At 42.2% G+C, this 136478-nt stretch overlaps 2 protein-coding genes, 1 non-coding gene and 1 pseudogene across 8 annotated transcripts; 2 read left to right on the forward strand and 2 right to left on the reverse strand.

The window, feature by feature from the left end:
- Positions 1-1442: 1442 nt before the first annotated feature.
- On the reverse strand, positions 1443-59464 carry CIDEA (cell death inducing DFFA like effector a). Of its 6 annotated transcripts, XM_071219517.1 has the most exons (6): positions 52365-59464; positions 49555-49629; positions 10201-10345; positions 9233-9379; positions 4174-4355; positions 1455-2051 (listed from the first exon to the last, which is right to left on the reverse strand). In XM_071219517.1, exons 3-6 carry the CDS (start codon positions 10291-10293, stop codon positions 1904-1906), a joined length of 570 nt encoding a protein of 189 aa, XP_071075618.1. In that variant the 5' UTR covers positions 10294-10345; positions 49555-49629; positions 52365-59464; the 3' UTR covers positions 1455-1903. The 6 variants fall into 6 exon arrangements, with proteins under 6 accessions (XP_024436312.2, XP_045043740.1, XP_045043738.1 ...); XM_024580544.4 differs by lacking the exons at positions 49555-49629; positions 52365-59464 and adding an exon at positions 23930-24004 and having other exon boundaries at positions 1443-2051; positions 4174-4328; XM_045187805.2 differs by lacking the exons at positions 49555-49629; positions 52365-59464 and adding an exon at positions 25914-25971 and having other exon boundaries at positions 1452-2051.
- Positions 49039-49145, forward strand: LOC112323036 (small nucleolar RNA SNORA4). The gene has a single exon (XR_002976684.1). It is a non-coding gene; the product is annotated as a small nucleolar RNA SNORA4 (small nucleolar RNA).
- A 132-nt stretch (positions 59465-59596) lies between the features above and the next one.
- IMPA2 (inositol monophosphatase 2) lies at positions 59597-114990 on the reverse strand. Its single transcript, XM_024580418.4, has 8 exons — positions 114742-114990; positions 89619-89752; positions 79817-79921; positions 77513-77558; positions 75444-75552; positions 62358-62466; positions 61470-61621; positions 59597-60151 (listed from the first exon to the last, which is right to left on the reverse strand). The coding sequence occupies exons 1-8, from the start codon at positions 114835-114837 to the stop codon at positions 60036-60038; spliced, it is 867 nt and encodes a 288-aa protein (XP_024436186.1). The 5' UTR covers positions 114838-114990; the 3' UTR covers positions 59597-60035.
- LOC112322829 (ubiquitin-conjugating enzyme E2 D3 pseudogene) lies at positions 91168-91780 on the forward strand (annotated as a pseudogene).
- Positions 114991-136478: the final 21488 nt, after the last annotated feature.

Raw genomic sequence — 136478 nt, forward strand, 5'->3', positions numbered from 1 at the left:
AACAGGCCCTAGTGCCCCCTGGATACAATGAGGACACTGCCAAGTGAGAGCAGTGGCTGAGTCAACAGGATCAGGCAGTTCAGTGAAAATTCCTTTTTTGGAAGCCAGGCAGTCACTTTCCAGGACTGCCGAATCCTTGGGAAGTGACGCAAGCCCGAGTCAACAAGAGGCAGGAGGGAGCACTCCTTGGAAGGTGCCTCCTTGGAAGGTGCCCAGAGTCCGCCTGAAAGTGAGCAGCTTCTGGGGCGCTGTCCTTTCACCCCAGACTTCAGCGCACAGGGCGGTGGGAGGGGCTCTCGCAGCTGGGCTCCTTATATAGAAAATGGTTGACAAAGGAGGCTCTCACAGACAGCACAGCAATCGCCTTTGAGCAGTCTACGAAACTCCCTTTACCAGCAGCGCGTCTTATTCTATTATCTCTATTAGAGAAGAGCCTGGGTTCTGAGGAATGTCACGGTTGTTCCTTTACTGTTTCCCTTCCCGCCTGTGAACAGCGTTCCTGGCCCAATTCTCTAAGTAGGCAGTTCAGACACAGTGCCAGCCCAGGACTGGAGTGGGCGCTGGTGACAGGGAGTGCGGAGGGGAACTCTGGAATGTGTTTGTGAAGGGAAGAAACCTCTGGGCTCACCAGGGATGGTTTGACAGTGGGCAGGAACCACAGAAGTGGCTTGGGGTGCAGGAAACCCTTGCTTCTAGGGTTCACGAACAGCCTGTGGCTTCTTTTCACTGTGCCTGAGCTGGCAGTCAGGAAAGGAGAAAGATATCTGTGGCAACATTTCTTAGTAGGAAACCCACAAATCTGAACAGGAGTAGACTTGTCTCCTAGCATCTGTTACCCTTATTCTAGTAGCAGCACCCCCATTTCTTTCGGGGAGCCACATCTCCCCACCTGACCCATGTGGCTGGGGCCAGCCTTCCCAGTCTGCAGGATCGGGCATGTGGCCTTGTGTGTCACACCAGCTGCAGTGACCACGGTGAGGGGCCTGGCTTAGGGAGTCCCTCTGGAGGAAGTCCAGGACTTTCTGCTCTGGGGCTGACATCTTGTTTCCATGGGAAGAGGTCCTACTTGAGGATGATGCCAACTCAGAGGCAAACAGGACCAAGAGATGGAGACAGGTTCCTGGCCACCTTGTTTGAGGGCCCATATCTGCCGTGCCTGCAGCCAGAGTCCCACTGTTCTCCCTGGCTGCCTCCTGGCTTATGGCAGCCAGAGTCAGAATTCTGTCACTTGTAACCAAGGGTCCCAAGGGTCCCAGAGAACACAGGTGACATCAGGAAGTGAAGACAGGGTTCAGTAGCACCATGTATCAGGTCTAGGAGTCAAGCAGTTTGTTTTTTTAAGAAAAAAGCTGAAAGTGCTGCTTGAAGACATTCCTTAAGCTTTTGGGTCCCTTTAGCTCATTTAGGATCCACATTAAAAACAAAACACTGTAACATTTGACAGCTCATTAGTTCTGTCTCACCACATACTAATAAAGACTTAAAAGGGATTGTAAGCAAAAGATTTCTGGCTGAATTTTGCTTCCATATGGAAGATGAAAGTATTACACATATTACGAGTAATTCTTATGATTGGTTTATTGCAGGAGGTGAGAAGCCAAAAGGGCCTAATGCAGGTAGTATTGCTCCTTAGCCACCCAAGACATTCCTGCTTTGGAGTCCCTTCCTCCCCACATGGAGGCACCTACACATCTCCCACTCAGGTTGTCCCGCTGCACAGCCCCTGTGTCATGTGCCATCAAGCTCCCTTCCTTTCACCTGGGTACCAGTCCTGAGCAGAAGTGATGGGCAACTTACAAGTGCATGTGTATGTAGTGTATAAGTGAACATAAGCATCTTCAAAATTCATCATTTGAGAAGGAACATGTGGGTCAAGGTTGGCTAAGCCCTTCAAAATGCAACCCTATTCGACTGTGAACTTCTGCCTGAAGCACAACCCAGGAGAAGTCTGCTCTTCTGTGTCACCCAGAACTCGGAGCATGTGCTTGCCCATGTAGATGAGGAGGTGTCCGGTTACTTGCGCAGCATGGGACAGGAACCGCAGCAGGCTCCTGTAACAGAAGGGACAAGGATGCACATCAGACTTGGAGTTCTGAGCCAGTGAAGAACAGATGGAGTGGGAATTTTTCATAACCCTTGTCCCCAAAACATGCGCTCAGAGTAGGCAGTGCTCACATCCTCCTCTCATCCCGCCTGGGTTAGCTAACACACAGATGCTACTCGGAATATCTGAGCAGGACCTGGAACTCTATTTCTGGTGAGCTCCCAGGTGATGCTGATGACACCGACTAGGACTACCCTTCCACTAGCCACCAAACTAGAAAGAGCTGAGTAGGCTCCTGAGAATATACACTATATCCTATCCTTTGGCCACTTGCTTACTCTGGTGGCCTTAGGTGTGGGGGGCTTGTTACTGAAATCAAATCAGTGTGAACAGAGAAGTCAGATGAAGGAGAGGCTTAAAAAAATTGCAGTTGTGATTCTGTGACCCAGTTTGCTTAGGATGGCTGGGACATCCCAACTTGACCCTGTTGTGGCATCTAAGTCCTAAGGCTGAGTCTGGGATCCATGTTATTTTGGACTAAAAAAGTAGCTCTCACTCAAATTCTTATTATCTGCCAAGTTCAAAGCTAAAGGGCTTCATTCTAGTTTTAAAGCTGTCACTTCATAAGGACAGCCGAATCTGGGGCTCAGCTGTGAGGGTCAGGACAGCCCTGGGCTCCCAGAGTCCTGCAGTGGGGCTCTGGCAGGGGATGCCTTTGATTTGGGGGCCTTTGTGACTTCTGTAGCTGCTTGTGGTATCATCAGACTTATCAGATGGTAAGAATTAGTGACAAGAAGGCTGAATTTTTGGTGAGGTGAAGTTTACTTTATTATACTTTTCTAAGTTGTAATTTTTCTGTTTCACTTTAAAATTCAAGCAATCAAGCAATTTTCTCCCATTTCAGCAAAAAGATTAAGCTCTCCTGGGAGTCAAGATTTCAACAGCAGGACAGTAACAGTTGTCTAGGAGTTGGCCCCTGACGGTTCTGGTGGGAAACGGAGGCCATGCAGAAGCCATCGCGGACCTGAGCGTGTTCCAGACCCTGGAGACCTGTCCATGGAGAGCAGTCCTGTTTCCAAAGCATTTCCCCTCCTGAGCTCTGGGGAGGTCAGAGCACTATGGGGATGTCTCCCATAAGGACACGGGAGAGAAGAGCTCTCCAAGGAGCAGGCAGGCCCCGCCCAGAGGAGCTGTGCAGACAGCATGGAGTCAGCAGTTACAACCTTTTTATATCAGCTTCAAAGACCTTCTGCCATTGTCAGTCTCTTTCTTTGTCCATCCATCCCTCCATAGAGAATTGGTACTATGGAGGATCAATGAGGAATTTACTGGAGGGACAGATGTAGGTATATTCAGAGCCTATGCAATCATGAAGAACTTGGAAGCAACCTTCTCATTTTAAAGATGACAAAACAGAGGCTCAGAGAAATTAAGTGACCTATTAACGGTCACACAGCTAGTTGCTTAGAGGTAAGGCTGAGAGCAGCTGTAGGTGTTCCTCTCAGTCCAGGGCTCAGTGACAGAGTGTCCAACCTGGTTACATCCAAGGAGTGTTTCTGGTGAACACACAGAATTTGTTCAGAGGTTAGGGTGGGCACCAGGGATCTGTCTTCTGTAGGCTTCCCAGTGATGCTGTGTAACCAGCCTGGCCCCAGCCGTGTTTCCACGCCACCTTACCACTAGCTTCAAGGTAGCAATGATACAGAAATACTGCAAAAGAATATTTATCCAGGTTTGGGCAGCTACTCTCTCCAAACCAGGTCAGAATCTCCATGGCTCTGATTTTTGCTGTCATTGCTGAGAATTAAGATTTAAAAATGCACAGCTCTAGTTTTTAAAAGAAATTTGGTTCTTCTTTACATTTATGTAATTTTTGTTTCCATTAAGTATTTAATGGTCTTTGGAGAAAAAAGTACATATAATTTGGAGGAAGACTTTCTGTTTTATGAAATGAGTCTGGCATAAGAGTTAAACTACTGTATGACATTATGTATTAGAGTGAACTTCGACAGCTATGGTCAGGGCAGGGCCTCTGAGGAGCAAGCTGGGGACAAGCTGTTGGGGATGGGCTGCATGGACCGAGCTGCATACATCTTCCAGACCCCTCAGTTGACCCCAAAGTCTGTTACCTCAGCAGGGCCTTGAGCCCTGTACACCGAAAGTCATAGGACACTGAGTACATCTCATACATGGTGGCCTTCACGTTGAGGCAGCCAAAGACATCCTTGGGACTCAGCTTGTACAAGTCGAAGGTGACTTTTGCTATTCCTGATTTCTTTGGTTTCTGGCGGGCGGTGACATAGTTAGTACCCTAGAACAGCAAGGGAGGAAGAGAGACAAGGAGCATCCCACCAATGACATGCAAATCCTGTAATTCTGGTTTTATGCTAGTGTTGACTGTTGGTTTAAAATCTGTTAGTGACTCAGCTGCTAATTATTTGAGGAATGTTTTTAGCAGAGTAATATGCTAATACTGCTTCCACGTCTAAACCCATAAGAAAGTACCCTGCCTTAATCTCCTTTGAGTTCAGTGACTCAGGATGACTGATTCAGCTTTAGGGCCTTGCTTTCAGGACCCAGGGATCAATGAATGCTGGTACTGTGAACACATGGTATTGAGAGGCACTCAAGCTCATCACTGAGGCTGACCACAGTTACTTGATTGACATAGATGGTCTCAGGACTATGAAACAGTCTGATTAAAGAGAAGCAGTCAGCATTTTTTTTTTCCCATCTTATAAGAGGCTTCTGGACAGAGAGTTTCAGAATCACATGGCTAGAAGAGTAAGGGGCAGTGTGAGAACTCTCCTAGGGCATCTCCTATTTTCTAGTAACTGCCCTGGAGGAAAGCTGACTTCCTGGGGACACCAAAAGAGGTTTGGATCCAATACCCACTCTCATTCTACCTGAAACATCACAAACCCTTCAGGTGCGAGGAGAAAGTGTTTATAAACAGCACTGCAATATAATCTTCCCCACCAAGAGTGTTGAAAAAACAAGAGAAAAGGGCTGTGTCGGGGAACGCATGCCAGACCCAGGGCCTGCTCTTCCACACACGGATCTTGCAGTGTTTAGGTTCAAAGTATTTAAATTAATAGTTACAAAGCCTGTATTGATTCTGGGGTTGGGAGTAGTTGAGGTTATGAATGTTAAATCCATAATGAAAATAACCTACTATATTTGAGGTGAAAGCAAATTCTCATTAAAGTGCTCAACCCTTCTTGCTGGAGCCCGTTTCTTTCCTCCCACAAAGACCATACACAATGACCAACCCTGGCTGTTGCCCAACGCTGAAGGCACATGAGGTCCTACAGCCTCTTCCCTTTGGGGGATGCAAACACTCCTTCATTTAGGAAATATTTTTAAAAATCAAGATTATACTGCTGCAACTGTTTTTTTGTTGCCTCATGTTCCTTTCTGTTTTATGGAAGTTTTTTGTCTTACTTTCCCTAAATGTCTTCCTTGAGTGTGGTCTTAAATCCAAATTATGATATGCTCACAAAGCTAATCCACTTGCTATCTGACTCCGGGCACGTGGAGGTCTGTACTGCTGACTAAGGAAGAAGGAAATGACTCCTTGCCTTCTTCCCAAAAGCCCTTTCAGAAGCTGCTTCCTCATAGGCTTTGTGGCTTTGGGACCGAAGTAGGGAGACCCCTGGTGGTTATCTCTGGACTGGAAATTCTTGCCCAAATCAAATAAAATTGGCCTCACTGATAAAAACACCTTCAAGTGGGGCAGGATCTATTTTTGGCTGTGAGGTGCACATTTCCACCTTGAAGGAAGGTGGCTGAAAAGTGGAAGTCAAGGGAAGACTCTAACCCAAACTCACAAGTTGCCCAAGCCATACTAAATTGAGGATGGCTTTAGGCCTCTCCTAAAACCATCATATCTCAGACTTACTTGTAACCCATGCTCCCTATCACTGCCCTGTATTTTAGCTTGGCATCCCAGCACCCATCCACACCCAGGGCTTACACATGGTACATATGTTACATAATAACCAATTCCTCCCAGTGACTTCCATGATCTACTGGCATGATCAGCTGCTTTAAAGATACTTTAAGTTTTATGCTTTTTATAATTGGTCTGTAGTTTTCTTCTTCCACTTGGAAAAATTATGAAGTATTTGACATGTATAGGAGTGTACAAATATGTAAAAGTAAGGAATAATAAGATGTGTGTACTCACTCTACATAAAAAACCAGTATAACCCTATCTGCCTCTTCCAATTGTATTCCTTCATTTACCAAGAGAAAAACAACCTAAGTTGTGCATCATTCTATTACTTTTAAAAAAAAAATTAGTACATGTGTATCTTAAGCATTATATAGCTAATTTTATATGTTTTTTGAATATCTATAAGTTGTGAAATGCAGAGGTTCTCAAAGCGTAATTTGGAGACACCTGGGGGATCCTGAGATCCTTTCAGGGGATTGAGAGGTCAGAACTTTTTATAATAAACACTAAGATGCAATTTGCTTTTTTACTCTCATTCTCTCACAAGTAGTGGCATTCTCCACTGTACATTTGGGAAAGCTGCATAACTCAATGAATCAGTATTTTCTAAATGACCAATGCATGATGTTAAAAATCATCCCTGCCAAAGAGATCCACTAAAGTGCAAGATTGACCAATGGATTCCAATGTAACAGATGAGGCAAACTTCACAGGTATGCCTTCCGATTCCACGCTGTAGGCAGCCTTTAGGAAACCACCACTTGTTGAGTTTTGGTGTAGTATCAAAAGAATATCCTCAGTCATCAGGAAAGACCATTAAAATACTCTTTCCTTTCCAACTACCTATACTTGTCAGGTCATATTTTCTTCACATACTTCAATCAAAACAATATATTACAACAGATCGAATACAGACACAGATATGAAAATGTAGCTGTCCTCTATTAAGTAAAGCATTAGAGAGGTTTGCAAAAGTGTAAAATAATTTTACTCCTCACTAAATATTTGTTTTGAAAAATAGTTATTTTTCATAAAAATATGATTGCCATTAACTGTTTTGGGTTATTATTTTTAATGAAGTAATACATTTTTTAAAAATTCTAAATTTTAATTTTGAATATGAGAACTATCTGTATTTGTAGCTTAGAGTTTCTAAGCCTTGGCACAATGACATTTGGGGCCAGATAATGCTTCATTGCGGGGGCTTTCCTGTACATTGTAGAATATTTAGCAGCGTGTCTGATCCATACCCACTAGATGTCAGTAGTATATCCCCATCCCAGAGGTAAAAAACCAAGAAAGTTTCAGAGTTTGCTAAATGTCCCCTGAGGGACAAAATAATTCCCAGTTGAGAACCCCTGATCTATGAATATCTATAGGTTCTATGGATATAGCCCACAGAAACAAAGCTGTTTGGATCTTCATTAATTTTTAAAAGGGGAAAGACAGGTGAAAAGTTTGAGGACCAAAAAAAAAAAATTCTGGGGACCACTTGCTTAATGTATTATTCTGCCAAGTTTTCACCCAACACAGTTGGTGAGATTTATCCCCATAGATGTCTGTAGCTGTACATTATGCATTTTCACAGCAGAAGAGTACTCTATCCAATGAATATACAAGAGTGTGTTTATTTATGTGTATTTATACAGAAGCACTTGGCTGGGTATTGTGTGCTGGGTATATATGTAAGAATGGACTTGCTCAGCTCAACTCTATGGGATAAAGACAAATTGTTTTAAACAGTTGGTGGTGGGAGCATAAGAGGGTTCACTTACTGTAACTGCTATACTTTTCATTTTTAGAAATTCTATTTATCTTTTCAAGTCTATCTAGTTTTAAAAGCTCCTTTTTGTTCCTTACTACTTTAGATTACTTTTGATATCTCTTTGAACATTTTAATATACTTATTTTATACCCTGTACTGATGCTCCAACATCTGAGGTCTTAGCAGGCCTGACTTTGTTATTCCTTTTTACTCTCACACTTAGTGCCTGAGCCATGTTCTGTGTTTTATTGTGAATTCACATTTGTTGGAACGTTAGGAACAAAAATTCTTTGAGGCCTGGGTCAGCCCATTCATTCTGAGCCTATTTGCTCCTGCTGGTTACATGGGGCACATCAACCCTGGATCCCTGGGACTGGAGGGAGAGGCTATCTGAATAAAGAGTATTCAATGAGTAAACTCCTTCCACTGATGCTTCCTCCCTGGATTTCTGTAAACTAAACTTTCAGCTTGGGTGATTTTAGATTCAACAATCCCTATAACCTCATGAAGGCAGCTGTCTCACAGATTCCCAGGAAAGACCTCTAAAAGTCTCTGCTTCTTGTGGGCATCTCTAATCTGACTTGCACTTTTCTGTTAGCCCAAGACTTAATTTCCTCCTCTCAGCATCCATCAGCACCAAACCCTTAGTCACTGAGGCCTGTGGATGCCCACAGGTGAGAGCCAGCTTCAGAGTTTGCTTTCCTTTCTGGATTCTGGCTCCTGTAAAAAAATTTGGCATCTGAGGATTTCCTTTTCTTAAAGGTCAGTTAGGCATATAAAAAGATGTTCTAATATTTGCTTCACATTTTTAGTGGGAGGGTTTTCCAAGATATGTAATCTATAGTTTTCCTAGAAATAAATAACTTTATTCTATCTCTTTTTTAAAAAAAAAGATTTTATTTACTTATTTTTAGAGAGAGAGGAAGGGAAGGAGAAAAAGAGGGAGAGAAACATCACTGTGTGGTTGCCCGTTGTGCGCCCCCTACTGGGGACCTGGCCCACAACCCAGGCATGTGCCCTGCCTGGGAACCGAACTGGCAACCCTTTGCTTTACAGGCCGTGCTTAAGCCACTGAACTACATTAGCTAGGGCTATCTCTTTACTTTTGTAAATCACTGTAGTCACATGCACACACATGTGCGCACACACACACACACCCCTACCTAATCTTGTTGGCCTCCTAAGGATAGACAGTGAAAAGTCAGCAGGTCATATCTATAAGCTTTAACAGGATCTGTAGCTATTCATTGCTCAAACCCTAAATCAGAGAGCATCAGCTCACACAGATGCTACATTTCCTAGAAATACTTACACGGACGCCTTTGAGGGTGGCACATCTAGTTATTAGGTGAGTATATAAAGGATATTTTAGAAAGTGGGCAAGTCAACACCAAAGTAGGGAATTCACTTTTGCAGGGAAAGAGTCTACCCAGTAGCTATTTTGGACAACAGTGTGTTTGCTTACCGGTGTCCACTTCTGTCCTTTTTCCAAGATCATGAAATGTGTGTTATCTCCTAAGGTCTGAAAGAACTCTTCTGTGTCCACCATGGTGCCATCTTCCTCCAGCACCAAAGTGACCAGTGTGCTGGTAATAAGTAGGGCGTCCAGAGTCTAGGTTGGAAATACATCAGAGACATTTGACCATTCACAGACATTGACTATGTTATAGTTTCAGAAGAGCTGGCGGATTTTGATAAAAATTTAATGGTCAAGATATATCTTAATTGGTGTCTATGATTCAGTCTTGGCTGAGAAAAAGACAAGTTGATTAATATTTTTAAGGGACCTATTTTCAGAGATTTCAATGACATGAGATAAATGATTACATTTAATAATATTAAATGATTACAGTTTTATGATTAATAAAATATTAGTGATATCCATATTAATGATTACCGTTTCTAAAAATACATACTTATTTTGATAAATAAAAAGAATAATCCTGCACATCTGATATTTAAGGAGCTTGAGTCTTATGTGGCATATTTGAATGTCTCTCTTACTTAAGGGCCTGCATGTTGGATGCTTGTTTCTTATTTCCCTGGGTGTCTGTGTCTGGGTTATGCCTCCATGTGATTCTTCCTTATTTTATGATCTAGGACACTCAGATTAAGGACTATTCTTCCCTGGCCTTTATAACAAAAACAGATTTCCAAAGTCTGCTGCTTCCCTATATTCTCTCTTGTCAAATAAATAAAGCTACATTATCAACTGATGACTGTAAGGTTTTTGTCTCTGTGCCTAAATCGCTTATGGTACAAAGATGCAGTAATGTTTCCTTTCATTCTTTTATTCTCCTTCAACCATTTAGAAGTGGTCCCCCTTAGACTTTTCAAGGGCAAGATATGGACATTTCATTCTTTGCATTGGCTTAGTACCAAGACCCTGAACCTTCTGAGGACTGGTGGGGGAGGCACTGAGGCTGGTGGTACCTTGCTGAGCAGCTCCTTCAGACTGCTTGCCATCACTCCCCGCCGGCTGCTTCTGTCATGGTTGGAGACTCGGAAGGGGCGAGCTGAATACATGAGGGGAGTGAGTAGGACTCTCTTAGTCTGTGATCCCACAAATGTCAGGGGCCTAGAAATGGAGACCAAAAGTAAAAAAATATATTCGACATTGCTTTTTAAAAAGAGTCTTTAAAGAGAGGTTTGAAGTATATGAATATCAAACAATTTTAATATCTACACCTAAAAGAAAGAAATCCAATGGTTGGAAATTATTAAAAATTATGTGTCGCTATCTATTTATCTCCCAGTATCCAAGGAACAAAAAAAAATACATAAAATTAAAAACACAACCATTATTACACCAGAACACTCAAAGTCCTTGCAATGCAACATTATAATCTGGAAACTGATTAAATCATAAATTATAATCATAGAAACTGATTAAAAGTGAAAATCTTGCTGAAAGTAATTGCAGAAATCAACCAACCAACTCACCAACCAACAACCAACCAAAGCCCTAGCAGTAACTAGTTGAGAAAGAATGATAAAGGTATTAAAAGAAATAAGAATTCTATTCTGGCCCTGACTGGTGTGGCTCAGTGGGTTGGGCATTGTGTATAAAAGGAAAGGTTGCTGGCTCCATTCCCAGTCCAGGCACAGACCTGGGCCACTCGCATGCACACGTGTGCACACACACACACACACGTGGTTCCATATTTGTACAATAAGACCAAACCAGAAATCGATAAGCAAGATGTTGATCACTACAGCAATAAACCAATTAAAAAAATTAAGTTAGGGCCAATGAGGAACAACAGAATACTACAATAACTGTGGCTGGAATAACAAGAAGGAACAGAACTTTCGGGCCATATGACAAATGGTCCTTTGAAGTAAGTTCCATATTTATGAAAGAATTAACTCAAAATTTCTCCATAAAAAAGAACTAACATGGAGAAAGAAAAGAATAATAGCAAAACAAGTCAAGACAATTTTTTGAGGAAAAAAAATTCTCTACCTATGGTTATTAAATTTTCATCATCTAGCAACTACCAAAAAGTAGTAAAATGGATGAGAAATACAATAGCTGATAAGATGCTTACTACTTTAGAAGTCATTTAACAAACCCATATTTTGCTCTATAAATATTAACTCAATTCTCAGAAAGCTGTGATAGTTATAATTTTCTTATTTACAGATGAGAAAAATCAGTCCAGTGCGCTATCCACAGCGAGTAGGAGCCGGAGCTGGGATTCAGCCCCAGGTACCTGTTCTTTGTCTCATAAAGGTGATATAGTCACTAGTTACTAACTACATCATAAGAAAAGTTTGCATATTAGTGAACATGTGAAGCTTTTGATAGCAATTAAAGAAATGTGAAACCACCTTTGATACTCCACCACATGCTTAGAAACCAAAATGCAAGAAGTTGTTTAAAAATAACTCCATAAGAAGAAACAGATGTGCCTTGCTGGTAATACTAGAGCACAGGTGGCAAACACAAGGCTCTCCACCTTGTTTTATCCAGCCTAGCACCTTGTTTCTACCCGGCAGCAGCTCCGTGCTCCTTTCCCCTAGTTAAGGAGTAGTTACATTTATATAGTCCTAAAATTACATTCAGCCCTTTGAAGGCAACCGTGAGGCTGATGTGGCCCCCAGTGAAAATGAGTTTGACACCCCTGCACTAGAGGGTGGTTGCCTCTTCTTGGAGACTAGTCTAGCAACATGTAAAGAGCTTTCATCCAAGACTGTAGACTATTTTATAATGAGGAATATATCCACATAGAAATTATTCAAAAGAATATAGAGACTTCCAGGAAGATGGCAGCAAGATAGGTGGGAGCGGAGTCCACTTCCCCTCAACACCAGTGAAATACCTAGCTGATCTGAGGAGCAGAGCAAACAGCCAACGGTATTCCAGCATATATGAAGAGTGGAGACCAAAGATAGAGGACATTGAAAGATCTGACGACAGGAAGACCAGCAGAACTAACCTGACCGGTTTAAAGCCAGCAGAAGACTTTTTTGTTTTTCTTTCCTCCTTTCCCCCTGAATTCCTTCTTCCTTTCTGTCCTTCTGTCTTTTTTTTATTCCTTCTTCCTTCCATCCTTTACCTTTTTTATTCCTTCTTCCTGCCTTCTTTTATTTATTCTTTTGTTTTAATTTTTGTTAAAATTCCTTATCTTGCCTCCGATATTTCTTTATTCCTTCTTCCCTCCTTCTTTTCATTTTCTATTCCCTTTTTTCCTCCTTCCCTTCTTTTTTTTTTCTTTTCCCCCCTCTTTCTCTTTTTCCCACAGGTGAGACAACAAAACCTGCAGTGCTGAAAAGACCAGAGTTAGACCGTGTTACACCCATAAATGTCAGCTCAAGACCAGTGAGCACAGGAGATTAAGGAGACAGTACCACTGAATCCCATTGGCATTCTACCATAGAAGTTCATACCATAAACCCAGGGAGTCAGAATAGAGCAATTTAAGAAGCAGAGGCTAACAAGAAGAGTCTCACAAACAATGTGAAGACAAAGAAATAATCCCCAAATGAAAGGAAAGGAGGAAGCCTCAGAAAGAATGCTAACTGAAAAAGAGGCAAGTCAACTATCAGATACTGAGTTCAAAGCAATGGTTATCAAGAAGCTCACTGAGCTCTCTGAGCTTAAAGAGAACTACCAGAAATTAGAGGAAAACTATAATGAACTCACTGCAAACTATATCAACATGAAATAGGAAATAGAAACCATCAACAAGGGCCAAGAGGAAATGAAGAATACAATTTCTGAATTGAAGAACACAGTAGAAGGAATGAAAAGCAGACTTGATGAAGCAGAGGATAGGATCAGCGAGCTGGAGGACAAAGTAGAAAAAAACACCCAGAAAGAACAAGAAAAGGAAAAGAGGCTCAGAAAGAATGAAGAGGGATTAAGTGAAATGCAGGACAACATGAAACATAAAAAAATCTGTATAATAGGAATACCAGAAGGAGAAGAGGAGCAAGGGATAGAAAACCTGTTTGAAAAAGTAATGATGGAAAATTTCCCTAATCTGAGGAGAGAAAAAGTCACCCAAATCCAGGAAACACAGAGAATCCCAAGCAAGAGGAACCCAAAGAGGCCCACTTCAAGACACATCATAATTAAAATGACAAATTGCCAAGACAAAGAGAGGATCTTAAAGGCAGCAAGGGAGAAAAAGGAAGTAACATACAAGGGAGCCCCAATAAGGTTAGCAACTGACTTCTCAATGGAAATGCTCCAAGCCAGAAGAGAATGGCAAAAAATATTCCAAGTAATGAGAACCAGAGGCCTGCAACCAAGACTACTTTACCCAGCAAGGCTCTCAATCAAGATAGAAGGCCACATAAAGAGTTTCTCAGATAAAAAAAGTCTAAAAGAATACACTTCCACCAAACCAGCTCTGCAAGAGATGCTAAAGGGACTGCTTTAAGGAAAGGAAGGAAAAGAGAAAGAGAGAGGAACACAGGTAGGAAAAAATGGCAATGAATAACTACCTATCGATAATAACCTTAAACATAAATGGATGAAATGCTCCAATCAAAAGATAGAATAACTGAATGGATAAGAAAACATGACCCACACATATGCTGCCTACAAGAAACCCATCTCAGGACAAAAGACCTACACAGACTGAAAGCGAAGGGCTGGAAACAAATTTTCCAAGCAAACAGACAGGAAAAAAAAAGCAGTGGTAGCAATACTCATATCAGACAAAATAGACTTCAAAAGAAGGGCCATAAAGAGAGACCCAGAAGGTCACTTTATAATACTCAAAGGAAGAATCCACCAAGAAGACATAAACATTGTAAATATATATGCACCCAACATAGGAGCACCCAAATACATAAAGAAAATCTTGGAGGACTTCAAGAAAGATATTGACAGCAACACAATTATAGTAGGGGACTTTAACACCCCACTATCAAAAATGGACAGGTCTTCCAAACAAAATATCAACAAGGATATTGTGTCAGTTAACAATACCCTAGAGGAAATGGGCTTAACTGATATATATAGAGCTTTTCATCCCAAAGAAGCAAAATACACATTCTTTTCAAGTGTACATGGAACATTTTCAAAGATAGAACACATGATAGGACATAAAGCAAGCCTCAACAAATTCAATAAAATTGAAATCATACCAAGCATTTTCTCTGACCACAAGGGACTGAAACTAGAAACCAACCAGAAAGGGAAAAACCCCAAACACTCAAAATCATGGAGACTGAATACCATGGTATTAAACAATGAATGGGTCAAGAACGAGATTAGGGAAGAAATCAAAAACTTCCTGGAAACAAATGAAAACGAACTCACAACAACCCAAAACCTATGGGACACAGCTAAGGCAGTCCTGAAAGGGAAGCTCATAGCAATACAGGCCTACCTGAAGAAGTTAGAAACAGTTCAAACAAACAACCTAACCCTATGCCTACAAGAACTGGAGGAACAACAACAAAGACAGCCCAGAGCAAGCACAAGGAAGGAAATAACTAAGATCAGAGCAGAGTTAAACGACATAGAGACTAAAAGCACAATTCAAAGGATCAATGAATCCAGGAGCTGGTTCTTTGAAAAGATAAACAAAATCGACAAGCCTTTAAGTAGGCTCATCAAGAAAAAAAGAGAGAGGATCCAAATAAACACAATTAGAAATGAAAGAGGAGAGATTACAACTGATACCACAGAAATACAAAGGATTGTAAGAAATTACTACGAAGAACTGTATGCCAAGAAATTTGAAAACCTAGGTGAAATGGACATATTTCTAGAAAAATATAATCTTCCCAAACTGAATGAAGAAGAAGCAGAAAACCTGAACAGACCAATAACAGCAGACGAAATTGAAGCAGTCATCAAAAAACTCCCAACACACAAAAGCCCTGGACTACATGGTTTCACAGGAGAATTCTACAAAGCCTTTAAGGAAGAGCTAACCCCTATCCTTCACAGACTATTCGAAAAAATCCAAACTGATGGAAGACTCCCAAACTCGTTTTATGAAGCCAGCATCATCCTAATCCCAAAACCAGATAAAGACACAACAAAGAAAGAAAACTTCAGGCCAATATCGCTGATGAACATAGACGCTAAAATTCTCAACAAAATATTGGTAAACCGCATCCAGCAATACATTCAAAAGATCATACACCATGACCAAGGGGGATTCATCCCAGGGATGCAAGGATGGTACAATATTCGCAAATCAATAAACATAATACATCACATCAACAACAGCAAAGACAAAAATCACATGATCATATCAATAGATGCGGAAAAAGCATTTGATAAGATACAGCACCCATTTCTGATAAAAACACTGAGCAAAGTGGGAATAGAGGGAGCATTCCTCAATATAATAAAGGCCATATATGAGAGACCTACAGCCAACATCATACTCAATGGACAAAAACTTAGAGCTTTCCCACTAAGATCAGGAACAAGACAAGGATGCCCTCTCTCACCACTCCTATTCATCATAGTACTGGAAGTCCTAGCCACAGCAATCACACAAGAAAAAGAAATAAAAGGCATCCAAATTGGAAAGGAGGAGATTAAATTGTTACTGTTTGCAGATGACATGATAGTGTACACAGAAAATCCTATAGACTCCACCAAAAAACTACTCAACCTAATAAGTGAATTTGGCAAAACAGCTGGATACAAAGTCAATACTCAGAAATCAAAGGCATTCCTGCAACAACGAAACTGCAGAATCAGAAATCAGGAAAAAAATCCCATTTGATATAGCAACAAGAAAAATAAAGTACCTAAGAATAAACCTAACCAAGGAGGTAAAAGACCTGTACTCAGAAAACTACACAACACTGAAGAAAGAAATTAAGGAAGACACAAACAAATGGAAGCATGTACCATGCTCATGGATTGGAAGAATTAACATCATCAAAATGCCCATACTAACCAAAGCAATCTATAGATTCAATGCAATCCCTGTGAGAGTACCCATGACATATTTCACAGATATAGAACAAACATTTCAGAAATTCATATGGAACCATAAACAACCCCGAATAGCTGCAGCAATTTTGAGAAAGAAGAACAAAGCAGGAGGGATCACAATACCTGATATCAAACTGTATTCCAAGGCCACTGTAATCAAAACAGCCTGGTACTGGCATCAAAACAGGCACTTAGACCAATGGAACAGAACAGAGAGCCCAGAAATAAACCCAAGTCTTTATGGTCAATTAATATTTGACAAAGGAGGCAGAAGCATAAAATGGAGCAAAAACAGCCTCTTCAACAGATGGTGTTGGGAGATCTGGACAGCTACGTGCAAAAAAATGAAACTCGATCACCAACTTACGCCATACACAAAAATAAACTCAAGATGGATAAAAGACTTAAATATAAGTCGTAACACCATAAAAATCCTAGAGGAAAACATTCGCAGGAAAATCTCAGACATTCCACGCAGCAACATCCTCACAGACATGTCCCCTAAAGCAAGGGACATAAAGGAAAGAATAAACAAATGGGACCTCATCAAAATAAAAAGCTTCTGCATGGCTAAAGAGAACAGCACCAAATTACAAAGAGATCCAAGAGTATGGGAAAACATATTTGCTAATGATACCTCACACAAGGGCCTGATCTCTAAAATATATAAAGAATTCACACAACTGCACTCCAGGAAGACAAACAACCCAATTAAAAAATGGGCAAAGGACTTGAACAGACACTTCTCCAAGGAAGACATCCAGAGGGCCCAGAGACATATGAAAAGATGCTCAGCATCACTAGCCATCAGAGAGATGCAAATTAAAACCACAATTAGGTACCATCTCACACCAGTCAGAGCAGCCAACATAAACAAATCAACAAACAAATGTTGGAGAGGATGCGGAGAAAAGGGAACCCTCGTGCACTGTTGGTGGGAATGCAGACTGGTGAGGCCACTGTGGAAAACAGTATGGACTTTCCTCAGAAAACTAAAAATGGAACTGCCCTTTGACCCAGCAATTCCACTGCTGGGATTATACCCTAAGAAGCCTGAAACACCAATCCAAAAGAACCTGTGCACCCCAATGTTCATAGCAGCACAATTTACAATAGCCAAGTACTGGAAGCAACCTAAGTGCCCATCAGCAAATGAGTGGATCCAAAAACTATGGTATATTTACACAACAGAATTCTACGCAGCAGAGAGAAAGAAGGAGCTTATACCCTTTGCAACAGCATGGATGGAACTGGAGAGCATTATGCTAAGTGAAATAAGCCAGGCAGTGAGGGACAAATAACATATGATCTCACCTTTAACTGGAACATAATAAATAGAAAAAAAAAAAAGGAAACATAATATAGCCAGAGACATTGAAGTTAAGAACAATCTAACAATGGACAGGGGGGAGTGGGGAGGGGACAGTGAGGACAGGGGATTACAAGAACTACTATAAAGGACACATGGACAAAATCAAGGGGGAGGGTGGAGGTGGGGGAGGGAGGGGGATTTGGCTGGGGTGGGGTGGAGGGATGGGGAGAAAAGGCACACAACTGTAATTGAATAACAATAAAAAATTAAAAAAATTAAAACAAAAACAAGAATATAAACAGTAATTAGCTCATTGTAAAGCATATGATTGTCTAACCACTATGCCATATACCTGAAATTAATACAAAATAATATTGAAAGTAAACTGTGACTGAAAGAAAAAAATTAAAATTAAAAAGAAGAAATTAGCCCTGGCTGGAAGCTCAGATGGTTAGAGCATCGTCCCAAAACACAAATGTTGCAGGTTTGATCTCTGGTCAGAGCATGTACAAGAATTAACCAATGAATGCAGAAATAAGTGGAACAAATCATTGTTTGTCTCTCTTCCTCTCTAAAATCAATAAATAAAAAATTTAGAAAAACAATGTCTTAAAAAGAGAGAAGTTAGAAACGTTTCAGGCAGATCTTGCTTCATGTTGGGTGCTGTGATAAGCGACATGTGACCTCATTTACTCCCCAGGCCCCCAAGGCAGCAGCACCTATAGCTGCACTCTTCCTAGAGAAGTTCCCTCCTTGAGGTGCTCAAATAGTTGTTGACAATTTGGACAAATACTTGCACAGTGAGATTCTAGAGAATGACACAAAGGACAACCCTGTAGAAGATACAAAGTAAGGACCTGACTGCTTTCTAACACTTATGACAGTTTGTTTAGTCCAGTGAAGGCTAAAATTCTAAATACCTGTGCTGCTTTAAAATGCCTATCACCTAGGATCTAGCACTTTGTTTTTATACACACACATTGTCTTGTTTATTATGCTTTGTTTTCCCAACTAGATTAGAATTTCCTTATGGACAAAGGCTTGTTTGTTGTATCTCCCACAATGCCTAGCTTAGTGCTAAACATGGAACTTTTACATAGTATATTGTCTAAAATTAAGCTTTATAAATGGACATAAATGAAAATTCAATGCCTCACAAGTAATTTGTTATATGGAAAACTGATTGTATCATAATGAACCAGCTCTCAAACATTGTCAGGTTCAGTTCATACTACCAACAGTTGAAGGAGGTGTCCCATAATAGTGAGTGTTTGTGCCTTATCCCTGTGCCTCATCAACAGGCTGGCATTATGGAAACAGACCTAGATTATTAGCAAGAATTTGGCCTAAAACATATTCAGCCAGCATCACATTAGTGTCTCACAAGTGCTCACATCTGAGCGCCTGCTACGGCCTGCAATGTGCTAGCTCTTTACATACATTAACTAATTATCATTACAACCTTACGAGGAAAGTATTATCCACTTGTCAGATGAGAAAACTGAGGCTCAGAGTGGTTTCTCAAGGACACTCAGTTAAAAAGGAAGAAAGGTCTGAACTTCACACCTCAACAGTACACATCAGTGAGGAGCACTGTGAGGAATAGTGCTTTATGACTGAAAGGACAGCAGTGTTCTCAGTTCACTCCTCAGCCCCTTTCCTTTAGACCACTAGAGTCACTACATACTTGGTTTCCAGGGAGGAAACAGCAAGGGGATTGTGCCAGGTCAGTGGTCTCCAGTGGGGCCTCATCAGAATGACAAGAGACCCACTGTGTAAATCAGAGCCTGAGCCAATGTGGCAGTGGGACTTGCATCAGCCTGTGAATGTTTGCCCTGATTCCCAGGAGTTACACCAGGTTCCTCGTCATACAACACAATGAACAAGGAGCTCACATTCTGTAGAACTGATGATACAGAGAATTCGTTCAGTCTCATCCCTGGTGACCGTGTGGATGGGGCAGTGAGCATTATCCATATTATAACTTACGTTTAGAACACAGGTGGCAAACACCAGGCCCGTGGGCCGAAACCGACCCTCCACCTTGTTTTATCTGGTCCGGCACCTTGTTTCTACCTGGCAGCAGTGCTGAGCTCTCGCTTAACTGTTAAGGAGTATTACATTTATACAGTCCTAAAATTACATTCCGCCCTTTGAAGGCAACCACAAGGCTGATGTGGTCCCCAGTGAAAATGAGCTTGACACCCCAGTTGTATACCTTAGCACCTCGCCTAATAACTCTACAGGACAAGTATTACAGATGTGGAAAACAGGCTCAAGACATTGAGAAATAATAAGATCAGAGTCAGCAACTGCTAGCACAGGGGTTCAAATCCAACCCCTGCTTTCACAAAATGGGGCTTTCCATACCAGGTACAAACCCTCCTATAGCAGAGGGGAACCTTGGACCCTTACCAGCAACAGCTTCTCCTCCCCAAAGTGGGAAGTCATTGCTATTGCCAATGAGGGCTTCTAGATTCTATGCCCACTGAGACTCGGGTCCATCTGTACATTTTTTACTTCCCCACAGCACCTCACTCCATGTTGGCACATGACCTAGTCACTGAGTAAAAGACAGGCTAGGACAAAATCAGAGAAATGGGAGAACAAAGTTCATGTCTTGGAATGCTAGGTCCATCCCCTGGTGGCCAATGGCACACCTTGTAGGCATGAACAGCTTTGACCTAGTTGGTCCCATATTTCTCCATTGGATACAAATGTTCACACCTGCTCCAGTGACCTAGCACAGCTGATTATACAAAGTTCTTACTGTCCTGTAACTTCTGACAAGACAAGTGCTGGCAGTCATTACTGGTTCTCCCTCTTCACACTGCCCTCAAGATAGTCATTCTTGGTAAAAAATAAAGTGGGGACACACAGTCTATTGTTCTTCTTACCTGTTACAGGAGAGCTGGTTCATTGTTGGGGAAAAGGCTCATGGAAGACACATAAATAGTTTTGAAGACATGAAAATTAAATTCTTCCCTTTTTTTCTATGATCAGGATGAGTGACTGGATGTACCAAATTATGTAAAATCAAGACTGTCTTATATACAACATAAAAAGGTGTTAAATTAAATTTTACATACACTCAATCTATTTAACAAATACTATATGAGTACTTACTTTGCACCAGCTAAATGAACAGCAGGGGTAACCAGCCAGCTACATGAGCAAAGCAATACAGGGTGGGACAAAACTAGGCTTACAGTTCTGAGTATGGGAAACACAGAGTTCATTCTTGTATTACTACTTATTAACTATTGCATTATTTTCCATACAAACAACTATAAAAACTATAAAACTACTTTGTCCCACCTTGTGTATTAATCCAACTCTCTTTTGGTTTTCTTAGTAGAATAATTTATGTCACTGGCCGTTAGCACAATGCCTAAAATGTGTTGTTATCTCCCCCTCAATTTCTTATGATATCAATGTTGAATAGGAGCACTGAGAAGCCTTGGAATTCTGTTTTTAGATACACCACACATCAGTCACCTCAAACCCCTGGGAAAGTGCAGACAATCATATGAAGCAGGAAGGGAAGTAGCTCACTAAAAGGAAAAATACAGACAAGGAAACATACAATGCTGCTCAGCTATGCTGTTCAAGGAAATAGATTGTTTCAGGGAAATCAGACGATAAGCGAAGTCAGACTTCATAGAATTAATCTTCAAAATTGTAAAGGGACATATCTTTCAGAAGTGAGGGAAACAGTCTTTGTATTTTTCCTCAAGGGAACAAGGAGACCTCAACTTATAAAAGTGTGAGAAATAAAGTAACAAACAGACTGACAGTGGATGTGAACTTTACTCCAGTGAAACAAAGCAAACCCTCACAGGCCATGAGTAAGCGACTTTATGTGGCACCCTGTGGGTTGATGTCTATTCTGAGAGTGCTGGAAGAGAAGGCAGGCCCAGGAACAAGGTCTCTGTCAGCCAGAAAGAAACATTTTGGTGTTAGCAGTGATGAGGTGACTCCATAAGGCTGGGTAAGATACTGCGCAGGAAGCTATACACAGTGAAACAATGACTGAGGGAGCCCTGTATTTCATTGCTATATGGAAAAAGAGGAACCCATATGAAGTAATAAAGCACAGACTTGGGTAGGATGTAAGTCAACTGAGCACTATTGCCAAAGCCAAGAGTGACAAGAGAATGTTAAGGAGGGAAGTGTTGATTGCAAATAAGGGAATACAGAGAAATAGGACAGCTTGGGAAATATTCCTAGTTTTGGCCGGTCTCCATGAGCTGTAGAAATTTACTTGTAAGTAAACTCAGTTCCTTGCTTATATCCCTAAGCAAGGCATATAAGCAAGAGATATTGTGGTAAAAATTTGTACTGAAATTGCAGCTCGACAAAACCTAGAGTTTCTCATTCAGGAAAAGGAAAGATGACAGCTACAAAAACAGCTATTTTGAAAAATGTATGCATCAGCTTTATAAGAACTTCAGAGTCGGCCTGAATGTCATCACTGACAGGGCAAGACAGGGCAGGCTTTTTCTGGGACAGCACACACACATGAACATCCTCAAAGTCCAGTGTGTGCTGAAAGACTTCAGGCTCCTTTCCTTATGACTAAGGCCTTTAGTGATTACAGACGAGTAATGGACTAATGACTGGTTAAAGATTTGATAATCGCTTACATGTAGCTGATCTTAAAAAGATGTGATTCGAAGACAGAGTTAGGCCCTGGCTGGTATGGCTCAGTGGACTGAGTGGCAACCTGTGAACCAAAGGACTGCTGTTTCGATTCCCAGTCAGGGCACATGCCTCAGTTGCAGGCCAGGTCCCCAGTTTGGGGCGTGTGTATGTGCGAGACGCAACCGATTGATGTATCTCTCACACATCGATGTTTCTCTCCCTCTCTTTTTCCCTCCCTTCTCCACGCTCTAAAAATAAATAAATAAAATCTTAAAAAAAAAGAGAGAGAGAGACATAGTTAGGACATACTCTCCAGTTAGTTTTATTAGGGAGCACTGAGAGGAGAGAGACGTCCTACAAGACCATACTTACAAGTGTGGCAGTGACTGGCTCATGTGGCTGTTCAGCCTGGACATGGTTTTAAAGAAGGGTCAGGAAGAAAAGTGTGTTCTTTTCAACAAGTATTACAGATTGGTTTCTTCCTGTTTAGCTTGGAAGCAGGTAGATTCCAAAGAATTACAGCTGCTCAATTTGGAAGCAGGTAGATTTCAAAGAACTGCAAACCGGACCAAATAGCCAATCGCACTTAGAGCTTGCCAAGTTCAGAAGGAAGGTGTTTCAGGAGATAAGAAATTTCCTTATGCTTTGATTTGCCAGTATTTCATAAGCCAGTTGAACCCATGTAGGCCTCATACAGATACATTTTGGATTTGGGGACACTCTTGTAGGGGTCAGGTGCAAGGGCAGGGTCAGCCTTAATTCTGCAGGCTGACCCTCCTCCTAGTCCAGGCAGTACCAGGGAGGAATCAGTGCCCTCTTACCCATCCCTGAAATTCAGCCCACCAGCTCTTCAGTGTTCTGAGGAACTTGAAGAGTGGGTGCTTGGATGTTCATGGGAGAAAAGTTTGGAGGATGCATTCCAAACTGTTCACAGTTGTTGTTATGCCTGGGAGTGGGAGTGTGGAGTGGGTTGTACTGGAAAGATAATAAAAACAGGAAGGAAATCAAGGGCCTTACCTTGATGCTTCACGTTAGGGAATGCACATGAATCCCTAAACAGATTCAGGTCTGTTTCGCAACGTCCCAGGGTCCCACCTCCTGACATACTTTTTTTTTCTTGTTTAAAAAGAGAAAGCCAGTGCAGTCCAGACTGATCACCCATACATTTTGGAAGCTGTTTTTCTAAATTTGAGTTTTACATACAGCCTCTTTAAGAACCCAAGTTCAGAGCCTAGTTTTGTAAAGTGATTCTCCCCTCTCTTTTACTTACTCTGTCCCTCCCCTCCATACAAATGGGATCCATCATCTGTGAAAACCTGCATTTTGAAGTTCTCAAGGGTTTCTCCATCTTCTTTGGAGTACTTCGAAGATCTTCAGAGAAACATGATCTCTCCCTTAAACCTATAAAGTTACTGCCACGCGGAATCTTTAGGATTTATCAACAGGGGTTGGTGTGGTATGTCAGGATGTGAAAGAAACCCAAGAAGAGGAAAGGAGTGGAGCTAGGCCAAGAGGCTCAGGGTCTGCGGGCCCCGGATTCCTCCCTGGGCAGCTCCCTTTGGATGCAGCGAACAGGGGGAGGGCTTCCCTCCAAGCCCCCCTTACAAATCCGGTGGGCTCAGCAAGCCCAGGCCAAGAACCCACAGGTGCGTCAGCCAACCCTCTTGTTGGAGCCCACAGCCCGCACTCGCTCCGAGGCCGCTGAGTGTCCCCACCAGCGCTTCTCTCTACGCCCCAGCCCCGTCGCGAAACGGAGGACCCCGAGAAGCCCTGTCCCCACGCACCACGTAAGTGTTGCTCTGGGTTCCCGGGACGTCGCCCTCATCTGTGTCAGCCGCTAAGGCAAGAGATGCGGCCACTCCCGCACTCACCCCTGTTACTTGCTTTGCGGACGCCCGCGCCCGTGGGGCCACCACACCTGATGCTTGCAACCAGCTGGAGAGGGAGGAGACACGCAACTGGCTCTGGCTCTGCCTACCCACCTGGCCGCGGCGTGGGCGCGGGGTGGGGGGGAGGGGTGGATCAGTGCTCCGGGAGCCGGGCTTCGGGGAGCGTGGGAATGTGGGGCCCATGGGGTGCAGCCGGAGAGAGGTCGCAGAGGGTGAGTGAGGGGCTCACTGAGGTGCTGGGCGCAGGAGGGTGCGGGACACCTTGCTCTGGATGAGGTGTGCGCGGGGGCTCAGGCGTGGTGCTGAGGCCAGCTTTCGTGGAACTCGCCTGATGAGGGCTCCCGCGTAGTCCCGGGCTATCTCCATGGTTCTGGTCCCTTCAAAGGCGCGGCTTCTACTGGAGAACGCCCCCTTTTAAAGCGCCGCAGCCAGCCCCGCCCCACCGCAGCCTGACCCGAGCAGGGAGGGAACCTTAGCTTTGCGCTCGCCTCTGCCTACGGTCGCGGCGCAGCGTTCAGGGAGTGATTCGAAGTCCACAGCCCTTCCAGCCTCCTCGAGGGGAGCAGCTCTCCGAGACTGATGCAGAGAACAGTACTAAGGACCCTGGAACCCCAGATACTCCATGGGTCACTTGATGGTCGCGTGTCAGCCTACCTTAACCTTACACTTTCAGGTTGGGGTAGTTGGCATCACCAACCCCGACAAAATGGCTTTGGCTGTGGAAAGGTGGATGTGCTGTTTTAAATCCCGGCCACAAGGGGGGAGAGTGAGGTGCAGAGTGTGCGCTTTAGTGACCCCCCAGGCTGCACCCAGTCAGCGCTGGAACTGGCCTGCCCCCCGACGCCTGGTTCCAAGTTCCACACACGGCCCCTTGCAGAGGCGAGGACGTTGTGGCAGACACTGGGACACACCAGAGGCACCTTAGTTTCCTTCCCGTTAAGCTGCCTCCTGGCTGTGCCATGGACATTTCAGGAGCAGTAAGAAGGGCATTCAGAATAGAGGGGTAAGGGAGCCATTTGGACTTCACTGACAATCTTTTGGCTATAGGCACGGACTCTCTCAGAGTAGGGAAGGCAAGAGGGAACCGAGCCAGAACTAAGGGTGATTCTGTCCACTTCCTGCTTACACAGATGTCCTTGTGGGAAGATGCAGTTCCGCACGTTTTGGACAATTTGAAGAAGGGAGATGGGAGGCGGCGCTTCTCAGGGATTCAATAGAGCTCTTAATTACAAAATTGAAGAAGTCTCTTGCGCAGGTAAGGATTGGAACAGATCCTTAATTCCAGTCCTTTTAAAAGGTATAAACTTTCTGGGATGGAGATCTGCTAGTGCACACCCCCCTGCACATAATGAAGTGATTGGCTCTTCCAATTATTAGCAACTGCTGACTGCCCTATTGTAAGCCATGTTTCCAAAGAGCTGTAGCTTGACCTGAAGCTCGTTTCTCCTGCCTCAACTTGTTTTTAGCACATTGACTTGATTACTTAAATTGTGCCTCCTTCTGCCTGCCTTCCTCCTCAGTTGAACTCACAGAAACAAACACACACTTCTTCCCCTTCGGGGTCACTGGTGCCAACAAGCCTAGTTTTATGTGCAGGAATGTTGAAGCCAAAAGCAATTTCCTTCCAGAATTCTGAACCCAAAGGGGCCTGCTGGGAATTCCCCAGTTCCAGGGCTCAAGCAGGGGTTGTTTCCTGCCCAGAGCCACTGGGGCTGGACTGGGGTGCCTTAAGAGATGATTAGGAACCCCTCCCACTGACACCCTGTTATGGCCTGAATGTTTATCTCCCCACCACCACATACATATATCAAAATCCTAATGCCCAATTTGGGAGGTGCTTAAGTCTTGAGGGTAGAGCCCTCTGGGATGAAAATAGTACCTTATAAAAAAGGCTCCCGCCATGGCCGGGTAACTCAGGTGGTTAGAGCGTCCTTCTGGTATGCTAAGGTGGGGTTCAAGAAACAACCAATGAATGTGTTAATAAGTGGAACAACAAATTGATGTTTCCCTCTTTCTCTCTAAAAAAATTTAATAAACATAAAAATAAAAGGCTCCAGAGAGATCCTTAGCTCCTTCTGCCATCTGAGGACAATGAGAAGTCAACTAGCTATGAAGCAGGAAGAGTGGCCTCCCCTGGACCCCACCATGCTGGTACCCTGATCCAGCCTCCAGTTACTGTGCTGCAATGATGTAACACAGTTAATTGCCTAACTCTCAGATCTGCACTTGTAAAAAGGCACAGGGCTTTCTGTGTCATACGGTTTGGGGAGAATCAAATCCTGTGAGGGGCAGGCTGGCCTAGTCCAGTGTCCAGCTCAGAGTGAACATGACTACCATACAGGTGGTAGACAGCTGGATTCCAGCTCCTAGCCAGGGTCAGGGTTCCTGATACAGGAACTGCTTCTCATGTATGGCGGCTGCCTTACAGACAACAGACGCTTAAACTCAAAGAAACTTGCGCAGCCATCTGATCCTATCTCTATATTTTATGTACAAAGTAGGTAAAACAATGAATGTTGAGTCTGAACTTTGGCCTTGCTACTTTCAGATTTGTTGTTTATGGGCAAGTTTTCCTTTCTTTTTTAAAATGAGGTTGAATTTCTTTATTTCTAATAATCCCTGATAATCAGTATTTTTTAGCAACTCTCAGTGGGTTCCTATGAGGGTTAAATGAGATAATGCTTTTGAAATACACTGTAAACTTCCAGGCACTAATAAGTTTAATGTCTTGTGGACAAAAAGGGGCCACATATTGGACTGGCCAAAAAAACATGTTGTTTTAAAGTAAAAATAAAAGACACATTTTTCATTTTCACCAATAACTCTATTTAACAACATATGTACCGTTTTATTCCACTACCTTCTGCCATCTACAGGAAACTTCATAATTCCATCTTCCCAAAACTTTTAAAAAATTGTATTTTATTGATTATGCTATTACAGTTGTCCTGACTTTTCCCCCTTTGCACCCCTCTACCTAGCAACCCCAGCTCCCTCAGGCCATCCCCCCACCATTGTTCATGTCCGTGGGTCATGCATTTAAGTTCTTTGGCTACTCCATTTCCTATACTGTACTTTACATCCCCATGGCTATTCTGTAATTACCTATTTGTACTTCTTAATCTCCTCAGCTCTTCACTCATTCTCCCCCTCCCACCTCCCATCTGGCAACTATCTGGTAACTAACTTCTTTTCTCTTGCTGCTTTTAAGAGTCTCTTTATCTTTAATATTTGCCCATTTGATAATGATGTGTCTTGGAGTGGGCCTCTTTGCATCCATCATAATTGGGATTCTCTGCGCTTCGTGGACTTGCATGTCTATTTCCTTCACCAAATTAGGGAAGCTTTCTTTTACTACTTTTTCAGATAGATTTCCAATTTCTTGCTGTTTCTCCTTCTGGCACCCCTATGAGGCAAATGTTGGACCTATTAAAGTTGTCCCAGAGGCTGCTTATATTCTCATTTTTTAAGATTTTTTTTCTTATTGTTCTTTTTTAAAATTATATTTTATTGATTATTCTATTACAATTTTCCCAGTTTTTCCCCCTTTGTCCCCCTCCACCCCCAACCCTCCAGCATCCCCCTGCCGTAGTTCATGTCCATGGGTTGTACATATAAGTTCTTCGAGTTCTGTTTCCTGTACCATTTTTGACCTCTCCCGGTCTATTTAATGCCTACCAATTATGCTTCTTCTCCCCTGTACCTTCCCCCCTTATTCCTCCTGTCTCCCTCCTCACTGAAAACCCTCCACATGATGTCCATTTCTCTGATTCTGTTCCTGTTGTAGTTGTTTGCTTAGTTTTTGTTTTCATTGTTTTTCTTTCTTTTATTTTTTTAGGTTCATTTGTTGATAGTTGTTTGTTGTCATTTTTTACTGTTCATATTTTTGATCTTCTTTTTCTTAGATAAGTCCCTGTAACATTTCATATAATAAGGGCTTGGTGATGATGAATTCCTTTAACTTGACCTTATCTGGGAAGCACTTTATCTGTCCTTCCATTCTAAATGATAGCTTTCCTGGATAGAGTATTCTTGGATGTTGATCCTTGCCTTTTCTGACTTCAAATACTTCTTTCCAGCCCCTTCTTGCCTGTAAGGTTTCTTTTGAGAAATCAGCTGATAGTCTTATGGGCACTCCTTTGTAGGTAATGCTTTCCTTCCCTCTTGCTCCTTTTAAGATTCTCTCTTTATCTTTAATCTTGGGTAAGTTAATGATGATGTGCCTTGGTGTGTTCCTCTTTGGGTCCAACTTCTTTGGGACTCTCTGGGCTTCCTGGAAGTCTATTTCCTGTGCCAGATTTGGGAAGTTTTCCTTTATTATTTATTCAAGTAAGCTTTCGAGTTCTTGCTGTCGTTCTTTTCCTTCTGGCACCCCTATAATTCGAATACTGGAATGTTTCAGGTTGTCCCAGAGATTCCTCAGCCTCTCTTCATTTTTTTGGATTCTTGTTTCTTAATTCTGATCTGGTTGGATGTTTACTTCTTCCCTTTGTTCCAAATCGTTGCTTTGAGTCCTGGTTTCCTTCCTGTCATGACTGGTTCCCTGAATATTATGCTTTATTTCATTTTGGGTATCTTTCACTTGTTCTTTCATTTTTTGACCAAGCTCACTCAGTTCTGTGAGAATTTTGATTACCAGGGCTTTAAATTCTCCATCAGATGGGATGGCTATATCCTCATCGTTTAGTTCTCTTTCTGAGGTTATGCTCTGTTCTTTCATTTGGGCCGTATTTCTTTGTCTTGGCACACCTGATAGGTTGTAAGGGGGCGGGGCCTTAGGAATTCACTTGGGCTGGGCAACCCTCTTTGCTGTGCTGCCTGTGGGGGAGGGGCCAGAGAGGGAACAGTGCAGCTTGCCTGCTCATCTCTAGCGCACTTTTCAACCAACTCTTGTGTAAGGCTGGAAGTTTCTCCCACCGCGGCAACTGCCATAGTCCACAGCCACCTCTGAGTTTCCGTTTCCCCTTAAGTCAGCCCCACCCTCGCAGCCTGCCCCATCGCCATGGTCTGTTGCCTCACTGCAGTTTCTCTTCATTCTCTGCCTCACCAGTCTGGATGTTCTCTTTGACTGTTTCTTTAATTCTGTGGTTGTTGGAGTTCCATGAAGTTTGATTTTCTGGCACTTCTGGTGGTTTATTGATTTTAGATTGGTTGTTTTTCTCCTTTTGGTTGTGTGAGGAAGCAAAGGGTTTCTACCCAGCCTCCATCTTGGCCAGAACTCTCCTTTTTTTGTTGTTGTTCTGATTGGTTGTTTTTTGCTTCCTTATGTTCCAAATCATTGATTTGATTCTTGGCTTCATCCATTCTACTATTGTTTTCCTGTAAATCATTCTTTATCTCAATTAGTGTATCCTTCACTTATGACTGGGTCTTTTTAATGCTGCTGAGGTCCTCATTAATTTCCTTGAGCATCCTTATAAACAGTATAAAGATACATCTGATAGCTTACTTATCTCCGTTTTATTTAGCTCTTTTTCTGGAGTTTTGATCTGTTCTTTCATTTGGGCCATGTGTCTTTGTCACCTTGTTTTGGAAGCCTCCCTGTGTTTGTTTCTATGTATTAGGTAGAGCTGCTTTGACTCTGTCTTGGTAGTGTAGCCTAATGTAGTAGGTGTCCTGTAGCATCCAGTGGCACAGCCTCCCCTATCACCCAAACTGGTTGAGCCTTGGTTGCTATTGGTAGATCAATGGGAGAGAATTACCCAGGCCAGTCAGCTGTAAGGACTGGCTATTATCACTGACCATCACCCTCCGCCCTTTGTGGAGGATCAATTGTGCAAGGGCAGGGTGGTGGTGCTTTGATGTGGCCTGTAGCTATCACCTGGGTGCACTGACCCTGGGATTTCCGGGGTGGTACAGGCCAAGGTCAGCCCCCACCTGTTTTGTGTAGAGCACCGTGCCTGAGCTGTAAAGCAATCTGGGATGGCTGCTACTTGTGCTGGGCTTGGAGATTCCTGGAAAAAGCTAAGCTGTGACTCTGATCTGGCTGGTACCAGGGCTCTCTGAAGCCAGCTGTTTCTTGTTTGATAGGATTTAGGAGCCAAGACCTCAATTCTTATTGAAAAGCAGCTTGGGTGGGCCCGTAAATTGGGTGGGGTAGAGCCTCTGTGGATCTCCAAGATGGGTCACTTAGTGTTAGCTAGGTTGATGGAGTCTCAGATATGGCATCAGCCTACCGGCTCTGTTGGGGGGAGGGCTCAGCAAAGGGACAATGGCCTCTTTCTGCCCTGATGCCAGACACTCCCGTGTCTCCTTTTATACCACTGGTGCCCTTCAAGCTGCCACCTGGTGCTGGAGCTCAGAGGAAGTGAATCTGAGTAGGTGAGTCCATGCGTGGGTTTCCCTAGAAGAACTTATTAGGGCTCCAGCAGCCTCCTTCACTGACTCAATCCCTGCTGGTTTTGCAGCCATAAGTTGTGGGGACTTACATTCCTGGCACTGGAATCCTGGGCTGGGGTCCTTGTGTAAGTCTGGGACTTCTCAACCCCAAGCTATCCCTCTTGAATTTCTATCCACGTGGGTGTGGGGCCAGCCCTTTCCCCATCCATGCCATCCCTACCAGTCTGGATGGATATGGTTTCATCAATTCTGTAGTTGTCAGACTTCAATTCAATTTTGTAGTTGTCTGGTTTCTATTCAACTTGACTTCTGAATTTCTGACGTTCCTGAGTGATGGTTGTTCTATGCTTTAGTTGTAATTTTGATGTGGTTTTGCGAAGAGGCAAGCCATGTCTGCCTACATTGCCATCTTGACCAGAAGCCCATCATCCCAAAACTTTTTATCTTTTTGAGTAAACAACTGTTCTAGGTACCTTCTGCAGTCTTCCAGAATCTTTAAATTTTTTTCCATTAAGAGAATTTTGTAAAGACCAAAATAAATGGAAATCTGAAGGTGCAATGTCTGGTGAATACAGTAGATGTATCAGAACTTCCTAACCAAGCTGTGACAGTATTTGCCTAGTCATCAAAGAAACATGTGGTCTTGTGTTATACTGATGGAAGATTATGCTTTTTCTGTTGACTAATAGCAGATACTTTTTGTCAAGTGCTGCTTTCCATTAGTCTCTTGGGAGCAGTACGTGTTGAAATTAATCATTTAATTTTCTGGTAGGAGCTCATAATTGAGGACTCCTTTCCAATCCCACCATATACACAACATCACCTTCTTTGGATGAAGACTAGCCTTTGGTGTGGTTGGTGGTGGTTCATTTCACTTGCCCCACGATCTCCTCCATTCCACGGTCATGTAAAGTATACACTTTTCATCACCTGTCACAATTTGTTTTAAAAACAGAACTTTTCCATTACATTTCAGTAAAGAATCAATCACATGTGGAAATATGGTCAAGAAGGTTTTTTCCAATTAACTTATGTGGAACCCAAACATCAAAGCGATTAAGATAACCAAGCTGGTGCAAATGATTTTCAGCGCATGATTTGGATATTCTGAGTATGTCAGCTATCTCCCCACATGGTGTAATGTTGATTATTCTCACTTAACTTCTCGATTTGATCGCTATCAACTTCAATTTGTCTACTTGACCTTGGAGCATCATCCAGCAAGAAATCTCCAGCATGAAACTTCGCAAACTCCTTTTCACACATTCAGTCAGCACCTTCTCCATACACTGTACAAATCTTTTATTGTGTTTCAGTTGTGTTTTTACCTTTCTTGAAAAAATAAAGCATAATATGCTGAAAATGTTGCTTATTTTCTTCCATCTTGAATATTAAAATGGCTATACAAAAAATCACCAATTTTGATGTTTTTTTAATGCACAGTGATATGACAACTGTCACAGTAAATCTAACAAAATTGTTTCAAATGAAGTTAAAGACAACTAAATGCTACTAGAGCTATCTTACACAAAAAACCAAACTTTTGACCAACCCAATACTAAACCTGACAAGCTGTGTGATGGTCTTACAGACCCAGAGACCTAAAGTAGCCACATAGGATGGTCTGACATTTAAAAATTTCTGATTAAAAGCAGGTTACGGCTGGCACTCATGTTTCAGGCTAGAATCTTCCCTGACAAAGTCAATCTTTACCTTAATTGAGCCTATTCTCTTTTTGCATCTACCATAACAGCTTTGGAATATCAAATTTCCTGTCTCTGGTCCCCTCAAAGCATAGGCACCGCACCAGGGGGAGAACACAAATCCTCACATTGCAACTGTTATCATGTTAATTGTTGACTGTTACTATCCTGTACCCACCTATGTAAAAGACATGTATATCATTTTGCTTTTTTTACAATCCCAGAGGTTTCCCTGCTTTGCTTTCTTCCACCTCCCCCATCTATCACCAATGGATTTCATGTAAGCCACTTCATCTTCTCTTTTGATTGTAATGTATAAAATAAGGTGCAAAACTGCCACTTTGGCTCAAAGTCATAAAAATTCTTACAGGTTTGGATGTTTCTTACACTGAGTCTTATTATGACATTGATAAGGGCATAGAGCCCTGGAAAGGTACTAACTCAGCTACTATTAGCTTCATAACCAGGGCATGTTTCACAGAATTGTCAATAAGACAAAGAATTTCTTTCAGTTTGCTCCACTATTTCCCACAGCCAAAGTTCCCAGGGTTCTCCTATTTCCATATTGCTTTCCAGCAAAGCTTACTGTTAAAATAATCCCACATATTTATTCATACTAACGTGTAAATGATTGCTATTTCACTCAGCTATCCCATGAGCATCCTGCTAATTATTCCCCAACCTACCCCCCAGTGCATTCTTTGCCCAGCCCTTGGGATTGCATTAGAGATGCTTTGCCCTTTGGCTTCCCATTGATTTCATTAAAGAGAGGCACTGGTGGACTTTTTAAAAAAAATTAAAAACAATTGTATTGCAGAATAACATACATGTGGTACAGTTCACAGCTCTTTGGTGTACAACTATGTTTATAAGCAGCTTAGCTCAAGATAGAGAATATTTGCAACACCCAAGCAGGCTTCCTCTTGCCCCTTCTGGGCAGTACTCTCCATCCTCCACCAGCAGTAACACTATTTTGACTTCTACAGATTAGTTTTATATGCTCTTGAACTTTAGATAAATTGAATCAAACAGGATGTTCTCTTTTATGCCTAGCTTTATTTGCTTGGCACTGTGTCTGTGAAATTCATCCACATCATTGAATAAATTAATAGTTCTACCATTGATAGATATTTGGCTAGTAAGAAAAAGGCAAGGCTACTATGAGCATTTTTCTACATATGTTTGGTGCACATTTGTGCTGCCTTCTGATTAAAACCTTGGCATGGAATTGCTGGTTTGTGGCATGGATATAGTTTTAGCTTTGTACATATTATTGGCAGGAAATTGGAGATGGAAGATCAGCAGGCAGCAAGATGGGGGAACCGTCCACACACCTTTCCTTTCTTTGGTTTTGGCCCAGCTCCAGTACCAACATCCCTGATCCCTGTCCCCTTCAAACCCAGAGTGGTAATAGCTTCCCAATGTTGCTCTTGCTTCCAGGACTGCATCATCCCTGTGACCTCATTCACTCTGTGCACTGCTGTCAATAGTCCCTTCTTTAAGTTCTTCCCAGTTAAAACCTTAGAGTTTTCCTGCATCCCACCAGATTTTCTCACACCTGCCGTGTTTCAGGTGCTATCACTGGAACTGGACCCTCCCTCCCCCTTTGGAGCTCACTTGAGAGAGCACAGACATGCCCACAGCAATTACAGTACAGGGTGCTCTATGAGAAAGGAGGAAAGCCTCCATTTTTCCCCTCTGGGAGAGCAGGGAAGACTTCAGAGGGGAGCTGTGTCTTGACAGTATGGAGTAGTTTTCTTTTAGAAAAAAGTGAAGAGCCAGGCAAGGAACAGAAAGTGTCTATAGAGACATGAAGGCAAGAGTGCATGCAACACTCTACATAACCTGAGGCTGGTGACTTGGATGGGAGGCAGAGGAGTCAGAGGGACAGAAGGACAGGTCAGAGGAAACCTTAGCAAATCTCAGGACTGTGGTTCTGATGGAGACTTCATTTCTCAGGGGCAGGTGTGGAAGTTATGATTTAGGGCTTATACACAAGGGCTGACCTGGGCATCTGCATTTCCACCAGTGTAGGTTTGGGTTCTAGTGCCTTTGAAGCCAAGTCACAAACACACAGAACTATGCCTTGATCATGAGCTGGGTAACAAAATTTGAAGTGAATTTTCATAAAATTGGGTAGCATTGTTTACAGTCAACTAAGCTGTCTTTTTTCATGAGTTAATTAATGAGATGGGGACCATGATTAGGACAGAGGAACAGGCTGGGTGGGAGGAGAGCAGATCTAGTACATGTATTTATAGTCAGGAGGGGCAGGGCCATGAATGGGGCATTAGCCAAGTCACATTTTACAGTCCCAGGGGCTTAGAAGCCCCTGTGGTTTGGAAGGGATGTCCAGAAAGTCAGTGCACGGTCTTCCATTAGTATCCCAGTGGTCTCACATTCACACACAGAATAACCAGAATCCAGAATCAGGGAATAATGTAGGTCGCACTGTGGTGTGTGTGGTGGAGCTGAATTTGAGCCATCCCCACCACTTGCTGGGGTGAGACATTGGACAAGTCACTCAGTCTGCCTGAGGCTTAGCTGTGATATGCTCAGAACAGGTTGGATGACAATTCACCTTCCTTAGTAGGACCCCATCTAAAGACAGAGCCGTGGTGTTGAACATTGTAAGCAAGGCTTGGGGGAGAGGCCAGGTCAGGCAGGAAACTTGTGCAAGGAGCCCTCAATCTGGACAACTGTTTTTCCAACTAGATTAAAAGCAAAAATGCCTTTAACACTGGAATGGATAAGATCTTCACGATTTCTTGTGTAGCCTGCATTAAAGACTGTTTTGAACTCTTACATGCCTGTGCTATTTAGTGAGGCCCTGAATGCAGTGGTTATGAACATTTTGGGGTGTAAGTTCCCCCAAATAGCCGATGAAAGCTATGGTCTTTTCTCCGGAAAGGCTCCTATACTCACCCCACTTTGAGGGTCAGGCTGGAAGCTGGCCCAGCCCTCAGTGAGCAGGTTGTGAGTGCTCCGGGCCATTGGCCTCCAGGCCCCGTCTGAATCCCTGAATCCTGTTTTGGTTGTTGTTACTGGGAGTGGATGTTTCCTTTCCTCCCAAATGTAGGAACAAAGGTGATGTTCTTTTCCACTGACTTCAATTTGAATCTTTCTCATCAAAGAAAGGGCCCAAAGGAGCCTGCCTTTTGGGACTAATTCCAGAGTGAACAGTCCTTGGCCTTTCCCAACTGTGCAGACGGGTGCAACAGAACTCTGCTTTATGCAATCAGTCCTGCCAATGTCAACACCATGACTGCAGACACGAGCACCAGACTCTTCACACAAACTGTGGTGATCTTTTAATAAAGTTTCAATGAAATTTTAACTCTACAGATAATATACAAATACCCTGTTGTCATGATACAATTTTTTCTTAAAACATTACAGAATAAGGCAAAAGCTTCTCTGACCACCCTCACCAATTCTGGCCTCCTTCCTGCCCAGTCCCCTGCTCAATCTAAATCTCACATGCCTTTTTCTACACTGTTATATACACATATAAGTATTTCTTTGTGTAGTTTACATAAATGGTATCATACACATAATTCTCCGCAACTTGCTTCTTCACTCAATGATGTGTAGCTCTTCCTGTCTTAAGTGTATATTTAACTCAACTCAGACTTTTTACCTGCTGCATATTTCACAGTATGTATGTATCATATTTAACTTTCCCATTTTGCTGAATATTGAGCTATTTTCAATTGTTCACAAGTATAAAGAGTGCTATAACTGCATCCTGTGTACATGGGTGTTTCTCTGGGGTATAAAATAGAACCTCAAGAAGTGAACTGGCGGAGAGATCCCTCTGGAATGCCCTTTTCCTCTCGTCTATTACATTGTCATCATCACAATAATAATTTAATAGCTGTCATTTATGCTTTCCTTCAAAACTTATTTAAAACTTTTTCAAAGAATATAAAAAATTTCCAAAAATGGAAAAATAAGTGGCTTGTGAGAAATGCACTTCAGAAAATGTCCAAGCTTGCTAATGAGCAAAGGAGTGTAAGTCAAAACAGTATGGATGCCACCTTTTGCCCAGGCTTTAGTACAGAGTGTTTTAAAAAACCATCAACACTGGTGAAGGTGTGACAAAACAGGAATTTATACTCTTACTGCCGGTGGGAGCAGGAACTTTCCACCTCTTTGGAATATAATCCAGGAATATGTATCGTGCACATGAGAAATGGTCACTAGCTTTTTTTTTTTTTTTTAAGATTTTATTTATTTACTTTAGAGAAGGGAAGGGAGGGAGAAAACAGAGGAAGAGAAACATCAGTGTGTGGCTCCCTCTCACGTGCCCCCTACTGGGGACCTAGCCCGCAACCCAGGCATGTGCCCTGACTGGTAATCAAACCAGTGACTCTTTGGATCGCAGGCCGGAGCTCAGTTCACTGAGCTACACCAGCCAGGGCTGAAATGATCACTAGCTTTGATCTGTTAGTTCTACTTCCAAGAATATACTCTGGTAAATACCAATATCATTTTTGCATGTTTTATCTTCTCAATCAATCTACAAACTCCATGTTTTTCACATGGAACTGGGACATGGGAAGATACAGTCCAGGGTACCAGATCTAAATGTTTACTTGTACTCCTCAATTGTCCCTTTCTTTCTCTCCAGGGGGCCCTTAGTCCTATCACCTAGGTCTGCCCTCTGCTGCCTCCAGCCTGGAACTCCTGCTCACCCTGGCACCTCCACTTCCACTCTGCAGGAAAGCTCCTCCTTTGGGCCTATCAGGTCATGGTGGCCCTGATGGGAAGCCAGCCCAGGCCTCGCCTGTGGCATGGTTCAGTGCCTTGGGGGTGGATGGAGTGCAGTGACCTCTGGGCCCGAGTCACTCAACTTCTGCATGTTCGGGGTGTCCCTGCAGATGGGGTCATGCTCACCGTGACAGCTCAGGGTTCCGGCATGTTCGTGGGATGGGTAATGTTCCTGTGATTCATTCTTCCTTTCTAGGTGGGGCAAGCCAAACTCTGCCTTCCAAACTGGAGGGAACAAAAGGAACTTGCATGGAAAGGGTGCAGGTCTGACATTTCAGGAGTATGTATAGTAGAGCAATAATGGAGCATGTGTTTCAAGCTCTCTCACTTTATGAATTACTAAGCATATTTGTTAAATAATGTATCTGGATTCAACAGCCAAGAACTCAGGATAAAGATAGCTTTCATAAAAAAAGAAATTGTATTACACAGCCTGAATCTTCACTACTTCATTATTTTATAAAGCCGAGGATTAGCCCCTAGAGACAGGTCGTTCCTACCTTTTCACTTTATAATTAAAACAAATGTGTAATGGTGGAGTCCCAAGAATCATGTAAATAGGTGATAATTGCTTAAAGGAGAGAAAAATATCAGGAACCCAGTAATAATAGTTGCCTATTAAAAAGTGTATCCTGATTATTGTGTTCCTGAGTCCCTCCATTCTTTTCCTATTACGTTTATAATTTCAGTCATTTGATATATGGATTCAATGAGTTAGTCAATAAATATTGCCAAAAATAGAAAAAAAAAGAAAACAGGAAAGCTTAACACTTCTCCCGAACAAACCTAAAACTTAGTCATATAATGTTTCTCTTTACCTACATAAGTGGGAAGAAGAAAATTACATAAGGAAGGACTGTAAAACATTTTTCTGTTCTGTTTCTAATGTCTTTGGTGAATGACTCCTTTAGAGTGAGTGAGGAATTGATCATGCTTTGTACCTGTGACACACACGTGCACATACTCAAACACACACACTCTGTGGCCTCCATCAGCATCTCCATGTCTTGCATCCAGAATATATACAAAGAACTCTGATGACTCAACAACAAAAATAACCTGAATAAAAAATGACTAAGGAGCCCTGGCTGGTGTGGCTCAGTGATTGAGTGCTGGGCTGTGAATCAAGGGGTTGCAGGTTCGAGTCTAGGGCACGTGCCTGGGTTGTGAGCCGGGTCCCCAATGCGGGGCACGTGAGAAGCAACCACATGTTGATATTTCTCTCCCTCTCTTTCTCTCTCCCTTCCCCTCTCTCTAAAAAATAAAAAAATAAAAAAAAAATTTTTAAATGGCAAAGGAAAAAATACAATAAAGATTAAATTAACAAAGGCAGAGGATATGAAGACATTTTCTCAAAAAAACAAAAGAGTTTAAGTGACCAATAAGTACATGAAGAGCTGCTCAACATAATTAGTCATTAGGGAAATGCAAATCAAAACACAGTGAGGCACCCCCCCCACACACACCAACTAGGACGGCTATAATATGAAAAACAGAAAAGAACGATGGAAAACAACAGGTGGTGATGAGAATGTGGAAAAATTGCAACATTCATCCATTGCTGGTGGCAGTGTAAAATGGTATAGTTGCTATAGAAAATAGTTTGGCAGTTCCTCAAAAGTTATCATAGAGTTACCACAGTTCCAGCAATTTCATTTCCAGGTATGTGTTCAAAGAATTTAAAACATATGTACATACAGAAATTGGTACATGAATATTCATTGCAGAATTGTTCATTATAGGAAAAAGTGGAAATAACCCAAGTATCTATTAACTGGAATGCATAAATAGAGTGCTTGCTATTTGCATCACTAATCATTAGGGAAATGCAAATCAAAACTGCAGTGAGATACTGCTCCACACATTAGGATGGAAAATTAAAAAAAAAAAACAGCAAATAGTAAGTGTTGGTGAGCATGTGGAGAAATTGGAACACTTGTGCAATGTTGGTGGAAATATAAAATGGCACAACTATTATGAAAACACAGTTCTGTGGTTCTTCAAAAAGTTAAACAATTACCATATGATCCAGCAATTTCACATTTAGGTATATACCCAAAAGAATTGAAAGCAGGGAGTGAAACAGATATTTTTATACCCACAGTTAAAGGTAGAAACCAATGTCCATCAGCGAATGAAGAGGTAGATAAAATAAATATTCATATGATGGAATATTATTCAGCTTTAGAAAGGAAGGAAATTATGCAGTATACTACAACATAGATGAACCTTGAAGACATTGGGCTAAGTAAAATAAGCCAGTGACAAAAAAACAAATATTGTACAATTCCACTTATATGAGAAACCTAGGAAGTCAAGGTCATAGAGACAGGAAATAGGATAGCAGTTACCTGGGACTGAGGGGAGGGAGGAATGGGAGTTGTTTGAAGGATATAGAGGTTCTGTTTAGATTGATGAAAAAGTTCTGGAAATGGGGAAGTGGTGATGATTGTACAACACTGTAAATGTAATTAATGCCTCTAAAGTACACACTTAAAAAGTTAAAATGGTAAAATTTTATGTTATGTTTTATTACAATAAAAAATAGAAGGCAACAACAACAACAAAAACACTTGGGCAGAAATCTAACAAAATACATACAAGATCTGTATTCTGAACACCACAAAATACTGATGAAAGAAATCAAGTACAGCCCTGGCTGGTATGACCTGGTTGGTTGGAGGGTCATCCCATAACCGAAAGGCTGTGGGTTTGATTCCCGGTCTGGGCATGTATAGGAGGCAACCAATCGATGTTTCTCTCTCACATCAAGGTTTCTCTCTCTTCTTCTCCCTTTTATCCTTGGGTGAAGATAAAAAAAATCAAGTAAAATATACATAAATGGAGACAGAAACCTTGTTTGTGGATTCAGTATAGTTCAACATTGTAGTTTCTAATTTCTCTCTAAACTGATCTATAAATGCAATGTAATCTCAATCAAAATCCGAGCAGAATTTTTTTCTTTTAGAAATTAACAAGATAATTCTAAATTTTATATGGAAAGTCAAAGGAGCCAAAAGAATTTTGAAAATGAAGAAAATGAAGGACTCACTCTATCTACCTGTCTTGAAGACTTACTATAAAGCTACAGTAATCAAGAAAGTGTAGTTTTGGTGAAAGAATAGACACAGATCAAAATAGAACAGAATAGAGAGTTCAGAAATAGATCCATAAGTATATGGTGAATTGTTTTTCAGCAAAGTATACACAAAATTTACAGCACATACAAAATTTACTCAAAATGAATCAAAAACCTAAACATACAACCTAAAACTATAACATTTTTGGATGATGAAATAGAAAAATTTTTTGATCTTGGGTTAGACAGATTTCCTAGCCACACCACCACCATTATCATTCATTAAAAATTTTGATAAAGTAAACTTCATAAAAATTAAGAACATTTGCTTTTCAAAAGGCATTGTTAAGAGAGTGAAAAGACAAGCTATAGATTTGGAGAAAATATTTGCAAATCACATATATAATAAGGGAATTGTATTGAGAATAAAGAACTCAAATTCAATGATAAGAAAACAAACAACCCAATCTAAAACAGGCAAAAGATTTGAACAAATATTTCACTGAAAAGACAATTCATATGCAAATAAGCACCCTGGATGGTAAAAAACACTAAAACAATATAACAATGATGAACAAAATTAAAGAAGATATATAAATGGAAAGAGAAAAAGATGGACAATAGTCATTACAGAAATACTACTGAAAACTATGAGATACCACCTATTAGGATATGTAAAATTTAAAAATATCTTACAATACAAAGTGCTCACAAGGATGCAGATCAACTGAAACTCTTACGCATTGCTGGTGGAAATGCTAAATTGGACAACAGCTTGTCACTTCAACCGAATAACTCAGCATTCCCACTTCTAGGTATTTACCCAAGAAAATAGAAACCTATGTTCACAAAAGTTGATAATGGCCCCAAACTGGAAACAACTCAAATGTGCCTCAACTGGGAATGGATAAACAATGAAATACTATTCAACAGTAAAAAGGCACAAACTAAACTGATACATGTGAAACATGATGAACCAGAAATACATTATGCTAAGTGAAAGAAGCCAGATTTGAAAGACTTTAAACTGTAATTCTATTCATGTGACATTTTGGAAACAGCAAGAATAAAGGAACAGAGCTTTGATGAAGGGGCTGGGATTGGGTGCAAGGTCACCATAAAGAGAGCACAGGGGATTTGGATGGTGACAGCTTGCTGAAACTCTTTTTCTGGACTTCCAGCCAAGATGGAGGCATAGGTAGGTATACTTTGCCTCCTCACACAACCAAAAGAAGGACAACAACAAATTTAAAAACAAAATACAACCAGAACTGACAGAAAATCAAACTGTATGGAAGTCTGACAACCAAGGAGTTTAGGAAAAAACATTCATCCAGACCAGTAGGAGGGGTGGAGACAGGCAGCTGGGGAGGAGAGGACACGCAGCAAGGCAGCAGCTGGAGGACCAGGTGGACAAGGTGGCGGCTGGTGGTCCCACATTTGCATGTGGATAAACCAGAAGGAACAACTGGGGAACGATTCAGACCATGCAACCCAGGGTTCCAGCATAGAAAAAGAAAGCCTCAAAACCCATGGCTGTAAAAACCTGTGAAGGTTGCAGTGGCCGGAGAAACTTCTGGCCATGCAGGAAAGTTCATTGGACAGACCCACATGGTCCTAGAATGTACACAAACCCACCCACCTGGGAATCAGCACCAGAAGGGCCCAATTTGCTAGTGGGTAGTGGGATGAAAGCTGGTGGAGAGCTGAGCAAGTGGTATTGTTCCCTCTCTGACCCCTCCCTCATATACAGCACCACAACACAGTGACCAACTCAGGGCCCTGCCCTGGTAAATACCTAAGCCTCTGCCCCTTACAATGTAAAAGGTGCACTGAGACAAAGAAATATGGCCCAAATGAGAGAACTGATCAAAACTCCAGAAAGAAGTAAGTGACGAAAAGATAGCCAACCTATCAGATACACTGGTAATCAGGATGCTCATGGAAATGGTTGAGTATGGTCCCAAAGTAGAGGAAAAAGTGAAGGCTATCCAAATTGAAATAAAGAAAAATATACAGGGAACCAACAGCAAAGGGAAGGAAACTGGGATTTAAATAAATGATTGGAGCAGAAGAAAGAAATAAGCATTCAAGCAGAACAGAATGAAGAAACAAAAATTCAAAAAAATAAGGAGAGGCTGAGAAACCTCTGGGACAACTTTAAACATTGCAACATCCCAATCATAAGGGTGCCAGAAGGAGAAGAGGAAGACCAAGAAATTGAAAACTTAATTGAGAACAGAATGAAGGAGAACTTCCCCAATCTGGTGAAGGAAGTAGACTTCCAGGAAGTCCAGGAAGCTCAGAGAGTCCCAAACAATTTGGACCCAAGGAAGCACACACCAAGGCACATCACAATTACATTACCCCAGATTAAAGATAAGGAGAGAATCTTAAAAGCAGCAAGAGAAAAGGAGACAGTTATCTACAAAGGAGTTCCCATAAGACTATCAGCAGACTTCTCAAAAGAAACTTTGCAGGCAAGAAGGAGCTGGAAAGAAGTATTCAAAGGCAAGGAACTACATCTGGGATTACTCTATTCCACAAAATTATCATTTAGAATGGAAGGGCAGGTAAAGTGCTTCCCAGATAAGGCAAAGTTAAAGGAATTCATCATTACCAAACACTTATTATGTGAAATGTTAAAGGGACTTATGTAAGAAAAAGAAGATCAAAAATACAAACAGTAAAATGACAACAATCCCACTACTGTCAACAGCTGAACCTAAAAAACAAAACAAAAACAAACTAAGCAAACAACTAGAACAGGAACAGAATCACAGAAATGGAGATCACATGGAGGGGAGATGGGGGAAAAGATACAGGGAATAAGAAGCATAAATGGTAAGTACAAAATAGACAGGTGGATGTTAAGAAGAGTATGGGAAATAGAGAAGCCAAAGAACTTATACAGCCTATGGACATGAACTAAGGTGGCGGAATGGTGGTGGGAGGGGGGTCCAGGGTGGAGGGGAATAAAGGGGAGATAAAAAATGGGACAACTGTAATAGCATAATCAATAAATGGTACTTTTAAAAAAGAAGTATGTTTTAAAGATTTTATTTATTTTTAGAAGGATGGAAATGAGGGAGAAAGAGAGACAGAGGATCATCAATGTGTGAGAGATACATCAACTGATTGCCTCTTACACATCCCCAACTAGGGACCTGGCCTGCTACCCAGTCATATGCCCTGATGAGGAGTCAAACCGGCAACCTTTTGGTTCCCAGGCTGGCGCTCAGTCCACTGAGCCACATGAGCTAAGGCAGGCTTGTTGAAACTCTTGATTGTGGTGGTAGTTACACAATTGTATGCATTTGTCAAAAACTGCAGAAATGTACATTAAAAGGGTGGACTTTGCCATATATAAATCATACTTCAATTTAAAAAAATACTAGTAGGAGTGTAAAATGGTATCAACTTTGGAATCCTTTTTGGCAGTTTTATGAATAATGCTAAATATACATTTACCCTATTAGCTAGCAATTCCACTATTCCTAGGTAGTTTATTCAAGAGAAATGAAATATTTGTCCACAAAAATCCAGTAGTATTAGTGGCATCCTTATTCATAATAGCCCCAAACTAAAAACAGCCTTAATCTTCATTAACAGAAGGGCAAACAAATTTTCAGTGCAATTATACAGTAGGACATAACTACTCTTCAATAAAAAGAAACAAAGTATTGATCCACAGGCACCATGGACAAATCTTAAAAACATTCTGCTGAGTGAAAGAAGCCAGATATAATAAAGCACATATTGCATGACTCCATTTATGTGAAGTTCAAGAAGAGATGAAATGATCTGTGGGGACACAAATGAGAGTAATGGCTGCCTCAGACAGGGGAGGTCACAGACTGGGAAGGGAGACAGGGAACTTTCTGGAATTACAGAGAAGATCTAGATTTTGATTAGTGTGTTGGTTAAATGGCATAGACATTTGTTAAAACTCACAAGCAATATCCTACAAATTGTGTATTTTACTATATGTAATTATAACCATGATGAAAAAATATATATAATGATAGAAGTCAGAAAGGGATTGCCTGGAGGGAGTTGCTGACAGGGAGGGGGCACAAGGGAACTTTCTAGAGTGATGGAAATGTTTCTATCTTGTTTGGAGTAGCCAAAACACATCAAACTGAACACATAGAGTGATACAATTTATTATATGTCAACTATACTCCAATACAAAATAATGTGAAAGTATAAAATAAATAATGCTGAAAAAAAGAGAGCAGTAAGACCAATAGGCATATTTTAAAAAATAATTTTAAAATATTTTAATTGTGGTGAAAACATTAACATAAATTTACCATCCTAACAATTTTGAGTGTACAGTTTAGTAGTGTTAAATATATTCACAGTATTATGCAATGGATATCCAGAACTTTTCATCTTACAAAACTGGATCTTCATACCCTTCAATCAATTATCCCTTATTTGTTGTCCCCCACCCATCCCCTGGCAACCACCACTCTACTTCTTGTCTCTGTGACTTTGACTGCTCTCGGTACCCCATGTAAATGGAAGCATACAGCGTTTGTCCTTTTGTGACTGGCTTATTTTGCTTAGCATGATGTCTTCAAGGTTTATCCATGTTTTAGCAGATTGCAGAACTTCCTTCCTTTTGAAAGCTAAATCATATTTCATTGTATGGATTGACCATATATTTTTTTATCCATTCTTCCATCAGTGGACACTTGGGTCATTTCAACCCTTTGGTTATTGTGAATAAATGCTGCTATGAATGTGGATGTACAAATATGGCATCATTTTTTAAAAATAAAAAACCAGGGTCACATATTGTTTTACTGTCACCTTTTCTTTCCTTTCCTGTATTGACCTTGTTGATGACCACAAGTTTGCCAGAGACCAGTGCAGCAACAGCAGACGACACTCGTGCCTAGCATTGAATAATGACAGTGACTCTGGGTGAGCAAAAGTTCATGTTTTTCTTAAAGGCTAAAGTGTGTCTTTGGAGGCAATGTAGAAATACAGTTGGAGATTGTTCCAAGCCAAAAGATAGCAAAGGTCATCTTTGTATGTGCCCAGGGACAAGCTCCTCTGGACTGTCAGGAGTAGCAGCTCTAATTTGCTTACACAACACTGACTGCTGGCTCCATTTGGCTCCTCACAGGGGCCCTCCACCCCCATCAGGAGGGGCCACAGGAAGCCTGCAGGGAGATGTGTATCTACCCCCAGCCACCAGGTGGCAATAAGTAGGACACTCTCGGGGGCACTGAGAGACTTAGGTGTCTGGTAGAGAGATTAGACACCTAGATGACTGGCTGGTTTTTCTCTGGCCTACTGTCCTCTCTTTCCCCTGCACTGGTCTATCCTTTCACACTCTATGCTTTGTATAAAGATTCGTTAGCCATAGCTGTCAATAAATGAATTGGTGACACCACTGGGGAAACACGGAGGCTTATATCCACATCTGTTGCTTTGCAAGCTTATACATTCTATAAAGCTCTGGAAAAGGCAAAATTGTGGTGGATTGTAGTCCAATCACCTGGATCTTTTCAGAGCTCGTAGTAGTGATGATGTCATTTTTGCATGCCCTGCACACCTGCCTAGCACAGGTACAGCTTTGTGTGTCCCTGAACAAAACCTGCTAAATCCATGGGAGAGGGCAAAACCCAGCCTCAGGTACACTCACAAAGGGTCAGGCTGGGAAGCTAGGAACTTGGCTTCCACTGGGTATATGTGATTTCCCACATATCCTTAGACAGGAATGTGGAATGCACATCCCTCCAGCCCAGGATGATATTTTTGTCCTAGCTCAGGGGTTGATCTCCTCCTCCCCACTGACTTGGGCATAAGATCCTTCACCAAGAAGCTTTATACTTGTTATGTTCAAACTTTGTGGGACGGAGGTCCTGGAGAGAGAGAAACTGCTTCCTTACTTGTCCTCATAGTTTTCAACGATTCTAAAACAAGCCATGTATCTTCAATATTCTGCCTACTCATTCCTTCTAGGTATCAACGACATTTGGACTATGCCATTGCTAGGATGTCTACTTCATATCCATTTGTACTTGTCTGGGATTTGCCTCCAGATACATTCTTTTTTACCATCATCCAGTTCAATTTATTTCACCAGGCGTTTACCAAGAGCTTGCTGTGTGCACCATCCTTCTGCAAATAGGGACTGACTCAGGTATCTTTGATGGCTCCTCATTGTCTGTAAGACAAATCACACATGGCTCATCAGGCCCTGTGATCTAGGCCATGGTGCCTGGCACTGGGTAGCCTTCACCTGATGCTCACTGATTGCCTGCTGCCCCTGACCCTATCCTTGTCTCCCATTCTCTGACCATATGGTCTACTGGCTACTGCTGAATTTACTACACATTTTCATATCTCAGTGTCATTGTTCATGTAATTCTGCCAAGAAAGCTTCTCTCCATTCATTTAAATCCTATCTCAGCCTTCAAGATCTAGCTCAATATAACCTCTTCCATAAATTCTTCTCCCACTCTGACAAATACATTTCTTCTCTTTGTTGTTTCTCCAGCTCTTTGTTATGTTTTTAAGGCATTGATCATTTATAACCGTTGATACTTGTTTGTGTATATATTTGTCTCTCTCTGCTTCAAATTGTAAACTTCTTGAGGACAGGAATCATGTCTTATTATAACTCCAGCACCGAGCTCAGAAACTAACTGTAGTACATATGAAAATAATAACACTTTAATGAGCCCTCAGTATATCCAGTAATGGAGCTAAGAGCTTTGCATATATAATCTCACTCACTCCTTACCCTATGAGTAGGTGGTATTATTCCCTATTTTAAAGATGATGAAACTGAGGCACAGAGAATACAAGACTCCTATCTGAGGTCTCAGACAGCTAGTTAAGTGATATTATTGAAATATATTAAATAAGTGATTATTAGTATGTTGAATTGAATTGAATGAGGATTTTTCCTAATTCTAGGAAGATGTTGGAAAAATAAAAGCCATGGTCCCTTTTTGACAACACTATTTACCATCACAAAATTGTACAGGTTAGTTTCCACAAGTATAACTCGATTAAATCTTAAATTTAAAATCATTAAATGGCTTTTCCCAAGGGATTACTTTATTCATGGGGAAAAAAAAAACAAGCCCCAAACAAAACCCCAAAACATAATCCAAACCAAAAGCCCTCTTATCCAAAACTTCGTTAAACTCTGGATAGCTAAACTCTACATCTTTTATTACTATTATTATTGGACTTAAATTTTATATATTTTTAATTTGGTCATGAACTATGTTGAAACTTTTTGGTTATACACAGATACTATGCATTACATGGAATAATGGCATTTCCTCTGACATGATTCCTAAATCCTGGGTCCACGAATCATGGATACAAGAGTACTGCAGCTAAGTCCTCCCTGCCTCCCAGAGACAAACAATCTCATATCACGCACGATGACTCAGGATCAACTACGAACCTAGATGGTCTGTTTTTGCAGGGAGCCAACATCTGAGACTCCCCAGTGGTAGCCTCTGGCACTGCACAGTTCATCAAGGCAGACAGTGGGTGGCAAGCTGACCCTCTTGGCAAAGAAGAGAGCCTTCACCAAGCCCAGTGCTGTGGGGGGCACTGGAACGGTATGGTGCCCAGGGATGCAGAAAATCACCCCCACAGGGCTGGGCCAGTTTCCCCAGAAGCTAAGTACCTCTTGGGGGAAGTTGGTCCAACATTCAGCTCACAGAAGTCACTGCTGCTCAGTGCAGGAGGTTGTGCCTGCCTGGACCCTGGCAGCCCAGTTTCATGAAGATGAGCACAGAGCTGCCGTGAGCCAGAACTCATGCCCCTGCAGTGCAGGTGGGCAGCTGGACCAGCATGGTCCCGGGTAATAAGTGTAACCAGACATCCAAAATCTTTGGTGGACCAAGGATTGCAGTGTGAGTGTAATATGGGGATGCCACTTGGGCTTGGGAGACTCCTCGCAACATTTTGTGAGGCATCAGTAGGCTAACTGCATGGGGTGCTTAGGATGGGCACACGCTGTTCAAATATCCTTTTCTCTAGCAGCAGAATGGATCTTCCTGCTCTGAGGAATAACAGAATGATTCATAGGCAAGCTGGCCCTGAGGTAGGAGAGCTTGGGAGGCCTGGGTTGAGGGGAGTGTTAGGCAATGTGCATAGGGGCACGGGGAAACTTACCTGCCTCCCTCACCTGAGTGCCTTAGTGCTGGCATAATTTCAATAAGAGTAGAGAATCAGAATCCCAAAGGATCTAAAGGCACATTGATAAAGTGGAATGCTACAGGAAAAAAAAAAGTATTAAAAGCCCTAAAATAGGTCTAAAAGCTAATTCTACATGGACATGAGGATGGAGACATATCTTCACAGTAACACATATTAAGGGCTTTAACTTAATTTTTGTTGTTGAAAACTGAAACAGGGAACTACATATCTACTGTGTGTGACTTTAAATCACTATCATCTTAATGAGACTCACTCTTCTCCAAGGGGGGTAGAAGGGTCGCAGACTTGGCCTGGCGCCATGTGGGTCCTGCAGCATGGGAGCTGCCTCACTATCAAGGGCAAAGTTCTTGGTGCCCCTGTGACATTCCAACTGAGATGTGGGGAACCAAAGATGTCAGGACCCAGACATACTTCCAGTGAGAAGCAGTTGTTGGCTGAAACCCAAAACAAAGACTAGGAGTTTTTCATCATCCTAACCCTTCCTGAGATGGTTTTTGATAATCTGGTCCAGGTGCCAGATGTGTATGGTGCTTGGTCAGCATGGGGGTGAGAAGAGAGGCACCCCAGGGAATGGGAGCAGTTGGAGGATGTACCCTTTGTTGAGCCAGGTCATGTCCCTAACCTGCTGGCCTAGGGAGTGGATATGACACTGCACACTATTTGACCTGAGCATTTCATGGCCTTGTACTTCCTCCTTCTCCCTCAAGGCTGATAGGCGATTCCTAAGCCTCCACCCTCCAAGATTCCATTGTTCAGTTAGATAAATCTCCAAAAGGCATTGCTAAAGCCCCTAGTTACTTTATGCATGGATATATCACATTATTCTACTGAACACAGGATAACCCTACTGAATGACTGATGAACACTGTACCAACCACATACCTGACAGCTCCCTTCCCTCTCACTTAAAAATTGCTACAACATTATTTGGGAGAATAAATGAAGACCACATTCCACAGTGGGTTATATCACTAAACATATAGTTCACTACTATTTTGTGACCTACATTACATAGGAAAAAAAAGAAAAAGAAAAAAATTGTTACAACATTAAGAAATCAATAAACAACAAGTACTGGCGAGGATGTGGAGTAAAGGGAACCCTAGTGCACTGTTGGTGAGAATACAGACTGGTGCGGCCACTGTGGAAAACAGTACGGAATTTCCTCAAGAAACTGAAGATGGAACTGTCTTATGACCTGGCCATTCCAGGTCTGGGACTGCTGGGATTATACCCTAAGAATCCTGAAACACCAATTCAAAAGAACTTATGCACCCCAATGTTCATAGCAGCCCAATTTACAATAGCCAAGTGTTGGAAACAGCCTAAGTGCCCATCAGTAAATGAGTGGATCAAAAAACTGTGGTACGTTTACACAATGGAATACTACACAGCAAAAAGAAAGAAGGAGCTCTTACCCTTTGCGACAGCATGGATGGAACTGCAGAGCATCATGCAATGAAATAAGCCAGGCTGTGAAAGACAACAGGAACCTAATGAACAAAACAAATAAACAAGCAAAATAGAACCAGAGGCATGGAACAATCTGACAGCAACTAGAAAGGAGTGGGGAGGGGTAAGGGTGGAAAGAAAGGGAAGGGACTAATCAAGGAACATGTATGAATGACCCATGGACATGGACTACAGGGTGGGGAATGACTGTAGGAACAGGGGGTGGGTGGGGTGAGGAGGGCAAAGGGGGGAAAATTAGGACAACTGTAACAGAATAACAATAAAATATTTACTAAAAAATAAATTTGCTTAAAAATCATGTAATTGCACACTTAACAAAGGGTGAATTCTATGGTATGAAAATTATTTCTCAATAAAGCAGAAAACATAGTTATGATCTGAAAAAAAATTGTTACAACCAGCTCTCCAGTAGTGTGCTAACACATACACATGACGAAAATACTCTCCAGGAGTTCTCCGCATGAAGCAAAGACTGCTTTGCTTAGTGCCCAAGGCCCTCTTGAGTTTGCCCCAGTGTCTTTATCATCATCTCCCCACCCTTCTGCTGAGTGACACCATGTGCCTCCCAGCCATGCAGCACTCTAAGAGTTTCGTCCACCGCATCCTTGGGGTCAGTCCTCTCTGACCACACCTGGAATGTCCTGCTCCTGATTCTTGACAAAACCCCTGTTCACCCTCCCAGATTCATGATCACTTAGCCCAGAAGGCCTAGTCCCATACTCCTAGGTGTCCCTGGGACCCTGTGCCAGTCCCACTCTAGCCCTCTTTAGTCGACTTCCCTCACACCAGGCACTGGACAGGGTGCTGTGGGCTTGGAGGGCAGGGGCTTCATGATTACGGATGTGTATGTTAAGATGGGATATATGAACAGTCACAAACAGGAACCGCTGCCCTCCAAGAGCCCAAGTATTTATAGAATGACACACTTCAGGGAGCTCTGTTGTTTCTGGAACATGAACTTGTGTATTCTGTGTCACACCAAAAAATGTCCCAGTCCCTGTCACCTGCTGCCCACACTTGGTCTTCCTCCCCAACCCTTCTGTTTCCCTCATCCTCTGAACTGCAAGTTTAGGTTATTTTGGACTTCCTAGCCATGTAGTGATGGTGGTCCTGGCCCTCACCTGCTTCCATGGGCTCTGTGGATGCACAGAAACTGCCTGTCTGCTTTCAAAACTGCCATTTTGGATCCCTTATAGTAATCCCCTTTTTGCACACTAGGTCCTCATATTTTATTTTCTGTAATTTGTTCATCTTTTGTTTTGGGTTAATCATGGGATTGCTGTTGATATACCTGGTTACTGAGTGGCACCCTGATTGGACAGGTCCAGGCTAACATCAGGAAGCCATATGGCTCACCAGTGTTTTGGTGAATCTGGTCTGGGCACTCAGCTGAGACATACATATGTGGACATCTAGGTGTTTATCTTTCTGTGTCCGTTAAAGGGACGTTTATGAGGTAACTGAGCTGCACTCCACCCTGAGGTCTTCACAAGTAGGAAGGAAGCCTAACAACCTGGGCAGGAGAAAGGTCTGAAGCAACTAGGTGAGCAGCCCCTGCACTCAGGTCCTGTTTGGCCTCCCACAGACCTTCTGCTCTCCTGCCATCTGTTTGATGCAAGCATGTGCACACTCTATTTCATTTACTCCGCCTGGCCCTGGAAGGGGCCTAATTTAACTCATTTTACAGAGGCCCAGAGAGGTTCCAAGGGTAGTTCAGGTTCACCCAGCTAAAGTGGCACCCACATGCACAGCCCTTAAACTTTCTACCAACAATTGGGAACTCAAAACATTGATTTAAAGGGCCTGGTGCTTCTGGCAATCATCCAAGCTTTTAGACCATTGATTTGGGTTTTTGCTTATACTTTTAAAAATCTGTTTTATTTAAACCTTGCTTCCATAGGAAAAAGCACTATGATTAAAGTCTGTTGCATATCTGAATGTGGTTACTATTGAGGAAAGCTATGGGAGGTATTTTCTGAGATTGTCTAAAGTCTTGGGTGCAGAATATTATAGAACTGATGGTAAATGGTTTGATAGATCATGCAAAGTCTGTCTAAGCTGTGGTATAATCTGACTAAATATTTCTAGTTATCTCCAATTGCTGAGCCATCATTTGGCTATAAAAAAATACCATGACCTTTTTATTCTTAAATAATATCAATTGTAAAGGAAAAAAATCACCTAACATGTCATGGCTCTTGATACTTTCACATATTGTCCTGTGACATCTTCATAATACCCCTGGGAGGGGGCTGGACAGGTTCATGTTCCATGTTTAACCAAAGACCTACAGGTGAAGTGACTTCCTCAAGGTCATACAGATACTTGGGACCAGAATCCTTGTTTCCTGACTCTCAGTCTGTTTTGGATAGTAACATTTAGTGATGTACTAGGGAAATGTTGTACCTTTTATTTGAGGTTAGATTATAAAGGCACCAAAACATTTGACAAATGTGGTCCAGAAGATGCCTTCAGTAAAGTTGTTGAAATAAAGGGGAAAAAACTAGGGCAAAAAACAAATATTTGGAAGTCTACAAGAGGAGTTCTGAGTGAATGTAATCATCAAAGAGTAGGTATATGTCATTTTGCAAAGAGACAAACTATGATGAGCAGTTTGCTGACTTTGAAGATCACAAAGGTAAGCAGCCCATTTGGTTTCTGAGAGGCTCCTCTTAGACTGGGGCACCCAGACCTCAAGGTTCCACAGCCACTTGTGCTGTTTGCCCCGCCACCAACCTCAGGGTCTCAGACACACCCGTTCTCCAGAGGGCCTCTCTGCTGCTCCTGAAGGGGCAGCGGTAATGCTCAGGCCAAGTTTGACAACGTCAGCGTCAGACTGTCAGTGAGTGAGAGGTCAGAAATGCACGTGGAGGGTGAGAGGGCCCTTGATGCAGCAAACAGTTATTTCGGCTGTGTCCTCCAGGGTCTCTGCTGCCCTTAGAGCCTGTGCAGAGGCTTTTCCTGTGGAGAGCATGTCTTTGAAGAGAACCTCTGTAAAACACTTCAGAATTAAAAGACATTACACGATTAAAGAGCACTGCACTTCAAAATGCAACCAGGAGAATGTAAGGAATTTCTTGTGCAATTGCATATACACTCAGGAGAATTAGAGTATATTCTGAGAAAATAAAAACTTGCAAATCTAAGCTTAAAAGAACAATCAGCAAATTTGGTGAATCCTGAGCATAAATTTTTAAGCTCTCATTAAAAAATTCATAACATTCATTAAAAAGTCCCATTAAACAAGATTTATACAAAGCAATAAAATAACAAATGAAGTTACTCCCAGAGATGAAAGAAAACCCAGTCTCCTCAAAGATGACTGGAACTTACTTTTGGAACTAGTCAGTAGCTTGAGAAGACCATGAGGACAGAATACTGGAGTTTGGGGGTTTCTCCAGGGTTGTCAATCAGACACTGGGCAAACTCTATTTCTAAAAAGACAAAACTGTGATAATGTGATAAGATGCAGCGCTCACTCTAGAGTGAATTTATATGGAGCATGCAAAAAACCCAGAGTTAGTTGAAAACAAAATATATTCACTATCAGAGCTAGAAAACCCATGCTTCCTTTCTCTTCTTGCCAGGAACTGAAAGGGGACTTCCTGCCAGGAACTCCCCTTGGGGGAAGCATGGTACTTGCTAGGTTCACAGACTGAGGGGAAAGAATCTGGAAAGAGCCCTAGACAGATCTATTTCCTTAAATGATTTGCCCAAGATCACATGGCTAATTAGTGGAGAGTCAGAACTTGAACCCAGAACCAGATTCTGATCCTTGTCTAGTGTACTACCCACATTTCTGTACATTTTCCCTCAAACCTTTAAGCATTAAAATTGTATGCCCAATAATCCCATGAATGTTTTCAAAGTTGCAAATTTTTGCCTCAGAGATATTAATTTATGTTCAAAATTAACTAAATCTTATATTTTGGTATTGCTTTTTTTACATTTCTATTTTTCCCTTCTGATACATGTAGGTTTCAGAGAAGGCTCTCTTTGACTTCATTTTAATGGTATCTCCATATCTGAAGTAGGTTCTCTCAAGGCTCTTTATAAAATCCCTAAAGCCTGTCTCAATGTGTGCATGTAAATATAGCCTACAGATTATGAGAGTGATATTTAGGGGAAATTTTTAAAAAAGTACCCATTGTCAGGGTACCAGACAGTCTCCCAGCACCATCCACATTGAACCCACATGGTAAAATAGTGGTATGAACACCAGTGGCTGTTCTAACTGCACAGGAGCTTTTCAAAAAGCTGGGAAAACCCAGAGGGAAGATGTGTTCTGCTTGCTTTTATTAAGCACTGCCTTTACATATATTTAGTATGGACATGATCATTTCAAGGGCAGTGGGACAACTATATTTTCCACACGACTGCTAACACATTAATATCACTTATTTTGACCCAAGGCATTTTTGTATAAAACAATGATCATATATATATATCTAAAATCTATTAAGGTATAAGCCTTTCGCCAGTTTCTTTATTAAGGCAATGGAAAAACATCCCCACTCTCTTACAGCCCTCAAAGCTCACACATCTTTGGGGTTTCACATCCAAGTTATTAAGTGTTTACTTAACTATGTCCAGTACCTGAAGAGAGAAGCCTGTTACTGTGAAGACTACAGAGGAAGTTCAATAGGGTGAAGTAAATTTTAGAAAGGGGACTCACTAAAGCAATTTTAAGAAGTGATTGTAATCTTCTATGAAAAACTTAGTTCATTAAGTTACACAGTTTAGAAAATTAAATTGACAAAGTATCTCATTAGCTTACATAACTATTTTTAATGTAGGTTTCTTCTTGGTCAGTTATTCTATCATCCTGAGCCCTGGAATCTCCCTCCTGCTTGGTCCCCCACCAGGAATCTGCAAGGCTCACTCCCTTCAGTGGGAATAGCTTTTTTTCATTTATATTACTAATCTTCAAAAAATTTTAAAACTAACCTCATGCAGAAAGCCTTAGCTAAGTGCGTACATATTTCAGTTGTTCCAAATTAATCTGAACATGACATGGCTTGTAATATATAGCATATACCAGTGTTATAGGCACACATGTATACACACACACATGAATAAAATATCAGGTGATTTTCACACTTAGAACTCCAAGACTCCTAAGGGTACAGATGATGTTTCCCCTGCCTGTGATTCTAGAGGCTCCCAAAATAGTAACACATGAAACCGCCCCTATAGAATAAGGGGGGTACTTGAAAGAATCTCCTCAGGCTCCTTGAAAAGTCTAATGTTCCAATGGCGCCAATGGTTCCAATCCCACCCTCTCCCCGCTAGCAAGTCATTCCTCACCAGGCAGAATGCAGCCCAATTCAAAGCTCTTAGATGTAGGACTGCTGAAGCTGGTGCACGTCCTACATGACAGACAAGCAGGATAAAGACTGGAGAGGTGCTAGTTCACTGGGATTCACGGGGAAACGAAACATTCTTTTAATGTTGTCATGCTATTTTCATAAAAGGAGAATTCAGGAAAAAATGTACAGTCATACCTTGGTATTCATTGGCTTCAGAACTCATCAAACACTGTACTCGTTCCATTTTGACAAGAAGAAAATATTTCAGCACTTGGTGCTTGCTCGGAACTCATCGCACTTGCTAGAACTTGTATGAGTCATGATGCCGCCCCGCAGGGAAAATGCTTCATCATTTGGTACTCGTCACGAGTTCCGGAATGAATTAACAAGTACTGAGGTACCACTGTATTTGCTAATCTCTGGGAGGTCAAACAGGTTCTCTTCATTAAGCAGTTGTTGAGCACCCATTTAACAAAGTGTTTTGAATGTGTTTTGAACTTGAAGCCAGGACTTACTGCTGGACACATAAGTGATCCTGGCTGTTATCCAAGGGAAGCCCTGAGAGAGAAAGTTGTAGATGCTGGAGATGAGCTAGTATGCACTGAGTGCTGCTGGCAGTCCGGCTCTTTGCATGCACCTCAGCAGTCCCAACAACTGTGGGAGGGAGACAGCATCTGCGGTTTTCAGGGTGGCGTCTGAGGCCAGGCAGGAGGAAGCTTCCATTAGAATTGGGTTTTTTGACCTCAAAGCCAATGCTCTTTCTTCTGCTGCAACCAGTGATCTGTAGGCCTTCAGGTGGTGGTGAGGGGCATGGGCAGAGAGACTGCCCATGGGAGAAGAAACAGGTCTTCCCCCCAGTTCTAAAAGATTTGGGACTACCACACAAGCATCCAACTCACAACTGCTCTCCTTCCCGCCCCACACAGAACCAAGGAACCATCTTCCCACCTCTTTTACTTTTTGTGAGGTTTTCCCTTTAAGGTTGACTTTAACACAGAATTATGGTACCTACAATTCTAGATTCTAATCTGGTTCCACCTTTGTGATAACAGGGCTTGTAATTTAGCTTGCTCTGGCCCTACTCTGGCCTCTGTTTAGCCTCCTGCTCCACAAGACCCAAGCAAATTACACAGAGGTGACATGGGAGTCACTCTGCAGGCAAGATTGCTACTTGGAATCTTGAAGACTGAGACTGACAAATACCGATTCCCAAAAATCAGGGAAGAATGTGGATTCCACCAAGAGGTGAGAGTGCTCTATATAAAATAAATCCAGATTAGAAGAGATTATTAGAGTGTTCTTCTATGCAATGCTATCTAATAGAACATTCTGAAATGGAAATATCTGCATTCTGCTTTTTTCCCTTACTAGTACATGGGAAGACAACACTATAATTAGGATTGCACAAACAACAGCTACTGTAGGAAATGTAATTAACTGAAGGATTTGTCACATTAAACCAAAAAGTATGTGAAGGAAGAGACCCCTCATCTACCCTTTAAGAGATCTTTTGGAATCTCAAATGCCACTGTATCCCTAAGTTGTTCCATAGGTTACTTTTACAAAGTTAAAACACTAAAGCCATATACTCCCTGTTCAATTTAACCCAACCCTGGGATGGGAAATTGAGATCCACTGAATACATGTATAAAGGACATCATAGAGCAGCCAGTATAAATCAGACCATTTATAGGCTGTATGTCACTCCCAGATATTTAGATGGCCTTTTAATATGTAATAATACAGTATTTGAGGCTTTGTTGCTAACACCCCTGCACCAACCAATGGGTCCATGAACACTAATATTTGGGAAGGAGCCCTATGTACACCTTCTGGCTATTCCTTTATATATGGAGGTTTTGTCAATGGCCTCTATGCTTGGGCAATTCATTGTGTGCCAAGAGCTGGAAGATGAAAGGAGACTGTGCTCTTGCTGCATTTACTATTCCACGGTCCCATCACAATACCTCAGAAACTCAACATTGGTCCACACTCTTTAATTTATACCACCAACCAAAAAAAAGTTTACTACCAGATGCTAACCCCTTTGACGGGCAACATTTGGATGGTCCCTTCTTCCTGGGCCTGGAGATAGTTCAAACGAGTTTGTGATCAGAAACTTACCCTTAACTCTGGTGACCATTGCTGAGTCTACTGCTAAGGCCACAGCCAGCAACAAAAGTCCCTAGGCTCTCTTGCTAAGGTAGTTTTATTTTTATTTTTTAAATATTTTATTGTTTATGCTATTACAGTTGTCCCAATATTTTCCCCTTTGCTGCCTTCCACCCAGCCTGCTCCCTACTGCCACAATAGAACAATCCCAAAAGGCAGTTCCATTTTTAGTTTTCTGAAGAAATTCCATACTGTTTTCCATAGTGGCTGCACCAATCTGCATTTCCACCAACAGTACACTAGGGTTCCCCTTTCTCCACATCCTTGCTGGATTTATTCCAGGGATGCAAGGATGATACAATATTTGCAAATCAATAAACATGATACATAAACAAAATGAAAGACAAAAATCACATGATCATATCAACAGATGCAGAAAAAGCATTTGATAAAATGTAGCACCCATTTCTGATAAAAACACTCAGCAAAGTGGGAACAGAGGGAGCATTCCTCAACATAATGAAGGCCATATATAAAAAACCTACTGCCAACATCATACGCAATGGGCAAAAACTAAAAGCATTTCCTTCAAGATCAGGAAGAAGACAGGGGTGTCCGCTTTCACCACTCTTATTCGACAGAGTACTGAAAGTCCTAACCACACTGAACACACAAGAAGAAGAAATAAAAGGCATCCAAATTGGAAAGAAGGAAGTAGACTGTCATTATTCACAGACAACATGTTATTGTACATAGAAAACCTGGTAGGTCCCACCAAAAAACACTACCTGAGCTAATAAATGAATTGGGCAAAGTAGCAGGCTACAAAGTCAATATTCAGAAATCAATGGCATTTTTGTACACCAGTAATGAACTATCAGAAAGGGAAACTAAGAAAACAATCCCATTTACTTTGCAACAAAGGCAATAAAGTACCAATAGTAAATTAAACCAAGGAGGTAAAAGACATAGACTTGGAAAACTACAGAACACTGAAGAAAGAAATTGATGAAGATACAAATAAGTGGAAACCTATACTGTGTTCATGGATTGGAAAAATTAACAACATTAAAGTGTCCATAATACCCAAAGCAATCTATAGATTCAACACACTTCCTATCTAGATACCAATGGCATATTTCACAGAAGTAGAACAAATATTCCAAAAATTTATATGGAACCAAGAAAGACTCTGTATAGCTTCAGCAATCTTGAGAAAGAAGAACAAAGGTGGAGAGATCACAATATTTGATATCAAACTATACTACAAGGTCACTGTAATCAAAACAGCCTGGTACTGGCATAAAAACAGCCACATAGATCAATGGAACAGAATAGAGAGCCCAGAAATAAGCCTATGTCTTTATGTTCAACTAATATTTGACAAAGAAGGCAAGAGCATACAATGGAATAATAACAGTCTCTTCAATAAATGGTATTGAGAGAACTAGACAGGTACATGCAAACCCCCCCCCCCCCAAAAAAAAACAACACTAGACCACTATCTTATACCATACAGCAGAATAAACTCAAAATAAAGAAAAGACTTAAATATAAGTCAAGATGCTATAAAAATCCTAGAGGAAAACATAAGCAGTAAAATTTCAGATATCTTACATAGCAATATTTTTGCTGATATATCCCCTAGGGCAAGGGAAATAAAAGAAAAAATAAACAAATGGGACTACATCAAATTAAAAAGCTTCTGCACAGCTAAAGAAACTAATAAAATGAAATGAAAAGGGAACCAACTGCATGGGAGAACATATTTCCCAGTGATACAATGGACAAGGGTTCAATCTCCAAAATATATAAGGAGCTTATTTGACAACACTACGAAGACAGACAATCCAACTAAAAATGGGGCAAGGGAACTGAACAGACACTTCTCCAAGGAGGACATACAGAGGGCCAATAGACATATAAAAAAATGCTCAACATCACTAGCCATCAGAGAGATGCAAATTAAAACCACAGTGAGATATCACCTCACACCTGCCAAAATGGCTATCATCAATAAATTAACAAACAAGTGCTGGTGAGGATGTGGAGAAAAGGGAACCCTAGTGTACTTTTGGTGGAAATGCAGATTGGTGTAGCCACTGTGTAAAACAGTATGGAATTTCCTCAAAAACATAAAAATGGAACTGCCTTTTGGGATTTCCTCAAAGAACTAAAAATGGGACTGCCTTTTGACCCAGAGATCCCACTGCTGGGATTATACCCGAAGAATCTTTAAACACCAATTCAAAAGAAATTATGCACTCCAGTGTTCATATCAGTGCTATTTACAATAGCCAAGTGCTAGAAATAGCCCAAGTGCCAGAAATAGCCCAAGTGCCCATCAGTAGATGAGTGGATAAAAAAACTGGTACATCTACACAGTCTTTGACTTGATACCAACCGGTATGCTTCATGCAGACCCTGGTTAAGGAGAATACTTCTGACTCTTGGTATTATCCTCCTAATAGTCATCATGAGAGTCCTGAATGCATCTACAGCTGTGGATTTTGTATTGTTCGGGGAAACAGGTGACACACTTATGAAGGGAAGCAGATAAGCAGAGTGCCATTATTTTGATTTATTGCATTCTGAAGTACCATGGGGGATGGCCTGAGAACAAATCTGCTTTTTTAGCAGTTCTAAAGCCTTATTACCTGAGATTTGCATTCTGGGGGGAAAAAAATCAAGCCTGAATTATCAATATGTACATCATGAGATTTGGGTTTTGGCCCCAATAGAAGAAACTGTACTAACCTGAAAAGGGTTATAGAAGATTAAAGAAAGAAACCAGCTACACACCAAATCCTGGTAGAAGATGTGGGTTTAACCAGAGAGCCAGACAGTTTAGCAGAACACCTCCCTTTGGGGTGGTTAAAAATGCAGGAACTTGATGCAAGTGCAGGCTGCTCAAGGCAGCTTCCTCCCCAGGGATGGGCTGCCACCTTCAGCATTGCCAGGAAGAACCAGTCCTTGGGTCACACTTCTCTGTCCTCTGCTCCCTTTCACTTATCATCATCCCGCCCATAGTTAATTGTTTGTAAGGCCTGAGCTATGAGCGTAGCCATTTCTCGGGTGCCTGCAGCAACCACTCTGCAGGACATGAGGTCGAAAGGTCCGCCTGAGGACAGAAGAGGAGAAGAGAGTATCTGGGTTACTGGATAGGGCAGAACTGTCCCGGATAACAACTCAGCGTGTGCACATTCCAAGGAAAACAAAGCTTCCAGGCCATGCTCAAGGCTGGAAACAAACAGTATGGTCAAGACGTGAGCCTGGCCAGAGAAAGGGGTGATGCCTTTCAGCATCTGCTCCACCCCAATATGAATGCAGTGGAGGTGCCATGAATCAATGCTGTTCTGCAGGCTGTGCTGGGAGAATGTAATTTGAGGCCCAAGATTCAGGATTGAGATTCCAATGATTGATTAGACCAGGAGAGGGGAGAGGAGTTTTCAACCTCTACACTGTGAGGGTGGCACTCGGGACCCTATGAGTTGGCTTTTCTGACTGGCAACACAATTGGTTGCTGTGGGGACCAGGCAGCTGAGGGTGGACAAGGAAGCCCTGTGTCCTCCTGGGGGCACGCACAGGACTAATGGTCTTGCCGGGGCCCTCTGTGCACACATGCGTGCTTGCGTGGTTAAATCCAGTGCCAGACTGGCTTTTAATCTGAAACTGGTCTGCCTGGCCTTGCCATCTAAGGCTGATACCTCTTCACTTTATACTTTCCTCGTAGCTCAGTTGAGGTCTTTCGAAGGAGATAAAGGAAAAAAGTAGAAATCAAATGACCAAATACCCCCCTGTATATACCCAATAGTTAAAAGGGAGCCCCAGTGTTTCTGCTAATAAGCTTGGGTCTACAGAGCTAGGAAAGAATGAGATCTAAAAGAATTCACAGAGCCTTTGATGGGTTACTCCTAAACATTAGGTGAGCGATCTGCCTGAAGCTAAGTGGACGTAACAGGGGCAGCAATGCTAAGTGGGGTGAGATTTGCCTAGTGCGGTCAATCACTGGGACAAGATAACTTCCAAGCAGAAGTACAGGTCATCTTTCAGATCCTCATAGGGCACCCACACTGTACACCATGCTGACCCAATGTCGAGCCACCGGGCCATGGGGATACTAGCCTCCTCTTCGTCACCTGGGGAGCACAATGCCTACTCTGCCATTCTCATCGGATTGTGTGCTTAGACAACTGTCAAATGTTATGTAAATGGAAAGCAGTGGTAGTATATTCTGACCCTAGGGTATATTTTCATGTCTAGAGGCACAGAGTAGGAAGGTAGGCAGGGTGGGAAGGCGTTAGACCACTGTCTTTCCAATGCCCTCTCATCAGTAGAGAAGGAAGTGAGCGATGTTCAATCTGGAGGTGTTACTCGGTCTAGTCTCTGCTGTCGTGACTCCGGGGATTGAGGGCAAGCCAAGGGTCCAATGGGTTCACCTGAGGTGTCCATCACGATGCCACCTGCTTCTCTGATGATGACAGTAGCAGCAGCCAGATCCCAGCAGTGCAGGCCAAACTGGTAATAGGCATCTGCGGCCCCTGAAGCCAGGTGGCAGAGTGCCAAGGTGGAGCTCCCGATCACGCGGACCCTGGAAGAGAGCAGTACACATGTGAGTGGCACTGTGCATAAATTGGACTGCTCTTAAACTGTGCATGCTTACTTTATCCAAAGTCACTCCGTCTGCTGAGCATTCCCAGTCATTAAGCATGAGTCATGGGCTTCTACCAACAAGTTCTAGATTCAAATCTAGAGTCCAGTGCAGTGCTGCCCAACCAAACTTTCTGTGAAGATGGAAACATTCTGCGCTGTGGTAGCTCTAGCCACCTGTGGCTGTAGGGCACTTGAAATATGGCTAGCACAACTAAAGAACTCAATTTTTAACTATATTGAATTTTAACTTAAATTTAAATTGCCTCTTGCAGCCCGTACCTATAGCACAGACCTAGATGGAGGATGGGAGATGAAGAGTATTCAATTGGACTTGGATGTATTTCCCTAAATGTTTACTGGAGAAACATCATTTAAGAAGGGCTGTAAGTACACACAGGATGGGCTGGATTGGTGGCTACAGATCAGTTCCATGGCTTCTCAAAGTTGCTAAGAAAGGAACAAATGTCCCCTATCTGTTTCCTAACAGCTGGCTGCATGAGCTCCCATACTGAACGATGGAGCACCACGTGGCTTCCCTGGGCCTCAGCACAGGCTGCATGTGTTCCTGTCACAGGGATCTTTTCTCTTTCAGCCCCCAGGGAGTCTGTAGCAAGACTGTGTTTGGCACGGCTCTTTCTTGGCCCCAGGGTGTTCCAGGAACTGAAAAGTCATACCCATGAGCTTTGGCGTGGAGTAACCTCTCCATGTTGCTCAGGAACAATTTCAGAGTAGCAGGGTCACGTTTGGGACCGATTTCTGTTAGAACCAAGGCCTTTGAAAGATCTGCAATAGAAAAAAATATCCCATAATCAGAAAAATCAAGTCTTGGTTCTAACTGAAGAGTCGGGGTTTTCCCTGAAGCAAACGTTAAATATCAGAGTCTCATTCCTTCTAGAATAAGTATTTTTTGAGAGTGGTTTGTGCTATAAAATTTTTCTGATAGCTATGTTGAAAAGTAAGGACACAATTAACAGAGGGAAACAAAATTTACACTCTATTTGATCATTATTCCTTTAAAGTTGCGTTCTGATTCAGATTTCAGAGGAAGCAGATTTTTCAGTTCTCTCTTTTCAGGAATAGTTAGCATGAGAACTGGAAAGGTTTGGTGTCTTATGAAAGCCCCCATCATTTGATCACAAATAAAAACAAAATGATTCCAAGCCAGGACCACCCAATATTTGAAGGAAAAAAAGGCCTTATCAATTAAATCTGTCTTTAAAAGCCATTCTTCAACTGCTGGGATTAAAAAGATGGAAATACCATTACCCCTGTGGAGAAAGCAACTTTTAAGTAACATCTTTGGAAAGGGAGTCTTCAGGAATAATCACGTCAGCATAAAGACCAATGCTGTAGCTGTGTGGCCTCCTTGGCACAGAGCAGTGAGGTGCTTACATCAAGCCCTTGGTTCCTGTGATGGGATTGGAGGACTGCCTGTGCCAGGAAGCTGGCACATGGGCATGGACGGATGTGACCGAGCTCCCTTCCTGCGCCTGACTCACTGGTGGGAGACACAAGCGGCTTGTCCTTGCCTGGCCACATACCCAAACACAACGAAAGTTAGTCTGTCATGTCTCTTCAGGACTGTTGCTCAGGCATGATCGGCCAGCCACATCAGGTGTGTTCAGATAACACAACAAAGCCACTTTATGAAGTAGAGGGAACACGCACTCCACAAGTTACTGCACTCAATGGGCCTACTCCCACATTGAAATCTGCAAAGTCATCTCTAAGGGACCAGACGACTGTGAGAAGGCAATCTCCTCTTGGACAGTATCTGTACCAAATTTCCCCCTTTTCTTATGTCAGATGCTCTCATTTTATAATTTAAACACTCTCTGAAAAACCACTTGGCTCCACATCAAAGCTACCTGCCTTTGGGAGGCCTGAATCAATCCTCACCAGGCACACCCAGGACTAAAGCTGAGCTAATGCACCTCCACATGTGCAGTGAGAGTGCATGGGCACTGCCCACAACAAGGGATGAGGGGGCCAGGCAGCTCCATGATCTCCATGGGCAGGACCCAGTTAACCCCAGCATCTGGGCTATAAACTCAGATGGCATGTTCCCTGGAAAAATAGACTTCTTGTGAAGAAAAAGATATCCACAGGGCCAGGCACAACAGACATTCAATACATAGTTACTGAACCAATGAATGCTTTTTCCCAAATACTGGCGTTAAAGAAATATTGATAAGAGTCTTCTTGCTTGGGCTGGGTTGTTAAATTGCTAGCATTTTAAAATTTATTAGAAGAATTTGTGGGTTAAGTAGAATTTTGTTGGCTAGCTTAAGAATCTAATCACTATGTACAACACTATTTTGGTAGGAATGAATTCTGAATTATAAATATTAGCTAAAATATTCCTTTGAATGATAACATATTGCAATTTGGGGAGTGCCCATTATATTAAAAATAAGAAAGACATTAGATAGTATGCATGTTATTTTCGCCAGGGAAAACAAGGAAGCAGGATGAGTAGTTTCAGAGGAGGCCAGGGAAGAAGATGGAAGTGAAGCTGCAGTGGCATCTTGCCTAATCGTACTTCTGATTTCTTTACCTAACTTCAAATCTTACATATACCCACATGTGTACATGAACATCAAATTTTTACCATTTTTAAAATCCTCAACCAATGATATGTTTATTGATTTTAGAGAGAGAGGCAGGGGACAGAGAGAGAGAAACAGTGATGTGAGAGAGAACCATCTACTGATTGCCTCCTGCATGCGCCCTGACAAGGGATCGAAAGGATTGAACCTGCAACCTAGGTATGTGCCCTGACAGGGGATCGAATCTGTAATCTTTTGGTGTATAGGACAATGCTCCAACTAACTGAGCTACCTGGCCAGGGCATGAACATCATATTTTAAAACATAGTTTTACAGGTTATTTCATTACTTGCTCTTTGATACAGCAATTTACTGAGTGCACCTTTTACCATCCTTCTGTACTTGTAACAACTGAATGTTATTTTAACCAATGGAAGAAGTGGTTTACTATCCCCCCCAGATAAACATCTTTAAGTCTTGTTATTGTAAACAATGTTATCTCTTTTTCTGTGTAGATTTGTGCAGTCACGTTGATATATTTTTCAGGATAGATTAATAGAAGTGGGATTTCTTAATGAAAGTGTGCATATTTCAGATTTTGATAATTACAGAAGACACTGAAGATTTCCCCCAGGAACTAGAAAGTCAGACAATCAATTTCCATATGGAGAAAAGCACCTACTTTTAATCAGGTTCATGAGATGTGACTACTCCTCAGGCCAAGGCCTAGTCCAATCTGTCCTTATCAGAGGGAGAGCCTGGCTGTAGTGTGAATAGAGGAAGTCCCCAGAGTGTCAGCCTAGACAAGCAGATACCCCTACATGCAGGGCTGGTGCAGGAAGAGCAGGGATTCTCAAACTAAGTGCCATTGGACTATTTCACAAGGGAAATTAAGCAAAGTGTGGAAACAACAATTGCTCACATCTTACTCTCTTCCAGACACCGCCATGTGTGCTTTCAGTCCTCCATCACATTCACTGTCTCACTGTCCTTGTTTCACAACTGAGGAGACCAAGCTCAGAAAAGTGACCTGCTTGAAGTCATGTAGCCTTAAGTGGTGGGACCCAGACTTAAACTCAAGCTTGTCTGGTGATATGTAAAAGAAGGGGTTTCTTTCCATAGTTTTAAATTCGTGAAAAGATATCTCTGGATCCAGTACCTTCCGCTTCTTCTAGCTGTAATGTATCTATTTTTTCCTCACTCTTGCTAAAACATTTTTTTCCCAAATGAAATCAAGAACAGAGGGAAAAAAGTCTCAGTGCTGCCACCTGCAGGCAAAATGCTTTACTGTTTAATTTTGCTCTAGATAAGGAAAAATTATCTCTTCTACTTAACATCTTCTTATATTATGATTATTCCTAATTAATTATATACAACTACTATGATTTTTGCATTTTATTAGCATTAATGCAATTATATATTTTATCATAACATTTTAGTTTTTAATCAAATGCTAATTATATTTTTAATTTAAAATATTCTGTGTCTTTGTGAGTGTGTTTCTTGGGAATGGAGAGATATTGTTTAATGGGTACAGAGTTAATGGTTGCACAACATTGTGAATGTAATAAATATCGCTAAATTATACACTTAAAATGGCTAAAATGGTATATTTTATATTATATATTGTATATTTTACCACAAAAAATACTAATAGATTTTGAAGTAGGACATCTCTGTATACTCTTTCCATAAACAGATTTTATTTAAGGTGAAAAAATGTAGCCCAATAGTTTGACTTCCAAGAGTTTGAAAACCCTTTTTCTAGTTGAATAGTTAAAAATACCCAGAGTATCAAAGAGAAATTTTACAACTTAGAGGCAAGGGAAACAAGTTGTGTATATACACTGAAGTATGTACTCATGGAGAAAGAGGAGACTATGCTTTAAGTCTGGAAAATATGCCCTCTGGGCACTAACTGGTTTTGCTGCATGTAAAGCTCCTGAAACAACACTTATACCAGCATGTATTTTTATACACATGTCCTAATTCTTCTAGACTTCTTATAAGCCATTACAAGCTATTTATATAAAAATGAAATTTAACTTTATTTAACTTAGAAACGTAAGTACTAAGAATGAAGCCTGGTGGCTGGAGGTGGAGTAGGAAGAGGGGATGTGGGGGAGAGAGTGCCTAATGGGTGTAGGATTTTACTTTGGAGAATGTAATTGTGCAGTCCTGTGAACACACTGCCACTGAACTGTTCACTTTGAAATGATTAGTTTTATGTTATTTGATTTTCACCTTAAGAAATTAATTTTAAAAAGCAAACAACTTGGAAAAAAAAAAGTATTGCTTAGAATCCTGGGGAAGACAGAATTGGAAATCTATGCAACAACCATGTAGATTTTAACCTCTTTAAACATCCTCTGATAAAAACAGACAGAACAACTAGGAGAGAAAAAGTCAAAACTATAGACATTATCTTTAAAAAACAAAGAAACCTGTATTGACAAGGTATGGCCAAACCCCAAAAAACAATGGGTGTGGCAAACCTCTAGCAGCTTCAAGACCACATGGTCTTGTGACATCAGGAGAAGGAGAGGAGCATCTAGCATATATTGGACCCGAGAACAGCAAAACCTCAAAATCACCAATAGCCACTCACTGGAAACCAGCTTGGGCCAATATGAGAGGAGCTGTGTACACATCAATTCATGGGTCTCTGGTATGGGATGTGGGGTAAGGTCTGAAGGTAAGGAGCTGACCAGCCCTATGACCGCTTATAGCCAGGGCCTTGTAGGGCAGGTTCTGAGTAGAAATGTATGGGAGTGAATTCCAAAGTCACTACACAGGGACAATAGAGGCAAAGGGAAAAGAAGATCCAGATAATAGTGGAGGAGGGAAACAGAGAAAAAAAAAAAAAAATCTAAGGATAAGACCAATATTTTTGAACACTTCACAAAAACAGAAAAAGGAGCTCTAGAGCTGTGAAAGTACAAAAACTGCCCCCACCCCAAGTTCAGGAATAGAGATTTCTGATAGAAAAAAGGAAAAGGAAAAGGAAAAGAATCCTGGTTAAATTCCATACACAATTATCATAAGAAAAAAGTATCAGGGCAGAAAAACATCTTTCCAGACAATCAAAGAATGCCAGAAAGATTTGTTCACAAAACAGAAATAGCTTTATGTAAAAGAAATAAAGATTATAATATTGAGCATCAATGTTAATTGAAAAATAAAATTTAAAAAATAAAAAAGAAATAATATATGAAAAGACAGCAGTGTAACTCAAAAGTAGAGGGAACAGAACTTAGTAAAGAATCAGAAAACATTTCAGATGAGAACATTAAACTAAAGAAATACAGAATAACTCAATGTATCATGCTTTACAAAAAACAAAGAATGAATAAGAGAAGATTAGAAAAACTGATGAAATAGATGAAAAGGATTCAAAAGAAAGTAATAAAGACAAGGTTAAGCAGAGAAGACCCAACATACAAGGCAGTGGGCTCCCCAAAACCCGGAATTTGTTTATAAAAAACTGTGTATTTATTTTTACATGCTTAAACTCCAGTCACCTTCAAAGTACTCTCTATTTAGTGCAATGCACATACTGAGACTTTTTTCCACTGCTCAAAACAATTTTTGAACTCTTCGATTTTGATGCTTTTTAAGTGCTTCTGCCGTTTTTTGTTCCACCTCTTTCACATCAGCAAAACATTTCCCTTTGACGACATATTTCATCCAGGGAAACAAAAAAAAGTCCCTCGGGGTGAAATTGGGTGAATAAGGAGGGTGGGGCACTGGGGTCATGCTATTTTTGGTGAAAAACTGCTGAACACTTAAGAGTGGTATGGGCAGGTGTGTTCGTAAATCACCCATTATGAAATGGGCAAACACATTGGAAGTCTTCAAAAAAAATTCACTGAAGCCAAATGCAGCTTCTCACAACAATGCCAGCTGGTACACTGATACAGATGGGTTCCAAGAATACTCACCTAGTGGGGGAAGCCTGTATTACAAGAAGCCCACCCTCCAGAAGATAATTCCATTTTGGGGGGGTTCCCACTTGTACATATAATAAGAGACCCAGAAGGCAAAAATCTAAGCAAACAAATTTGGAAATAAACAAGTACTGAGAACTATAATTCAAGAAAACTCCTAAATTATTTTTTTAAATATTTTACTTATTTATTTTTTAGAGAGGAGAAAAGAGGGAGAAAGAGAGGGTCCCCAGCAGAGGGCACGTGAGAGGCAACCACACATTAATGTTTCTCTCCCTCTCTTTCTCCCACCCTTTCCCTCTGTCTAAAAAATAAATAAATAAAATATTAAATAAAAAAGATAACGGGTGAGGATGTGACAACTAGAATATGATCACCGATTGTGTTGTAGTTCTGGAGTAAAAGAATATCATTTTAAAGAATATCATGATATATTGGAATATACAAAGAGCAGGGAGAAGAGGTTACAAGTTTAATATTAATGATAATAGGGAATCAATAGACAATAACTCCAAAAAGAGAGGACTAGGGATATTATATAAATATTCTAAATCAAAGATAATTATTACAATAAAAATATAAACCTTTCTAAACACCAAAAATTATATGAAAACAATAAAAGCAAACAAGACAGTTGCTTATTTTTTTAAAAGAATAAAATAAAAATGGACCAAAAAACTATTAGAATTTTTAATGGTTATCTATAGGGTAAAAAGGACAAGGAAGGACATAAGCTAAATTTCTTTGAATATATTTTGTATTATCGTTTTGACTTTGGAACCATGCACTTAAAAAAAAAATTACAATCAAATCAATTTTACAAAAGTAATCCTTCTAAATCAAAAATAAAGTAAAACAAAGGTATCTAAGTGATTATCTTCAGTTGGTGGCATAACCTAAGGGAACAAAGAACCACTTCAGAGACTCTCACAGCAATCTGACCCCAGGCCCTAGTGGGATATTTGTGAAGGACAAAAAAAACTCCAAAAAGACAAAACAAAACAACATAAAAAAAAAAAAATCCTTCAAACTATTTTTAGTAATCATTTGTTAATAGTAGGGCTAGTATTATATTCTGAAACTGATAGGTGTATGTTGTAGGATAAAGCAAACATGGATTGTGTGACACTATTAAAATTCCTGGTATCACTGTGCATAGCGATTTTCAGCATGGGGCAGAGGAGACATACATAGAAGTGTTAAGTAAAGACTAGAAAACACCAGTATGACTCATGATGAATTTCATATTATAAAACAACTAAATTTCCTAGGAGCTATAATGACTGCTAGAACCCAGACTGGGGCTCTGAAAGGCCATTTTCCATAGATGAGATAAGTGGCAATTTGAACACTGACTGGACACTTAATGATTTTAGGAATGATTGTTAATTTTTGGAGGGTTGTGATACTGGTATTGTGATTATGTTTTCCAGAGAACTGTCTGCATGTTTTAGAGATCCATACTAAAATACTGGCTAGAAATTGGAATCATGTTTGGGATTTGTATCAGAGAATCGTATGGGGGAGCTGGGAGTTGACTGGGGGTATGGATGAAGCAGAATTGGCCACGAGTTGGCAGTAATGGAGTTATGTGATGGGTTGTGTGAGTTCATTGTACTTTTTTGGTATGCTTTGTAGATGTTTAAAATTTTGCCAAGTAGGTAAAATCTGAAGAAAAGGCTACTAATAAAATCCTGGCCTCATCTAACCCTTTACCCCGATTCAGGGTAGCTTTTTTTTTGTTGTTTTTTGGAGATTTTGTTTTTGTTTTTGTTTTTGAAGACATTCCAGAAAGGTGTAATAGGAACTGGAAAAAAAGCAAAGAAAGCACAGGAAAAAAAATCAGTGGTGTTCATTTTAAGGGCTGTTTCCTCCAGAAATGCATCTTAATTTTAACAATGGGCTATAACTGATCTTGTGCAAAGACTCAAGTTTCTTCTTTGATAATGACTATTGCTAATCTTTTGACTTTCAGTCAAGATGGTGGCACAGGTAAATGCAGTACTCACCAACTTCTACAACCACATCAAAATTACAACTAAACTGCAAAACAACCAGAATTCAGAACCACCTGAAACCTAGCTAGAGATTTAAAGAAGAAGCCACATTGAGTCTGGTAAGAGGGGAAGAGATGTGAATGGGCCTGTCCTACACCCACGTGTAGTGGATAAAAATTGGGAGGGATTTCAGATTTGGAGGTCCCATTGAGGAGTGAGAAGTCCCAGCCCCACACCAGGCCCCCTAGCCCAGGGTTCTAGTACCAGGAAGAGAAGTTCTTATTACTTCTGCCTGTAAAAACTGTCAGGGATTGTGGCTGAAGGAGACAGAGGGCTTCTGCAGTCCCATGCAGTTCCTCTCAAAGGGCCCATGCATGGACTTACTCTGATTTATTCCCTCTGAGCTCCAGCACTGGGACAGCAGCTCAAAAGGCACCAGGACATATGGGGAAGAAATGCATTGTCCAGCATCAGGGCAAGAGCTGAGGGGACAGCTTTCTCTCAGATAAAAGTCCTGGCGGAGCTGGCAGATGGGCACCATATCTGGTCTCCATCAACCTGGCTCACACTGTTCCCTCCACCTCAGTGATTCCCTGAGACCCTGCCCCAGTCAACTTTTGGGCCCACCCAAGCTGTTTCCAGTGGCTTATCCATATGAATGGCCTGTCTTGGCTCATGCTTCAGACTCTCCTAAAATCTCTCAAACAAGCAACTTCTGGCATCAGCATGCCCACTACCTGTCGCTAAATGGTCCCAAACCCAGCTGTAGTGACAGCCAGCCTTGGTTTTTCAGCTTGACCTCTCCTGGTCACCTCCAAGCCCACACAAGTAGCAGTCATCTGCAGATTGCTTTGTAGCTCATGCCACGTAACCCTGTGTAGAATACAAGTGGTGGCTGACCTTGGCCTGAACCTCCCAGGAGGTCCCAGAGTCAGCACACTTGGTGGGCAGCTTCAGACCATGTGGAAGCACCGCTACCTAGCCACCTTTATAAGTGACACACTCAACGGGTGGGTTCAACTGGCACCAGAGCCCTGCTGAAGTAAGTCCTGCTCTGTGGGGCAGGCCCTGGAACAACTGATCCTCCATGGTGGTCAGTGGTTGCAGCCAGTCCATATCATTGATAGGCCTGGGGATACATCCCTTCCATTGGTGTGTCAAAAGCAACCAAGGCTCAAATATAATAGAAGGGTGTACACGGGGCAGGACATGGGGCAGGGGTGGGGCATTCCTATAGTACCCAGCTTGAGTGACTGGGGAGTCTGTGCCGCTGGACCCTACAGGACACCTACTTATAAGGCCACCCTACCAAGCCCAGAAGACATAGCAGCTCTAACTAATACATAGAAACAAACATAAGGAGGTTGCCAAAATGAGGGGATAAAAAACATGTCCCAAATGAAAGAACAGAACAAAACTCCAGAGAAAGAACTGAACAAAATTAAGATAAGCAATCTATTAGATGCAGAGTTCAAAACACTGGTTATAAGGATGTTCCATGAACTTAGTGAGAACCTCAACATCATAAAAAAGTACCAGTCAGAAATGAAGGATACAATAACTGAAATGAAGAATAATTTACAGGGAATCAACAGTACAGTAGATGAAGCCAAAAATCAAATCAGCAATTTGGAATATAAGGAAGCAAAAAACACCCAATCAGAAGAGAAAAAAGAATCCTCCCCCCACTCAAATGAAGATAGTGTAAGGAGCCACAACTTCATGTCTACCAACATTAGCATCATGGGTTGCGAGAAGTAGAAAAGAGAGAGCAACAAATGAAAACTTATTTGAAAAAATTATGACAGAAAACTTCTGTACCCTGGTGAAGGAAATAGACATACAAGTCCAGGAAGTGCAGAGTTCCAAATAAGATGAACCCCAAGAGGCCCATACTAAGACACATCATAATTAAATCCCAAAGGTTAAAGACAAAGAGAGAATCTTAAAAGAAACAAGAGAAAAGCAGTTAGTTACCTACAAGGAAGCTTCCAAAAGACCCTCAGCTGATTTCTCAACAGAAACTTTACAGGCCACAACAGTTTGGCAAGAATATTCAAAGTAATAAAAAGCAAGGACCTACAACCAAGATTACCCAGCAAAGCTGTCATTTAGAAAAGAAGGACAGATAAAGAGCTATCCAGGCAAGAAAAAGTTAAAGGAGTTCTTCACCTGTGAACCTGTACTACAAGAAATGTTAAAGGGTCTTCTTTAAGAAAAAGGGGGGAAAAAGATAAAAAATATGAATAAAATGGCATTAAATACAAATCTAACCATTGAATCTAAAAAACAAAAGAAGTGAACAAGCAGGACAGAAACAGACTCATAGATAAGAGAATATTTTGATGGTTGCCAGATGGGAGGGGGGTTGGGTAAATGGGTGAAAGAGGTGAAGGGATTAAGAAGTACAAATAGGTAGTTACAGAATAGTCATGGAGATGTAGAATACAGCATAGTGAATACAGTCATTAATATTCTAACTATGTATGGTGTCAGGTGGGTACAAGATTTATTGGGTAAGTTATATAATGTCTAATCATTGGTATGTACAGCTGAAACTACTATAATACTATATGTCTACTGTGACTGAAAAATAAAAAAATGATTAAAAAAAGATAATGACTGATTTTTTGGGTACCATGTGCCAAGGACTTTGCTGAGTGCTTTCTATATACAATTTTATTTAACCCTCAAAGTTTTCATTATCATCATATCACTTTATACATGAGGACTGAAGTTTGGATAGGTTAACTGACAAGCCCCAGCATTAGAAAGTGGTAGAATTGGGATTTGAAACTAGGTCTGCACAATGCCTAAAGAGTGTACTGATAAAGAGTATACTCCATCATTTCCCATAGAAACCTAGTCACCCATTAAATAGAAAATGACCAGGTTGAAACACTCACTAGACTTTGTAAGTCAGATTAAAAAAAAAAATCACAGCCCTGACCAGCGTGCCTCAGTTGGTTGGAGTGTTGTCCCATAGACCAAAAGGTTGTGGGTTCAATTCTTAGTCAGGGCACATACCAGGTTTGATTCCCAATTGAGGCACGTATGAAAAGGTCACCAATAGATGTTTTTCCTCTCACATCAATGTTTCTCCCTCTTTTTCTCCCTCTTTAAAAAGCAATGAAAAAATGTCCTTGGTGAGGATAAAATTTTTTTTTAATCACAAAAGAGCTCTGGAACATGGATGTAGCCAAGGAGGGTTTATAACAGTGAGCAATGCACACTCTGGGACAGAAGGGCTGATGATGGGCCAAATACAGTGCCCACGTGGGTGGGGTGCACCAGTGCAGGGCAAGTGGTCTGAGAGCCCCAGCAAGGACATGATGTTCTAATGCACTACTGAGCAACGCAGGCAGCTGACCAGAGAGCGGAATGTGTGTGAACAGAGTTGAGTGTTATAATCAGACTAAACATAGAGCAAAGTTCACATAAGCATATTTAATAATATGCTTTCTCACTACCGAGTTACACAATTCAGCTTGAGTGGTTGCCTCTTGGCATGTGTGGCTGTAATTAATCCCACTTTTTACATGGCCAAACAAAACATTTCTGGGAGAGGGAGAAATGGGGCAGGGCCAGGACTCAAGTGGTAACTGGTTAGTACATCCTGCTGCTCCTGCCTCTGTCTGAAGCTTATAGTGACCGTCTCCCCTTCTCACCCTGCGTGTGCCATGACTCTCATGGGCCTCCTTGGGAGCCTCCTCAGACTCCCCAAGGCAGCTCTGCCCCGACCTTCATACAATGACAAGTCACCTCCCTAATAGACCAGCTGTTCATGGGGTCATAACACTGCAAGGAGGAGTTTGTGCCACAGCAAATAAGCAAATACTTCCTGCTGCACCTAGATCAATGCCTTTGGTATTATAGAAACCCAAATATAAGAAAGTAACAATGCAGGGCTCATGGATGGCACTTTCACCAGATCATTGTGGATCACAGCTGGAGAGCCTCACTTCCTTAACAGATGAGGAGCAGCTGGAGGGCAGAGCATACCTCTCATTGCCTCTGAGGCCATCTAGGCACACAGGTGTCATCCAAGGAGGAGGTAAAGGCAGAATAAATAGACAATGGAAAAGGGGCACCAGGAAATAAATTTTGTTTTAGATTTTACTTATTTATTTTTAGAGAGAGGGGAAGGGAGGGAGAAAGAAGAGGGAGAGAAACATCAATGTGTAGCTGCCTCTTGAGTACCCCCTACTGGGGACCTGGCACGCAACCCAGGCATGTGCCCTGACTGGGAATTGAACTGGTGACCCTTTGGTTCGCAAGCCGGCACTCAATCCACTGAGCCACACCAGCCAGGGCAGGAAAGAAATGTTTAAAAGAGAAGCTGGAAATGGGTAGAGGGAGGCAGTAAGGAAGGCAGAGGAACTCAGAGAAGTGTTGACACCACGAACTGAATCCATAACGGGTAAATGAGACAACTGAGGGGAGAGGGGATCTTATGATGTCCTGTTGCAGAAACACACAAGTGAGAAGTTAGTAGGAATGTCCAAACATGGACATTATGGATCTTTTAAAGTCTTCTAATCCACCTGCTCCTAATCTCGAGCTCTTTTCTTTGTCTTGTAATTTTCTGTCCCTGACAGTATCCTACAAAATGCTAAAATATCACCAGTTTAATCAGTGAGAAGGAACAACAAGTCAGTAAAACCACCTAAACCAGCATATTGTTATTGATACACAGTTATATGCAGATTAAGTATAACATAGTCCCTTTATAAGAACTACTGGATGCCCTTGAGGTTCTGCCTCAGGAATAACAATGACAATGGAACATCGGTGGTGAGTGAAAACATTACTTGTGTACATGACTTCTCACAGAAACTGAAGCCAGCTATAGTTAGTGCACATACAGGGAGCCACAGACTGTACCTGGGTGACATCATCCAGGTGACAGGATTACTGACATTCACCTGAACACTGAGGCAACAGCATGCTTCTGACTCTGCCTGTGGCATTCATTGGACTGCTAGAGACCAAATCATAACTAATGACTGGATTTCTTTTAGCACTGAAGAAGAAAGACGTGAGTACAAAATAGAATGAGACTATTTAAAGCTTCTGGCCACATTCACAAAAACATTAAGATACAGAACTGGCTCAATTTCCAGTTATTCAAGGACATGGTGTCCCTAAAAAGAGACTGAAGTCTCACAGGAGATTTCACCACTGTCTCACAGAATGGTGATTTTTGGCATTTTCCATGGACATTTCTTAATCTGAAGTGAACTGTGACAAGATGCGTGAAGCCCCACCTGTCTCCCCGGAGACCTGCAGCCGCTGGCCATTGCAGAAGGCGCCCCGGCCCCTCCGGCCCGTGTACAGCCGCTCCTCTGTGCAGTGGTAAATCACTCCAAATTCAAGCTGGGGGGCAGGAGCAGTGCAGAAAACAAGTGCCATTCATTTAATGAGTACAGAAAATAACACAGTAATTCAAAGGTGGAAGGTGTTCTAAGTGTTCTAACTAACTGATGATGATGTGATAGAAAATACAAAAGGGAGTTAAAAAAATCAGCATCTAGATTCAAAACTGGGCATAAAAACAACATTTCTCTTTTTAAAAATTACTATATTTAAAAATACACTAAAACTAAAAAAAAGACCATATTAAAACTTAACATCATAAACAAACATTAGTTACTGAAAAAGCTTGACTCTTTAGAAAGGCTTCTGGAGGGGGGTGGGGGGTGGAGTGAGGTTACTTGTGCCTCTAATCAAACCCCACAAGAACACCTCAAAATCGCTGATGTGTGAAGAATGAAGAATGCCAGCAGAATCAGAACCCAAGGGCAGTCCCAGGAAGACAGCTGTGACTCACCAAGGGGGCTCTCTGCCCTGAGCAGGAGCATGCTAACCAGCAGCAGCACTGCCATAAATCAGCGATGAGGCCATGGGCCACAGTTAGGGATGGTAAAAAAAAAAGAGGTGAGTATGAAAAAAATGGTATGACCCTATGTGTTTTTGTTCCTTTCCTCTACTGACTTCTCATTATTCAGGGTTAATAAGAGCAAGTGTGCTAGAGGTTAGCTAAGTATTCATCCCTTTGGAAAATGAAGAGAGACCCAGACCAAATGCCCCAGGAAAGTCTCTGTTGGCCCAGGCTGAGCTTGACCACTGTGGGAAGGAATTGGGTTTATTGCTGGGAAGCCTGGTTCAGCCAGCACTTATCAAGGGCCTACAGCCTTCCAGCAATACTTAACCATCCTTCCCCCTCCACTACCCTGGCTTTAAAGGGCTTCCCAAATCCAGGTCAGTCCTAGAATTGGGCTGGACTCAGGGAGCCTACAGTGAGGGTCCTGTGCTCCTGGGGCCAGCAGGTGGCCCTGAGGCCTTGAGGGAACGGTGGGATGCTCCCTTTGACCAGGGACCATCCACTACAGGCCCAGACCACCTTGTGCAGGCATACACACCAGACCCATCAGAGGGTGGGGCCTTGCCAGTTGGTGACCTTGCCAGACCACAGCACTTGGTCTCCTCCCTCAGTTACTGACACTGTGATGATGAGCATCACCCTCTGAGGTGAGTACTCAATCCATCACTTGGTTCAATGACAACATTTAATAGAGAAACAAGTGAGTAATTAATTCCTTACCTAAATTTCAATATTAAGAATCTTAAGTACTTCTACATGGGTATAAACTTCTCTAAGTTTTCATGCTAGGGAATCTATGGTAACGCTGAGGACTAAGATGAAAAAATGGTACTGTAAAGGAGGGCTTCTTTTGAAAAACATTGAGCCCCCAGTCTCATTTAAATATAAGTGTAGTAACTACAAAGAAATTAGGACTTTTCTAAGTGTTATTGCTTAAACTGACTAATAAAGTTTAAGCCCCGATCCCACGCCTTTGTTGCAGGCCCTTTGATCTTGCTTAGTTCTGAGGGTCTATGGGAACCCTGAAACAGCCACATTCTCACACTAATAGCTAGAGGAAGATGAAGAAGAATTAATAGAATATTGGGATTAAAAATGTCCTCCAAAAATAGGAGTTCTTTTTGTGTGTAACTAAATCACACGCCCCAGGGGTCAGATGGAGACTGACTTGGACAATCTGCTCAGAACTTCCCCTTCCACGGCTATGTCAGAAAAAAAGCATGGTGGAAACAAAGGCTGGCCACAGAGCCCCGAGCCTGCACACCCCCAAACTGATTTGCATTTGTTTACTTTCTCAGATTTGAAAAACACATGCTTGGATTTACTAGTCATGATTCAGGCATAGGACAAAGAGAGCAAAACAGGAGTGCAGAGGTCAAAACCAAAAAGGAAGATGACTAAATGAAACCTGAACTGGGGCCCTGGGGACCAAGGGCCCCACCCACCACATACCTCTTGGTTCACAGCAAATCCAATGCTTACTGCCACAGTTGGAAATCTGCAAAGGAAAACAGAGTGGTTTGCACTCTAAAACATAAATGGCCTCTTGCAAACCTCTTGCACACACTTAGGAGCCTCTGTGTGGCTGCATAGTACAATCACTCATGGCACAGAAGGAGCTTTTTACAGTATGGATGGGCTTGTTTTTTTAAAAACTATTTCCCACAGTTTTTACTAACTGCTTCCAAAACAAACAGGCTTAGCTGACCATGTTGTAAGACAGCTGACCTTGAAAGAAAGTGATATCCTGAAAGTCATGTAGAATTGATGGAATTGAACAATGACCAAGTACCCAATTGAGAGGGACCATGCAATAATAATCAGCTTTCTGGTTCTCGGAGACCTAAAGGGACAGCCAAAACCTCCAAAAAGGCCAGACTTGTGTCCCAGGTGGAGTGTGGTGCCTCCCATCCCTGCAGGAGGTGACATCACAGGCCCCAGCATCCACCCTCCCAGAGGATGGGTCTGGGTGATAACAACAGCCCTCATCACCCCATCTCTCATGTGGGCGCCCAAGCAACCAACAGCAGGCATGAGCCACAGTGGTTGAAGGCTGGTTGGGACGTCAGTTTGTCTGTGGTTTATTTTCTGATTTTGTTGTTGCTACTTTGTGTTTTTGAAATAATCTTGCCTTTATGTGAAGATCATCACAGCTTAACAACTAGTAGGAACAAGGAAAGGCTGGGTTCTGCTAACCTACAGGAAAACTATGAAACCAGTCATACACAGATCTGAGCCCTGACTGCTGAGGTGGCAGCTGTGTGACACTGTCAACATTGGTGGCTGGCTCACTGAGTAAGTATAGTTCTGACTCTCAGAGGAGCTCTCTCCCACTGGCTTTAGTCCCAACACTGCCACTACTGGACATAAGAACACATAGGTCCTATCTGTGTTGCAGTGGCCAAAGGCTTCTGGATGTCTTTAGGCCATGAGAATCACCTTGATGGTGTTCTGTAACTGTAAGGGTTAGCAACACAGCTTGTTCTCCAACTGATGCTCTTCTCCAAGTTGTCTCTCTGGCTCCATGTTCCCCTTGGCTCTGGGGTCAGTGGACATGTGACCTTCACCACACCAAAGGGCTCGGCTGGCTCTGTCCCCATTACCAGCATACTAGAATGGCAGGTGAGACAGAAATAACAGGTGTTCTACTGGGCAAACACACCTAAGAGGGGAGGCCTGTGATTCCACATAAACTCCCCAGGGAGTGTCAAGCTTTAGTTAAATTAGTCTGGTGACACTGTTGCTGTCACCAGATGGCACTATTCAATTGCCTCAAAAGGGTCACCTGTGGGCATGACTGACTGAATTCTTAGGATAAACCACATTTAGAAAAGGTGATGATTAACATGCTACATCAGAATTAGTTTACACACTTATATATACAAACGTACTGTTTGTGGCAACATGGAAGAGGACAGTAACAAGAGCGAGGACCCCATCATCTGTCTTTCATCACTTTAAGTGAGAAAAATGGATCATTTCCTTGACATCTATGGCAGGGGCTCTCAAAGTATGATCCAGTAATGCAAATCCATGGGCTGTCCCAACCTACTGAATGGGGACCTGGGATGGGCCAGGAACCTGTGCCAACAGCCCTGGGGTTCTATGCATGTTCCCATAGGAGAACTAGCCTCTGTGGAGACCACATTGCTTTCAATGCCCAGTCCTGGACAAGTGGGTATAGCTCCAACACCTGCCCCATTGGTCAGAGCTTCCGGGACCACGTCCCTGTCACCTCCCTGGCTCTACAGCTCACTTTCCTTCCCCTACTTCTGACTTCTCTACAACCTTCTGCTCTTTGGCTGCATCAATCCAGTCAGATTAGCCCTGACCAGCTTCTGATGGGTTCCTTGTCCTATCTCATGGTGACATGAGGTTTGCTCCCATTCTGAAGGCAGCTCTGGAATGTCACCCCCCACATGCCCCTGTCTATACCTCACACTCTGGCAGCTGCTGGGCTCTACATGTTTCTTTCTAAACCTGCTTGCTTCTCCACAGATCCTTCTTAATTCATCCCAACACAAAGACAATGGTTTTTAAACAAGTGAAGATTTCCTACATGTTCTGAGAGTTTCTCATAAATGGAAAACCTTCTTTTAAAAATATAAAGATTTGATCACCTTTGTAATGAAACCATAAGCCTATTAGAGGTTTGCTTATATACTCCTGCCTCCAAAAATACTACTTTGGGAAAGAAAGTCTTCAAGAAGAGGACAGCTTAGGCACTAGAAAGGGGTGACCCATGCTTATGCTTACCTGTGTACGAAGTTGCAGGTACCATCAATGGGGTCAACAATCCAGGTGGGGCTGGGGGTAAGCACACACTTGGCCCCTGCAGCTGCAGCCTCTTCTGCAATGAACCTGTGGTGGGCAGGAGCGCAGCCTGAGAAAATGCACCAAGAACTCAAGACAAAGCGCTTCAAATTGCTTCCAGTCCCGTCAAAGATAAAGCTGACACAGTGAAGAGATTTCCTTATAGTTTCTCCAGGTCAAGCAGAGGCAGAGTTTATAATAGACTTATCTGTGTTTCCATCTGTCTGCTAGTCTTCTGACTCAGCAGGATTTAGAAAACACAAAGTGACACCTTGATGTAGGAGTTTTGGAGAGGGAGGCATCAGGGAGGTGTGAATGGGCTAGGTAATAAAGAAATACAAGAATGAAAAACCCTGGGAAGCAGATCTTATAAAGCAATGCTAACTCTGTTTTAACTTTAATCTGGAGGAGAGAAGGCCAAAGACACACAACAAGGAACAGCCTGAGGAACACAGACCTCAGAGCAGGGCCCAAGCTTCAGTTCTCCCATCAGTAGTACTGTGGTAGTAGCACCTGGGGAAGACAGTCTTGCTGGCTCTGAGGTGTTACTTGCCACCTAGAGCTGATAATTCCCAGGTCTCTACCCAGTCGGCTTCTCCTGAACTGCAGCAAAGGTGACAATTGTATCTGTGCCCATCAGCCTCCACCATATGGGCTCAATGGGAGCTGACAATTTTTCATAAAGGCCCTCTCCTCTGGCCCAGGAGCCTGGGGTAGGCTGCCCCACAGGGTACTCCTGCCCCTTGGACACTCAAGGGATAGGAGAAAGCAGGAGAATGAGGTTATGATTATTGCCCTCTCCCTCCCTTTTTAGGTCCCTTACCATCCCTGGCAGTCCCCACAGGTGCATCCCAGCCTCAGGCCTGAGCACCATTCTGCACCAGGTGCAGTGGGCCCCATCCCTCGCCCCTCCTTTGTAACCAGTCCTCTGTGGTCCAAGCCTCCTGAAACCACACTCATTGGAGCGGGTCATCTACTTCCTATTAGGAACCTGGACAAAACAACCAACATCTCAAATCAGCCGGCAGAGAAGGGCGCTCCTGGCTGTCCTTAGTCATGTCTGCCTCAGCAAAATCACCACCAAAGACCCAGTTCTTCCTTCCTGTCCTTCTCCCTCCTCCAACCATCCACATAGGCTTGGCTCAGCATGGTGAGGGTTACCCAGGCACTGGTAAGTGCATCAGGCACCATCCACAAGCTGGGGTCCCACGAAGCTGGCTACTGCTTATGCCTCCGGAACTGTTCTCAGGAGGAAAGAACATATTCTATACAAATCAAATAAGGCAGTGCTTGGCACACAACAATGTTCAGTATGTGTTCCTAACTGTCACAGAGCCAGGTTCACCAGGGGTGGGGCTCCTGTCCTGCACTTTCATGTCATCAGGGTCTGGTCTGTGGCAGGTGTCAAGCAAACCTTTGATTTATGTGTGAATACGAGACCCTGCTGAGAGGTCTTCCATTAGCATCTCATGAAATGTCCATGTTTTTACTAGGATGGAAACACTGAGTGAGAAGAAATGCTTCATGTCCTGCTGCTAGCATTTGGTGTACTGTCAGTCATGGTCATCAGACAGCTGCTTAGCTCCTGATGTTGGAGGCTAAGGGGTCAGAGTGCTGGGCAGGACATTCCCTCCCAGCCTCAAGGAGCTCCTGGAAATCACTTTTTCCAGAGGAACCATGTGTCCTAAGAATTGTCATCAATGGACTTACAGATGAGATTGACATCATATTGTTAATAAAAAGACTAAAATGGAAACCTCTGTAACTGCTCTAGCCAATCCAATAGCCACTAGCTACCCATGGCTGTTTAAATAATTTAAAATAAATAGAATTAAAAAAATTAAAGTCTGTTCCTAAGTCTCTCTAGTCACACTTCAAGTGCTCACTAGTCACATGGACTCGAGGCTATCACAGTGGACACTGAAGACAGAACATTTCTGTCTTCACAGAAGTTCTGTGGATCCTGAGGTTTGTCCTGTCTGTCGTGCTCTGAAATGAGAAAAGTACCTTGCATGCTAATATCACTTCTCAGTCAATTACAGGGCTGTCATATATACGGTTAATTCACTGCTCCCTAGCAACTCTGGAACTACCATTTCCATTTCAAAGATTTATGAAATTCATGGTCTATATGCACACACAGTCATCTAGCCCCCTTACCTTATAGATAAATTATGTGGAAATGCATCAGGGTATATGATGAGTGTATACATATTGTCTTCAGGTTGGTGCTTCTACCTTCTCTTCCCCATGGTCTCGTACAGAAACCCATGCAGAAACAACCAAAGCACTGAGGTCAGGGGGCACTGACTGAGACACGTGAGAAATTCATGCCCTGAAAAATGGCAGCTGTGCAGGAAAGCTTGGGCAAGTACCATCTGCCCCCAGAAGCTTACAATGCAGAGTGTGATCAGAGACAGTGGATGCTGGTTCCCTGCTTCTGTCTGCTCAGTGTCCCCTCCTTCTGCTGGGAAGTGCTTCCCTACCATCACCTCCCTCCATGGGCTGTTGGATCCTTTGGCTCATACAATGCAGGCAGGCAAGTCCAAATGGAAGAAATGGCATGGTGAAAGACATGAAGAAGTCAGAGGAGCCAAGCTTGGCAGGGTGCGGCCAGGTGGTGACGCCAGAACTCCTGACTGCAGCAGAAGCATACACAGGTGACGTGCACAAAGAATCACTCCACAAAGCTGATGGTTAAACACAGTATTAGCTCTGCCAGTTTCCTTGGCCAAAGTCTTAAGGAATTTAATCTACTTTGAATGTCTTCTGTACCGAAATGATTTTTCCCTGAAATGGCTTATGAATATATTTTTTATTTGTATTATTATTATTTTTACTTCTTTTATTAGTTTTTTAAATTTCTCTTCTGTCTAGTTTTCTTCATTTTGTTTGTTTAATTGCATTGTTTGACTGGTGTTTCCTTGTTCTCTCCTTCATAGTGTATTTTTAATTTTCCTTCTTTCACTTTAATTGTGGTCCAATAGCACACTATTCTAGGTTGTGTACTTCCTATTCTTGTTATTTGGATCACATAGATTCTGTCATGTTACTGTTGTTCCAATATTAATGTAAACAACTGTTGTTCCATACAATTGCAAATACAACACTGCAACCCTCCCGGATCTTAGTCCAGTTCACAGTTTCCCAGAACATTATTACTGTTGTGGTTAACTCTATTCTCTAGCACACTACGCCTATTTTCTATCCTTTCCTCTCACTATATCTCATAACCTGATATCCCACAAGCTCTCTGTTTTCTGGATTCAACACATAATCCTCTAACAAGAGTCTTACCTTTCTTCCACACTTTCTAAAAAGTGGCTAGTTGGGTGAAATATCATAGTTAACACTATACTTATCCTCCTATCTCTTCTTATTTATTTAATATATTTTATTGATTATGCTATTACAGTTTTCCCATTTCCACCCTTTCACTCCACAGCATCCTGCACACCCCCTCCCTCCCACATTCCCCCCCTATAGTTCATGTCCATGGGTCATACATATAAGTTCTTCGGCTTCTACATTTCCTACACTATTCTTACCCTCTCCCTGTCTATTTTATACCTACCATTTATGCAACTTACTCTCTGTACCTTTCCCCGCCTCTCTCCTCCTCCCACTTCCCTGTTGAAAACCCTCCATTAGATCTCCATTTCTGTGGTTCTGTTCCTGTTCTAGTTGTTTGCTTAGTTTGCTTTTGTTTTTGTTTTAGGTGTGGTTGGTAATAACTGTAAGTTTGCTGTCATTTTACTGTTCATATTTTTTATCTTCTTTTTCTTAGATAAGTCCCTTTAACATATCATAGAATAAGGGCTTGGTGATGATGAACTCCTTTAACTCGACCTTATCTGAGAAGCACTTTATCTGCCCTTCCATTCTAAATGATAGCTTTGCTGGATACAGTAATCTTGGATGTAGGTCCTTGCCTTTCATGACTTTGAATACTTCTTTCCAGCCCCTTCTTGCCTGCAAGGTTTATTTTGAGAAATCAGCTGACAGTCTTATGGGAACTCCTTTGTAAGTAACTGTCTCCTTTTCTCTTGATGCTTCTAAGATTCTCTCCTTATCTTTAATCTTGGGTAATGTAATTATAATGTGCCTTGGTGTGTTCCTCCTTGGGTCCAGCTTCTTTGGGACTCTCTGAGCTTTCTGGACTTCCTGAAAGCTCAGAGAGTCTATTTCCTTTGCCAGATTGGGGAAGTTCTCCTTCATTATTTGTTCAAATAAGTTTTCAAATTGTTGCTCTTCCTCTTCTCCTTCTGGCACTCCTATAATTCGGATGTTGGAATGTTTAAAGATGTCCTGGAGGTTCCTAAGCCTCTCCTCGTTTTTTTGAATTCTTGTTTCTTCATTCTTTTCAGATTGGATGTTTCTTTCTTCCTTCTGGTCCACACTGTTGATCTGAGTTACAGTTTCCTTCCCATCAGTATTGGTGCCCTGTACATTTTCCTTTGTTTCTCTTAGCATAGCCTTCATTTCTTCATCTAATTTGTGACCAGATTCAACCAATTCTGAGAGCTTCCTGATTCCTAGTGTTTTGAACTGTGCATCTGATAGGTTGGCTATGTCTTCATCACTTAGTTGTATTTTTTCTGGAGCTTTCATCTGTTCTTTCATTTGGGCCATTTTTTTGTCTTGGTGCACCTGTTACATAAAGGGGCGGAGCCTTAAGTGTTCACCAGGGCAGGGTTACACTGGTGGCTGTGCTGTGATGCAGTATGTGGGGGAGGGGCCAAGGGGGAGCAATGGCACTTGCTCCACTCTTTGCTGGTTTTCAGTCACTGCCTTTGCTACCCACAATCAAATTGTGCCCTTCTGGTGATGCTTCCTGAGTGGGTGGGTTTGTGTATGTTCTAGGCCCTTATGGGTCTCTCCAATGAACTCTCCTGTGAGGCTGGGAGTTTCTCCTGCTGCTCCCTCAACCCCCACAGGTGTTTTCACTCAGTGGTTTGAGGCTTTATTTCCCCATGCTGGAACTCTGGGTTGCGGGGTCTGTCACTGGGTCCACCAGCTGCTGCCTCACTGGCCAGCTGCAGCTTTGCCCACCCCGCTGTACCATTTGCCATCTCGCTGGGTCTGCCAGCCACTGCCTTGCCGCGAGTCCTCTCTGCCCCGGCTGCCTGTCTCCACCCCTCCTACTGGTCTGAATGAATGTTTCTTCTTTATCTCTTTGGTTGTTGGACTTCCTCTGGTTGTGTGAGGAGGCACAGTGTGTCTGCTTACACCTCCATCTTGGCTGGAATTATGAATACATTCTTAAAGAAAAGGGTCCACACCCTAAAAACACTTTGACCAAGTACCAAAGCTGAAATTGGGCATAAGTTCAATAAAGCAGTAAGAAGACATTACAAAGGTCAATATAGGAACGGAAATGACTTACATGCAAAGATCAGTTCCCAGAAAACTAAGGAGGACTGTGGAATTTTTTTCTTTTTTGAAATTAAATGTGATTTTAGTGGGAAGCTGATACCTATAAAAGGTAGAGGGGAAATTGCTGGGGTTTCCTGGGAGGAGGAAAGAAGAGCCTCTTGTGAGACTGATCTAATGTGAGCATCAGAGAGCATGGTCGACAGCACAAAGGCCATTTATCCGGCACACCAACAGGGCTTCCTGAGACACATAGGGCCAAAGGGTCTGTTAGTTTATTAGCAAAACACTTGGAATGCCGTCTCTGGGGTTCAGCAGGAACCTTCTTTGCAGCAGCATCCATAATGCTCCTGTTAACACAGCTTTTGCCCTGCACTGCATTTCTGACAGCAATAACTCAAAATGCCCTTACTGAGCCCTGAACTTTTTTAGCCATTGTTTTTTCATGCCCAAGAGTTCTCTTTACCCAGTTGCCCAAGTGAAAGGCGATGAAAGGTGTGTCAGTCACCTCCCTACCTGCTCTGTGCCTGTGGGTGGCATTCTGGGGCTGGGCCTCCTAGAAGCTAACAAGGGTGTGGACTGTGTCCACTTTTGAGGCACTAAAAATGCCTCATTGGTAAGTGGGGAGGGATGTAGAGGTTTTATTCACTTAAACCTGACTGTCCTTGTGTGGGAAGCTAATACCTTGGAGTAGGAGAGAACAACATTTTTCAGCTCTCCACAGAGGGGGTGGGGACATCAACTTGGACAAATGGAAGTGAGAAAAGAAAAAGCGAGACCTTAAGAAGAGCACTGGAACATCTACATAAAATCTGCAACACAAATAAAAAGAAACAATGCATGTGACTGAATTTGAGGAGCTCAAGGGCCACTTCATTAGTCTATCTAATGTATAAGAAGAAAATAACAAATGGGATATGGTTCGAAGTTTGGTAACAAATTAGAATGACATATTCTGCTGTATAATTTAAATAAATACTTGTGACTAATGACCAAGTGCATCTGAGGCTTTCCTTCCTGGTTACTTCCTTTGTGACAAGGTCAGGCCACTAGGGAGTCAATGATCCTCAGCCTCATCTTCTCAGGCTGTAGCCCTCCCCGCCCCCAACACCTCAGCAGCTCTGCTGCCCTGGACATGTGTACCCAGTGTAAAACACAGTGGGGCCATGAAGGAAAGCAAGTGCCTAGCTGGCAGTGGCTGGGAACATATTTTCTCCAACTCCAGAACTGTGCTGGGCATACTGCAGGGCACAGGAGTCACCATGATGGACAGGCCCAGTCCCGCCAAGGGCGGCTCAGACCAGGACAGAGCAGGCAGCTGTCGATACTGAGCAGCTCAAGCTGCTGTCCTTTGCCTGGGTCAACCCAGACAAAAGGGACATGGACAGGCATATATACATAAGGTTTTCAGTGATGCTACCAGATATTTTCAAAGCTGCAAAACAAGCTCTGGATGGAGATTGTGGAATTCTCAATCTTGACCTACCTACTGGTTTCCTTGCTGGCATTACCACCATTTGTCAGCATTGGTGCAGGAACTGCAGGGCTGACCTTGGTGGGTCTCTGGTTCCCAGGTGAGGAGTTTGAGACCCTAGGAAGCAGGGCGATTGCCAAAGCTGGGGCAGAAGCAAGTTTAAACCTTACTAATGTTTAATTCAGTCTATGCCTGTTGTTCAGATCAGAAACCCAGACTTTGGATTGCATGAATGAGTAAAATAAAATAATAAACCAGGGAGCCTACATCAGGTAGTTAAAACAAAACAGTTGGAATCTATCTTTAGTATTCTTTCATGAAAGATTAGAAATGAGGAAGGACATAAATTTAGAATGAAAAGTCCTTCCTAAGAAAGGATGATACGCAAACTTCTACAAACATATTGTTTAAGGGATATATTGAAATGCTGTGAATACAGAAAAATTACAACATACTATTTTATTTTATGACATGAACACAATTTTTCCCATCATAAATTTGTCTATGATCTAAAACATAATTAAACGCCAACATTTCTGGTACTTTCCTTTTAAATCTTAGTCATTGGCAAAAAACAAACTTGACCATAGCTATGTTGAAAAATTATTCCATTTAATTTTAATTTTCTAGGCAAACTAAGCAGAGAATAGGAACAGCAACATCTAGCCTTCAGCCATGTCCCAGTACTGCCCTCAGAGCAGAGAAGAAAATGGTAGTAAAGAGCCAGGGGCTGACCACAGGCCAGCGCATCTCTGCTCTCATGCCTGGGTGGTATGAGCTTGTGGACTGCAGTTTGGGAACTGCTTCCCTAAATCACTGATTTCTGGTCAGGTGTGTGTATTTGCACCCCTCAGGGCTTTTCAGAAACGGAGGCTTGGAATTAACCAGTTGGAGATGCTCCCAGATGAGCCTGTTGAACACCCTAGGTGAGGTATACTGCTCTGGGTAGATGGCTTTCCAAAGGAGCTTTGGACCCCAATGGTCCCCTGGTGACTGTGAGGCTGCCAAGTGGAGGTGGGAGAAGCTGCATTCACCCATAAAATACTCTGACCTTTATTCTGTACTACACAGCAATATTTAAATTTACCTTGTGAAAATGGAATCCACACCCCATCTTGACACAATGGTGAATCCAAACCACTAGCAACTGCTGCCAACACATTCAACAGGGTGTGTAATTTCAGATTTTGGTTTGTCAAGTACTATAATCGGATTGAAAACTGCCAGAGCCCCGATAATGCCTTTATACCTAGTCTGCAGTGACCTCAAGCTCTTTACCAAGACCCCACATGGCCGACCTAGCCCTCATTTCTGTCATACCCAACTGCACCAATCCCACTGAAATCTTAAGAACCAAAATAGTTCCTCAAACAGAAACAGTGGGCTGGTTGCCATAGTTTTTTTTCTCTCAAAGAATAAAAGTAAACTACATGATTCTTTTGACATTGCCATTTAATTAAGACTTTAAAAAGTCAAAAAAATATAAACATTTTAGAGCTTATAAAACTTTTAATAGCCCCGGCTGGGCAGCTCAGTTGGTTAGAATGTTGTCCCGATATACCAGGTTGTGGATTTGATCTCTGGTCAGGGCACATACAAGAAGCAACCAATGAATGCATAAATAAGTGGAAGAGCAAATCGATGTTCCTCTCTGTTTCTCTCTCCCTTTCTCTATCTGTCTAAGATCAATCAATAAAAAAAAAAATCATAGTGGATGTCAGAGATCCTGACTTCACACAGCATAAGGAAATACGAAATAGGAGACACTCAAACACAAAGGCTATCAACAAAAGAAAATAAATACAACCCACTGGCAGAGAGAATTCTAAAGGGAGAGGTGATGACCCTGAGATAACCTAACTAGTTAGAAGGAAACAGCAGGAGAAAAGGGAAGTACGTTGAACACCACCTTGTCCTTTTCTTCAATTAATCATTCAGAGGGAAAAAAAAAAGTCTATTGTGCCTACCCTCCACTCAATGGCTGCTGAGGGAGATGGCCTTAGACATTTCTGCCGCATAAGTACATCAGAATGTGGAATCTGACCACGGCAGTGATCTATATCCAGAATAGCAGAATCCAATACCTGCTATTCTAGTTTCAGCAATTCCCCACAAGAAAGGAAAGAGACCCCTTGCACCCAAGACAGTGGTTTCAAAAGTCTGTCCTGCAGAACTCCGGGGGTGACGGAGGGACCGAGAAGCCCCTCAGAGGTCAAGAAGAATTGTCTTCTGGGACCTATGGCTTCCTTAGATGCCAAATGCTGTGTAAATATTTGAATTTTTCTGAGGAAAAGATTTATAATTTGCACTGGATTCTCCACACAATGACTTCAAAAATGTTAAGAACTTCTCTAGAGAAGAGGGTGGGGTCCTCATAAAGACTTAGGGGTGAAGAGTAGCCCTCCCTGCTGCTTGCTGTGGCCTGCAGAGGAGACTGCATCGCTGCACACCAACAGGGGCACATCATCAGGAGGTGGGCCTGGGCCCACACAGCTGACGGTGACATGCAGGGTCATATCTTCAGAATATCTGTGTGGCACCACTGAGCAGACATGGGCTGCCAGGGAACATTACCACTCTAGCTCCCTCCAGAAATATGCTAAGTGGCAGAGGGGAGCAGAGCTCTTCCCTGAGCATGGGTTGTGGAAAGTGAAGCCTTCCAGTATTTGCAAGGTAATGCAGTGACATGAGGGTTATCAAGATAGTAGTAAAAAGAATGAAAATGAGGATCGGTTTGTGTACCATGCAATCAAAAATATCAGGGGGCATACGGTGAGGCTTCCCTGTTGAAGTCTGTCCCCATCGAACAACCAAACAGCCTCCCCAAGTTAGACCCTGGTTTTCTTTATGAATGTGGCACCATGTGCTTGGGTTGTTTTTCCCAAGGAATACACCTACCTGTGTGAAGGAAACCTCTTCTGCAGCTCAGAAATAATTAAATCTTCCACAAGGTGATCTGTTTCTGTCACAAGATCTGCAGCTGATGTTTTTGTTGAGACATGTTTTTCCTCAGAAAGGGCTTTTCTGATGATCTGGAATAAAAGTCCAGGAGGGTAGGTTAAACTGACAAGCATCCTCTCATCTCAAAGAAAGTCTCCCCTCCCGTGGAGCCAGCTCTGACTTTGGAGAGCACTAGGGAGAAGCAGTGGGTGTGGGCCTGTAGATGACTCACTTCTACCATCACCGACAGGCTTTCAGGGCTTAATGTTACACTTAAGCCATTGTTTGGGTCTCTAGTGAGCCTTAATTACCTGATATTCTTTTTATAAGAATGACAGACCCACTTGTTGAAGTTATTTGATCTACCTGTGAAACAGTTTTTCTTTGAAGAAAAAGAAAAACAATGTTTGTGAAGAACATGAACCTTCATCCACTGTAAGATGATGTAACGTACCTTTGATGCATAGGGTCCCCTTAATTTGAATTTATGAGAGTTCAGTGTAAAACTTATTTTCCCTGATTCTTTCACGTGAAATGGAATATGCTCTTACATCCAGATTACAACTGTTCAGACTGAGAAGCCTGGGAAAGCTAAAATGTGCTTGAAGATCATGAAGATGTCATTTCCCTGCTGCTCTGGGTAAAGGCATTATTGACCATCCACGAGTACTCACACAGAAACTAGCTTTGGTGCCAGTGGCCTCCCTGAGCCCTCAGGGTTGAGCTCACAGGCAAGCTCTGCAGATGTGCTGGCTGCCAGCACATCCTGTTTAAATCTACTGTGGCTAAATATAGGGCCCAGGAATGGAGGGCACCTGACCTCTAGTACCTCCCGCCCAGCCTAATCTGGTTCCAGGAACACCTGGAAACCAAACAGGGCGGGACAGGAGGGCAGGTAGAGTGGTTAATCAATCAGTCATAGGATGCTTCAAAGAGGTCCATTCTAGTTTGTAAAATCAAAATCACCCCTATCCCAGCTCAGGCCTTTCTTGTAATTTCTGTTACTTCTTACCATGACAAAGTTAGAATACCTAAAGACGACATTAGACCTTTCTTCCAAAACTGGACACTACCCCAATATCTTGCATTTCTTTCCAAAGCGCCACAATCACTCAGCTTCCCAGACTTGACATCTTTTGTCCCTTGTGACACTTATTCTCCTACTTTAGATAAGCATTTCCTGAGTAATTTTTTCTTGTCCAGCCTGCATTGTGTACTAACGAAGCTGAAGAGGAGGGCAGGGAGAGATTCACCCAGTTTGCAGATAGCAGGAAATGCTCACATGGAATTTTAAAGGTTAAGCAGGAGAACCTTCTAGATATCGAGCAGTTCCTTCTCTTTTATTTCTCACAGTAGTCTCCTGTCCTACTACTGGCCCAAATACTGAGCCTAGACAGGTTTTGTGTGGGTTTTTCCCATCGTAGTTGCAAAGGTAACAGATCCAAATCATAGAAAACGTGGAGTATAATGTATTTTGCACAGGCAGACAGCTGTGGCTATGTCATGCATGCGCCTGTGTCTGGCACAGCCAGTGTGTGAGGAAGAGACAACCTTCCCTGCCCCGGGGATAATCAAGAGTTTTGGCCAGATGTTTGAGCACACACTGAGATAGGGAGGGGCCAGAGGCAAAGCTCTGACTACAGTGCTGAAACGGATTGATAAGGAACTTAGTGATTTGGCCCATGACCCTCCAGCACAATGTTCTGCAGGTCCAGTTGGGGACAGTAAGTTTTCCTTTTTTTAGTGTATCATTGGCAAGCCACAATTATGAGACCTAACAACAGCCCACATTGAGGCAGTGTATTCTTTTTGACAATTCATTTTCCTACAGACTACTCCTTCAAATCACCTAAGGTTGCATTTACAAGAATTTATCATCCAAATACTAACAGTAATGGCAGTATTTGTCTCAATATTCTAAGATCACAGTAGTCGCCTCTTTAACTGTTTCTAAAGTCCTTTTATCCACTTGTTCACTGCCATGTGATCCAAACCTAGATGACCCCCTAGTGCCAGAGACTGCGCGGATCTATAAACCAGACAGAGATATGTACAACAGAACATCTCGGCAATGGACTCAGAGTAAGTATGCCATGTGTTGCTACCTTCAGTCGGAATAACCTGCATTATAGCTGGAATAAACTTTAAATTGCTGTTTGTTTTTATTTTCTTATCCTGCTACTCCCTTCTCACACATCATCTTTTTAAATTTTATTTCTTGTTTACCTCCCTCCATTCATTCACATGCTCATCTGAGAAGACTTAAGTTCTTCCAGCTTTGGACAGTAACTGCTTTTAGAAACTGTAGTTACAAGAGAACAGTTGCCCAAGATTCAGAATTTTTAAACAATGGAACATGTGTATTATGTGGCCAGTGTCTTCACTCTGACTTGGTTATGAGACCGAAACCATTCCTCACTGCCTTGACACGCTGAAGAAGTCCCCTCAGGGGGAGGGAGATGGATGCTCAGTTGTGGCATCAAAGGAAGCAGCATTGTTCTAGCAGCATCCATTCTTGTTTAAGCCTTCCACTGTTGGAGATCTGAGGTTACATGAAATACTTTATGCTCATAACTGATGTGGCTGGAGAATTGGTATTGAATTTATAGCATCAGCAGAACAGAAAATGTGATGTATTTTATGAATGTCAATAAAGGAATAACCTGTTCTTGTTCCAAAGAGAATGGAAATTGGAAGTCAAACACCCTCTGTATTCCAAAATAGGGTCTCAAACATTTTATAATTTTCATTTAAATTGTTAGGAGACTTGGAGCTACTAGTTAATCAATCTTCCAATACACTGTTTAGTAGAGCACTGAATAAAAGACACAGATTATCAATGAATTAGTGATCAACTAATAGCTCTGCTAGTAACTGATTTAGTTTTCTTCAATAAAGCTGCATAAACCAATGAGTCAGCTACCTGGGTTAATCAGTATGGGAAACGATCTTCTGTAAATACAAAACTTTTTGTATGTACTGTTGAGATTTGCTTCATTATTTAATATCAAATGATGACATAAAGTTCAAAAAACTGAATATTTTTCCATGTTCAGTTAAAAGTGCCCACGCTGTTACAGGTTGACACATTGACGATTTATACAACATTAAGAAACTGTGCGGGTAGTGTAGCTTTAGTATGCTGCACATGAGACTGGCAACCCTGGAGTTCCTAGATGGACTTGGGGCCCAGCAGTTTGGAACATGTATATGGAGTTTAGGAAATTTATTTTCCAGATGCGACCCCTGTCTAACTAAATTTTTTCTTCACCTTGTACACTTGACAGCTGAAAAACCATAACATGGGAATAGTAACAGGTTTACATTTACAAAATAGAGTACTGTTTTGGTGTGGGGGAAAAAAAGACAAAGCACATAGCAGTCACACATTAACCAAAGACAGTCCCATTCATACTTCTGTGCCAGCCCCCAGAGGCCTTCCTGTCCCTTCTATTTACAACATCCTGCTCATTGCTGTCAGGTTCATCTCCTTAAAACACCAATTTGCATAGGTTTACTTACCACCAATTAAACCTCCATTGGTTCCTTGTTTATAAATACCAAACTGCCAAATCTAGCTCATATAGAACCTGCCCTGTCCTCTAGGAACCCCTAAATTTTGAGCTAGTCCAGACTTCCAGTCCATAGATCACTTGGCGTAAGCTTGTATCTTGTATGGCAGTTCAGTGATGTGGGAGGTGGGGTGGGGGTGGGGGTGGGGGAAGAATGTATGTGTGGGGGTATATGGTGTGTATGTGGGGGTTTATGTAGTTTGTTGGGGGAATATGTGGTGTGCATATATGTGGTATGTGTGTATGGTTTATATGTGCTTTGTGAGGTGGTTGTACATAATTTGTGTGTATAGATATGTATACGTATAGTTAGAAACAGAAATACACTCTAAACAGAGGACATGCCATCAGAGCTTATCGAATATTAATATGCATGAATCACCTAGGGTCTTGTTGAAATGAAGTTTGTGGTTGAATAGGTGTGGGTTTTGAGGTCTGAGATTTGCATTTCTGAAAAGTTCTGTAGCAACACTGATGCTAGAGCCACACTTGAATAGCAGGGACTGGGGCAGGCTGAGTGAGCAGGGTTCTTAGAAGGCTGGGATGTTCTGGGATCGCACGTGAGTCCTGGGGCCTCCACCCTGACAGGACACAAGATTCATTTTCACTTACCCTATCCCACATGTAGTAGGAATTCATACAATTCAAGATCATATTTCCAACCCTCCACCCGGGGGTTTCTATGTAGAAGCTGGATTTTAATTTTTATTTTTTTTTTAAAAAATATATTGTATTGATTATGCTGTTATAGTTATCCCATTTTCCCCCTTTATTTCCCTCTGCCCTGCACACCCCCTCCCACCCACATTCCCCCCTTTTAGTTCATGTCCATGGGTCACAGGAATAATTTCTTTGGCTTCTACATTTCCTATACTATTCTTAACCTCCTCCTGTCTATTTTCTACCTACCATTTATGCTACTTATTCTCTGTACCTTTTCCCCCTCTCCCCCCCTCCTACTCTCCCACTGATAAACCTTCATGTCATCTCCATTTCTGTGATTTTGTTCCTGTTCTGCTTAGTTGTTTGCTTAGTTTGCTTTTGTTTTTTGTTTAGGTGTGGTTGTTAATAACTGTGAGTTTGCTGTCATTTTTACTGTTCCTGTTTTTGATCTTCTTTTTCTTAGATAAGTCCCTTTAACATTTCATAGAATAAGGACTTGGTGTCGATGAAATCCTTTAACTTGACCTTATCTGAGAAGCACTTTATCTGCCCTTCCATTCTAAATGAAAGCTTTGCTGGATAGAGTAATCTTGGATATAGGTCCTTGCCTTTCATGGCTTGGAATACTTCTTGCCAGCCCCTTCTTGCCTGTAAGGTCTCTTTTGAGAAATCAGCTGATAGTCTTATGGGCACTCCTTTGTAGGTAACTGTGTCCTTTTCCCTTGCTGCTTCTAAGATTCTCTCCTTAACCTCTTATCTTTAATCTTGGCTAATGTAATTATGATGTGCCTTGGTGTGTGCTTCCTTGGGTCCAGCTTCTTTGGGACTCTCTGAGCTTCCTGGACTTCCTGGAAATCTATTTCCTTTTTCCGATGGGGAAGTTCTCCTTCATTATTGGTTCAAATAAGTTTTCAATTTTTTGCTCTTCCTCTTTTCCCTCTGTGTTGTCCCTATGATTCAGATGTTGGAAGTTTAAAGATGTCCTGGAGGTTCCTAAGCCTCTCCTAACTTTTTTGAATTTTTGTTTCTTCATTCTGTTCTGGCTGAATGTTTCTTTCTTCCTTCTGGTCCACACTGTTGATTTGAGTCCCAGTTTCCTTCCCTTCACTTAGCATAGCCTTCATTTTTTCATCTAATTTGCGACCATATTCAACCAGTTCTGTGAGCATCCTGATTACCAGTGTTTTGAACAGTGCATCTGATAGGTTGGCTATCTCTTTGTCACTTAATTGTGTTTTTTCTTGAGCTTTGATCTGTTCTTTCACTTGGGCCATTTTTTTTTTTTTGTCTCAGACTGCCTGTTACGTAGTAAGGGGAGGAGCCTTAGGTGTTCACCAGGGCAGGGCAACCCACATTTCTGCGTTGTGATGCTGTATGTAGGGGAGGGGTCCGAGAGGGAACAATGCCGCTGGCTCTGCTCTCTGCTGGATTTCAGTCAATTCCCCAGCCACCCACAATTAAATTGGGCCCTTCTGGTGCTGATTCCTGGGTGGGTGGGCTTGTGTATGTTCTAGGACCCTGCTTGTCTCTCCAATGAGCTCTCCTATGAGAGTTGGCTTTTCTCCCACTGCCACCTCTACCCCCACAGGTGTTTTCAGTCAGAGGCTTTGAGACTTTGTTTCTCTGTGCTAGAACTCTAGGTTGCTCGGCCTGTCTTGCTCCCCAGTTGTTCCTCCTGATTTATCTGCGTGCAACTGTGTGACTGCCCAGTCCGCAATCCGCAACCTTGCTGGGTCTGCCAGCCGCCACTTTGCTGCAAGTCCTCTCTGCCTGGCTGCCCATCTCTGCCCTTCCTACCGGTCCGGATGAATGTTTCTTCTTTAACTCCTTGGTTGTTGGAGTTCTATACAGTTCGATTTTCTGTCAGTTCTGGTTGTTTTTGTTGTTGTCCTTCTTTTGGTTGTGTGAGGAGGCACAGTGTGTCTACCTATGCCTCCATCTTGGCCGGAAGTCCCTAGATTGAGGATTTTTAAACATACAACAGCTTATATCATTTTAATGCTAGAACTACCGAATGGCTTCCCATTGATCTTAGAACAAAGCCTCAGATCCTCAGAACATGAGGCCCTCACCACCTGCCAATCTCACCTCCCAGAGGCCACCTGCATGCTTGCTCTCCTTCTGCCACTCTGGTTTTCGGGCCCATCACAACCAAATTCGTTCTGTCCCAGTGACTCTGTGTTTTCTGGTTCCTCTGTCTGGAATTCCTTGCTATCCAAAATCATCGTGTTTGTTTCATGGTTGATAAAATGACTCTCCCCACTGGCACGGGAGCTCAGGGAGAGCAGAGTTCGCTCTTTTGTTCCCTGCCACACCCCTAGCATCTAGAATTGTACCTGGCACAGAATAAGTGCACAAAATTCTTTGAATCATGAATAAAATACACATCAGACTGCTTGAATAGATTTGTATCCTTTTATCCAACAGGACTACTTGTGTTTGTATGAATAATACCATCTTGGTCTTTTTGTTTCCTTTCACTGTGGTTTTTTCTGGTTGTCCTGTTAAAAAGTCCTATCGTGTTTGAAGTCTGCCATCCTCTAGCCTCCACCTGCTAGTCCTACCTCTTGGAGCCAGCCCAAATCTGTTTTATAGCACTCAAGTCCATTCTCCACATCATAGCCAGAAGAGTTTGCTAAAACTCTGATCTTAATCATGGTTCTTCCCAGCATAAAGCACTTCAAGGCTCCCTGTTACTCCAAGGATAAAGTCAAAGGATTAACTCAGTGAAAGTGGCATGCAATGGCTTTTCAGAGTTGGCCTTAGAGCAGGCAATTTGACCCCAAATAGCCAGTCTCCCTTCTTCCTTTTAGCAACATAAGTCCCAAGTTTAGGAAGGTGCAGAGCCATCTCAACAGTTTGTACCTCTCTGCCTTTTGTGCAGGTAGGTGTGACCAAGTTCTGTGCAAGAGGATGTGAATGGATGTAGTATGTGCAATTCTGAGTCGCATTCTTAAAAGGGTACTGTTTGCACTCCACTTCCTCTTGTTCTTTTACCTTTGTCACCAGGTGTGAGGTGAGTGTGGTGTTGAGAAGTCAGCTTTGGTCACATGGAAAAAAGGACATCCCCTTAGAGCAAAAAGCAAAAGGAAACCTGGGTCCTGAGTGATTTTGTGAAGCAGAGGCCTGGCTCCCCAGACCTCTAACTGTACTGCCATGGAAAAGAGAAGGAAATCTGCCTTGCTTCTGTAATTGGTTTCTGTGAGGAAAGTCAAATCATCAACCTCATAAATACAGGTCTCACCTAAGCTTTGCCTTCTCATCTCCTCCTACCCCTCCTCATTGCATCACTGTTATGCTTCAGCTAAATTGCATCATTTACCCTAAAGTCTCTTTCCGACAGAACTGCCAGCCTTCCTCTGGCGGATGTGTTGTCCTCTTCCTTTGTGACTCAGTTCAGATGTTACCTCCTCTATGAGGAGTCTCCAACTTCTTTGGGCAAAGCAGGACTTCCACACTTCAAGGGTGCTCCTAGGGCATTTATGCAAACCATATAATTGGCCCCTCGGGATTCCATGTCAATCCATGCCAGCTTAAGAACCCTGGTCTGTCTGTCTGTGTATCCACCTCCCACAGGCTGTTTTGCAGCCTATACAGGTCGGGTCTCTGTGAACATCTGTTGAATGAATGAAAAAAGACTTCCTGGCTGCTGTACACTGAGCTCATATGATCACTAAAGTCTGGAAGACTTTTTAGCAAGTGCTCTTGTGAAATCAAATTTAACCTCACTGGTATTTATGCACTTGGTCTTCCATATCCAAAATATACACAACTCTACTATGTTGAGGAAATGTATGCTCAGGGGTTGTGTGTGGACAGTTTGGGGAATATCTGATGACATCTGGGCAAACTTTCCAGAAGAACCAAGCCCCTAGTTACAAATCGTACAAAGAAGGGCAGATTTATGGATTCAGGAGTATGTTGTATCATGTTCTCTTTCTATGTATTTCTTTTCTGCTTTTATTAGTATTATTGTTGTGCTATGATCACTGTGTTGTGGTATGTATCACAAGGAAGGTCATAGGGCTTAAATGTTCCTGTGTCCTGTAGGAGCAGGGCAGGCCACATTGCACTGGCAACTTGTAGCACAGTGCTGTGGCCAGCTCTCTCTCACCCGCTGCTGCTGAATCAGGCCCTGGTTCACCATCAACTTGTCCAGTTATACACATAAATATTCAGATTGCATTTCTGAATTATTTTCCTGAAGTACTGTTCTTCTCGCATTGTCTACCATCACTTGTCTGTATTGCAAAAACTGCCTCCATACACACTTTGTTGCTCCTCAGAAGTGCTGTCCACCCTATGCAGAGTGGCTTCTTTGGAAAGCAGATCTTTCTCCTGGCACTCTCTGTAGCTTGTTGGGCTTACCAAGAGGATGGCAAGCTTGTGTCCAGTGTGAGGTCCTCCACAACCAGCCCTGGCAACACTTGGCCCCATGGCACCCTGGCCCTGCCTCCCTTGCTGTGCTCAAGCACTCTCCAGTGTTCTCGTACCTTTATGTCTTTGGACATAATGTTCTTTGTGCCTACAAAGGCCACCCTAGAAACCTCCTACCCATTTGTCCTTGAGGACTCCATTCAAGCCCATATCCTCAGGAAGCTGTGTAGCCCTCTGCTCATCAACCCTGGGTGAGGCCCCTTCTTTTGGGTCAGTGGTTGCACAACACGAAATGCACATCTCAGTTACTTCACAGACATTGGTGCTTCATCACTGTCAGGCATGGGCCTGTCTCTTCCACTAGACTGTAAGCTTCCTGTGGGTAGTAGCTCTCTGCCCTTCTTCCTAGTAGTGCTAGAACACCTTTCCTTATGACACCAAACAGATTCTACTCTCCCCCTCTTGGCCCCAGGCCCACTAGGGCAATATGCATTGTAATGAGACTTTACCAAACTTATCTAGTGGATTTCCAAATATGAGATCATTATAAAAATTAGTTTCCTTTCAGTCATAATGAGTCAATGGCAGTAAGCTAATCTAAAAAAAAAACTACCCCAAACAACATACAGGTCCAATGCAAATCCTATCAAAATTTCAATGCCATTGTTCACAGAAATAGAAAAAACAATCCTGAAATTTGTATGGAACTATGAGGAACCCTGAATAGCCAAAGCAATCTTGAGAAAGAAGAGCAAAGCTGGAGGCATCACACTCCCTAATTTCAAACTATATTACACAGCTATCACAATTAAAATATATGTTATTGGCGGCTGCAAAAACAGACACACAGATCAATGGAACAGAACAGAGCCCCGAAATAAACCTACACATCACAGTCAATTAATTTACAACAAAGGAGCTAAGAATATACAATGGGGAAGGATAGTCTCTGCAATAAATGGTGTTGGGAAAACTGGATAACATGCAAAAGAATTAAACTGGATCCCTATCTTATACCATACACAAAAATTAACTGAAAGTGGATGAAATATTTGAACTTAAGATCTGAAACCACAAAAACTCCTAGAAGAAAACATAGGTGGTAAGTGCTTCTTGACATTGGTCTTGGCGATGACACCAAAGGCAAAAGTAACAAGAACAAAAAATCAACAAGTGGGACTACATTAAACTAAAAAGCTTCTGCACAGCAAAGGAAACTATCAACAAAATGAAAAGGCAGCCTATTAAATGGAAGAAAATAATTGCAAATCATATATCTGATTAAGAGACTAATATCCAAAACATATAAAGAACTCACAAAACTCAATAGCAAAGAAACAAACAACCCAATTAATAAATGGGCAGATCTGAATAGACATTTTCCGAAGATATATGGATTGCCAACATGTATTTGAAAAGGTTCTCAATATCATTAATCATCAGGGAAATGTAAATCAAAAGTCACAGTGAGGTATTTTACCTCAAACCTGTTAGAACGGCTATCATCAAAAAGACAAGAAGTGTTAGCAAGGATGTAGAGAAAAGGAAACTTGTTGGTGAAAATGTAAATTGCTAAAACCACAATGAAAAATAGTATGGAGTTTCCTCAAAAGTTTTAAATGATCCAACAATTCCACTTGAGAAAACAAAAACTCTAATTCAAAAAGATATCTGTACCCTATTTTTATTGCATTATATACAACAAGCAAGATATGGAAGCAACCTAAGTGTCCCTCAATGAATGAATGAGTAAAAAACTGTAAGATCTGTATGTAAATATATAGATCTTACTGCACAGCAAAGGAAATTATTCTGCACAGCATATATATGTATATGTATATGTGTGTGTGTGTGTATATATATTCCAAACTCATAGATACGGAGAATAGATTGGTGGCTGTAAAAGGCAGGGAGTAGAAGAAGGATGGGAGAAATTGGTAAACTGATTTTTTAAAAAGTAAATTGAATAAAATTTTTTTAAAAAGGCAGAGTGGCTAAGGCTCTAGAGCTGTACTGTTGAGTTTAAAAATAATAAATAATAATAATAAACATTTTAAAATTTGGAAACATAGTTCTTCATGAAGAAAGTGCATGTGAAAAACTTCATTGTCTAGAATGTAATTCTTGTTTCCACCAATTTCATAATATCAATAGTGAGTACAGAAAATAAATCTACAGTTTAGCATCAAACAGACCTGATTTCAAACTCCATTTGGGAGATGTTGGGGGAATCAACTGAGCTTCTCAGAGCCTTAGTTTCCACATCTGTAATAACAGTAGTATCTAAGACATTGGACTGTCATAAGAATTAAATGAGGAATTATATATAATGGACTTGGTACACAAAATAATTTTTATATACGTTAATACACAGACTTTCACCATTCTAAACAGTTATTTGTGAGAATGTATGTTTGACAAACTTTAATGATTTGTGACTAAAAAACCCCAACAAACCCTACAATACGCGCAATGTATAAATCTCAAATGAGATGCTAAATAGTAGGTTAAGAAAAGATCAATTCATACATTTTCCTACATTGAGAGGAAAGGCAGTGATAGAATGCTGTGTTTTTCAAATAACCAGTATTAGACTCAGACAGCCCTGCCCTTTAGCCACAGTTGCATCCACAGGGGAATGGCCTGTGGGGCTGCCATGTGAGTTACCTGCGGAAAGCCCTTTCCCGTGGCTATTTCCTCTATCTTAGATTTTAAACATTCTCATTCTGCCAGCAATAAGTTACTGTATGCTGTGTTTTAATTAATGTTTTTTCAGCTACTCACTAACTATGCATGCACTTCACAGACCTCCTGACCTGGGTCTCTCCCTCCAAATAACATTCTGTTAATGTTTAATATATAAGATATGGCCTTTAGTCACTGAAGTCTGACTTTCATACCTAAAAGAAAGGACTAAATCATCAGAGGCATCATTCACAGACATGTCCAAATGACTGTTTCTTGTTTGTACACTGTGGGGGAGCTTTGCCTGAAGAGCCCCCCCACCCTTCTGCCATGGATGAAAATAAGTCTACCAAGACATGATCTGTTTGGGGAGGAAAGGTGATGGAACTTGCAAAGGAGAGGGCCAGGAGCCTCTTCCTCAATGGACTTTTATCGGGTTTATTCGCATAGGAATACAGGGTATATATGTAAAGCTCATCAACACTGTCAGGCAGAAGTGATCAAATAATAGATAACATTCAAAGAACTCTGAGGGCTTATTCTGAGTCCGGGTTAGATAGTTAAAGGGCCATAAAACTTTGGGGAACAAACTCATTTCATGCTTGGACCCTTATCATTTAAATTGAGGGTATTAGCAAAGTAGGTTTCATAGGATTTTATGCATTTTTTCTTAGGTGTGATCACCTCAGGGAACCCATCCTTTCCAGCACAGGGCCGCACCCACCTCCCACATTGTTTCAGGCTTAAGTCAGGGAGGGATAGTAAGGCAGCCAAGAGATTAGGAGACTTCTTGCAGACAGATTATGAGGACTCAGGCTATGTCAAAGCCGAGGGGCGAGGGTCCATCACCCCCTTTTTCTATAGTCCCCCAAGTCCTTCCCTGTGGGCCCCTTCATGACCGTGCTTGTCTTAGGTTATCCCTCCTTTGAGGACTCTTACCCATCATTGGCTAACCAGTCATCCACCCAGGGCCAAGCAAGGTGAAGTGAGAGGGGGCAGAGGGGGTGCCCCTGCCAGGGAAGACAAGCTTTATCTCCTAAATGGCTTATGGTCCCAAGGTATTTTTACTCAGCCTTAGCCATGGGGGATTATAGCGTCTGAAACCAGTCAGGGCAGTTCCCAATAGTACACCAGGTTTGTTCTGTATTACTGTCCCTGAGTCTGTCATACAATTGTCACCCATCACTACAGAGCAACTTGTGTGTGCCCCAGAACCCATGGGAAATAATGCCCAAAGATCTGCCAGAAGTGGGGTTTCCAATAGGCAAAGGGTCTTCCTTTTCGTATCAGGAAAAATGTCACAGGAAAAGGTCCAAAGGTATGGTCCTGATGATATTGTCATACTTCAGGCTCTAGACTTAATTGAACACAAATGAATGTGATGTGATAGCTAATTTTACGGGTCAATGAGATTGTGCCATGGGGTACCCAGATATTTCATCAAATGTTATTTTGGGTGTTTTTGTAAGGGTGTTCTTAGATGAAAGTAATATTTTAATCCGTAGTAAAACAGACTGCTCTTTGTAGTGTGGGTGGGCTTCACCCAATCAGCTGAAGGTCTGAATAGAAGAAAAAGACAGAAAAATTCTCTTACTCCTCTGAGTAAGAGAATTCTCCAGCAGACTGACTTAGGACTTCATATGCAACATCAAATGTTGCTGCCTAAAGCCCTGCAACCGGGACAATGGCTCTCCCTGGGTCTCCAGGCTGCTAACTGACACTGCAGATTGGACTTGCCAGTCTCCAAATGGTTGTTTCTCTTAAGAACCCTGACTAACACATGTAACAATCAATAAAACCTTTCAAGTAAATCAGATACCCAGGTAATAATGGTGCTATCACATGGCACAGTGGTCAGCAGTTCACATTTGTTAATACATCACAAATAACTGCACAACCTTAACCACAGGAAAAGAGGAAGAGCTGGTTAAATCAGAAGTGGGCCAAGGACACCAGATTCTCTTGGGTTCACATGCCAGTGAGTCTCAAGGTTCTCCAATGTAATTGCCTCCCTCTTCAGTTTCATGGCTAGGTTTCCTCAAACTTGCCTTCTCTACTTTCTAAACTCCCATTATGCCTCAGTCCACTGTCTTCCCCTGCACCCTAGCATTCCTCTGAACCAGCCCTGATGGACACCCAGCCACCTCCCATGCCAAATTCAGGGGATGATCTTCAACTACATCTCAGCCGTGTTCTTGTTGTCATCTAACTCTCTTGGCCATGGCCTCTGAGACCACTGTCCTTTGGTGCTTCTTCCTCAGACCATTTTTCACAAGAACTGAAGCTGGGCCCCACCCTCAGGAGCTGTCTTCTATAGATTCCACCTGCTCCATTACCACAATGTGCTCACACTTGCTGAGGGCTAACTCTATCCCAGTTCCAAGCAGTTCATGCATACCCAGTTATTTAAGCCTCACAATAACACTGAGGTAATCATAACTATTATTCTTCTGTTAAAGATGAGGAAACTGAGTTACAAATAAATTAGAAAAGTTGCCAAGTAAATGCAGGAAAAGGAATTCTAATACAGGTACTCCAAATCTTCCATCACTAAATGGCGTCTACTCTCCCAGGGTGTGCTTATCATGACTGATCATTGCTGAATCCCTCTCTGGTGCAGTTTCCTCTAAAGCAATGAAACCCAGCCAGTTTTCCAAGCAAGGAACCCAGAAGTTCTTTACTGCTACACCTCCAACTTATAATTCATCACCAAGTCCACCCAACATGCAATTAATCATCAAGATTCACCTTGGTCAGTCTTGAGTATAACACCCACCTGCAACTTTGCTCTTCACTGAGGGCTTTCTCATATCCCCCAAACTTCTCCCACCCAGTAGACGACTCTCCCCTTCCATCTTAAGGTTTAGCCACGGTGCAGTTCCTGGGTTCTGCCTTCACGTTCACCCCTTGCAGTGCCAATCTTCTTTCTTTGCCTTGATCCCCTTCTCTTTCCCTCCACCCTCCCCAATCCCCTTACCCAACTGCTACAGATGACTCCTGTCTTTTTTCTTTTAAAGATATAATTCAGGTATATTTCTTCCAGGAAGCTGTCTCCAGTCTCCCCCTGGGATCACCCCCACCACAGGCATCCAGACTTAGGCCTCTGTCCTGGGGCAGCCTGTGAGGCAAGCAGCAATATCCACTCTGCTCCATGCTAAATACAACATCCAAGTAGCCAAGGCACTGCCTGGCCCCTGGGGTTTGGAGCTGGGACAGTGGACACATGATTCTGAGACTGGCTTAGCTACATGGACACACACTGCTTGTGGGCTGAATTCTTCCCTCATCCCCCATAGGAGAAAATGTGAGCCAGGCCAGCCTTAGGTTCTGTCCCATGGAGCCAAGTGACAGGAAGCCTGGACTCAAAACTCCCTTTTTTTCTCCCCTAAACCTCAGGTTCTTCAGATCTGAGCTCCCCCACCCAGACCCCCACTCTTAGGGCTGGGGTTAGATGATAAGCCCCAGCATGATAAGCACCCTTCTCCTACTCCTTCCCTGGAATCCACTAGCCACGTTTCCATCCTCTGGCTCCTCTCCTCCCAACCCCAAAGACAGAACTCTCTGCTACTAACTGCTTCAATGGGGCTAGCAAGTAAATGTCTTGGTAAATATCCACAGAGGCCAATTCACTTCCACATGGGGTGACACCAGCCTTTCTTTCCGTCCCTTTAGTGAGATGCAGGGGGGGAATTCACTGACTCGGTCCTGCACCAAGGACTGGACTGATGCAAGGGCTGCAGGTCCAAACACCTCTGAAAAAAAGTGCTCCTCATTTTTCTTGAACAGCTTTTGCTAGCAAAATGGGCATAAGAAACATGCCACTTTTCTTACAACCATGGACAAGGAAAATGATGGCTGGCCTTGCACACAGGATCAAGGAATAGGGGTCCCTGGACACCTGGACCCAAAAAGGGGCAGCTGCTACTCTGCGCCTGCCAGTTGTTTTCTCATGGGAATTGTCTTGGCTGAGGTTTAAATGTTGGTGAAAGTTTTACAACTGTCAGTGCAGGATGACCCCCACCCTATGGAGCTAAGTGAAAACTGGAGGCCTGGACTTGCGCCACGGAGCACAGTGTGGGGCCATGATGAGGCAGGGGCCTGAAGGCAAGGAAATGGTGAAATCACCACCCGCCACCTTCCCTTCCTCCAGTGGGAGGTACATTCAACCCAGCCAGGAGAGTAGAGAGAAGTCTTTTCTGAAAAAATGCAACCCAAGACCTCTATATACTGACATTTGGGACTCTCCTAGAGGAAAAACCAGAGGCTTGACCTGGGATCATCCCACAACAGAACCCAGGGGTAGACAAGCCTGCTTTTTCCCTGTCCTGGATCTGGCCTTAAAATCACCATAGGTCAATGGCTCTCAAATTGGAATCTCCACCCTTAATCTCTCCTCTGAACTCTGGTTCCAAACTCAACACCACTTAGAATAATCCATGGGCAATTCAAGCTTAACTTGCTCAAAACACAACACAGGACTTCCACCTCCAAACCTGTTCCTCCTGCAGTTTCACCATCTCAGGAATCAGAAAATTAATTCAACCAGTTTTTCAAGCCAGAACCCTTGAAGGAATCCTTGCCTCCTCTTTCTCTCACACCCTAATTCAATTCCAATGGCAAAACTTGAACCTCGGCCTTTAAAACACATGTTCTTACCACCTTCTTTACTATCCAATCAAACCCACCCGCATTTCCCACCTGGACTATTTTAACAGCTTCCTTTCAGATATCCGATTTTGGTCCCACCATGTTGTAGGGCCCCATACAGGACTTTGCCCAAAACTTCACATCACACTCAGACTAAAGGCTAAAGTTCTTTCTAGAGTTACTCTGTAAATATGTGCTGAGTAAATACATAAATTTCTAGTCAGCATTTTAGTACCACCATTTTTAAAAACAGGATATCCAGGAGGCCAATAAAGACACACAAAAGGCATTTAAGTTCATCATATTGGACATACAAATTAAAACCATATCAAAATACTACCTCAAATCCATCAGAATGGTTAAAATGAAAAGACAGGCAATACCAAGTGTTGTCTAAGATGTGGAGCAACAGGAACCCTCACTGCTAGAAGAAGTATAACTTGGTACCTCCATTTTATTTTATTTTTTACAGGAATATAAGAGGATTTCCTTATAGGTGGACTGGCCATAAAATTATAAACTGTCATTTTCAGCTCACAGTTATTTTTTTACTGTCAATATACTTAACTACAAAACAACTTTAAAAGATGTGGTTCTCAAGATCAAAGCTCCAAGCAAGAACTAAGCAATGAAGAGATAGCCAACCTATCAGATGCACAGTTCAAAACAGTGGTAATCAGGATGCTCACAGAAATGGTTGAGTATGGTCACAAAATAGAGGAAAAAATGAAGGCTATGAAAAGTGAAACAAAGGGAACCAACAGTGACAGGAAGGAAATCAGGACTCAAATCAATGGTTTGGACCAGAAGGAAGAAAGAAACATCCAACCAGAACAGAATGAAGAAACAAAAATTCAAAAAATGAGGAGAGGCTTAGGAACCCCTGGGACAACTTTAAACGTTCCAACATCCAAATCATAGGGGTGCCAAAGGAGAAGAGGAAGAACAAGAAGTTGAAAACTTATTTGATAAAATAATAAAGGAGAACTTTCACAATCTGGCAAAGGAAATAGACTTCCAAGAAGTCCAGGAAGCTCAGAAAGTCCCAAAGAAGCTGGACCCAAGGAAGCACACACCAAGGCACATCATAAGTACATTACCCAAGATAAGGAGAGAATCTTAAAAGCATCAAGAGAAAAGGACACAGTTACCTACAAAGGAAGTCCCATAAGACTATTAGCTGATTTCTCAAAAGAAACCTTGTATGCAAGAAGGGGCTGAAAAGAAGTATTCCAAGTCATGAAAGGCAAAGACCGACATCCAAGACTGCTCTATCCAGCAAAGCTTTCATTTAGCATGGAAGGGCAGGTAAAGTGCTTCCTAGATAAAGTAAAGTTCAAGGAGTTCATCATTACCCAGCCCTTATTCTATGAAATGTTAAAGGGACTTATCTAAGAAAAAGAAGATAAAAAATATGAACAGTAAAATGACAACAAACTCACCGCTATTAACTGCCAAACCCAAAAAACAAAAACAAACAACTAGAACAGGAACAGATTCACAGAAATGGAGATCATATGGAGGGTTAAAGTGGGGAGGGGGAGGAGCAGAATAGGGGGAAAAGGTACGGAGAATAAGAAGCATAATTGGTAGGCACAAAATAGATAGGAGGAGGTTAATGATAGTATAAGAAATGGAGAAGCCAAAGAACCCACGGACATGAACTAAGTGGAGGGGGAATGTTGGGGGTGGGGTGCAGGGTGGAGGGGGATGAAGGGGAGGAAAAAATGGGACAACTGTAATAGCATAATCAATAAAACATGTTTTTTTTAATTTTTAAAATGATGATTTTCAAATGGGAATATTCAATGTCTGTCCAGAAAGTATCCATCCATGTACCATGAAAAAGAGACATTTACTGAAGAAGCTACAAGGTACAAGAAACATTGTACATAGGATGATGACACCTCAGTCCCCTTTAAAGCAAGCACCTTGGGACCTCACACAGTTCTAACTGCCATCAGTTGCCCCATCATATTTTCCTGAATCTCACTGATGGTCTGATATATCTTCCATTTTCAAAGATGATTTTAAAAAAATGTACAGGGAGCCAATAGTGATGGGAAGGAAACTGGGACTCAAATCAATGGTGTGGCTCAGAAGGAAGAAAGAAACATGCAACCAGAAAAGAATGAAGAAACAAGAATTTGGAAAAATGAGGAGAGGCTTAGGAACCTCCAGGACATCTTGAAACATTCCAACATCCGAATTATAGGGGTGCCAGAAGGAGAAGAGGAAGAACAAAAAATTGAAAACTTATTTGAACAAATAATGAAGGAGAACTTCCCCAATGTGGCAAAGGAAATAGACTTCCAGGAAGTCCAGGAAGCTCAGAGAGTCCCAAAGAAGCTGGACCCAAGGAGAAACACACCAAGGCACATCATAATTACATTACCTAAGATGAAACAGAAGGAGAGAATCTTAGAAGCAGCAAGAGAAAAGGAGAGTTACCTACAAAGGACTTCCCATAAGACTGTCAGCTGATTTCCCCAAAGAGACCTTACAGGCAAGAAGGGGCTGGCAAGAAGTATTCCAAGTCATGAAAGGCAAGGACCTACATCCAAGATTACTGTATCCAGCAAAGCTATCATTTAGAATGGAAGGGAAGATAAAGTGCTTCTCAGATAAGGTCAAGTTAAAGAAGTTCATCATCACCAAGCCCTTACTATATGAAATGTTAAAGGGACTTATCTAAGAAAAAGAAGATCAAAAACAGGAACAGTAAAAATGACAGCAAACTCAGTTATTAATGACCACACCTAAAACAAAAACAAGAGCAAACTAGGCAAACAACTAGAACAGGAACAGAACCATAGAGATGGAGATCACACAGAGGGTTGTCAATAGGGGAGTGGGAGGGGGAGAGAGGTGGGGAAAGGTAGAGAATAAGTAGCATAAATGGTAGGTATAAAATAGACAGGGGGAGGGTAAGAATAAGGAAATGTAGAAGCCAAAGAACTTATATGTGTGACTCATGGACATGAACTATAGTGGGGAGAATGTGGGAGGGAGGGGGTGGGCAGGATGGAGTGGAGTGAAAGGGAGGAAATGGGACAACTGTAATAGCATAATCAATAAATATATTAAAAAAAAGAAAAGAACAGTAAAATAAAATTCTTATTTTTTTGCACTTTAAAAAAAAAAAAGCTCTTCTACATTGAGTTTGGGAAGAAAGCTAAAATCCAGAAATATCGACCTGTTTGAAATCTTTATACATAAACTTTCAAGTTTAGGCTTTTTAAATGCATAATCTGCAACCACAGGTTTTGCATGAGAAGTCTGACTTAGCAAAGAAGATTTTCCAGCATTTGGGAATCCCAATAGGCCTTATCAACTGTAAGTTTTAGATCAAGGTGAATTACTTATTTCCGGCCTTTAAATGCTAAGAAATTTGTAAGTACCATCAAAACCTCCTTCAGCTACCAAAACTGTCTTTTTCCTCATTGACTTCTCCAGTAATTTTATCATTTTCATCAGTTATTGACAACCCAGACATCACTGTCTTTTTTACTTTCTCCACCTAAATCATGATAACCCATGCTACCACGTCCTGCCCTGGTGGCATCTTAGATTATCAGTCAAGTTTTCAAAACTCCACATATACCGTATTGCATGTCTAAATGGCAGGCAGGTACCCTAGCTCTTCATTCCATGTGCACACAATTCCCCAGAAGTATCTCAAACCCTGTCCCCAAAGAACTATCCTAACCATACCACGTAGACAGACACACCCTTCTCACCTCTCGGAGACCACCCCCAACTCCTGGAGGGAAAGAGATGGTAGAAAAAAAGCAGGACCCCAGAAAGAAAAAGTAGAGGAAGAGAAGCAGCACCAGAGTTCTCAGGTGGGCCTAGGGGCACCTGGCCCTTGGCCATCAGGTGGAAGGGCAACAGTCCCTGACCTTTCTGAACAACAGGCAACTACTATGCACCATGACTGTGATGGGCCAGGATTCACTCCCACAAAAGGTGTACACACTTGATAAATTCAGTTTTAAAAACCTGGCAGAATTTCATCTCTGATGACACAATAATATCACTCCTATTATTAGTATATCCCCAGCAGAAATGCATACATAATCAAAACACAATATACATACATAACCAAAACATGCAAGAATGTCCATAGCAACATTATTCATAATAACTCTGAACTGAACATTATCCAATATTTCCTCGAGAGTTGAATGAATAAATTGTCATGTATTCACGTAACAAAATCCTGTACTATATAGCAGTGGTTATCAAAGTGCTTTGAAAACATAGAGTAGTTTGATCTGGATGGACAAAGGGTTGATCTTTAGACCAGCAGTATCAGTATCAGTTGGGAATTTGGTGGAAATGCTAATTAATTCCAGACTTCAAGAATCAGAAACTTGGAGTGGGACTCAGATGACTCAGAAAAGCCTTCCAGGTGCTTCTGATACAAGTTAAAGTGTGGGGACCACTTCTTTACAGCAACTAACCTGATGAGTTTGACAATGCTGAGAGCATGAAAAATTCTGTTGGGAAGTTGGAAGATGACTGTCAAAAAACTAAGCAAATCAAAAAAACCAAAATGAACTTTTTTTTTTTTACTTTAAGAAAAACACAGGTTGTTTAAGAAAGAATATGTAATATTCGTTATACTGCCTGATTCAACCTTGCATTACAACTGTATGCTCATCAGAATGCAATATGGACACCAATGAAACCAAACAGGTAACACAGCCACACAACATAATATAGTGTCTAAAATGAGCAGTAGAATTCTATTATTTAGAAAATGGCTGTAACTCAGAAAATTGAAAACAATGATCTCTGGGGAAATGTAAAAGGATGACATGGGCCAGGGTGTTGCTGTTTTTCAAAATAGTCCTTTCAGTAGTATTTCACCTATTAAATTCCCTGTGTCAACAACTGACAAAAATTAAAATCACAAGTCAAAACAGTACTTTGTCATAACTCACCAACGTGGACTCTTTGCTCTCTGAGAGCCAGATAAAAGTGCTCCATGTTTGGAGCCCATTGTGAGAAAAGCACACCAACCAGACCAGAGAGGGCAGTGTCAGCAGGATGGGGAGAGGCGCAGGACAGATAAGTAAGGTCAAGTGGGAAGATCCATGAAGGAATGGGCCACAGAGGACTGGCCCTGGAGGAAGAGTGTGGTTTTCAATAAACAAAGGCAAGAAAAAGGGCAGGAAAATACCATGTGTGTTTTGAAAACGTACAATATTTTGATATTGTTGAACAAAGGGCTGGTCTACCCAGGGGCTGTTAGGACAACAGACCCCACTTCTCAAGACTATGCCTTGGGAAGCATAACCTGCAAGGGTATGTAAGGCCAACTAGAGAGGTGATGTATGAAGCACTAAGGATAAAGGACTGGATTTTGTTTTCTGCTTTGTCCTGAGATTTTGTTACCAGTAACCGGAGATGAATTTACTGTAAAGCTAATGACACTGAGGCTTCAAGGCCTTTTCCTTACATGAGGTTCTGCTAGGGACCATAGCAATGTGTGTTGACATGGTCACACATAAATATCTTTTTTAAGTTTGTATAATTCCGCTCCTCTAATTGCAGATCTAACCGCTCTTTCCACTATGACCTCCCCTCCATCACATTTCATGTCAGGTGGCATGGGGTGGGGTATTGGCCTTTTTGGCTAAAGGGAAGTTGAGTGGACATGCATTTATTTTGGGTTTGATGGGATATATCTGTGGAGTTTGTAGTCACATCTGTCTGTAAGTTATTATTAGTCATCCTGTGTAGGAATGGCTTCCAGAAGTGCTTCTATTATCCACCACATCAACTGACATGGCATGGTGACATAAAGAGCAAGACCAGAGGACTGTGAGAACATGGGCAGGGCAGCTGGCACAAAGGATCATGGAAAGAAACAAGGCTTCACTGTATGGAGCCAGATGCTAGTCGGTGGAAAATTTTCCCACATCTTACAACTAATATATAAAAGAAAATTGACAGGACTCTGAAATTTGATGGCAATCCTTAAAAATCCTAAATAAACTTTTCTAAACTATCACTAATCAATTGTGACCATCCATGTTATAGGAAAGCCTAAATTTATCTTTCTGTTGTTTCCAGAGAAAATATTACAAAATCATTGTCATTTGAAGATGCAGAGTATAAAGCCAAAAAATGTGAAACAGTATTACAGAAGATTGAGAAGCAGTTAAAGAATCATTTGTATGTATTGTTATATAGTTAGCATCTTAAAATTTTACTGTTGATTTTTCTTATTCTAAATTTTATATCTAATTTTAACTTTTGTATTTTTTTGTTATGAAGACGGTCACTAACTTGTTTAAGCTTCATGCCCCCAAAAACCTGAACCTACTTCAGCAGGACAACTAAAAAAGCAGTTTTCCATGATACATTTGTTCACCTGTGACACACCCACAAAAAAAAACCGACAGACACCTATCTCGGGTGAACCCTGCTACTTGTATTTGGTGGTGGTGATGGGTGGGGTTGAAGCTATCCCCTGCCTCGCCCCTCCCACACCAAAGCCTAACTGCCAGGGAGGGCTCCTGCAGTGGTGTGGGTGATTAGGCCTGGAAGGCAAGGGATGAGTTTTAGAGGCACTACAGGAATGCCTGGTAGACAGGCAAGGAGGAAGGGAGGAAAATGGGAAGGCCATTGTGCAAGGGCAGCACCCTGGGCCAAGGAGGCCACTCAGGTTGTTTTTGTGGAGACCTCTCAGGACTGAACAATGGGGAACTAATTGTCTAGGGCTGCCCTGACCGGAACCAATGTCTGAAAGATCAAGGGCAGTGACATTTATCACTTGGGAGTTCCCTCCCTCTGCTCCCACTTTTCAGCAAATAGAACCCAGATTCAGGAATTCAGAACACAGAACCCTCTCAGGAGCAGCTGAGGGTAGCAAACTCAATAAAATAGCAGAACATTAGGTACTGGTAGAAGTACCTAAGAAGGGGTAGACATGCTGGGCCACAAGGCCATGAAAAATGTGCCAAACAGTGACTTAGCTTGGAAGGACTCAAAAAGGATCACCACTGACTACCATTTCATCCTTGCTGGCCTATCTGGTTATAGGCCAGATTTTCTCCAACTAGCGCCCCATTACTGTGAGAACATTATTAAGACAATTTGTCCCTCTTTACACAGGTTGTAATGACTGTGTATGGCTTATTTGTTCCAGCCACAGACAGACCATTCTGGCCATCCTCCTCACTGCCCCATCCTCCTCACTGCTGGGCAGGCAGGAAACATCGGCATAATGCTCAAGAGGGAGCCTGGAGTCCTGGGCTCCCTGACCAGACTCCTAATGGCAGAATCTTTATTTCACCCTTTCCCCACTCTTAAAAAAAAAAAAAAGCTTTTTTGTTGTTGGCAAGTTGCAAACACAAGATTACCTCCTAAGTAAGCTAAAATTGTGCTTGTCATATTGCAAGCTCTACATAATCATTTGCTAAAATGTTTTTAAAAACCCCTGTATCTTGAAAGATCTAAATTTGAAAAACCACAGAAACCCCTAACAACTCACCAGGATTTACATAGCAGTGCCTGACTCCTAAGCTGGCTTCGCAAAATCTCAAGGAATAAAAGTTTTATGATAGAACCTCAAAGTTACTTGATATCTTGGTTACGGTTACTCTGGAAAGGAAGGAAGGGGGCTTGAAGGGAGGCACAGGAGAGCGAATACACTCCCCCTCGCCCTGTCACTAGCCGCCCCCCCCCCACCCCCGACACACACACAGTGGGTCTGCTTTCCAGGAATAATGTTCCCAGGAGCTTCATCATTCTAGCTCATAAGGTTTGGGGGTTTCCTTTCTGCACAGGAGAGAAAAGGTGAAGAAGCAAAAGGATAGCTTCACAATATTCCTTTAAGTCATGTATTCCTTACAGAGTCTTGGGTATTTAAAATCCAAGTTTACTCATTGTTGAAGATTAACTATTAAAGGGGATAAGAGGATTCATACCAAGATAAAGCAGTATCCACTGTGTACATGATTACTCACTCTAAATTAAGGATTTAAAACAGCCTGATTTTTACAATGTGGGCAAACTTACAGAGCATTTTTCAGGCTGGTAGACCTGATAAAGAAAATGCTGTTTGGATGGAATGTCAATCTCTTCTCACAGCTCCTTCTGTTCATCTTCATCCTCCAGATCACCACAACACAATCATGTACCTTAACATGCAAAGCAGGAGTAAGCCATCTTCCCACTCAATCTAACTCCTCCCTGACAGCCCTGGGAGAACCAACAGGCACAGATTAATCCCACAATATGAAACGTGTCCCTAACGTGCCAGGCACTTGTTTCTCACACAGAAAGTGAGAAGAGGGGCTGCATTTTTCAAACTCTAATCGTAGGTTTAAACTCTGCTGCTTGATTTTAATCCTGCAGGTCGCTTATTAAGAAGTTCCTTCAATAACTGAGTGGAACCACTTTGAGGTTTGGGTCAGAGTAAGTTAGCATTTAGGATGCTTGAGGAAAGACAAACAGCAAGCCTCTCAGGTCTCCACACAGCTGGGGTTTAAATCTGGAGCAAACCACACCCATGTCCTGGCCACTGTATTAATTCAAAGGTCTTTTAAAAAACAAAAGCTGTGGCATTCAAACCAGGAAGAAAAATTTAAAGCCCTGGACTGATTTGCATAGTCAATATATTCTAACCTGCTCTTTTTTACGCAAAGGTCAAGTCACCTACAGTTAGCCACTCAACTGCCAAAGGAGAGAGGCGGGCCGTGTCCAGCATGCTTTATTGGGTGACTGCCACCACCACGGGAGAAAGAGGTTCTCACCTCCGGCTCCTGGGGTTGAGAACGTAAAGGAAAGGTCTATGTAGGAAAAGAACACAAAACCGTCTTTCACCATATCATGCCTCGGTCCGCAGTCACCAAACACCCACCGCACACCGTCCAGTCCCGCGAGTCCGGCTTCCCACTCTAGGACCCTCCCCGCCCCCCCCAGGCCCGCCAGCTCGCGGCCGCACGTGGTCCAGGGCCCAGCTCTCCAGAGCCCCAGAGAAGCCCCTTTGGCCCAACTTCACTACTGCTCAGACTTTCTTAAGTGAAGAGTTGGCGTGATGCGAGAAGAGTGCCAGCCCGGCCCGCGGAGCCACGCTCAACCGGACTCTGACGACGGAGGAGGAGGGCCGCACAGCTCACCTGTCCCGCCCGCAGCGCCAGCTGCACTGCCAATTCGAAGGACTCTTCCCAGGGGCCCCCAGCGGGGGCCGCCTCGTCCCCGCGGCTTGGCTTCATCACGACCTCGCCGGGCCCCGCCACCTCCAGCCCTCCACGCCCGTGCCTCACCGGCCCCCGCCGTTCTGAAACCAGGTTCCGCCCTCCGTCTTATTCCCGCCACTCTCTTCTCCGCCAGTCCCACAGCCGTGCGGCGAGAAGGGCGAGCAACGGGCAGGGGCGGAGGAAGCCGAGCCGCGCGTCCCAAGCCCCACCCCCAGCTCTGTCGCACCCACTGAGCCCCGCCCTCCTTCTGTCCCGCGCCCTGCCCAACTCACTACCTCTCCCCGCCCCTCCCAGCGCCAAGCCCCGCCTTTCTCTTACAGTTTTGCAACCCAGCGCCCAGCCTCACCCCACCCCACTGTGGGTCCTAGTCCCCGCTTCAGCCGTGCCCCTCACCGCTCTACTCCGTACTTCAGCCCCCGGGCCTCGCCCCTCTCCGCTGAAACCCGCCCCTCTTCACCGAGCCCCGCCCTACCCAGAGCCGACGGCAGCCTTACGTTTCCCCGGAGTCCCGCCCCTTCTCGCGCGCGTCCAGCCTTCCTTGCGTACCCGCTCCGCCCAGCTCCCTCAAGCCAGTCTCCTCTCTGCGCTGTCCGCAGGGCCACGAGTGGCGCTCTGGTCTACACTACCAAGGCGGGAGAAGGGAGGGTGCTGGAGACCGTGGGCCGGGGGCAGAAGCCTTCAGACCTGGCGGGGGCCGGGGCTCGGGAGAGGCTGCAGTCAGGGTGGGTATGCGCCGCCGAGGCCTAGACTCAGCCCAGCAGGGACGTGCTGGGGACGCCTCCTACCCTCAAGACCCCCTGACGGCGGGTGCACACGTGGCCCGAGGGCCAGTCAGTTCTTAAAGCAACTTCCTTCAACTCTAACGAGTCGGTCTCTGAGCAGAAGGCCACTGGATGCCCGATACTGTTCTCAGCCTGCTCCGTCAGCCGAGGGCGCTAGTCCTCGCGGCAGAGAACACAAAGCTCCTGTGTTCCGTAATGTTTGGATCTAAACAAGAAGCTTTCACCCCAGCTAAAAACCAAACACTACGATGACAGTCTCTGGATTTTATAACTGTCTGACCTCACAATTCCGATGTGGAGCCCTAGCTTGTGACCAGCTCCTCTCTGTAGTGAGGAATGACCTTTCGAGCCTTTACGCTGATGAATCCTGGCACCACCTGAACATAAATAAACAAAAGGCATTTCCCGAGAGAGACTCCGCGGTTTCCAGGAGTTTAATTTCATAAGCTGTTTTGCCTGCTACTCCTTTATAAAAGATGCTGACCTACTTAAAATTATTCTGGATTGCTACGTCTCAGAGCCTGGGAGAACAATGGAAGTTTGTACAAGAACCTTTATGGGACATTTTTTACCCAATTAACCTAATGATAGGATTAAAGGTTTTTAGATTTTGTCTGTGAGCACTTTATGTTAAATAAGTTTTCACAGCACTCATTGTAGAGAAACTCTAGGTGTATGGTAGGAGACAAAACAACAACAACAACAACAAGGAATTAGGAAGCAAGAGCTGGGTAGAGCTTCAGTCTCTTTTGACTTGCCCATCACCTAGTCCCACAGCTCAGAAAACTAGACCTAGAATTGACTCAGCTCCCACTACAGGCCGTGCTCTACACTATCTTTTTTGTTAATCTTTTTCATGATTTTCAAGATAGGAAGCTGGACTTCTAAGCAAACTTAGAAGTGATGAAATTTCTCTTAGGCCTCTTTTCAGCTTCCCTTTCTGGACACCTTGCCTCTCCTCCCCCTACTTTCTAACTGGACCAATCTGAAAGCTTAGTTACAGCTTTAGATAAACTCTTATTACAGATCTCAGCCTACCTAAATTTCTAGAGAGAAAGCCTTCATAGCTTCCTTGCCTAACTTCCAAATATCTTAAGGCAGAATTAGGTGGTTTTTACCAGTATGAAGTTTGCAGCTGGCCAGATTTTCCTAAGTTAAAACACTGGCTCTAGTTCTTCCTTGCTATGTGGATTTGAGCAAGTTACAGATAACCTCTTTGCCTCAGTTTCCTCAACTATAAGAATTTTTTTTGGTAAGGGTTATATGGGTTAATATACATGTGGTTGGCACTTGTGTGTTGTGTGTTTGCCAGTACAAAAAGTTTGCTCACTAATGTAGCCTCCATTGATTGGCATATGGCTTGGTACATAATGGGGGCTTAATAAGTATCTGTTAATCTTTGAATACTAAAGTCAACTTTTTTCTAATGGATTATTCAAGTTTCTCATGCTTTAGTGATTATTCTCCCTGGCAGCATAAAATATTCTTCACCACCAGTCTGCACGTTGCTTCGTTAATGTGGAAAATCACATTAACTTTGGTAAGCCCCCAGAGTACTTTCCCTGCCTTGAAAGACTTTCCTAACTGCCTCCTTCACATTCCCACTCCAAGAGTGCAACCTTGGTGGACACTCTGGTCACAGGAAGAGGTATGCAAGGTGTCTTGTGCAGGGGCTTTTGTCTCCTTGTCTTGCCCTTTAAGTCCTTATTAATCTGAAAGTCCCTGTCTCCCCTGCCATATCCTTTCTGGACCAAAGCAAATTCTAAATAAACAAAATGTCAAATGAAGTTTTTCTTTCCTTCTACCTAATTTTCTGGCTTCCTGGTTACTTTGAAATCTGATATTATCCTCCAGGGCCAGGATGTGCTGATTTGGATATTTCCTGAGCAGATTTTCGCTCCCGCCTCATCTAAATTGCTAGAAAGAGGCCTAGGATAATATCTAACCCTTCTTAACCTCATATATTGAAAATTGGTGTCATGGGCTAAATTGTGTCTCCCCCAAAATTCATATGTTGAGCCCAACCCCCATTATGTGACCATATTTGGAGATAGGGCCTTTAAGGAGATACTTAAATTAAAATGAAGTCATATGGTGAGCCCTAATCCTACACGACTGGTGTCCTTATAAAAAGACAGAATTGGACACAGACATAGAAAGAGGGAAGAGGTGATCTGCAAGACACAAAGAAAGGCCTCAGGAGAAACCAAACCTGAGGACACCTTGATCTTGGACTTCTAGCCTCCAGAATTGTAAAAAAAATAAAATTCTGTTGTTTAAGCCCCCAGTCTGTAGTATTTATTCATGGCAGCTCTAACAAACAGATACAGCTGCGAACCAAAGAGGTTTGCTTCATGCATTGTTGGGAACCGCCCTGCCTGGTTTCAGAGGCTGTAACCCCCCATGATTAAGGCTGAGTCAGAGTTGGGACCATAAGCCACTAAGGAGACAAAGCTTGTCTCCCTGGCAGGTGTGCCACCTTTGCCCACTTCACCCTGCTTGGCCCTGAGCTTGGCCAGTTAGCCAATGACAGGTAAGAATCCTTAAGGGAGGATCAACCTAAGACAGGCATGGTCATGGAAGAGGCCCGCAGGGAAGGACTCGGGGGGCTGTGGAAAAAGGGGGTGATGGACCCTCACCCCTTGGCTTTGAAATAGCCTGAGTCCTCATTCTGTCTGCAAGAAGTCTCCTAATCTCTTGGCTGCCTTACTTCCCTTGCCTGACGTAAGCCTGAAGCAATAACAGAGGGCAGTGCAGTCCTGTGCTAGGAGGGGCGGATTCCCTGGGGAATGAGGCCTAAGAAAAATACGTACATTCCTGTGAAACCTACTTAATTTGTACCCTCAGTTTAAAAGATAAGGGTCCAGTTCTGAGATGAGTCTGGCGCCTAAAGTTTTATGGCCCTCTAACTAATTGGCTGTAACTCAGAATAAGCCCTCAGAGTTCTCTGTAAATCATGTATTGTTTAACCCTTACTGGCTAACAATGATTGATGAGCTTTATCCGTATTCCTATGCGAATGAACCTAACAAAAGCCCCTGGAGAGAGAGGCTCTGGGCTCTTCTCCTTTGAGAGAAACGGCCACCTTTCCTCCCCAAGCAGATCATGTCTTGGTAGTCTTTTTCTTCATCCGTGGTGGACCGGCGGGGGGGGGGGGGGGGGGGGGGGGCTGCGTTAAAGCCCCCCGACAATGCATCACTATACTTAGGGTTATCAGGAGCTCTTCTCAGCCAAGAGGTCTTGTAAAGGGCAGTAGAAAGTATAGCTCATGGCTCTCCAGAACAGAATAGTAGAGGGAACCCTTTGGCCCACAACCTGACCGGTACTCAGCGTTACTTATGCAATAAAGTCAGTCAGCACCACAACTTCTCGCTAAATTATGTCAGACAGGTAATTACCAGCAAGTGCTCTGTATTTCAGTATCACCCAACACTCTGTGCACAGAAAAGAACAATTCTATGAGTCCTTGCAAAAAGCTCTGCTCCCACAGAATTGTCTGTGAAATTCTCTGCAGGGTCATTTCTCCTCACTTATTTCCACTGTGAAACTGAAGATGCTTTTTCCTACTGTGGAAAAACCTCCCAAGTCATTATTTCTCATTGAGGAAAAGGTTAATGTGTGGTCATTACCCTGCCTGCTGAGTGTGATTTACCCCTAGAATTCACACGGTGCACTGGCTTTTAGAATGTTGCAAAGCATTTCCGGGACTCTCCTATTTCTTCTTTGCTATGCCCTCCACTCACTCCTACCTTGACCCACAGTCATTGTTAGGTCCTGGAGACAATGAAGTTGCACTTGGCAACAATTGGTGCCACCTTCATTCAATTAAACTCTAACCTGCAAGGCCACAGTCCTGTAAAATAATTAAACAAATTATTTATAATAAATAAGGCCCACCAGGAAGGTGCCCAGACTTCCTAAAATACTTAATATTTTTCAATATTTCCAATTCCATGCATCTGAAATTCTTCATGATGATGTTTATGAAATTAATGATACAGAGCAGATGGCATTACATATGGTACATGTAACTCTTTATTTTCCCATAACCAAATTCTTTCTAGCCTCACCTCACACATAACAGCAGAAAACTGAATCTATTTATTTCTAAGACAACTCAGACATATCAATGACTTTTCAGACATTTCAAGTTTAAAATTCAATCATTTCAGCTTTGAGCTGTTCCCTTTTTCCTAGGTGGGTCCATGCAAAAGGGGCTCGGCCTTGGGAGGGGACATTGCCTCTTGGATCTTGCTCTGTCCTACACTGGCAGGTGCTAAGACCTGCCAGGTCCAGGCTCCTGCAATCATTCCTTTCTTTGGCCAGTCCACACCTAAGTAGCCCCGGTCATCCTGGTTGGGTTTTGACTGGGCCGCATGCTAGTTTCTTCCTCAAACTCCGAGGTCATTTTGAGCCCTTTGAGCAGCATTGTGGCTTTGGGAGGCTCCCCATGGAGGACTTCCAGCCTGGTCCTCTCACCGTGGACATTTTCCTCTGGTTGGTGTTCCCTCCCCCAAGCTGGTGTCATGCAGAAGTAAACCAGGACCATGCGTGTTTCCCAGGCTTCAGGGGAAGGGGCCTAGCCTTCCTAGAAGTTTTCCAGCAAAAATCATCTTCTCCTACTGCTTCCAGCTCCACCCTTCTTCAGGAGAGAGCAGGGTGCCTGGCCTTAGGCTTTAACTCTTTCTTCACTGTGTTCTTTCTCCACCCATCCTCCCCTGCTTCTGCCACTGGGGAAGGAGGGATGTGAGCTTTGCCTCATATATTTTTTCAAAATGTGTACTTTGTCAGCACTAACCAAAGGGGCATGGCTTTATTTTGAGTTCTTCCTGTAATAGAGGGCCCTACTCCCTTAGGAAATTCATCCTCAGATCTCAGAATGGGGAAGGTTTAGGGGGTTGAAAATAAATGGAAGTGGGAACATACTAACCAATTCTTTTATCTGCCTATATTTTAAAATTGGATAGTTTTCAAAGAAATGCTTCTCTGCCTTTTTTATTGAAAGCTTATGATCCATTTGTAAAGTTTTATTTTTTAACCTAAAGAGGCACTCTTTCAAAATGCTACAGAGTTACTAATAATATTTGAGAGGAGGACACAATGAGACTCTGCTACACTTGTTTCAATTTTCAAAACATTTGACATTTTGAGGTGTATGGAACAATGACCAGCAATGAGCCAAGGAAATTCATTTCAAAGCTTTATGTCTTCATTATACAAACACTGTTTTTTTTGAGGTGTTAACACATGTACTCTCTTTACCAGGTTGTTTTGGTAACCGCAGCAGAAATGGGGAAATGCATGAACATGCTCAGTCCTGCCAGGCCTCTTTCTTCTCCTGACATATCTTCATTTTTTGTGTATCCTTCTCCATGCTTTAACATGTTTGTACTCCCTCTTGTGTAGTAGCCTGCATCTAGCTCCAATGCTTAGGGTTAAAGAAACAAACAAGTAGGCTTTCTAAGCCAGCTATGTTGTATGGAACACTTTAAAAAGTTCACATGCTTTTTGAAGGTAGATTAAATTTTATTAAAATGGAATTCCTGCAGTTATCACATTCAGTCATATTTATTAAGGCAACATTTTATATGAAATTTAAAAAAATCTGATTTGAACTTAGAAATTGAAAAGAACTTTCAATATAGGTGTGTACACACAGAAAAAAAGAGAGCAAGTAAGTGAGAGCATACATCATATACCTTTTACCAATATGTAGATGAAGAAGAAAGCTAGCAAATATAGAATTTTCTACTTGTCTGTGTCATCAAAGGGAAATATAATAATCAGCACTAACAGTTGAGTCTATTCTGTCAAGAGAAGAACCTAATTTAAGGGGAAAACAAAGTGAACATAAATTTCATATTTTGGTGTAGATTTATCCTTATGTATATCATTTGTTTATTCATTCATTCATTCACATATCCATGAGGTATTTATTTCTTCATTGCCTATTGTTCCTTGGTGATTAGGAAAACAAGAGAGAGATGCAGAGTTAGATATTATCAGTTATTTCAGTTGGTGGCCCTGTTCAATGAAAGCAGGCACCACTGAGGGTGTTGGATGAAGTTGGAAATGTGGCTGGACAGGAGAAAACATTACGTAGGATGCAACAGAATCAGGATGCCAAACTAGTGGGTGGGTAAAGCAACAGGTTGGCATCAGATGGCTTTGAAAACTGGTTTGCAGAGTCAGACAAAAACCAGAGGAGAGATGCAGAATTCAATCAGCCATCATTGTCACATCAGTGAGCTCTACAGTCCCCGCAACAGGAAGAATAAGAAAATGATCCAGAATTCTATTAAGTGCAAAGCCATGGAGCAGAAACCTCAACTTTGTTGAATTGGGTTGAGCATTGTTTCCTGGGTGGATCAGCATCTTTTAGCCATAGCAGGGTATAAAATTAGGTAAAGAAATACTAAAAAACCCTCTCATATTATCAATATCTCCATGTTAAGAAATTACCTGTGAATATTTATGTATTAAATATATAAATGCAATCTAGTAGGATTAAATTATCTTAACAAAATTTGCAAATAATTGTAATAAAAATCACTTTAATAGTGATTGTTAAAATTTGCTAAATAGAATTTGAACTAAACATTTAATAATCAAATATTAATTTTTAGGACAAAAGTCAGCTCTGAATAATATTTCCTGTGCACAAAAACATCCTTAAGGACACCGAACTGTTCATTGCTCCATGCAACTTTTCCTTCCAAGCATATTTCTCTTGGGGGTGACAGTGGTAGTGGGGGCCATCACTGAGACTTGAGTCAGAAAACAAAGCGTGTAGAGATGTCTCTTTTAGTCCCATATAGGCCAGTTCCTTCAAAGTTGTTAATAAAGTTATATTCTACAAGGTCAATCCGACTTCATGTTCATAGCATCAGCACTGTTCTCATGTCATCTGCATTCCAGAATTTAATAATTTGCCTTTTGTTTGGCTACTTGCACTGCTTTCTAATATTCCTAACAAATGGCATACCTGAACCCTCAAGGTGCTCAAGTTCTGTGTTCAAGTTCACAGTTTTATTGACTTCATGTTCTATAAGACTTTTTACTTAAGATGACAGCATATTTCCCAGGATTCTGGAGAGTTTTGGATTAAAGGTGAAGATTTCTAAAAATAGTGCAAAAAGAGAAAAGGGGTACCATCCATTGCTCCCTAAATCTTAGAAGAAAAAACAAGAAGCTGCATTTCGAGTCAGTATCGTTAGGGTTAAGAATATGAGTATCTAGGTACTGTGCGCTCCCACCCAGAAAAAGGGCAATGTTAGAGCAAATCTGGGGCCTCTGGCCTTAAGGGGACTGCAGAGTACCAACACCTGTTAATTCCACAGGGTGTGGTCACTCTCCAACTACCCTAGGGATGGATCTAAGTATTTGTGGTAGGTTCCAGATTTAAGCAGGGCCACAGAGAACATATTCCTTATTTTACAATGTGAGCACATGGAAGGATTCTAAAATTCTGCCAGCAGGATGGTCAGAATTTTAGGCATAAAGTCTAGCTGGGTCAAAGAGTTTATATCTCCTAGTGCTTGGCTTTGCTCGACTACTTGTATTTGTGCCACGATTGCTTTAAACATACCTAAAAGTAACACCGCTTCTCTCTCTCCATTGTGTAAAGAAATTATGCAAACATGAACAGGTAATTGAAAAACATTCATTTTCAACTAATTTGTAAAATTAAAAGATTTGTGAAAGACACTGACAAAAATGTAAAGACTAATTTGCTTAAAATGAATAAAAAAGAATTCAAGTCAGGACATTTAAAAATAATGCCGCATTATTCACAATAACTAAGGTATGGAAACAACCAAAGTTTCTGTGGACAGATGAATGGATACAGAAAATATCAGATATGTGACACATCCACACACACATATAAAATTCAGCCTTAAAACAAGGAAGTCCTTCGTTTCTGACAACTTGGATGAACCTGGAGGGCACTATGTTAAAGTGAAATGAGCCAGACTGAGAAAGACAAATACTGCATGGTATGTGTCACTTCCATGTAGAATTAAAAAACCTGTCTAACTCATAAAAACAGAGAGTAGAAAAGTGGTTGCTGGGGACTGAGGATTGGGAAAAATAGGGAGAGGTTGTTCAAATGGTACAAACTTAGATATAAGATGAGTAATTTCTGAGGATCTAATGTGTAGGTAGCATGGTGCCTCTAGTTGATAAATAATATTGTTTTGTATAACTGAAATTTGCTAAGAAAGTAGTAAACTTAAATGTTCTTTTTTCCCAAATTAGAAAATTGTTTATTTATTAAATAAGAACACCCTGTTTAAAATTAAAACATTCGCCACAGTTATTTCTTTTTGAAGCAACAACAACAAAAAATATGTGATAGAACACAAAACTGAATCAGCAAAATGGAGGATAGAGACGCATTTATAGAATTCAGAAGAACTTAACAAAAAGATACATATAATGTACATGAAGGAAGCAGGCATGGAAGATACTGTATTTTAGCAAGCAGCTATTTTCCTGGAAAAACTCATGAGGAGATATCAATGTCTGATGTATTTTGGTAAAGATTTTAAACTTCCAGAAAAAAGAGTCATGCAGGCTTCCAAAGGAAAAGAACAAAATGCAACAAAGGATACTTTCAAAATAACTAAAATCACTCCATCCACAAAATAAATGCTAAGTGTGTGGAACATTCATATATTAAGATGGTGTGCAGTCTTTTTTTTTAAATTGTTGTTGAGGTACAGTTGTCTCCATTTTCCCCACACCACTTTGTCACGCCACCCATCTCCACCTCCCACCCTTGATCCTATCCCCCTTTGACTTTGTCCATGGGTCCTTTATACATGTTCCTTGATGACCTTCCCCTTTTTCCCCCTGTTATCCCATTGCCCCTCCCCTCTGGTCACTGTCAGTTTGTTCTTTATTTCATCGTCTCTGGTTATATTTTATTCACTTGTTTGTTTTGTTGATCATATTCCAGTTATAGGTGAGATCATAATGGTATTTGCCTTTCACCACATGGCTTACTTCACTTAGCATAATGCTCTCCAGTTCCATCCATGCTGTCCCAAAGGGTAGGAGCTCCTTCTTTCTTTCTGATTCCATTGTGTAAATGTACCACAGTATTTATTTTTTTCTTTTTTTTAAAACATCAATGTGTGGTTGCCTCTTGTGCGTCCCCCACTTGGGACCTGGCCTGCAACCCAGGCATGTGCCCTAACTGGGAATCGAACCAGCGACCCTCTGGTTCACAGGTCGGCACTCAATCCACTGAGCAACACCAGCCAGGGCCGTACCACAGTTTTTTGATCCACTATTTACTGATGAGCACCTAGCTTGCTTCCAGCACTTGGTGCTGCCATCAACATTGGGGTGCATAGGTTCTTCTGAATTGATGTTTCAGGATTCTTAGGGTATAATACCAGCAGTGGAACTGCCAGGCCAAAAGGCAGTTCCATTTTTAGTTTTCTGAGGAAATTCCATACTGTTTTCCACAGTGGCTGCACCAGTCTGCATTCCCACCAACAGTGCACTAGGGTTCCCTTTTCTCTACAACCTTGCCAGCACTTGTTGTTTGTTGATTTGTTTATGATGGCCATTGTGACTGGTGTGAAGTGGTATCTCACTGTGGCTTTAGTTTGCATCTCTCTGATGGCTAGTGATGCTGAGCATCCTTTCATATGTCTCTGGGCGCTCTGTATGTCCTCCTTGGAGAAATGTCTGTTCAGGTCCTTAGCTCATTTTTTAATTGGGTTGTTTGTCTTCCTGAGGTGGAGTCACGTGAGTTCTTTATATATTTGGAGATCAAACCCTTGTCTGAGGTATCATTGGCAAATATGTTTTCCCATACAGTTGGTTTCCTTTTCATTTTGCTGATGTTTTCTTTAGCCATGCAGAAACTTTTTATTTTTATAAACTCCCATTTGTTTATTCTTTCCTGTATGTCCCTTGCTCTAGGAGACATATTGGTGAAAATATTGCTGCATGGAATATTTGAGATTTTTCCACCTATGTTCTCCTCTAGGACTTTTATGGTGTCATGACTTATATTTAAGTCTTTTATCCATCTTGTGTTTATTTTTGTATATGGTGTAAGTTGGTGGTTGAGTTTCATTTTTTTTGCATGCAGCTGTCCAGATCTCCCAACACCATTTGTTGAAGAGGCTATTTTTGCTCCATTTTATGCTTCTGTCCCCTTTGTCAAATATTAATTGACCATAGAGACTTGGGTTTATTTCTGGGCTCTCTATTCTGTTCCATCGATCTACGTGTCTGTTCTTATGCCAGTACCAGGCTGCTTTGATTACCATGGCCTTGTAATATAGTTTAATGTCAGGTATGATGATTCCTCCTACTTTGTTCTTCTTTGTCAAAATTGCTGCAGCTATTCGGGGTAATTTATGGTTCCATATAAATTTTTGAAATGTTTGTTCTATATTTGTGAAATATGTCATTGGTATTTTAATGGGGAATGCATTGAATCTATAAATTGCTTTGGGTAGTATGGACATCTTGATGATGTTAATTCTTCTGATCCATGAACATGGTATGTGTTTCCATTTATTTGTGTCTTCCTTTCTTCAGTGTTGTGAGTTTCCTGAGTACAGGTCTTTTATCTCCTTGGTTAGGTTTATTCCTAGGTACTTTATTTTTCTTGTTGCTATATCAAATGGGACTTTTTTCCTGATTTCTGTTTCAGATATTTCATTGTTGGTATACAAAAATGCCTTTGATTTCTGAATATTGACTTTGTACCCTGCTGCTTTGCCAAATTCACTTGTTAGGTCGAGTAGTTTTGGGGGAGAGTCTGTAGGGTTTTCTGTGTACACTATCATGTCATCTACAAACAATGACAGTTTTACTTCCTCCTTTCCAATTTGGATGCTTTTATGTCATCTTGTTTGATCGCTGTGGATAGGACTTCCAATACTATGTTGAATATAAATGGTGAAAGTGGACATCCTTGTCTTGTTCCTGATCTTTGTATGAAAGATTTTAGTTTTTGCCCATTGAGTATGATGTTGAGTGTAGGTTTTTTATATTTGGCCTTTATTATGTTGAGAAATGCTCCCTTTATTCCCACTTTGCTGAGTGTGTTTTTGTCATAAATGGGTGCTGAACCTGTATTTTTTCTGGAGCTTTAATCTGTTCTTACATTTGGGCTATTTTTTTTTTTGTCTTGGTGCACCTGTTACATATAGGGGCAGAGCCTTAGGTATTCACCAGGGTAGGGTAATGGTTGTCGCTGCAATGTGATGGTGTATGTGGGGGAAGGGTCTGAGAAGGAACAATGGTGCTTGGTCCACTCTCTGGCGGTTTTCAGTCACTGCCTTTGCTACCCACAATCAATTTGGGCCTTTCTGGTGCTGCTTCCCTAGTGGGTGGGTTTGTGTATGTTCTAGGCCCCTGTGGGTCTCTCCAATGAACTCTCCTGTGAGGCTGGGAGTTTTTCCTGCTGCTGCCTCAACACCCATAGGTGGTGTAGGAGGTCCACCCACACCTCCATCTTGGCCAGAAGTCCGAGTTTGAATATTTTTGAATTTTTTTCTTGAGGTTGGTTTCTAGTTTCAAGCCCTTGTGGTCTGAGAGAATGCTTGATATGATTTCAGTTTTCTTGAATTTGTTGAGTTTTTTTGTGTGTGTGTGTATCCCATTATGTGGTCTATCTTTGAAAATATTTCTTTTGCATTTGAAAAGAATGTGTATTTTGCTTCTTTGGGATGAAAGGTTTTATGTATATTAGTAAGTACATTTGATCTAGGGCACTGTGCAATGTTCTTGTTGTTATTTTATTTGGAAGATCTATCCATTTTTGTAATTGGGTGTTAAAATCCCCTACTATAATTGTATTAGTGTCTATATCTTTCTTGAAGTCCTTCAAGAATTTCCTTACATATTTGGGTGCTCCTATGTTGGGTATCCACTACCCAACATAGGTGTTTACAATATTTATGTCTTCTTGATGGATTCTTCATCTAGCCTGCTTTTGATTCCTTCTACTGTGTTCTTCAATTCAGAAATTGTATTCTTTATTTCTTCTTGGCCCTTATTGATTGTTTCTATGTCCTTTTTAATGCTGATATAGTTTGGAGTTATGTTCCTTGTAGCTTCCCTCTAGTTTTTTGTAATTCTCTCTCAGCTCATTGAGCTTCCTTATAACCATTGCTTTGACTTCACTATATGATATGCGACTTGTTTCTATTTCATTTAGCACTCTTTCTGAGGATTCCTTCTTTCCTTTTGATTGGTGGTTGTTTCTTTGTCTTCCCATTATTTGTGAGACTCTTTTTGTTTGTTTCTGCTTCTTAAATTGTTCTGTTTTGACTCCCTAAACTTGTGGTGTAAACTTCTATGGTAGGAGGACTGTGAGATTCAGTGGTACAGTCTCCTCAATCACCTGAACTAGATGCTCTTGGGATGCTCTTTATGCCATTTATGTTGGTTCTCTGGATATAATTGGGTTTTATTGTTGTTAGGTCTTTCTTTAGTTGGTCCTTCCCTCCAGCTGGTTGACTGAGATTCACTTCGCCCACCACCTCTTGTGTGTTGTGCAGGCGCTGCCTGAGGAAAACCACAGAGCCCAGGCAACAAACCCATACCTGCAAAAATAACTCACCCCCCACACACAATCCCACTATCAACAGCAAATGAGCCAGTATTAATAAGGGTGTAAAGTGATTAAGCTTATTACAAGAAAGGTGAGTGGATATGAGATGGCCTACTGAATGAAAAATGATTTTGAGAGGGTAGAGAGAGGAGCACTAATAAGTGTTGGGAGTTGGAGCAATCCAAAGAGAGAAAGTAAAATTTACATCATGAATAAAAAAGGGAATGAAGAATGTGGAATGGAGTATGATAAGGGAAGTGTATAGTATTATTTTAAACAGAAATTAAAATAATATAAATAGAGAAAGAGAAAGAAAAAGGAAGGAAAAAGAGTAAACAATTAATAAAAATAGGAGCCAAATTGGAGAGAAAGATCCACCACAGTACTATCAACCAGAAGTGAGCTAAAATTAATATAGGTGGTATGGGAATAAGAGAAAAAAGAAACAAAGAAAAGTTTAAGAGATGTGTAGAGGAATAGGAAGTGATTTTGAAATGATAGAGGGAGAGGGAATACTAAGAGTGAGGAACAAAAACTAGGCTCAGACAGGGAAAAATTAAAATTTGGGATGTAAGGAAAAAGAAATAGAAAAGAGAATAAGGAAAAATAAAAGTGCAGGATGAAGAGAAATAGAAGAAAGAAAAAAACAGGCTAAGATGGCAAAATTAAAAAATTGAGACAAAAAAAGAGTAGGAGAGGGAACAGTGAAATTTGTTATTTGAAACACAAAATTAGTGAAGCTCTAGAGACAAAATTGAAAAAAAAAAAAGCAACAACAACTACCCACAACCAGCTAGCAAAGATTGCTAAAGGTGGAGAGAGAATGTGGGTATTTTAAGAGCGGGAAAAAAGGAAGTGACATGACCATTGACAAGAAAATTGGTTTTGTGAGTCTGGATGGGAGAGAAATAGTAAGAGTGCAGAGTGGAAACAAGCTGTAGCAAGAGAGAAAACAGAATCTGAACTGAAAATAATTCAAGGAAAGAGGAAAGTAAAATGGGATAAGAAAAGGGAGGGGCAAAATATATGAATTGAAATGCACTATAATATAAAATCTAGTGACTTAAGCCCTGGCTGGTGTGGCTCAGTGGATTGAGCGTTGGCCTGCTAACCAAATGATTGCCAGCTCGATTTCCAGTCTAGGGCATGTGCCTGGGTTGGGGAACAGGTTTCCAGTAGGGGGTGCACTCGAGGCAACCACACATTGATGTTTCTCTCCCTCTCTTCCTCCCTTCCCCTTTATCTAAAAATAAATAAGTAAGTAAGTAAGTAAGTAAATAAATAAATAAATAAAGTCTTAAAAAATATTGTGACTAATATGCACAAACTTGCTGGACAAGAAATGAATGTTAAAAAGCTGTGCAGGACAGAAAATATTGCAAATCATGGAGAAGACCACAGTGGATTTCATCTCGGTAGCTTCTTGTATTTACCACTGTCTTTTTCTTTCTGGATCTGCCTCTGCTGATGTCAGATGTTGACCCCGTCTGACCTTAGGCAGCCTGTTTGAGACTTCCAGCTATCTATTGTCTCTGGCTGTCTCCTTCAGTTGTTAATCTAGTCACTCTACACTCCACAGTCAGGTTTAAGCACTATAGTGTGGGGCTGAAACCCTCTTGGGGTGGGGGCTATTGTTTCCCCTCAGGCTGCTGCTGCTTGGAGGGGAGCGGTCTGCCTGAGCAGAATGGAAGCTGCTGTATGGGGGTTGGCTCAGTACTGGGATCCAGGTGTCTATTCTCTCAGTTCTCTCCCCAAAGTCTCTGTCCCCAGTCTCTCCTCAGTTGTCACCAGCCCACCCTCCCCCCACCTTTGTCAGAGCCTGGGGAAAGTGGCTGCAAATGAAAATTTGTGTGTTGGCCCTTTAATCGGTTCTTGCATCTCCAGCTGACCATCTCTGGCAGACAGCAACCCTGCCGCTTTCGCTGCTGGTTGTTATTTGTGTGCTTTTTGAGCTGTGGTGTTCTAGTCTGGGCATCCCAGCTTAGAGTTTAGACCCCATTCTTCTCAGGGGGATCCAACCAGGCAGCACTATTACCAGGGATTAATTATCCCTCCAGTGCTGCAGCCAGTGGATGCCCAGACAGTCCTCTCCAGTCTCTACTGCACTCCTTACCAGACAGGTTGTGCTGAGGCTGATTCTTCTGTCTGTCTGAGGTTATAAAGCTTCTCTCTTGCTATTGCTCAGTTGTTTGTTCTGGGTGGTTTCTTCACAATTGAGTTGTAATTCCTGACTGGCCCTATGAGGAGATTAGTGTGACTTCCATTCACTGCTCCGCCATCTTCCTCCCCTCACAAATCAAAAGTCTTTAAAGGAAGGTGAAGCATACTGGACTTAAAGTTTTTCCAAATCTATAGAAAACTCTGATATAACGTCCATTTAGTAATCAAATATACTGGGTAGCTTTTCAGGAAGCCTTATTCTCTAGGAGTCTAAAAGCCTCTGCATGAGATGGTAAACACACAGAGAAAATACTTGTGATCTGAAAATGGGAGGTGTATTTATATATGGAAGGGTTTTTTTCCTACACATGTTCTTTGGAAAAGATGGTTATTCTTTTACAGAAGATAGAAATAGCCAAATAATACTAAATTTCCTGCCAGGAAGGCAGTGCAGTCCAATGGGAGGATGCTTCTCCTTTCTGAAGCAGGGTGTCACTTCTGTCATAGCTGTTCTCCACAGCTGTTCCCCAGGGGAAATGAAGGGCTCAAGTGAGGTCTTTGGGCTCATGATTGGCCCAGTGATAACCTTGAAGTCTAAAATAATATTGATTTATCATTTGAAAGGCTCATTAATCAAGATGCACAGATACTTTAAAAAGGAGGCTGATATTTTGCCCACAAAGGGGCAAGGAGGGCAAGGCAGTTCAGGGCTCTTCAGGAGGAGGCAGAGGAAGAAGTAGAGCTATCCTCACGCTTGATCATGATGGGGCAGTTTGGTGACAGAGTTGGAGTGGTTTGAGTATAGTAGCTTCTGCTCACAGCAGGAGAAGACTGACTGTGCACACAGCCTGTTCTCTAGGCCATGATTCCCAGCTGGAAATTGGTCTCTCTCCTACGACATTTACACCTCTACCAGGGCAATATGGACAACTCTGTGAGGTTTTCATTCAGCTGTGTGTATTTCATGTCAAAAATTGTCCTTAGTCAAAGTCATGTCCTTTCTGCATTTTGGTGTCAAATGTTATTTCTGTAATAAAATAGTTGTGATGGGAAATGGCATGGTTTTATTTATTTTTTTTTCTGGCTTATTTGTCCATATAAATGGTGGACAAATCTATGTAGGTCTTCAAAACAAAATATTTTTGAGACATTACCAGGGTGTAGGACATAGAAATCTGGGAACTACAGTAAAGGGCACAGGATATACTGAGGGGCTCCCCTTGAGTCTTTCCTTAACCAAGACTGTAAGAAATAGAGGGATGTCGGTATTTCATCCTTGTCTGATTAAGAAAGGAAAAACAAATCATTGGTGAGAATCCCCAGCACTTCTAAGACTCAACGAGCTCTTCCAAGGACTGATCAGGGAAATCTCTGTCTTTGATAATGCCCTTTTAGGGGAAAAAATCTCATTAGAAAATACTACTTTTATATAAACATTCCAAAAATTTTATTTGTCAGATAAAAAAGTCATGTGTTGTTAGGAGAAAAGAGCCTTGGGCTTTTCTGTAGCACAAGCAGCTGCATCTCCTTTATTTTTCTAAACTGAAATGTGGAGACCTGTCAATTGAATGGTGGGAAAGGGGCATTATGTTCTTCAACCCTTATGTTCAATTTATAAATCTTGCTAAATAATTCAAACACCTAATAATGTTAAAAAATCAAAAGACACTGTTTCCTTGCTCAATTTGTGCATATATTGGACAGATTAAATTCTCCCACCCCTGAAAAAAAAATTTCCCCAAACAACAGTACAGACATACCTTGGAGCTTTTTTGGGTTTGGTTCCGGACCACAGCAATAAAGCGCCTGTTACAATATAACAAAATATTTTTGCCGGTCAGGGGGGTCTTGCAGTCAATTTATCAAACATGCGACATCTGCGAAAAACAATAAAATGAGGTATACTTGTACTTCCAAACTTTATTAGATTCCCTTAGTTAAAGCTGTATTATGAATGTAGTATCTGATTCCTTCAAACACTTAAAATACATAACTAGGCACTTTTATAATTCTCCTGGACAAAATCCCCCTTCATACTTAAGTGCTCTGCTCTGTCAGACTTCAAAACCCAACAAATTGCCCTGGCTGGAGACTCATGTGGTTGGAGTGTCACTCATGCACCAAGGTTGTAGGTTTGACCCCTGGTCAGGACACATACAAGAATCAGTCAATGAATGCACAAATAAGTGGAACAACAAAGCAGTTTCTCTCTCTCTTCCTCTCTTTCTCTCTAAAAATAGGGCCTGGCTGGTATGGCTCAGTTGGTTTGAGCATGGTCCTGTGAAATGAAGGGTCATGGGTTTGATTCCCATTCGGGGGGTGCATACAAGAGGCAACAAACTGATCATCACTGTTTCTTTCCCTCTCTCTCTCCCTTCCCCTCTCTTTAAAATCAATGAGCATGTTCTCAAGTGAGGCTAAAAACATTAAAAAATAAATTTTTAAAACAAAATTAAAAAAACAAATCATGTTCCCTAACCCTATCAAACATCTAACAACAATCAAAACAAATATAAAACGGCGCAACAATTCTAAATCTTGCTACCGTAACTACACAAACACAACTTAAACAAGCCCCATGAAATGTGGGTGTGAACCTGCTCTTCTGGTCTTCTGGTTGGTTCGCGTCCAGCACACCGGTATGGCTTCTTAATCACACACTTGGCTACAGGACCACAGGAGCCTGCACTTTGTTCCTTGCCCACAGGTTTTATTTTATTTAAAAAAAACCCTTTTTATTCAAGTACATATTTATCAGAGAAGTACCTGTATGTTAAACACAGAACTCGGTGAATTTTCACAAACTGGCCTCAGTTTAAAAAGCAAGGTTTTATTTTAATAATGTCAATGTAAGAAGCATCCAAACCTTAGTGAATTTTTATGAGTTTATTTGAGCCAAACTGATGAAAATTGCTAGGAAGCAAATATCTCCAGGAATTGAGAAAATGCTCCTAAGGAGAACAGTCTTACTTTATAAATTAGAATAAAAAAATAGAATCAAAGGAGGAGACATGGGAGCATTACATAAAACCCATTGGCAGTGGATTAGGGGCAGGAGAAAGCAAAGCAGGGAAATCTCTGGGATTGGATAAAAAGTAAAATGGAGAGTCACCCACTTCTTTTACACTGGTGGGTTCAGGATCGTTAATAATTAACATTTACGGCACATAGACATGGTATGTGGGGAGTGCGATAACTATGAGGGGTTCTGTGGTCTTCTGCTCTGCTGAAGGGTGCTGTGTCCTGAGGGGTCTTGAAAAGGAGATTCCTCTGACCTTTCGAAATGTTGTTATTGTAGATGCAAAAAGGTAACAATAGACAGGCTCAGTTAAGATGAAGATTGACCTTTGTTAAGGAAGCTAGCTATAGGCCTAGGACGTGACTACTCACCACGACCAGCTTTTAGTTAGGAATTTTATGTTCAGACCATCCTCTGTGGTTACTTTCAGTCTTTGAGTTTGAAAGGCCCACCATGCAGGTCTCTCCTTAACTTACCAGATTTAGTATGTGGCCCTATTTTTGTCTACAAAAATGTGAATAATTTTGAATGATATGAAATACAAAAGGTCAGAAAGGGCATGTATGAAATAAGTCTTCCTTCCACCTCATTTTCTAGTCACCCAATTCTCCAATGGGTTTTAATCAAACAAACCTGGACCTTGGCTTGGTGACTGTGGTGGTGGTAGAGTGTGTGTGTGTGTGTGTGTGTGTGTGTGTGTGTGTGTGTGTGTGTGTAGCAGGGAGGCAGGGAGGGCAGCTGGCAAGTTCTTTGTGAGAACCAAAGAGCTTGCCACAGGGGTGCTGGCTAGCCTGGGCTGTCCAGGGACAGCAGCAGAGGAGAAGGGCCCAAGGCCACAGTCCAGGCCAGCCAGCTGACAGCAGGGTCCTCAGTGGATAACAGTTTAGGGGTGGGGGACTCAGACACAAGGCTTCTGGGTCTTTGGCCACTAAGGGGGAAGCCTCCAGGAGATTGGCCCAAAGGAGGGCACCAGGTCATTGTCAGGGCTGGGAAAGGGGATGGCAAAGGGCCCAAAAGGGGAGAGGGGACAGCTTTTCCCTGGGAGAGCATGATAGGCAAGCAGCCAGAGGTCTGGAAGGAAGGGAGCTGGGCCTGGTGGTGGCTGCACCTCCCTCCAGGAATGGTCCTTTCCCCAGGATCTGTGGACAGTTCCCCCTCCAACCTGCCAGGCCCCAGAGTAGGGCTGGAGGAGGGTGGAAGGTGGGGTGGGCAGAAGCTGGGCAGGAGTGGGGCTGCCCCCACCCATTCCACAATACTTTTATTTAGGGTTCTCCAGGAGAGGAGATTTAAAAATAGCCTGGCTGATGTATGGAGAGCCATCTACAGTGCTGCTTTTTATGGAAGATGTGAATGCCAGCTCAAGTGCAAGCCTGCGGACTGAGTGGGAAGGATACAGAGGGACCCGTGGACTCCTGAACTAGCAATGCACAGCCTGAAGTAGGGCAGAGGCGGCATATAGGAACCAAGGCTTGTGCCCCGCCCAGCACTGGTGTTTGTTCTTAAGCTCAGTGAAGGTGTTTCATTTTAAAAATAAAAGGGAAAACAGAATTTTTAATGAAAGGATTTTTTTCCCTTGAAGAATGTACACTTTTACTTGGGTCATCTTTTGGCCTTCCCTTTATTAATAATTCAAAAAGATGATCTCTTTCTTATATTCATCTGTTATCTGGTGTCAAATGAGGAGCTATTTTAATGCCACCATATTTACAGTTATTTTGAAGCTGATCATCAGGTACCAGATACCTATAGTTTGTCTTGAGCTATGCCATTTTGGGTGTATAAAGTAATACAACTGGGTTTCTGGTTCTCAGGTCTACCATCCAGCTGGGGAAACAAAACTAGCACTAGGACATGTGATATAATCTACAACACTAAAAGATTCTACATAGTTCAGTGTTAATTGTGAAATCAGGTAACAATTTCTCTAAGACTTCAGAGGAGGAAGAAAGAGGTCAATGGGAAAAAAGGAATTGGAAGTATTCCAAGAAGAGGCCTGTTTTCATGTTTAGTAAGTACTGAACTCTGGGTTACACCGAATCAAAGCTCCTGGAATCTTTGTTGCCTTTTGTAGCCGGAAGGCTGGGTGTTAACCTCAGGCTTTGTCTACTGGTCAGTTACCCATTACCCAGGTTAACACATACAATGTCACTCATACCCCTGAAAGCTCCCCTTGTTCCCCTCCCAATTACTACCCCTTCCCCTTCTCCCTTAGGTAACTACTATCTGAATATTAACACTACATATTCATTTTGTTTGCTTTTGAAGTTTACATATTTGCTCTCTGTGCCAGCTATCAAGCTATCTCATTTCCAAACCCACCCTTCTAATCTCTGCCTTGTGACGAGGTCGAGAGTCCACCAGCCCCGTTTCTGTGTTTCTGTGCCAGCTGTTCCCCTAAACTTGGCCAGGAGAACAGCTAGAGAGAATCTGCAGTCTGAAGAAGGAAGGGACTTGCTTCTTCCTGCGAGCTTTCTGCTGGCTCCCTTTACTCCCAATGTCACCCTAATAATGCCTCTTCCCCACCCTCCCACCCTCAGCCAGTTACAGTGCCTTCCCGCAGTTGTAGCTGCGTCAAGTTTGTGATTTTCCTAAGACTTTCAGAGTCAGCCTCAGCGCACCCCAAGAAGCCAGTCCCAATACCAGAGAGTTGGGCCCAGGAATCAGGGTAGTATTCCGAGAACAGGCCCCATCTCTAAGCTTCTAAATTTCAGGAATTCTAACATTTTTATTTTGTCCCCCAGACTAAGGGGTAAAAGCTACCTCCCCATACCTTTTTTGACTTTTAGTCATCTAGTTAACATCTTTATACCTAGTTAACAGTTCTTTACGTCGTGTTCTCTCCATTGGAATAACTGGTGCGGTTTCTCTCTTTGAACTGGATCCTGACTGGAGTTATTCAAGGTTAGTTCTTTTGTGTCTGGTTTCCTTCACTCATCCCATTAGTGAGGCGTGGCTGTAGTAGTACGTGGAGCTGCAGTTCATGACTGTTCGCTGCTATTTAGTGCTCTGTTGTGTCGACATGCCCCAATTTATCCAACTACTGTTAGTAAATATTCAGGTTTGGCCTCTTACATATGATGCTGCTGTGAATATTCTTGCACATGAG

Source organism: Desmodus rotundus, chromosome 10 (assembly GCF_022682495.2).
Source record: "Desmodus rotundus isolate HL8 chromosome 10, HLdesRot8A.1, whole genome shotgun sequence".
Lineage (NCBI taxonomy): Eukaryota > Metazoa > Chordata > Mammalia > Chiroptera > Phyllostomidae > Desmodus > Desmodus rotundus.

Excerpts from the sequence above, each read along its gene's own strand:
- IMPA2 (XM_024580418.4), bottom strand. The coding sequence starts at position 114,837 with ATGAAGCCAAGCCGCGGGGACGAGGCGGCCCCCGCTGGGGGCCCCTGG. Across the intron at positions 75,553-77,512 it reads GATTTGCTGTGAACCAAGAG|CTTGAATTTGGAGTGATTTA; the intron begins GTATGTGGTGGG and ends CCTGCCCCCCAG. Across the intron at positions 60,152-61,469 it reads CATCGTGATGGACACCTCAG|GCGGACCTTTCGACCTCATG; the intron begins GTGAACCCATTG and ends TTCTGTCCTCAG.
- CIDEA (XM_045187803.3), bottom strand. The coding sequence starts at position 23,970 with ATGAGGGCGACGTCCCGGGAACCCAGAGCAACACTTACGTG. Across the intron at positions 10,346-23,929 it reads CCCAGAGCAACACTTACGTG|GCCCCTGACATTTGTGGGAT; the intron begins GTGCGTGGGGAC and ends CTCCATTTCTAG. Across the intron at positions 9,380-10,200 it reads TGAAGGAGCTGCTCAGCAAG|ACTCTGGACGCCCTACTTAT; the intron begins GTACCACCAGCC and ends TTTCCAACCTAG.